The 131,263-nt window shown below is 44.3% G+C and overlaps 1 protein-coding gene across 1 annotated transcript; it reads right to left on the bottom strand.

The window, feature by feature from the left end:
• Positions 1 to 20,993: 20,993 nt before the first annotated feature.
• On the bottom strand, positions 20,994 to 106,247 carry HACD1 (3-hydroxyacyl-CoA dehydratase 1). The gene is made up of 7 exons (XM_069729511.1): positions 106,026 to 106,247; positions 66,430 to 66,547; positions 62,827 to 62,845; positions 51,321 to 51,409; positions 32,075 to 32,196; positions 23,859 to 24,037; positions 20,994 to 21,421 (listed from the first exon to the last, which is right to left on the bottom strand). The coding sequence occupies exons 1-7, from the start codon at positions 106,139 to 106,141 to the stop codon at positions 21,339 to 21,341; spliced, it is 726 nt and encodes a 241-aa protein (XP_069585612.1). The 5' UTR covers positions 106,142 to 106,247; the 3' UTR covers positions 20,994 to 21,338.
• Between the last annotated feature and the right edge of the window lie 25,016 nt (positions 106,248 to 131,263).

Consider the following 131,263-nt stretch of genomic DNA (forward strand, 5'->3'; position numbering starts at 1 on the left):
GATCCTGTTGTGAATTCCGCTCTTGGGCTCCCTCTGGTGGTTGTAAGTAGCATTTTTGTGAGTTCTGCTCTTGGGCTCCCTCCTGTGGTTTTGAGTGGTATGGCTGCTTCTTGGATTTAGCTTCAGCAGCTGTTTTCACTGATCGTCTTTCGGGCTCGGCTATATTAGTCTGGCCTTATCCCTCATTCAATGCCAGTTGTCAATTGTTCCTGCTTGGAGTCATTGCTCTTAGGATTTTCCTGACACTCTGACCAGTTCAGCAAAAGCTAAGTCCTTGCTTTTCCTTTTGCAGTTCACTTGTTGTGGACTTGTTGTTCAGCACTTTCTATGTTTTGTTCATTTGTCCAGCTTATCAGTATGGATCTATTCAGCTAGGCTGGAAGCTCTGGGCAGCAGAGTTTGCCCTCCACACCTTTAGTTAGGTGTGGAGATTTTTGCATTCCTCTGCGGTGGACTTTTTCTAGTTTTTATTACTGACCGCACAGCATTCTGTCCTGTATTATTTCTATGTAGCTAGAAGTGGCCTCCTGTGCTTAATCTTGTTTCATACTACGTATGTCTTTTCCTTCTCCTCTCACAGTCATTACTTGTGGGGGGCTAATCTATCCTTTGGGGATTTTCTCTGAGGCAAGATAGTTTTCCTGCTTCTATCTTTAGGGGTAGTTAGCTCTTAGGCTGTGACGAGATGCCTAGGGAGAGTTAGGAGCATTCCACGGCTACTTCTAGTGTTGTGTCGAGTTTAGGGACTGCGGTCAGTATAGTTACCACCTGCTCAGAGCTAGTCGCATGTCGCTCCTCAATCACCAGACCATAACAGGATCCCAAATTCCTGAACATTTGAGTAGTCTATCAGCAGCATCAAATTATTAACTGTCTCATTGCATTCTGAGCAATAAGTCAACATTGGGGTCGAAAAGTTAAGAATCGAGGAAAGAGCCCCACAAGTCGCATGTCCTGTAACGGAGAAGAAAATGTCTTTGTGTATCTACTGACTATAGTAGAAGGCTGAAACACTGTGGGCCTGAAATGTAGATATAGAGTAGATCTGAAATATTGGGCTATGAAAGATAGGCAGTGTTCTTATAGAGACAGGGTATACTTAAAGGGTTTACCAGGCTTGGAGCTGAAGTCTGCAGCCACTCACTGAACGGCTGCGTACTATCAGAATTTTCCAGTGCCAAAGCCGGGAACTTGTGGGCGCGTCACCACAAGTGTGCAATTTGCTTACATGCGGTTACGTGCTGACTAGACGTGCATGGCCTTGCTTAGTACAAGTGAATTGAGTGAGACTGGACACGTCTAGTTGGAATGTGGCCTGAAGGATGCAAATTGTATACTTGTGGTCACATGGCCGCCAACTCCCGGCGCCGGCATTCACTGACCGCTAATGTTGTGATTGGCAGCAGCAAGTAAACAAAGGATGAAGGGGCTGGAATACATGGTGATGGAAATCGGTAAGTAATGCTTCTTATGACATATTAATAATAGAATCAGTGTCTGACTTGTATATTTTACTCGGCAACGCAGAGAAAACATTCTTTGGAAAGCCCTGACAAGGACTATTGGTCTCAGCTGATAAGTCTGAGTCAAGATCCCACTGACTACTCGCCATCCTAATCCCCGTGGCCAACAGGTCTTACCTCGGGGATGGGGGGGGAAACGGCAGGGTGGTGAGAAGAAAAGCCAGTTTATACTAAAAATCCAATTTTTCAAGTCATTTTGAACATTTTTGTGGCATAAAACTCTATGAAATGTTACAAAAATGGTTGTGCAAAATCTTTGTGACTTTTTTTATATGATCCCCGACAATCTCGGCCAAAGTGGGCAAAACTGGGACACGTAGCAAACGGTGACCGTTATATTTTATCATAATTTGTGTAAAAAAAAAGTGGCTAGAGTAACTTTTATGTTGGAGATGGACGCCATTTGTACGATGCTCGTGTTACTATAGCGCACCTTTTATTAAGAGTGGTGCACTAAAAGGCAGACTTCATGAATCGGGGCCATAGTCCACAGCCGGTATCTTTTCTCTGAAAAACCCAGGGGAAAATCATACATGACAGCAATGGCGCAGCCAGACTCCGACTCATGCTGCTTGCAGTTCATGCATTAGTATGATGGAAAGTTTCCTTTAAATAGCCAAAATACTTTCATGGAAAGATATTAGCCTTTTTTTAAGCATGATATGAGACAGATAGACAGATAAGATAGATAGATAGATAGATAGATAGATAGATAGATAGATAATAGATAGATAGATAGATAATAGATGGATAATAGATAGATAGATAGATAGATAGATAGATAGATAGATAGATAGATAGATAGATAGATAGATAATAGATAGATCTATAGATAGATAGATAGATGATAGATAGATAATAGATAGATAGATAATAGATAGATAGATAGATGATAGATAGATAGATAGATAGATAGATAGATAATAGATAGATAGATAGATAGATAGATAGATAATAGATAGATAGATAATAGATAGATAGATAAATAATAGAAGATAGATAGATAGATAGATAGATAGATAATAGATAGATAATAGATAGATAATAGATAGATAATAGATAGATAATAGATAGATGATAGATAATAGATAGATAGATTTATGTTGCTAATTATTTGGGTTAATAAATATGGCAAAGCTTTGTCGCTGTATCATTATGAGAATGTTATTTTTGGATCAGTCGAGCTGGAAATAGAGCGATGCCATTACTTGTATTATGAAGTGCGGTGTATAAGTAATATGTGGCTTGTAGGACATAATGGTTATTACACCGTCCTGCTGGAAGTGTAACATGTCCCAGGGTCTGGATGAATAGTCTCCAGGAGAGAGGAGGAGAATGTAATATTATTCTGCATTAGCCTGACACTGTACGTTCAATTAGGATGCATTAGGGGATTACATTTTCCCGTCGGCCTGCTCCGATGCCGCAGCATGGATGGATATTTAGTGAGCAGAGACTTTCTAACAATCGGTAATGAGCGCGGGATTTACTTCCTGTTCTTTCTTCTGTAGAGGAGCATTAGTGGCAGATGTCACGGATTTTACATCTAATCGCTATCTCCCAATTTGTCTAACATCCGTGATTCACTGATCTGGCATCTCACTCATTAAATTGTCATTTCTGGCCTTTGGGGGTTGATGATAAAGATTTATTAATATTTTAGGTGGATCCAGGAAGGAGTTAATTGAGATTCTGTGTTTCTAATGAGCTTTTCTCGTTTACAAAACGTGCTGTCAAATACCTTATTAGAGAATTCTGAGGAAATAAAGGGGCGTCCAACAAGCAGAACGGCTACAAAGAGCGTGTCTCACTCTGGAGGACCCAGCATCTGCAGGTGTGAACTGTATGAACTGTGTAATTCCTCCTTTCCCCTGCGGGTGTGCTGTAGGGGATTTGAGTTTCTGCTGAGTTCCATGAAAATTATAGGGGATCACTAGGAGTCAATGACACAACCTGATAAAATCTTATTTTTGGCAAACCGTCCTGCCAACAACCCCTTTAATTGAAACTCTGTGCGCCTACACTGTGTGAGCTTATGTATATACTGTATATATATGTGTAAAATAACATGTTAAAATGATCAAACTCTAACCACTGATGATAAAGGGATTTACTAGAATAGAAATAGCTGATTTCCTAGAAATAGTGCCACTCTTGTGCATTGCCTGTGTCTGGTATTGCAGCTTATACGCATCCAGGTCTTGGCTGTATATACAGATGTAGTAGGTGCTATAGCGGTTTTACAGCCTTTTTATATTGTTGCATTGTGTATTGTTAGTTTATGTATTGTTATATAGTTGACTTATCCTTAGAATAGGTCATTAGTACCACACTGGTGGGGGTCTGATGCCACACTGGTGGGGGTCTGATGCCACACTGGTGGGGGTCTGACGCCACACTGGTGGGGGTCTGATGCCACACTGGTGGGGGTCTGATGCCACACTGGTGGGGGTCTGATGCCACACTGGTGGGGGTCTGATGCCACACTGGTGGGGGTCTGACGCCACACTGGTGGGGGTCTGATGCCACACTGGTGGGGGTCTGATGCCACACTGGTGGGGGTCTGATGCCACACTGGTGGGGGTCTGATGCGACACTGGTGGGGGTCTGGCGCCACACTGGTGGGGGTCTGATGCCACACTGGTGGGGGTCTGATGCCACACTGGTGGGGGTCTGATGCCACACTGGTGGGGGTCTGATGCCACACTGGTGGGGGTCTGGCGCCACACTGGTGGGGGTCTGATGCCACACTGGTGGGGGTCTGATGCCGCACTGGTGGGGTCTGATGCCACACTGGTGGGGGTCTGGCGCCACACTGGTGGGGGTCTGATGCCACACTGGTGGGGGTCTGATGCCACACTGGTGGGGGTCCGACGCCACACTGGTGGGGGGTCTGACGCCCGGCACCGATCAGCTGTTTTCAGCTTTCCCTACAACCGGATTTAGAGTACAGTGATCAGCACAGCGCCATACACTGTGTAATGGCCATTCTTGGGTACTGCAGCTCAGTTCCCATTCACAGGTATGGACTCTTAAATGTTTTGTGCAGTGCACACCAACAAGTCACGTGTTGTTGAGCTGTAATGATTTCATAAGGTGAATTTAGACATTTTATACACTGTGCCTTTTTGTGGCGCTACTGATTGATTTTAACTTGTTAACAACAGATGCATTCCAAAGCAATACATTGAGTTCTATGCAAATTAGTGGGCTGCACCTGACACTTTATAGTTAAAATCAATCAGTAGTGCTACCAAAAGTCGCAATGTAGCCCAGACCTTAAAAGGAATCACTCAGTGGGATCAACCTTTTTAAGCCATCTATATGGGCATGCAGGTCAAAGTTTTTCTTAGTATGCAACTGAGCTGTTAAGATCTATGGGCCGGACATAGATCTCCCCGAGAATCTGCCTCCAGAGCTTATTGTAAATGAAAGGGGCATTACCAGTGTGAGTCATGTACTGACTGACAGTCTGCTTTCCTGATCTACATGACTCACACTGGTAATGCCTCCTTTCATTTACAATAGTCTCTGGAGGCAGATTCTCGGGGAGATCTATGTCCGGCCCATAGATCTGAACAGCTAGGAATGCACAGGAGCAAGAACAAAATAAAAACAACGCAACATTTACACCAGGTAAAAAAATGCTTATGGCACGTAACAGGTCCTTTTTAAGTTAGTTAATGGTTAATGATATACAAAATTACGCTGGTTCGAAAACAATTTTTGGTGCCAAATTATCAATTTTTGTTTAAATAAATTGCCCTGTGATTTGTGGACAGATATTAATATTGACATCAATGGCCAGCTTCAGAAGGTGCCGCTCATTGTAGCTTTCACTTTTTTTTTTGGAGTAGAAACTAGGAATAGAGAGTAAAAGGTAGGTTTTCCCTGCAAAAAAAAAAAAGATAAAAACATATGGATCCTATGAGACAATCATGGTGGATGTAACCGGCTTCAGAACAGAATTATAGGTATAGAGCAGTGTTCCCCAACTCCGATCCTCAAGAGCCACCAACAGGTCATGTTTTGAGGTTTTCCTTAGTATTGCACAGGTCAATGAATGCTTGCCTGTGCAAGTGATGCAATTATCACCTGTGCAATACTAAGGAAATCCTGAAAACATGACCTGTTGGTGGCTCTTGAGGACCGGACTTGGGGAACACTGGAATAGAGCTAGACACTGGGGATCCATAAAAGTATATGGCTGCTTATTACGGCTCCATACCAGCGCGACCATGTGCAGGAGGGCTTAGATCGAAAGCAATCGGTTATGTTTCTTCATAGACCCAGTGCTAGCAATTCCCATTTCAGATTTCAGTGTGAAAGTTTCAAAATTATTGACTCAAAATCAGCCGATATAACAAAGGATGGTGTCTCCAGTTCACATGCCCATGGGAGTGAATGATGTCAAAGTATTAACTCCAGTAGTAAAAAAAATACAAAACTCACTAAATTCTACTTATTATTATAATAATAATTTCAGTAAATAAATAAAATTATGAAATGACTGTTTGAAGTTCTTGAAATTGCACTTTTTTTCTAAGTTTTATGTTAATCTATGTAATAATAATAATAGGTATTTATTCATTTTACTATTACAACTGTTACAATTACTATCTATTATATATTAATATTTTATTTATAAATTAATAATTATTTATTATGATTTTTTCATGTTTTAAATAAATACTACAACTTACAATTACTATTTATTTCATCTTAATATTGAGAATTTAAATTAATATTTATTATTATTATTATTATTATTATTTGTTCAATTTTTGAAATACTACAACTGTTACAAATACTATATATCAATATTCAATAAATTACTATTTATTATTATTTATTCATTTTTTTAAATGACTACTACAACTGTTACAATTACTATTTATTATATATTAATATTTAATATATAAATTAACACTTATTATTTTTATTATTTATTCATTTCTTAAATAAACACTACAACTGTTACAATGACTATTTATTATATATGAATATCTAAGGTATAAATTAGTGTTATTTATTATTTATTCTTTTTTAATCATTACAACCATTACAATTAATATTTATATATTTTTAAATAAGTTTGTATATCATTTTTGATTAAAACATTGATTAAATTTATTTTATTAAATTAACCAGCTTAATAAAAATGAATTTAATCAAGGTGTTAGTCAGAAACTATGTACTAATGTATTTTAAAAATGTAAATCGTAATTGCGACAGTTGTAGTATTAAAAAAAATCAATAATAATAAATAATAAATATTAACCCCTTCATGACCTTGGGATTTTCCGTGATCGTTTTTCGCTCCCCTTCTTCCCAGAGCCATAACTTATTTATTTTTCTGTCAATTTGGCCATGTGAGGGCTTATTTTTTGTGAAACAAGTTGTACTTTTGAACGACATCATTGGTTTTAGCAATGTACTAGAAAATGGGAAAAAAATTCCAAGTGCGGTGAAATTGCAAAAAAGTGCAATCCCACACTTGTTTTTTATTTGGCTTTTTTGCTAGGTTCACTAAATGCTAAAACTGACCTGACATTGTGATCCTCCAGGGCAGTACGAGTTCATAGACACCTAACATGTCTAGGTTATTTTTATCTAAGTGCTGAACAAAAATTTGAAACGTTGCTAAAAAAAAAAAATTGCGCCATTTTCCGATACCCGTAGCGTCTCCATTTTTCATGATCTGGGGTTGGTTGAGGGCTTATTTTTTGCGTGCCGTGCTGGCGTTTTTAATGATACCAATTTGGTGCAGATACGTTCTTTTGATCGCCCGTTATTGCATTTTAATGCAATGTCGCGGCGACCAAAAAAAACGTAATTTTGGCATTTCAAATTTTTTTCTCTCTGCGCCGTTTAGCGATCAGGTTAATCTTTTTTTTATTGATAGATCGGGCGATTCTGAGCGCGACGGTACCAAATATGTGTAGGTTTGATTTTTTTTTTTACTGATTTATTTTGAATGGGGTGAAAGGGGGGTGATTTAAACTTTTATATTTTTTTTATTTTTTTCACTTTTTTTAACTTTTTTTTTTAACTTTTGCCATGCTTCAATAGCCTCCATGGGAGGCTAGAAGCAGGCACAACGCGATCGCCTCTGCTACATTGCAGCGATCATCAGATCGCTGCTATGTAGCTGAATTACAGGTGTGCTGTGAGCGCCGACCACAGGGGGGCGCTCACAGCAGGCCAAGATCAGTAACCATAGAGGTCTCAAGGACCTCTATGGTTACTCTGCAGAAGCATCACTGACCCCCGATCATGTGACGGGGGTCGGCGATGCGCTCATTTCCGGCTGGATGGCTGGAGGCGCTGGTTAAATGCCGCTGTCAGCGTTTGACAGCGGCATTTAACTAGTTAATAGCGGCGGGTGAATCGCGATTTCACCCGCTGCTATTGTGGGCACATGTCAGCTGTTCAAAACAGCTGACATGTCCCGGCTTTGATGCGAGCTCACCGCCGGAGCCCACATCAAAGCAGGGGATCTGACCTCGGACGTACTATCCCGTCTGAGGTCAGAAAGGGGTTTTGTATATAATAAATATTAGTATATAATGCATAGTAATTGTAACATTTGTCATATTTATTTTAAAACAATAATGTATTATATAGATTAATAACAAAACTTTGCACAAAAAAAAGTGCAATTTTTAAATACGGTACCTTCAAATTGTAATTTCAGCATTTAATTTATTTACTGAAATGATCATATTAATAATAAGTAGAATTCAGTGAATTTTGTAGGTTTTTTTTATTATTGGTTTTAATACTTTGAAATCATTCACTCCAGCGGGAATTGGAACTGGAGACACCAACATTTTTTTCACATCTGCTGATTTATAATAATAATAATAATAATAATTTTATTTATATAGCGCCAACATATTCCGCAGCGCTTTACAAATTATAGAGGGGACTTGTACAGACAATAAACATTACAGCATAACAGAAATACAGTTCAAAACAGATACCAGGAGGAATGAGGGCCCTGCTCGCAAGCTTACAAACTATGAGGAAAAGGGGAGACACGAAAGGTGGATGGTAACAATTGCTTTAGTTATTCGGACCAGCTATAGTGTAAGGCTCAGGTGTTCATGTAAAGCTGCATGAACCAGTTACCTGCCTAAGTATGTAGCAGTACAGACACAGAGGGCTAATACTGCATAAAGTGTATGAGAACATGATGCGAGGAACCTTTTTTTTTTTTTTTTTTTTTTATTATAAATAGGCCACACAGGGATCGTTAGGTTAATGCATTGAGGCGGTAGGCCAGTCTGAACAAATGAGTTTTTAGGGCACGCTTAAAACTGTGGGGATTGGGGATTAATCGTATTAACCTAGGTAGTGCATTCCAAAGAATCGGCGCAGCACGTGTAAAGTCTTGGAGACGGGAGTGGGAGGTTCTGATTATTGAGGATGCTAACCTGAGGTCATTAGCGGAGCGGAGGGCACGGGTAGGGTGGTAGACTGATACCAGGGAGGAGATGTAAGGTGGTGCTGAGCCATGGAGTGCTTTGTGGATGAGGGTAGTAGTTTTGTACTGGATTCTGGAGTGGATGGGTAGCCAGTGTAATGACTGGCACAGGGTAGAGGCATCGGTGTAACGGTTGGTGAGGAATATGATCCTGGCTGCAGCATTCAGCACAGATTGGAGCGGGGAGAGTTTTGCAAGAGGGAGACCGATTAGTAGAGAGTTACAATAGTCCAGACGAGAATGAATAAGTGAAACAGTCAGAGTTTTTGCAGAGTCGAAATTAAGAAAAGGGCGAATTCTAGAAATGTTTTTGAGATGCAGGTAAGAAGAGCGAGCCAGTGATCGGATGTAGGGGGTGAATGAAAGGTCAGAATCAAGGATGACCCCAAGGCAGCGTGCATGTTGCTTTGGAGTAATGGTGGAACCGCACACGGAGATGGCAATGTCAGGCAAAGGTAGGTTAGTAGAGGGAGAGAACACGAGGAGTTCAGTTTTTGACAGGTTTAGTTTCAGATAGAGGGAGGACATGATGTTAGAGACAGCGGTAAGACAATCACTGGTGTTTTCTAAAAAGGTCGGTGTGATATCGGGAGCAGAAGTGTATAATTGGGTGTCGTCAGCATAGAGATGGTACTGGAAACCAAATCTACTGATTGTTTGTCCAATAGGGGCAGTATACAACGAGAAGAGTAGGGGGCCTAGGACTGATCCTTGAGGAACCCCAACAGTAAGGGGAAGGTGAGAGGAGGAGGAACCAGCAAAACATACAGTGAAGGATCGGTCAGAGAGATAGGAGGAGAACCAGGAGAGAACGGTGTCCTTGAGGCCGATGGAGCGGAGCATAGTGAGGAGGAGCTGATGATCCACAGTGTCAAATGCTGCAGAGAGATCCAAGAGAATTAGCATGGAGTAGTGACCATTAGATTTAGCTGTTAGTAGGTCATTAGAGACTTTAATGAGGGCAGTTTCAGTAGAGTGTAAAGAGCGGAAGCCAGATTGAAGAGGGTCGAGAAGAGAGTTATCTGAGAGATAGCGGGTAAGACGGGAGTGGACCAGGCGTTCGAGGAGTTTAGAGATGAAGGGAAGATTAGAGACAGGTCTATAATTAGCGGCACAGTTTTGATCGAGGGATGGTTTTTTAAGTAATGGATGTATGATGGCATGCTTAAATGAGGAGGGAAAAATACCGGAAGTGAGGGAAAGGTTGAATATTTTTGTTAGGTGAGAGGTGATAGCCGGGGAAAGGGACTGGAGGAGATGTGACGGAATGGGGTCACTGGTGCAAGTGGTCGGGCGCGAAGATGCAAGGAGCCTGCTTACTTCTTCTTCTGTAACTGCTTCAAAGTCAGAGAGTGAACTAGATGCAGTGGGGGAGGGAGGACAGTGCATGGTATGAAGAGATTGGGAGATGATTTCCTGTCGAATGTGGTCAATTTTTTCTTTGAAGTAATTGGCCAGATCGTCAGCACGGAGATCCGTGGTTGGGGCCTGCTCTCTTGGGTTGAGTAGGGACTGGAACGTGTCAAAGAGACGTTTAGGGTTATTGGACAGGGAGGTGATGAGGGTGTTGAAGTAGGTTTGTTTGGAGAGGTGAAGGGCAGAATTGTATGTCTTTAGCATGAACTTATAATGGATGAAATCTTCGGGTAGATTAGATTTTCTCCACAGACGTTCTGCGCACCTGGAGCACCGCTGCAGGAAACGTGTTTGCAGCGTGTGCCACGGTTGTTGCCGTCTGTGCCGAGTTGTTTTATGTATAGGAGGAGCAGCTTCATCTAGTAGCTTCATGCTACTAGTGGCACAATTTATAGTCAATAATCTTTATTAACCTGGAATAAATTGATTTTTATTAATTAACCATTAATACAATCAATCATATTTCCAGAAATAAGTTGACTACAGAGATATTGAATATAAGAAATGATGTAAAAAATCAATAAAACAGATTTGTCTATTTTTGGTTTTGTTTTGTTTTACACTTTATTTTCTTTTTCCCCATAATGGTGATTTAATATTATATTGTTTTTGTGTTTTTTTTCGACACAAATATATTTGCACTTATGGTTGGCATTGTACTTGGCCTATTCTGCTCCTACAGGTTCGAACAAGAGAAATCTCAGGCTCCAGGTTTACTTCAAAGGGAAGGCAGGTAATTACTGGGGGGATTCATAAGGCTGCCGTCACACGGTCAGTATTTGGTCAGTATTTTACATCAGTATTTGTAGCCAAAACCAGGAGTGGAACAATCAGAGGAAATGTATAATAGAAACATGTCACCACTTCTGCATTTATCACCCACTCCTGGTTTTGGCTACAAATACTGATGTAAAATACTGACCAAATACTGAACGTGTGACGGCAGCCTAAGTCTGCAGTCACACAGAGTGACTGCAGACTTATCGATTTGGACTGGACAATGCCAAAGGATTAATTATTGCACTAGTGGCACAATGAATCATTTAAAATCTATTATATAAACACTAATAAATAATGTTATTACTAAATAAAAAAAAATATTAGCGCCAAAAAAGAAACCATAGCAGAGAGGTAGATGATGCAGCTGCTGTGAGCACCTTGAGCGAGGAGGCCTAGACCAGATTAACTGGTAAGAGAACATGTACAAACATCCCTTGTCCTCCAGTCCTACAAGTAAGGCCAGTCTCACACATCCAGATAATTCCGGTACCGGAAAAATCGGTACCGGAATTATCCGTGTCCGTGTGCCCGTGCGTTTCTGTGGCACATCAGTGTGGTACACGTGTGCCGCCCGTGTGCCCACTGGGTACCACACGCACCGTGCAGGAGACAGCGCTAAAGTTTAGCGCTGTCCCCTGCATCTGGTGCTGAAGCCGCCATTCATATCTTCCCTGCAGCAGCGTTTTCTGTAGAGAAGATATGAATAATCGTGTTTAAAATAAAGATCCATGTCCCCATCCCCCTCCCACCCCCTGTGCGCCCCCCCACTGTTATTAAAATACTCACCTGGCTCCCTCGCTGGCTGGCGCTGCTTCCTGTCCTGGCCGCACCTTCTACTGTATGAGCGGTCACGTGGGGCCGCTCATTTACAGTAATGAATATGCAGCTCCACCCCTATGGGAGGGGAGGCGCACAGGGGGTGGGAGGGGGATGGGGACATGGATCTTTATATTAAACACGATTATTCATATCTTCTCTACAACAAACGCTGCTGCAGAGAAGATATCAATGGCGGCTTCAGCACCAGTGGGGGGGACAGCGCTTACAGTAGCGCTGTCTCCTGCACGGCACATGGACTGCACATGGACAGTGTCCGTGTGCGGTACGTGTTTTACACGGACCCATTGACTTTAATGGGTCCATGTAATCCGTGCGCTCCCACGAACACTGACATGTCTCCGTGTTTGGCACACGGAGACATGGTCCGCAAAAAATCAATGACATCTGCACAGATGCATTGATTTTAATGTGTGTATGTGTGTCAGTGTCTCCGGTACGTGAGGAAACTGTCACCTCACATACCGGAGCCACTGACGTGTGAAACCGGCCTAAGGGTGTGGGGAATTATCCAAAAAATCATAGAAAGGAGACGTAAGCAGCAAGCTATACTGTACTTGGTACTTGTTTATATATGTTTTTAAAATTTTCATATCACTGTTTAAAAAAAACCTAAAAACTTGCAGTTTCTACACTAGCAACTAAGCCCGATATTAGGTCCAATAGTAGAGAAAACACACATCCGCACTGCTCAAAGGTCCAACTCAGTGACCGTATTATAATATCGGTCTAGCACCACAGAAAGTGATACTGGCTGTATGAATCCTTTACACCTGAATCAACGGGGTGCTGCTGCCAGGAAAAATGTGTGCAGAATCCAAATGGCAAAAAAGAAAAAGTAGGCGCGCACTTACCCTGTTGCGGTGAATATCACTTTATTAGGACATATAAACAAACGGATAGCAGGGAGGGATAGGGTCAGCCACGGACAACGATCGTTTCGTGCTCTACGGCACTTCAACGGGTCCTAATGCTGAGTGGAACAGGAAGGAGTTTTATAGACCCATCTGGATCCCAGACTCCTCCCCCTGGACTCCAAACATAAACAGTGTTACATTTAAAACAAAATGGTATTAAAAACAACAATAATAAAATAGCACATGCTGAGAACTACAAATAAACCGAATACAGCTTTTAGAAACCAAGATTGAGACACTTTTATAAGAAAACCGACATGTCGACTTTGTCATTTAAACCAGATGGTCCTGCTGCGTCTGCGCGCAGGATCCATCTGGCTTCTCTGCGCAGCAGGAGGCGGCGCAAATCCCCTCCTCCCTCAGGCAACGAGACCCGCTCCAAACCCGCAAATCTTAGTACTTGGGCATCTCCTGCATGGCAAGTGTGTAGATGGTCTATTAACCTTGGAGCTCCATTCCCTGTTCTAATGGAGTAAAAATGCTCCCTAATCCGAACAAACAGTGGGCGGAAGGTTTTGCCAATATAGAAGCGTCTGCACGGACAAAAAAGAACATAGACGACATGGGTAGTCCTGCAAGAAATAAAGTCCCGTACAGTGTGCTGGATATGACCTACTCTATTTCTATTACCTGTATGATGGTACTTGCAGAAGTTGCAACCCCCGCATGTGAAGTTGCCTTTAGGGATACTATCTGTGAGCCAATTATTTTTGGTAGTGACAAAGCGGTTGCGGACTATGCTGTCTCTAATGTTTGTACTGCGACGGCTAGCAAAGAGAGGTCCCCTATCTATTATTTCTTTGAGTTCAGTATCTTGACGTAAAATACACCAATTTTTACTTATGACGGTTCTGATGTGGTTGTCAAGAAGGCCAAACTTAAAACTGAAGACAAACTTTCATGCCATGCAGGAGATGCCCAAGTACTAAGATTTGCGGGTTTGGAGCGGGTCTCGTTCTCAGCATGTGCTATTATATTATTGTTGTTTTTAATACCATTTTGTTTGTTTTAAATGTAACACTGTTTATGTTTGGAGTCCAGGGGGAGGAGTCTGGGATCCAGATGGGTCTATAAAACTCCTTCCTGTTCCACTCAGCATTAGGACCCGTTGAAGTGCCGTAGAGCACGAAACGATCGTTGTCCGTGGCTGACCCTATCCCTCCCTGCTATCCGTTTGTTTATATGTCCTAATAAAGTGATATTCACCGCAACAGGGTAAGTGCGCGCCTACTTTTTCTTTTTTGCCATTTGGTTTAAGCCCGATATTAGACTCACGCTTCCTATTCTGTATAAGAGACTTTTCAGCAGTCTCATTATCATCACAGACAGGATTGAAATGGAAGTAAACACCCTCTAAATACGTACATAATAAAGGATGAACCAATCACAATAGCTGATGTCACAGCTCACCTCCGCCTCCTCCCTGCATAGTGATCTTAGATTGGATCACGCTTCTATATAGACAACTGGGCCTGATTCAGTTTGTTGCTGCTAATGTCAATGAGCTGTGATGTGTTTGCAATGATAATGAGATTGAGGAAAAGTCTTTTGCATGCCTAATTGCAAAAAAAAAAAAAAAGTTCAATATAATGATATGAAAAAATAAATAAACATATTATAAAAATATTTGTTTTTTTTAAATACATTTAACATAAAAACCTAATTTAAATATTAGATCATTTTCTGATGACACATTCCCACTTACTAGAACCTTTAGAGTGCCCCTTTTTAATCTTTGCTATGAGTTTCTTTCACGTTTTTGCACACCCCTCATTATTACCATGTGGATTTTTTATCATTGTTCGAGGCTCCAGTATTAATATGTCGATCACATGTCACAGTTACAATCGGTACATTTAACAGAGTTTCATTTTTACAACAAATTTCTGAGCTTCCCCTACTTTTTACAGAGATGGTAAAAGAAGACAATGTGCAGATGACCCCACTGATTCATGTGCCCGGTTGTGTAAGATTTCGGTGGCACCAACATTCTTAATTATTGATGATCCCATTCATCTACTTCTTTGACCTGTGCTCTCCCCAACCTGTTGGTCATCCCTCTGTATCTATGGGCCAGGTGTCTGGCTGAAGTAGGGGAGCAGCACTGGCTGGGGCTGTGGTGATGGTGGGAGCAGGTCATCAGTGAGGGGCACCATGGTATTGAAGCTTTGACACACATGGGTGGAGGATGTGTAGGGTTCCGGTGAAGCTGTGGACCAACGCTCTGGAAAGTCTTGGGACACTGTAGCGATTGTGGAAATGCAGGACCTGAACCTGCGCAGAGGTTATGTAGCAGGGTGGGCAGAAGTGGGCCCCTGGATGTAGACACCAGCTTTTTAGGGTGACGACGTCTTCCCTGGACAGTTGTCATCTTGAAATATTTATAGTGTGATATTAATACCAGAACACATTATATATGAGCAAATTCATACCTACAAATATCTGATTTGGTAAAATCTGTAAGCTCCGCATGGGCAGGGCCTCTCCTTTTCGTACCAGTAAGTCATTGTTAGTTTTTTCACCGTATTTTGTATATTGCATGTAATCACTTCTCATGTACCGCACCCTGGAATCAATGGGGCACTAAAAATAAATTATAGTAATAAAAAAGGTTTTTTCAGTTTGGGAAAACGACTGTCCCCCCCCGGCAAACTGTCCTTTTCTCACCTTTCCTGAGTGCAACACGTTCAGCCGCTGCTCCCAGGGCCTATTATTGCTTGAAGATCTGATGTCACATCAACAGCGCTGCAGCCAATCAGTGAGCTCAACTTATGCCATCAACTTGGGCACAGCTGCTGAGCTCACTGATCGTCTGCAGCACTGTTCATGAGACGTCGGCGCTGCAAACAATAACAGACACAAGGACCATTGCAACAATTGTAAAAATTGTGGTTACAGAGAATGCGACTGAGAACAGGTCCATGCTGGAAGGCGGCCTGCACATTCAGCTGAAATGTAATGCTGAGCAGAGACCCGTCGGCTCCCTGTGCTACCACACATGTTGCCGGTGAATCAGGGGCCAGTAGCAGATGTCATAATGGCCACCGTGGTCAGCACATGTCAATCACTTCATGAGCTGCCTGTGGCTGGAATGGCGAAGTCACCTGCCAGCCTCTACACCAGCTATGGAAGACAGAGCGGGGGAAGGTAAGGAGAAAAAATCTGTTGGAAAAAAAAGCAGAACGAAGAACGTTATTACTGGAAGGGGTCCAGGATGATGGACATTATTACTGGAAGAGGCTCGGGATGGGGGACATTATATCAGGAAGTGACCCAGGATGGGGGACGTTATTACAGGAAGAGGCTCAGGATGGGGGACATTATATCAGGAAGTGACCCAGGATGGGGGACGTTATTACAGGAAGAGGCTCAGGATGGGGACATTATATCAGGAAGTGACCCAGGATGGGGGACTATTATGATCCGGTGACCTTGGAGCCGCATGGAACTTTCTCTGAGCTGGTGGAACCTGTACTGACCGCAAATCCTGAACTTAACACGGCAACTAGAAGTAGCCGTGGGGTGTGCCTAACAAATCCTAGACACCTCAACACAGCCGAAGGACTAAATACCCCTATAGATGGAAATAGGAAATCTACCTTGCCTCAGAGCAGAACCCCAAAGGATAGGCAGCCCCCCACAAATATTGACTGTGAGTAGTAGAGGAAAAGACACACGCAGGCAGGAAACAGGATTTAGCAAAAGAGGCCACTCTAGCTAAAATAGGAAAGGATAAGACAGAATACTAAGCGGTCAGTATTAAAACCCTTCCAAAAATATCCACAGCAGAAAATACAAAAAAATCCACCATCTAACTAAAGATGTGGAGCGTATATCTGCAACTCCAGAGAATCCAACAAGACTGAGAAAACACTGACACAATCTAAGCTGGACAAGAGAAAACAAATGAATAGCACAGAATTATTAAGCACACAGCATGTGTGCCACAGAAACAAGAACCAGACACTTATCTTTTCTGAATTGGCAGCAAGGCAGGAGGAACCAGACAAAGATCCAAAACCTCCCAGAACTATGGACAACTGGCAAGGACTAATGAATCCTGCACACCTAAATATCCCAGTCAGAACTGCAATCAGCAGATACACCTGGCCAGGACTGCAACTCAGGGACAACTGCATTCCCACCTACAACTACTGGAGGGAACCCAAAAGCATAATTCACAACAGTACCCCCCCCCCCTTGAGGAGGGGTCACCGAATCCTCACCAGGGCCCCCAGGACGATCAGGACGAGCCAGATGAAAGGCACGGACCAAATAAGCAGCATGGACATCAGAGGCAAAAACCCAAGAATTATCCTCCTGGCCATAACCCTTCCATTTGACAAGGTACTGAAGCCTCCGCCTCGAAAAACGAGAATCCAAAATCTTCTCAACCACATACTCCAACTCTCCATCAACCAACACACGGACCGGAGGATCAACAGAGGGAACAACGGGCACCACATATTTCCGCAATAAAGATCTATGGAAGACATTATGGATAGCAAAAGAAGCCAGAAGCGCCAATCGAAAAGACACCGGATTAATAATCTCAGCAATCTTATAAGGACCAATAAACCGAGGCTTAAACTTAGGGGAAGAAACCTTCATAGGAACATGACGGGAAGACAACCAGACCAGATCCCCAACCCGAAGCCGGGAACCAACACACCGACGACGGTTAGCAAAACGTTGAGCCTCCTCCTGAGACAACACCAAATTGTCCACCACATGAGCCCAAATCTGCTGCAACCTGTCAACCACAGAATCCACACCAGGACAGTCAGAAGGCTCAACCTGCCCAGAAGAAAAACGAGGATGAAAACCAAAATTACAAAAGAAAGGCGAAACCAAAGTAGCCGAACTAGCCCGATTATTAAGGGCAAACTCGGCCAATGGCAAGAAGGCCACCCAATCATCCTGATCAGCAGACACAAAGCATCTCAAATAAGTCTCCAAAGTCTGATTAGTTCGCTCGGTCTGGCCATTTGTCTGAGGATGAAATGCAGAAGAAAAAGACAAATCAATGCCCAGCCTAGCACAAAAGGCCCGCCAAAACCTAGAAACAAACTGGGAACCTCTGTCGGACACAATATTCTCCGGAATACTATGCAAACGAACCACATGCTGAAAAAACAACGGAACCAAATCTGAAGAGGAAGGCAATTTAGGCAAAGGCACCAAATGAACCATCTTAGAGAACCGGTCACAAACAACCCAGATAACAGACATCTTCTGGGAAACCGGAAGATCAGAAATAAAATCCATAGAAATATGCGTCCAGGGCCTCTCAGGGACTGGCAATGGCAAAAGCAACCCACTAGCACGGGAACAACAAGGCTTGGCCCGCGCACAAGTCCCACAGGACTGCACAAAAGAACGCACATCACGTGACAAATAAGGCCACCAAAAGGACCTACCAACCAAATCTCTGGTACCAAAAATACCAGGATGACCAGCCAACACGGAACAGTGAACCTCAGAAATCACTCTACTAGTCCATCTGTCAGGAACAAACAGTTTCCCCACTGGACAGCAGTCAGGCCTGTCAGCCTGAAATTCCTGAAGAACCCGTCGTAAATCAGGGGAAATGGCAGAAAGGACCACCCCTTCTTTCAGAATGCCGACCGGTTCAAGGACCTCAGGAGAATCAGGCAAAAAACTCCTAGAGAGTGCATCAGCCTTAATATTCTTAGAACCCGGAAGATACGAAACTACGAAATCAAAACGGGAAAAAAACAAGGACCATCGAGCCTGTCTGGGATTCAGCCGTTTGGCAGACTCGAGGTAAATCAGATTCTTATGATCGGTCAAGACCACAATACGGTGCTTAGCTCCCTCAAGCCAATGTCGCCACTCCTCAAACGCCCACTTCATAGCCAACAACTCCCGATTGCCGACATCATAATCGCGTTCAGCAGGCGAAAACTTATGAGAAAAGAAGGCACACGTTTTCATCAAGGAACCAACAGGATCCCTCTGAGACAAAACGGCCCCTGCCCCAATCTCAGAAGCGTCAATCTCAACCTGAAACGGAAGAGAAATATCCGGTTGGCGCAACACCGGAGCAGAAGTAAATCGGCGTTTAAGCTCCTGAAAGGCAGAGACAGCCGCAGAGGACCAATTCGCCACATCAGCGCCTTTCTTCGTCAAATCGGTCAAGGGTTTAACCACGCTAGAGAAGTTAGCAATGAAACAGGCGATAAAAATTAGCAAAACCCAAAAATTTCTGAAGGCTCTTCACGGATGTGGGTTGAATCCAATCATGAATGGCCTGAACCTTAGCCGGATCCATCTCCATAGATGAGGGAGAAAAAATGAAGCCCAAAAAAGAAACCTTCTGCACCCCAAAGAGACACTTAGACCCCTTCAGAAACAAAGCATTGTCACGAAGGATCTGAAAAACCATCCTGACCTGTTGCACATGAGACTCCCAATCATCAGAAAAAATCAAAATATCGTCCAAATATACAATCAAGAATTTATCAAGATAAGTCCGGAAGATATCATGCATGAAGGACTGAAAAACAGATGGAGCATTAGTGAGCCCGAATGGCATCACAAGATATTCAAAATGACCTTCGGGCGTATTAAACGCAGTTTTCCATTCATCACCCTGCTTAATACGAACAAGATTATATGCCCCCCGAAGGTCAATCTTAGTAAACCAACTAGCCCCCTTAATTCTAGCAAACAAATCAGAAAGCAAAGGTAAAGGGTATTGAAACTTGACCGTGATCTTATTCAAGAGGCGATAATCAATACAGGGTCTCAAGGAGCCATCCTTCTTAGCAACAAAAAAAATCCCGCTCCCAACGGTGAAGAAGATGGCCAAATATGCCCTTTCGCCAAAGACTCCTTAATATAATTCCACATGGCGGTATGTTCAGGCACAGACAGGTTGAAAAGTCGGCCTTTAGGAAACTTACAGCCTGGAATCAAGTCAATAGCACAATCACAGTCCCTGTGCGGTGGAAGGGAACTGGACTTGGGCTCATCGAATACATCCTGAAAATCAGACAAAAACTTAGGAATTTCAGAAGAGAAAGAAGAGGAGATTGACATCAAAGGAACATCATTATGAACCCCCTGACAACCCCAACTAGTCACAGACATGGACTTCCAATCCAACACAGGATTATGTACCTGCAACCACGGAAAACCCAGCATGATAGCATCATGCAAATTATGCAACACCAGAAATCGACAATCTTCCTGATGGGCTGGCGCCATGCGCATGGTTACCTGTGTCCAAAACTGGGGCTTATTTTTAGCCAAAGGTGTAGCATCAATGCCCCTTAAAGAAATAGGGTTCTGCAAAGGCTGCAAGGAAAAACCACAACGCCTGGCAAATTCAAAGTCCATTAAGTTCAAGGCGGCGCCTGAATCCACAAACGCCATGACAGAAAATGATGACAATGAGCAGATCAAGGACACAGATAACAGAAATTTAGGTTGTACAGTACTGATGGTAAATGAACTGGCGATCCTCTTTGTCCGCTTAGGGCAGACAGAAATGACATGAGAAGCATCGCTAGAACACTACAAGGGGCCATACATGCTGTTGGGTGCCCAAGTCCAAATTTCACACCAGGGCCCATCAGACTCTAGTTATGGGGAACAGTGGAGGAAACTCAGTGCTTGACCCAGGGATGGTGAGTAAAGCACAGTTTGTTTTGAAAAATGAACTGCAGCCAGAAAATGGTGGTTTTGTGAAATTGGAAAACTCCCTTAAGTACTGCCTCCAGAACCATCACAAGACAGACCAAAACTATACTGAAAAGCCCACTTTTGCTTGGGATTTACATGAATTTGTCACTTTTATGAACTATGGTTATAGCTAGTACAAAGGTAACAGTGGCACCTGGGCTTTGGGACCAGATGGACCACATTAGTCATGGGGTAAAATAAATGGTACATAAGGGGCCCCGTTACAGATTGTTGCACCTCTGTACGGATATATATGACATGCGGTGAGTGCACAGTAGAACTTACAAGACACAACTGTAGAAAAATCCTGGCTATGGTGAATAAAGGGAGAAATTTCACTTTTTATATTTGCTGAGATGTGGTCAATACAGATATACAGTACAAAAATAAAGATTTGTTTCAAATCTTTGTTGCTTCACTTTTTTTGTGCTTTCTCTCTATAAAAAGGTCACAATGCACCTTGTATACTCGTTGCAGCATGAGTCAGTGTCGGTCTCGATATGAACCAATAAAAAAGAAGAGTACAGGACAGAATGTGAGATCGGAAGACTGGAGTCGCACGAGGTTATCCAGGATCTTAAACCAACAGGCCCTGCGCCGCCTGTTGACTCTGGAAAGCAACGACTGGTTGTGAGAAGAGAGTCCTGTAGATTGTGCTCTTGGGGATCAATCGTCCTTTTCAACAAAGACTTCTCCATGCAGAACTTTTCTTCTTTGACGAAGCATGTGAAAATACAACTGGGGAAACACTGGAATGAAAAATGTAAAAAAAAATTGTCATTTTATTTGTGTCGAAAATTGTGAAAAAAAAAAAAAGTGAAGCTATGCTAACATTGACAATCAGTTTTTATGGAACATCATAGTACATATGAAAAAGGAAGCAACTTTACAAAATGTTTTCACTAGAAATGTCTTGCCTTCTTGTTTGTACAGCTCCTATGCAAACCTATGTGTCTCCATGGTAACAGACTACAAACAAACCCTGTGTAGTTGCATGCTGCAATGATATTTCCTTCCATCTGTTTGCTACTATTTCCAAAAAATATATTCAGCAAGTATATACAATTAAATGGGTTGTCTATGACTTTGATATTGATGGTCTATGCTTACAAAAAGTCATACTGTATATATATTAGATAGTAAGGGGTCCACGACCCAGTACCCATAAAGATCAGGTTATCCCCAATTGGGGCTGAGCTGTCACTACTCCTTGTATAGAGCCGTGGTCTGGCTCCTTATCTTTCATGCTGCCATGGATCTTGATGACATATGATTGATATCAATATCTTAGCCCTGAGCAACTCCATTAAATGAGAGAAGGAAGGTAGAATAGCTGTAGATAAAGATTATATAAGGTTTGTTTATAGTCTGTTACCATGGAGATAAATTGTTTTGCCTTGGCGCTACAGGCCTCACTTATCAAAACTGACTAAAAGAAAACCTGTCATTGTCGCCCATAGCAACCAATCAGTGGTTAGCTTTCATTTTATTAAAAGCTCTGGAAAAATGAAAGCTGCGCTGTGATTCGTTACCATGGACAACAAAGACAGATTTTCTTTCAGGCAGTTTTAAAAATGCAGTTTTTAAGGACGAGTTCAGACAGGCGTATTTCATGGGACCGGCTTGTTGAAAGGTCTCTCGATCCGAATTTACAGCCTCATGGACACGTATGAGGCTGAAAGTTTCGGTCGAAAAAAACGGCGGTCAGTCCAAGCATTGAAGTCCGTATACGGACCATGAAATGTGCCCGTATAAACCTGGACTAATGAAGACTATTGGAAATAGTGAATCATTTTAAAACAATACAAAAAAGGCTGATATAACCTTTAACCCCTTAACCTGCAACATAGATTTTTTTGTCAAAATTTGCTGAGGGCTGTATGGAGCTGGCTCAAACGTGGCAGATGCCAACATGTCACATAGCAAGCGTCAGTCTATAACAGCAGAGACTGGAATTAGCTCTGATCGCTGCTGTTAACTATTTACATGCTGCTGTCAACCACTGACATGAACTGACACTGTCGGGCACATGCTCCCGTGGTCTCCCCGAGATCGTGTCACTGCCATCTCAGTCCCCCGGTGAGGTTGGGAAGATCTGCAATTACACTATATACTGCAGTACCACAATATTCAACTGTATAAGTGATCATTGTGATCACTGGTAACGGGGTCTAAAAAAATAGGTACAAATTGAAAAACAAGTTTTACAAATTAAAAATAAGTTCAAATCACCCTCCTTTTCCCATTCAAAAATAAAGAAATAAAAAATTGAAAAGAAAAATAAACGCATCTCGTATTGTCGTGTCCGATAAAGTCCGAGCTATTAAAGTATAAAGCTATTTAGTCTGTATGTTAAAAACAGGAAAAAAAAACTATTAAAACACCAGAATTGCCATTTTTCGGTCACCGCAATAAAAAAAAAGATAAAAAGCAAAAATAAAGTCCTATGCGTCCCATAGTCGTATCAATAAAAACGCCAGTTCAGCGTGAAAAAAGGAAAATAAAAAAGTTACTGGTCCCTGAAAATGGCGACACAAACAAAACTTTATTTTAAAGGCTCTAATGTTTTTAATCGTGTAAAAAATATAGAAAAAAACATAAGTTTTGGTATCGCTGTAATCGTACTCAGCTGGAGAATCATATTTCCAGGTACATTTTACCGCACAGTGAATGCCGGGAAAAAAAAAGTGGAATTGAGTATTTTTTTCACCATTTAAACCCACTTGGAACTTTTTCCCTGTTTCTTAGCACATTTTATGGTAAAAGTGAATGGTGTCATTCAAAACAACTACAACTCGACCTGCAGAAAACAAGCCTTTATAAAAAAAAGTCACGGCTCTTGGAATAACGGAAGGGGAACAAAAAAACGAAAACGTCAAAATGAAAGCTGGCTGCGTCATGAAGGGGTTAATGTGGCATCTAATAATCCAGGATGTCTGATCATCTGCCTTTCATTTCCGACATAGGACAGTGAGCCAGAGATAATTCCCAGTCCCAGGGACAAGCTGATCTCAGGGGTCCCAGCTGTTTTTTTCCCTCTGCATTTAGCTGGCAGAGCGCAGCGTAAATGAAAATGAAGCATGTCCAAATGGCTGATAACATAAAGCAATAGTTGACTACGCTTAATTTAATTATACTTAAAAATCTCACATTTTTTAAGACAGGTCAGGTTTTGGAGTGACTTACGTGGTACGTAAAAACACATGACGGCGATGAGAAAGTAGTAGTAGTCGAACGACACGTTGTACTTGTTTGGAAGCCGCAGCGAGTACATGGCCGTCTTCCGCACATACGGTAAAGCAGCATAAATTGTTAAGAGTTCACCAGCTACGCCGAGAGGATACAATACAATAAATAAATTATACCTGCGGTGGGAAAATGAAGCAGAGAAGACCATTAGAGCCGACTACATCCCACATAATAGTCATGAGAGCGCGCGCAGGACACATGCAGAGTTATGCACAGGAAGCCATTCTTTTCCATTTCCATTCATACATTGCACTTCAGTCAAAGCCGCTCATTGATTTTGCTTCAGATTCCATTTGTTCCATGGTCTCCTATTATAGTCGTGGTGGGATTGTGACCGAAGAGCGATCACGCATCGTTAGTCTACGATGTACAACACATGTACCAAGATGGCAACATTTCTAGTTTTCCCTTCGCAGCTTCCTAGAGACGTCGGCATCAGAGAAAACCGCTGCAGCTGTCAGTATTTGGGTGGAGAAAAGGGTCCTTAAACACGGTGCCCTCGTCTCCATTTTCTGGCATATTTGTAGAGTCACTTTTCCCAAAAATGTACAATCATAGAATGTTAGAGTTGAAAGGGACCTCCAAGGTCAATGCAGGACTCACTAAACCATCTCAGACAGATGTCTGTCCAGCCTCTGTTTGAAGACTTCCATTGAAGGAGAACTCACCACCTCTCGTGGCAGCCTGTTCCACTCATCGATCGCCCTCACTGTCAAAAATTTTTTTCTAATATCTAATCTGTATCTTCTCCCTTTCAGTTTCATTCCATTCCATCACCCTGAAGCTGATGTTTGGGGTCAACGTCATCACTGGTTCTACCTTTCTCTGCAGGTCAGAAAGGAGTGGGGAATTCGGGTGCTGTGAGCCCCTGAAGACACCAGGGGTTACGGCGGGGATGGTGGACATATAGACAATGGTATGGTAATCGCTCTTGACAAGAGCTGGGGGTGCCGGGCAATAAAAGGGCAAATGCTCCCACTGCAAGGCTGTAGTAACATCATTGTTGGCTCTACTATGTGTCCTTCCTTACACAATCGTTTTAGCTCAAAATAACCCAAGAGCCATGTGTGCCTGTCAAAAGCTATTAAAAGAGTGCTCCGAAATGAATATTGATTTTCATCCTAATTGTCTATTTATTTTCATATACATAATAGTTTTTCTAAAATGGTTTAATTAAAAAGTCTCTACTTTCCCTTCTCTAACTGCTTTATTTTTTTTTCACCTATTTCCGATTTGAAGATTATTTGTTTGAGAATCCCCAGTGCCTGCTAAGATACTCAAACTAGCTGTCATCAGGGGGCAGATGCTGCGGTCACTTCCACAGCCTGTGTTCTCTCCCGGAGATGAAGCATCATCAGTGACATCTGTTTTAGGGTTGGACTAGACACTGCTCTACTGAGAATGCACAGATGGTCAGTTCCTATGGATGCTCAATATACGTTTCCTTCCTACTGTGCAGTATTCCTCTCAATGCACATTGACAGTGCGCTCCCTCGTCGGCTCTAATTAGTGACAAGCCAGTAAGAAAGCGCACTGTCAGTTCACATTGTAAGAAGAGAACGCGATGAGCAGAGATCAGCCTCGCCCTCTTAAGTGACATCACTGAGCATATACTGGAATTGAAAAAGCAGAAATAGGTAAAACATATCAAATAAAGCACTTAGATTAGAGAGTAGTGATGAGCGAACCCATGAATGTTTGGGTCCCGTGGGTTCGGCCAAACAGTTCAAAAAAGTTCGGTTTGGGTACCAGAACAGCACCTGAACCCGAACCCCATTGACTTGAACGAGTAACCGAACCCCATTCAGATGAATGAGGAGCCCTAACAACCATTGTTTGCCATGCGGACATTTGCTTGAGAGCTCGGCAAACACTGCCTCTAATCGGGGATGAGATCATTACTGCCGGTCAGTGTGCTGTGACTCCCATGCTGTCAGATTACAGCGTGAGCTTGCAGCTGTGATAGGAGGCAAAAAGTTTACCTCCCGTGAAAGGTGTCGGCTGATAGGACTACTACTAGGAGAATTCATCAGCCGTCTCCTGCAATATATATACCGTAAATACATTTTAAAAAACCTGGTGTGGTTTCCCCTTTATTTTTGATAACCAGCCAAGCAAAACTGACAGCTACGGGCTGCAGCACTCAGCTGTCAGCTTTATCATGGCTGGTTATCAAGAATAGAGGGGTCTCCATGCCATTTTTACAGGGCTCTTCCCACTTGCCCACAAATATTATCCCCACTTATTACCACCACAGGGCAAGTGAAAAGGGCCAGGCAAAGCGCCAGAATTGGCATGTTTAATATATGCGCCTTTTTTGGGGCAGAGGCATGCTAATATTTTTTAGGCTGGGGGGACACAATATCCCTGGTCCCTTACCAGCCTGAGAATACCAGTCTCCAGCTGTCTGCTTTAGCATGGCTGGTTGTCAAAAACAGGGGGATCCCATGCCTTTTTTAAATTATTTATTTAAAATAATAAGAAGTGTGAGGACTTCTCTATTCTTGATAACCAGCCATGATAAAACTGACAATTGAGGGTTGCAGACCACAGCTATCAGTTTTGCCATGCTGGTTGTAAAAATAGAAGAGACCCCAAGAGATCCCATCAGCCGGCACCTGCCCTCACTGAAATTAGTGACAGCAGGCATAGACTGATGGGAGTAGTTTTCTCTCATCAGCCAACGCCTATGACTGGAGGTAAACTTTTTTAACGCCGGTCACAGCTGCTGGCTCACATTGTGATCTGACAGTGTGGGAGCCACAGTTCTCTGACAGGTGGTAATAATCTTACCTCTGATCAGAGCCACCGATGTTTGTCACGCTGTCATGTACCCAATGTTCGAGGTGGCGAACCCGAACAGTAACATGAACTTCCCAGAGAAGTCCGGATTCGGGGTTCATGCCCGAACAGTAGGTGTTCGATATGGACCCCGAACTTTACTGTTCGGGTTCACCCATCTCTATTAGAGACAGTAGAGTAGTGACTTTTTAATTAAATCATATTAGAAAAATTATTATATTATTAAAATAAATAGAGAGACATTAATGAAGAAAATAAATATGTAGTTTCGGACGACCCTTTTAAAGCTATATGTACCTCTCAGGAGTAGATTATGCTAAGTCTATCAGGAGTTATTTATGCTTATATGTATCTGTAAGGCGTTATTTCTTCTATATGTGTCTATAAGGAGTTACTTCTGCTATATCTTTCTGTCACAAGTTATTTGTTCTATATGTGTCTGTCGGTATTTATTTTGTGTATGTCATTTATTATATACACTACTTGTGTCTAAGGCTACTTTCACACTAGCCTCGGATTCGGCCCGTCGCATTGCGTCGGGCCGAGATTCCGACGCTAGCGTTTGATGCGCCGCACAACGGGTGCAGCGGATGCATTTCTTCGGTGCATCCCCTGCCCCATTGTGAGGTGCGGGGAGGTGGGGGCGGAGTTCCGGCCGCGCATGCGTGGTCGGAAAAAGCGGTCCGTTGGCAGCAAAAAACATTACATTTAACGTTTTTTGCTCCCGGCGGTCCGCCACAACACGGCGCAACCGTCGCATGACGGTTGCGACGTGTGTCAATACGTTGCAATGCGTCGGTAATGTTACTCTATGGGGCAAAAACGCATCCTGCAAACAACTTTGCAGGATGCGTTTTTTCCCCTAAACGACGCATTGCGACGTATTGAAAACAACGCAAGTGTGAAAGTAGCCTAACAAGAGTTATTTATGCTATATGTGCCTCTCCGGATTAGTATTGATGCTATAGTTCCATGTGTTAGAATGTATCCAATTTGTCTAATGACAAATTGGAGTTTCTTGAAGAAATTTGTGAAAAGGTAAAGATATTGGAAAAAAATCAATATTAGAAAATCGCGTTTTAAAGTTTTTAGATCTATTTTACCTCGAAGGGAAAATGTGTTCCGAGTGGACATCCCCTTTAAAGAGAACGCAAGGGAACAAGAGACAAGAATCTGCAGAGCTTTGAGAAAAGTACCTGATGGCAATTTTCACATAAAATCTATAATCTTGTCAGTTCCAATCGTAACAGAACGAAGATGAAAACATTTCACTTTTCCTGCAGAGCCATTATGCGGACATGTCTCCGGCCCCCCGGTGGATTGCGCTTTACCTCACAGTGAATGATAAGACAGATTTAGAATATAGGTCAGCATTTCTCAGCTTGCATTTTGTTATTAGAGGAAGACGGAAATCTCTCTCCTAAATCGGAGGCACTCAGTTATAAAAGGTTCTCTAATTCTTTCCTTAAAGGGGGAATTATCTAGCCATGGTCAATAATTTTAAGCTCTTGGGTCCTAATTTATAACACTTGCCTGTGCCACTACTTTCTATCTTTATGACTCGTAATTACCCCCTGTTATATGCAGTGACTGATAACACACATATCAAAAATGTCAGAAGAGGTGTTGATATAGGATTTTCAGAAGGGCCGGACTGCCCATCTGGAAATTCTTGCAAATATGAGGTGGGCCGGTCCTCTTCAGTATCTACGTCCTCAGGCAGCCACCGGCTCCCTGCTCCGCTAGTCAGGCCGGCAGCTTGACAGAGACATTAGGCAGCACTATGACATCACGCCAGGTGAGTATAATATTTTAGTATTTTTTAACCCCTTTTCTTGGCCTTTTGTTTTTTATGCTTCTGGATCTTTTTGAGGCTTTTGAATCAAATTTTATTTGTGACACATTGAATCTGCTTACCGTTACTGATAAGAGCAAATCTTCCAAAAAAAAGCAAATTTTGGGAGATTTGCTCATTGCTAGAGACTATAGGATTATTTGGTAACTTTGTACTTTGTAAATTTTACATGTATACCATAACCCACAATAGCATGAACATATTTGCCAGGGCTGAATTTCAGTCCCATTCCTGCATTGGTTGCCGTCACACCCGCGATCTGGTGCCTCCTAGGCTACAATTTAAAGAAATCATTAGTATAATTATACAGGGCACCTCTCTCAGATTGTCCAGATGGCTCAAGAAAAAGAGGGTAGATCTTCCAACCTCCTGGAGGAGCTCTGCCAGGAGGGTTCAGGAGCCAGGGAAGACAAAGAGAGCATGGCCATATTTACGTATTGCGAGCGCTTTTACCTCCCATACCTAAAAATTGACAGGTTTTGTCAGAATAATTGCAATGTTGGCGATTATTGGTGATTTTTTCAGCTCATTTGCATGCAGCAATTATCTTTAAATTTGATTAGAATAAATTGGATATTTATTATGATCCCACACCCTTTGCTACTGCAGAAAAATGCTGAGAAGAGGTCCAGAATCCGGCCAAAGCCTCAGACCTTGTGATTATTGATCTGTGTCGTATTGATCTATGAGTCCATTCTATTCTTTATATTTCTACAGTTTTATCATTTTGAATTCTGATCACCAAAGCAGAGGACATTTGATCCCAGTTCAGCTTCTCCATATTCCCGACATAGATGAATGGAGGTTATTGTGCACATGTGCAGCTGAGATTCCCCAGACAAGGCAAGATAAGGGTTGGGGGACTGCTAAAACTGAAAATAGGTGTGGGTCCAAGGGGCATATGTTGTCTAAGGCCGGTTTCACACATCCAAAAAATCCGGTACCGGAAAAAAATCGGTACCGGAATTATCCGTGTCCGTGTGCCCCTACGTTTCTGTGGCACATCAGTGTGCCGCCCGTGTGCCCACTGGGTACCACACGCACCGTGCTGGGTACCACACGTACAAGCATCTGGTGCTGAAGCCGCGATTCATATCTTCCCTGCAGCAGCGTTTGCTGCAGAGAAGATATGAATAATAGTGTTTAAAATAAAGATCTATGTGCCAAACCTGTGCGCCCCCCCGCTGTTCTGAAAATACTCACCCGGCTCCCTCGTTGGCTGTCGCTGCTTCCTGTTCTGGCCCCATCTTCTCCTGTATGCGGTCACGTGGGGAGGTGGAGCCGCATATTCATTACTGTAAATGAGCGGCCCCACGTGACCGCATACAGGAGAAGATGCGGCCAGAACAGGAAGCAGCGCCGGCGAGGGAGCGAGCCAGGTGAATATTTTCAGAACAGCGGGGGGGGGGGATCCTGTGAGCTACATCCTCTTGTAAAGACCTTAAAAATTAGCACTACATTAAAAGGGATGTATCTCTGGAACCATATGGAGGATTAAAAAAAAAAAAAGAAGAAGTAAAGCAGCATATTCAGGGAAGCAGTGAGAAGTAACTAAAAGAAAGAAATGGCCTCTTTTGCCCCGGTGACAATTCCTCTTTAACGCTATTATACATTTTTATTTTCTGTGACGAAGAAATTCCAAAGTTTCCTCTAAACATAATTTTTTTTTCAACAATAGATTTTTACTACACACAATTTTAATCATGCACGGAGACAATTCACTGACGCCATCTGTGTTCTGTCAGGGTGGTTTCACACTTGCGTTTTTGTCTGCAGCGTTTTTTTTCAAAAAAACGCATGCGTTTTTTTTCCTATCTTTAACATTGAAAACGCATGCGTTTTTTTGTGTACGCGTTTGGTCGCGTTTTTTGACGCATGCATTTTTTTACTGCATGCGTTCATTTTCTGAAATGCTACTTGTAGTATTTTTAGAAGCGTTTTTTGGACCAAAAAAAAACGCATGCGTTTTCATGCGTTTTTTTGGGGTCAAAAAATACATTGGAGTCAATGGGGACGCATGCGTTTTTTGGTGCATGCGTTTTTTGCGGTAAAAAACGCATGCGTTTTTTTATTAAAAAACCAGAAAACACACTGATATGCCACCCCCCAGCATAAAGGTGATAAAGGGAACCTAACCCTACCCCTAACCCTACCCCTAACCCTAACCCTACCCCTAACCCTAAGGGATCCTAACCCTAACCCTACCCCTAATCCTACCCCTAACCCTAACCCTAACCCTACCCCTAACCCTAAGGGATCCTAACCCTAATCCCTTTATGGTTAGGGTTAGGGGTAGGGTTAGGGTTAGGGGTAAGGTTAGGGTTAGGATCCCTTAGGGTTAGGGTTAGGGGTAGGGTTAGGGGTAGGGTTAGGGGTAGGTTAGGGTTAGGGGTAGGGTTAGGGTTAGGATCCCTTAGGGTTAGGGTTAGGGGTAGGGTTAGGGTTAGGGGTAGGGTTAGGGGTAGGGTTAGGGGTAGGGTTAGGGTTAGGATCCCTTAGGGTTAGGGTTAGGGGTAGGGTTAGGGGTAGGGTTAGGGTTAGGGTTAGGATCCCTTAGGGTTAGGGTTAGGGGTAGGGTTAGGGGTAGGATCCCTTTAGGGTTAGGGTTATGATCCCTACCCCTAACCCTACCCCTAACCCTAACCCTAACCCTAACTATTACTGTTTATAGTGGGTTTTTTACTTTATTTTGATGATTGGCAGTTGTCACACATTTTTCTGCATGCGTTTAAAAAACGCAAACGCATGAAAAAACGCATGTAAACGCGGTAAAACGCCGCGTTTTTTTCACCACATGCAAAAACGCATGCGTCAATAAAACGCAGCGTTTACACGCGTTTACATGCGTTTTTTCACCATGCGTTTTTTTGCGTTTTTTACCGCAAAAACGCACCCGAAAAAACGCCAATGTGAAACCAGCCTCAGTGATTTTCAAGAACCCATAAACTTGTATAGGTCATTTTAATATGTCGCTTGGATCAAAAACTGGACATGTCTCACGGTCCGCAAAAAAAAAGGAGAAAACACGGACATATGAACAGCACCATTCTCTATCCAATAAAAACAAGGAGAGAACACACGTGAAAAACAGAAGTCTGAATGATGCCTAAAAATCTTAATTTTTTATCTTCCCATAGGCTTCTCTACAGGAAAAAATAAATAAAAAAATAAAAAAAAATAAAAAAAGGAAATCATGATGTTCTTTACAAGCCAGAAAAGTCTTATACAAAATCTAACAAAAAAAAAAACACACAGAAAAAAAAGCGTTAGAGGGAACACGGCATAATTGATTTATAAATAGAGGGAAGTGCAATCTGGTGCAGTGAAGAATAATGTGACAATATGTCAGTAGATAAACGTGTGATTCCTTCAATCTGTCCCGTTCTCAAAAGATGACATTAAGAGTCTGCGAACAGAACCATCCGAGCCCAAGGCCATCTGTGAGCACACAGAACCAAGCCATGCAGAAAATGTCGGCACCGAGCGCGCTGCCCACCTGGCCCATTTAATGAAGTACGGCAAGTGATGGAGAAGGTTAAACGTGTAGTAGGAATATCGAGTGATCTCGGTCACAGTCCACACCACCAGGAAGAGAAGGACGCTCTCCTCATTCTGGATCTAGAAAAAAAACCATAAAAAATATAAAAGGCATCGACTACACCAGATAGTAAAATATCAGTCATGAACGAAATTGTAAAAATGAAGATAGAATGGCACCAAGTGTTTTCCTCCACAACTATGATGTAACGTGGAGTTCGCCTAAATGAACTTTAAACAGCGCTAGAAAAATAGAGACTCAATTCAGAACCACTGCGGCGCGCAGTAATCAATAGCAGGCGGGTGGTGCTCAACAGAAAAGCAATGAAGATCCAGAGAATAAAGATGAAATGAAGTGGCACTCACCCGATCTTGCTGAATGAAAAGTGTCCTTTATTCAGAGTGCATACTCACAGACATCTAAAGGAGAGGCGGCTTGGTAGAAGGAAAGGTGCGAGGGGAGGCAAGAGGACGACGGCCGTTTCGCGCCTGCGCGCTTCAACGGGTCCAGTTGAACCCGTTGAAGCGCGCAGGCGCGAAACGGCCGTCGTCCTCTTGCCTCCCCTCGCACCTTTCCTTCTACCAAGCCGCCTCTCCTTTAGATGTCTGTGAGTATGCACTCTGAATAAAGGACACTTTTCATTCAGCAAGATCGGGTGAGTGCCACTTCATTTCATCTTTATTCTCTAAAATATCAGTCACATGTAAGTCACAGATACATCACATTAAAGTGCGCACAGTCTAAGATTAAAGTTGACTGAAAGGGTTATCCAGAGGGAAGAAAAATTCAAAAGGGCTCAGATGGGTTGAAAAAAAATAATATAAAAAAATTAAAATGTTAAAAAACGATTTCTGTTGATAGAGTCCATTGGGATTTTTTACGGGAGACCCTGACCCATATTGGCTTACAATCCAATTTCCTGGGGAAAATTATGTCATTATATTCAAAACCCTCAGCTCGTGTTAGAGTCAATGGATCTTTGTCCGATCGTTTTTATATCCAGAACGGTACTAGACAAGGCTGCCCGTTGTCGCCCCTTTTATATGTTTTAGTTATTGAGCATTTGGCTAAGGCTATCCGAGTTAATGACAGTATCTCAGGGATTCAGGTTGGAAACTCTAACCATAAAACGGCCCTATTTGCCGACGACATCCTCCTCTTCGTCTCTAACCCAGTCGTGTCTTTTCCAGTGCTTATGAAGGAGTTCGAATCCTTCGGGGATTTAAGTAACTTCAAGATTAATTACTCCAAAACTGAGGTCCTAAACATTTCTCTATCTTCTTCCGTGGTGGCTTCCTTGAAGCGGACCTTCCCCTTCAGATGGCAACAGGATCAGATTTCATATCTCGGGGTGAACCTCACCTCGGATCCTCTTCAATTATTTTCTTTGAACCATCAGGTCATTTTGAACAGGGTGGAATCCCTTCTGGAGTCTTACGGCCCATTGAGGCTGTCGTGGCTCGGTAGGATTCAGGTGGTTAAGATGGATATCCTGCCGAGATTTCTTTATATCTTTCAGGTGATTCCCATTTGGCCACATAAATCGTTTTTTATTAAAATACAGTCCTTGATTTCCCGTTTTATCTGGAAGGGGAAAACACCGAGAGTGATTTACAAGGTTTTATCTAGGTCACGCCAGTTTGGTGGGGTTGGTCTACCCAACCTCCGAAACTATTGCAGGGCGGCCATATTAGTTCGCCTCTTGGACTGGAAATATAAAATTAAATTTAAAAAATGGGTAGAGTTGGAACAAGAATGGTCCGATTTGCCTCTTCATTATCTTCAGTGGATCCCAAAGCAATATGCTCTTCAACGGGGGAGATTTTCCTTCCTAACCTCAGAGGCTATGAGGGCATGGCACTGCATTGGTGTGAAGGGGTCCGCTCCTGCTGGGGCCAGCCTTCTTACACCTATTTTTTGCAACCCGGCATTTCCTCCGGGCATTCACAGGAAAGCCTTCATGGGATGGAAATACGAGGATGACATACGGGTTGGTGATATCTTTCAGCGTGGCGAGATTCCCACCTTCTGTTCCCTCCAAACCCAATCTCCCTCCACTAAACTTCTATTGTGGGAGTACTTGCAGGTCCGGTCCTTCCTGGCCTCTTTGAATTTGCCAAGGGGTTCGAACTGTAGACTCTCTCCCTTGGAACTGTTGTTTGCCGGTGGTGACGCCCCGAGCAGGGGAATCTCTTCCCTCTACTCAATTTTTTCAACACCTGACTCTGACGCAAGGCTCTATTTCCAGTCTGCTTGGGAGAAGGATTTAGGGAGAATTCTGTCGGATGAGGAATGGGAGCGTTGCTTCCTGATGAACCATAAACTCCCAAGTTCCAGTGAGGCCTCGGAGAAGGGGTATAAACTGCAAAATAGGTGGTACCTCACTCCTGACAGGTTACACAAATTTTCTCCCACAATTTCAAACTGCTGTTGGAGGTGTGGAAATGGCATTGGCATTGGCTCCCTTTTGCATATCTGGTGGGGCTGCCCCTTGATTAGAACATTCTGGGACCAAGTGTTCAGAAATTATGGTTTGATCACAGGCAAGCACATCACCGGTACTCCGGAGATGGCATTGCTCTCCATGATTCCCGGTTCGGTGAGATCCCAAAAAAAGGACATCCTCAAATTTTGTCTAGCGGCTGCTAGAACGGTGATCCCCCGCCGATGGCGAGACCCGGTCCCCCCCGATATTGTGGAGTGGTTTTCAGAATGTGAAACCATCTTTAGGATGGAGGAAATTGATGCAGACCTTTCACAGACAAGGGTCTCCTTTTTAGGTATCTGGACTGAATGGATTCTATTTAAAGATTCTGCTCGTTTCCCTGACCTGTTTACCTGAATACACCTGTCTATTCTACAGTCGATTACTATGCTACTCTTCCTTTCTTTTTGTGTTCTCATTTTATATTTCTTTTCTTGAGCCCCACTTACTCGGGCTCCCACCTCTATTTCCTCTTCTTTCAATCTCCCCCCTGGGTGAGCTGTTCACCTTCCACCAGCTCGGTGTGATAGGTCTATACCATGATTTATCAGTTACTTTTATAATGATACTATTTGCGTGCATGTCTCGCTCTAGGGGACATGGGCGAACTGATTTTAGGTATGCTTTATTTTATTCACGGTAAGGAAAGTCCTCGCCTGTTGCGGGGGGAAAGGAGTTATTGCTTATATGTTAAAGATACCGTAGTCATTCTAGAGGGTTTACTCCCTCTAAATTTTTTTTTTTTTTATTCTTTCTCTCTTTTATGTAAGATTTATGCAAGGTTTGTGAACGAGTGTTTTTTGTGTTACTCTTCTCGAATTGTATATTATAAGAAAAAGTACTTTGATCATTGACGTAGTTTTCAACTACTGTTTTTCTTGTAAAATTCTCTTCTCTTTAATAAAAATATATTTAACCACAAAAAACGATTTCTGGAAAATCGGTCCGATCCTAACCTGTTCTACACCTTTTACAAGATTCTTTTCAGTGTACTTTTTTCCTATGGAGCTTTGCCAATAAGACTGCATACATACAGTAACTTTTCTTCTTAGTACAGCTGATACTTCCCAAAAAATACTTAAAAAAAAAAAGGTTAAAAAATGAGTCTTTAAAACAAAACTTTTTATAACATTTTATACTTTTTATTGCATTTTTGAAGTTTTATAAAAAAAAAAGAAAAAGTTTATGGTAAAATATGAAATGAAATGTTATTATTAAAAAATAAGTAAAAAAACACGCAAACACTAAAAATGCAACCAAAATACACTATTGCCACTCTTTCCATCACTGCCACAACCGCTGCATATTATTTCACCCACTGAACTTGCACTGCTTCACTATTATCACCATTTAATAATCATAACATGCAAAAATATGAGATATCTAGATAGATAGATATGGGCAGGGTCAGACTGGCCCAGCGGATACCGGTGCATTCACTGACGGGCCTTGGTTCCCTGTCGGCCCCTGAGCAGGAAGTAGAGGGGGCCCACTGGTTTCAATTGAATGTGCACCTGAGGACACACATTCAATTGACATGTATTGCCCCGCCACAACAGAGGCCGGCGGCTGCTTGAGTGCGCTCTTCTGTGGATGTGGATGCTGGGGCCAGTCCAAGAGATATGGGGACCAGCCATGCCAAGGGACATAATGAGGGGGGCAGCCAGGCCAAAGGACATGATGGGGGGCTAGCCAGGCCAAGGGACATAATGGGGGGCAGCAAGGCCAAGGGACATGATGCGGTTCCAGCCAGGCCAAGGGACATAATGGGGGGCTAGTCAGGCCAAGGGACATGATGGGGGGCCAGCCAGGCCAAGGGACATGATGGGGGTCCAGCCAGGCCAAGGGACATAATGGGAGGCCAGCCTGGCTAAGAGACATAAGGGGGGCAGCCAGGCCAAGGCACATAAGCGCCCGAGATTGGGCACATTATTAAATAAAGGCCAGGATGAGGTGATTTAATAACTGTATGGGGGCCAGAATGTGGAACATACCTTATTAGTTTATGGTGGAAAGTAGGGGACATAATTACTGTAAGGGGCAATTATTGGACATTATTACTGCTGCAACATAATTTGCATTTTAGGAGACTGTTTTCAATGGGGGGGAAAGTGGGGTCCTGTTACTGTGCAGGGCAGAACTATGTCGCTTTTTTTCTTCATCTTGCATAGTGTAGAAGTCGGGGAAAAAAGTGGGGAATGTGCTCTACAAGAGATCAGCTATAAATGACTTATTCTCTGCAGAGACAAGTCCTGGCAGGAAGAAGTGATAGCGTACGGTGCCAGATAAAGAAGAAAAGCAAAAATGAAGGACTTCACCTTTAGACATCACTTGTGAGTCACTATAGCACACGTGCACGCACACTTTACACTATATACAGAGCTGCTGTGATCACTGCATTACCTGTACACTATATACGGAGCTCCTGTGTATAATACCAATGATGATCACTATATTGCCTGTACATTATTTGTTATATATAGAACCCCTCTGTATAATGTCACTGGTGATCACTGTATTACCTGTACAATATACATTATATACAACGCTCTTGTGTATAATGTCATTGGTGATCACTGTGTTACCTGTATACTGACACTATATACAGAGCTCCTGTGTATAATGTCACTGGTGATCACTGTATTACCTGTACACTGACACTATATACGGAGCTCCTGTGTATAATGTCACTGGTGATCACTGTATTACCTGTACACTGACACTATATACAGAGCTCCTGTATATAATGTCACTGGTAATCACTGTATTATCTTTACACTAACACTATATACAGAGCTCCTGTGTATAATGTCACTGGTGATCACTGTATTACCTGTACACTGACACTGTATCCAGAGCTCCTGTGTATAATATCACCAATGATCACTGTATTATCTGTGCACTGTACACTATATACAGAGCTCCTGTGTATAATGTCACTGGTGATCACCGTATTACCTGTACACTGACACTGTATACAGAGCTCCTGTGTATAATGTCACCAGTGATCACTGTATTACCTGTACACTGTACACTATATACAGAGCTCTTGTGTATAATGTCACTAGTGAGTCACTGTATTACCTGTACACTGACACTATATAGCAAGCTCCTGTGTAAAATGTCACTAGTGAGTCACTGTATTACCTGTACACTGACACTATACTCTATACTATTGTATATGCAGTGTTGTGAATTCTGTGGCAGAGCTCCCTCCTGTGGTCACAAGTGGTACTTCGGCTGATTCTCTCTGTGAGCTTCCGTTGGTGGAGGAAAGTGGTACTGCGGCTTCTGAGTTTCCTTCCTCAGGTGATGTGGTGAAGTCGTTAGGTGCTGCTCTATTTAACTTCACCTAGTGCTTTGATCCTGGCCTCCAGTCAATGTTCTAGTATTGGACCTGTTTCCTCCTGGATCGTTCCTGTGGCCTGCTGCTCTGCGTAGCTAAGTTCCACTTTGCTATTTTGTTTGCTGTTTTTTTCTGTCCAGCTTGTCTATTTGTTTTTACTTGCTTGCTGGAAGCTCTGGGACGCAGAGGGTGTACCTCCGTGCCGTTAGTTCGGTACGGAGGGTCTTTTTGCCCCCTTTGCGTGGTTTTTGTAGGGTTTTGTGTTGACCGCAAAGTTACCTTTCCTATCCTCGCTCTGTTCAGAAAGTTGGGCCTCACTTTGCTAAATCTATTTCATCTCTACGTTTGTCTTTTCATCTTAATTCACAGTCATTATATGTGGGGGCTGCCTTTTCCTTTGGGGTATTTCTCTGAGGCAAGGTAGGCTTATTTTCTATCTTCAGGCTAGCTAGTTTCTCAGGCCGTGCCGAGTTGCATAGGGAGCGTTAGGCGCAATCCACGGCTGACTTTAGTGTGGTTGGAGAGGATTAGGGATTGCGGTCAACAGAGTTCCCACGTCTCAGAGCTCGTTCTTGTTTTTTGGGTTATTGCCAGGTCACTGTATGTGCGCTGACCTCTATGTCCATTGTGGTACTGAATTACCTTTCATAACAGTACTGGAGGCCTAAAGTACTAATGATTCTCAATAGAGGGAAAAAAGAAGTTCTGAGACCATTTTTTTTTCTCTGCACTGTGTTTTGCCTTTTTTTTCCCCCTAGACATTTGGGTAGTCCAGGACACAGGTGTGGACATGGATATTCAGGGTCTGTGCTCTTCATTGGATAATCTCGTTATAAATGTACAAAAGATTCAAGATTTGGTGGTTCAGAAGCCTATGTTAGAACCAAGAATTCCTATTCCTGATTTGTTTTATGGTGATAGAGCCAAGTTTGTGAATTTCAAAAATAATTGCAAACTGTTTCTGGCCTTGAAACCTCGCTCCTCTGGTGATCCAGTTCAACAAGTGAGAATTGTTATTTCTTTTTTGCGTGGCGATCCTCAGGACTGGGCATTTTCCCTTGCGCCAGGAGATCCTGCATTAAGTAATATTGATGCGTTTTTCCTGGCGCTCGGATTGCTGTACGATGAGCCTAATTCAGTGGATCAGGCAGAGAAGAATTTGCTGGCTCTGTGTCAGGGTCAGGATGAGATAGAGGTATATTGTCAGAAATTTAGAAAGTGGTCTGTACTCACTCAGTGGAATGAAGGTGCGCTCGCGGCTATTTTCAGAAGAGGTCTCTCTGAAGCCCTTAAGGATGTCATGGTGGGATTTCCTATGCCTGCTGGTCTGAATGAGTCTATGTCTTTGGCCATTCAGATCGGTCGACGCTTGCGCGAGCGTAACTCTGTGCACCATTTGGCGGTATTACCTGAGCTTAAACCTGAGCCTATGCAGTGCGATAGGACTTTGACCAGAGTTGAACGGCAAGAACACAGACGTCTGAATGGTCTGTGTTTCTACTGTGGTGATTCCACTCATGCTATCTCTGATTGTCCTAAGCGCACTAAGCGGTTCGCTAGGTCTGCCACCATTGGTACGGTACAGTCAAAATTTCTTCTGTCCGTTACCTTGATCTGCTCTTTGTCATCGTATTCTGTCATGGCATTTGTGGACTCAGGCGCTGCTCTGAATTTGATGGACTTGGAGTATGCTAGGCGTTGTGGGTTTTTCTTGGAGCCCTTGCAGTGTCCTATTCCATTGAGAGGAATTGATGCTACGCCTTTGGCCAAGAATAAGCCTCAGTACTGGACCCAGCTGACTATGTGCATGGCTCCTGCACATCAGGAGGTTATTCGCTTTCTGGTGTTGCATAATCTGCATGATGTGGTCGTGTTGGGGTTGCCATGGCTACAAGTCCATAATCCAGTATTAGATTGGAAATCCATGTCTGTGTCCAGCTGGGGTTGTCAGGGGGTACATGGTGATGTCCCATTTCTGACTATTTCGTCATCCACCCCTTCTGAGGTTCCTGAGTTTTTGTCTGATTACCGGGATTTATTTGATGAGCCCAAGTCCGATACCCTACCTCCGCATAGGGATTGTGATTGTGCTATCGATTTGATTCCTGGTAAATTTCCAAAAGGTCGACTGTTTAATTTATCTGTGCCTGAGCACGCCGCTATGCGGAGTTATGTGAAGGAGTCTTTGGAGAAGGGGCATATTCGCCCGTCATCGTCGCCATTAGGAGCAGGGTTCTTTTTTGTAGCCAAGAAGGATGGTTCACTGAGACCTTGTATAGATTACCGCCTTCTAAATAAGATCACGGTTAAATTTCAGTACCCCTTGCCATTGTTATCTGATTTGTTTGCTCGGATTAAGGGGGCTAGTTGGTTCACCAAGATAGATCTTCGTGGTGCGTATAATCTTGTGCGTATTAAGCGAGGCGATGAGTGGAAAACTGCATTTAATATGCCCGAGGGCCATTTTGAGTATCTAGTAATGCCATTCGGACTTGCCAATGCTCCATCAGTGTTTCAGTCCTTTATGCATGACATCTTCCGAGAATACCTGGATAAATTCTTGATTGTGTACTTAGATGACATTTTGATCTTCTCGGATGATTGGGAGTCTCATGTGAAGCAGGTCAGAACGGTGTTTCAGGTCCTGCGTGCTAATTCTTTGTTTGTGAAGGGATCAAAGTGTCTCTTTGGTGTTCAGAAGGTTTCATTTTTGGGGTTCATCTTTTCCCCTTCTACTATCGAGATGGACCCTGTTAAGGTCCAAGCCATCTATAATTGGACTCAGCCGACATCTCTGAAAAGTCTGCAAAAGTTCCTGGGCTTTGCTAATTTTTATCGTCGCTTCATCTGCAATTTTTCTAGTATTGCTAAACCATTGACCGATTTGACCAAGAAGGGTGCTGATGTGGTCAATTGGTCTTCTGCTGCTGTGGAAGCTTTTCAAGAGTTGAAGCGTCATTTTTCTTCTGCCCCTGTGTTGTGTCAACCAGATGTTTCGCTTCCGTTCCAGGTCGAGGTTGATGCTTTTGAGATTGGAGCAGGGGCTGTTTTGTCGCAGAGAAGTTCTGATTGCTCGGTGATGAAACCATGCGCCTTCTTTTCCAGGAAGTTTTCGCCTGCTGAGCGAAATTATGATGTGGGCAATCGAGAGTTGCTGGCCATGAAGTGGGCATTCGAGGAGTGGCGTCATTGGCTTGAAGGAGCTAAGCATCGCGTGGTGGTCTTGACTGATCATAAGAACTTGACTTATCTCGAGTATGCCAAGCGGTTGAATCCTAGACAAGCTCGTTGGTCATTGTTTTTTGCCCGTTTTGACTTTGTGATTTCATACCTTCCGGGCTCTAAAAATGTGAAGGCGGATGCTCTGTCTAGGAGTTTTGTGCCCGACTCTCCGGGTGTATCTGAGTCGGCGGGTATCCTCAAAGAGGGAGTAATTGTGTCTGCCATCTCCCCTGATTTGCGGCGGGTGCTGCAAAAATTTCAGGCTAATAAACCTGATCGTTGCCCAGCGGAGAAACTGTTTGTCCCTGATAGGTGGACGAATAAAGTTATCTCTGAGGTTCATTGTTCGGTGTTGGCTGGTCATCCTGGAATCTTTGGTACCAGAGAGTTAGTGGCTAGATCCTTTTGGTGGCCATCTCTGTCGCGGGATGTGCGTACTTTTGTGCAGTCCTGTGGGATTTGTGCTCGGGCTAAGCCCTGCTGTTCTCGTGCTAGTGGGTTGCTTTGCCCTTGCCGGTCCCGAAGAGGCCTTGGACACATATCTCTATGGATTTTATTTCAGATCTTCCCGTCTCTCAAAAGATGTCAGTCATTTGGGTGGTCTGTGATCGCTTCTCTAAGATGGTCCATTTGGTACCCTTGTCTAAATTGCCTTCCTCCTCTGATTTGGTGCCATTGTTTTTCCAGCATGTGGTTCGTTTACATGGCATTCCAGAGAATATCGTTTCTGACAGAGGTTCCCAGTTCGTTTCGAGGTTTTGGCGAGCCTTTTGTGGTAGGATGGGCATTGACTTGTCTTTTTCCTCGGCTTTCCATCCTCAGACTAATGGCCAGACCGAACGAACCAATCAGACCTTGGAAACATATCTGAGATGCTTTGTTTCTGCTGATCAGGATGACTGGGTGTCCTTTTTGCCTTTGGCTGAGTTCGCCCTTAATAATCGGGCCAGCTCGGCTACCTTGGTTTCACCGTTTTTCTGCAACTCTGGGTTCCATCCTCGTTTCTCTTCAGGGCAGGTTGAGTCTTCGGACTGTCCTGGTGTGGATACTGTGGTGGACAGGTTGCAGCAGATTTGGACTCATGTAGTGGACAATTTGACCTTGTCCCAGGAGAAGGCTCAATGTTTCGCTAATCGCAGACGCTGTGTGGGTCCCCGACTTCGGGTTGGGGACTTGGTTTGGTTATCTTCTCGTCATATTCCTATGAAGGTTTCCTCTCCTAAGTTTTAACCTCATTTTATTGGTCCGTATAGGATTTCTGAAGTTCTTAATCCTGTGTCTTTTCGTCTGACCCTTCCAGATTCTTTTTCCATACATAACGTATTCCATAGGTCATTGTTGCGGAGATACGTGGCACCTATGGTTCCATCTGTTGATCCTCCTGCCCCGGTTTTGGTGGAGGGGGAGTTGGAGTATATTGTGGAGAAGATTTTGGATTCTCGTGTTTCAAGACGGAAACTCCAGTATCTGGTTAAGTGGAAGGGTTATGCTCAGGAAGATAATTCCTGGGTCTTTGCCTCTGATGTCCATGCTCCCGATCTTGTTCGTGCCTTTCATATGGCTCATCCTGGTCGTCCTGGGAGCTTTGGTGAGGGTTCGGTGACCCCTCCTCAAGGGGGGGGTACTGTTGTGAATTCTGTGGCAGAGCTCCCTCCTGTGGTCACAAGTGGTACTTCGGCTGATTCTCTCTGTGAGCTTCTGTTGGTGGAGGAAAGTGGTACTGCGGCTTCTGAGTTTCCTTCCTCAGGTGATGTGGTGAAGTCGTTAGGTGCTGCTCTATTTAACTCCACCTAGTGCTTTGATCCTGGCCTCCAGCCAATGTTCTAGTATTGGACCTGTTTCCTCCTGGATCGTTCCTGTGGCCTGCTGCTCTGCATAGCTAAGTTCCACTTTGCTATTTTGTTTGCTGTTTTTTTCTGTCCAGCTTGTCTATTTGTTTTTACTTGCTTGCTGGAAGCTCTGGGACGCAGAGGGTGTACCTCCGTGCCGTTAGTTCGGTACGGAGGGTCTTTTTGCCCCCTTTGCGTGGTTTTTGTAGGGTTTTGTGTTGACCGCAAAGTTACCTTTCCTATCCTCGCTCTGTTCAGAAAGTTGGGCCTCACTTTGCTAAATCTATTTCATCTCTACGTTTGTCTTTTCATCTTAACTCACAGTCATTATATGTGGGGGCTGCCTTTTCCTTTGGGGTATTTCTCTGAGGCAAGGTAGGCTTATTTTCTATCTTCAGGCTAGCTAGTTTCTCAGGCCGTGCCGAGTTGCATAGGGAGCGTTAGGCGCAATCCACGGCTGCCTTTAGTGTGGTTGGAGAGGATTAGGGATTGCGGTCAACAGAGTTCCCACGTCTCAGAGCTCGTTCTTGTTTTTTGGGTTATTGCCAGGTCACTGTATGTGCGCTGACCTCTATGTCCATTGTGGTACTGAATTACCTTTCATAACAATGCAGATCTCATGTGTATAATGTCACTGGTAGTAATAACAGTGTTGTTAGTATTGTGGTTTTTATTCATGATCATTATTGTAATATTTGGTCACTATGTGGTGGTAATATGTGATCTGGTCATGGTGTGGTGGTATTTCTCCCTTGTATATAGTATTATTCGGTCACTATGTGGTGGTAATACGTAGTATGGTCACAGTGTAGCAGTATTTCTCCCCTGCATATGGTATTATTCGGTCACTATATGGTAGTAATATGTGGTCTGGTCATGGTGTTTCTGTATTTCTCCCTTGTAAGAAGTTTTATTCAGTTACTATGTGGTCTGGTTATTGTATTGGAGTATTTCTCCTTGTATGTGGCATTATTGTAACTTGGGGCTGCCTGTCTTTTACAGTTGATGCTCCACTATAACAGGGATAACGCCTTGCAGATATTTGCATATAACTGTAGGGTGGGCCTCTAGAGTCAATTCCCCCTGTGGGCCTTAGCCACCCCAGTCTGACCCTGAATAGATCGATTGATTGATTGATTGATTGATTGATAGATAGATAGTGGATAGATAGATAATAGATAGATAATATAGATAGATAGATAGATAGATGATAGATAGATACGATAGATAGATAGATAGATAGATAGATAGATAGATAGATAGATAGATAGATAGATAGATAGATAGATAGATAGTGGATAGATTTGGCAGAGCTTAGACCTGATCCAAAGCCTAATCTGGCATCTGGCATTTGTGTGACAGTGCTGCCATCTAATGGTACAATAAGATATTAATATTGTAGCATCGCATGCTGTTTGAGGACAGGTTTTTTTTGGCTATTTTGCCATGCAAAAAAATAAACACACTGTTGTCACCTCCAGTGCTGTTCCAGCAATGTTGACGCCAGGTCACCAATGACCTTGCCTTGTGAGCCCAGCAGCCAATCAGCAGCTGCTATCCGGCATCTGGAGGAAATGAGAAAGAAGCTCTGACTTCTTCAGGATGTCAGTTTCATCCAAAGGAAATGGGGCGGCCCGTTATCAGCAGCTTATTGGCATAATAACGGAACGGTGCAACATCAGAGGTGAATGTAGATGGTTTTTATTTTACATGGGGGAATACAGTATTTGAAAAGCAGACAGAGCCTTTAAGTAGACATTGTTGCTGGGTTTCCCTCCTCATTAGACCGTTCACTGCCTAATTTAAAATGAGTGCTTCCTCCAATTGCCGGCACTCCACTGGTTCTGGAACAGTTTTTTCGTTTCTTCTGTGCCCCTCCGTTCCAAAGCTATCACCTGGCCCATTCCTGGTGATAACGGTGGAACATTTTCTTTTCCAGTTTTTTATGGAACTGGTCTTTAAATTTGGGGCCATTTTTAATTTTTTTTCATTGCCGATTTCCAGTTGCTATGACTGTTTTTATTTTAATTTTTCCATAAGTGGTATGTTGTTATTTACGAAATAAGTTGTAGTTTTTATCGGCATTACTGTAAAGTACATTTAACCTATCCATTAACGTTAAATATTTTTTTTAGGCAGTGGTTGTAGAACTCGGCAATGTCACCAATTTGTTTCCTTTTTTAATGCCCTCCGCTGTGACATATAAAAAACATGTATAATAACAAGTCCCAATTCAGTAGGAGGGGCGTTTTGTGCACCAGCCTTAATAAGGGACGTGAAGGAATAAGATGCGCCCGCCACTTAATGAATTTACTAATCTTATCTGTGGCGTTTGCCTTGCAAGAAATTTTACTCCAGAAAGAGGCTGTACCATATATTTTTTTATTTTACTATTTTTATTTAAATGAAATAAAATATTAATAATTGTTGGGATTGCGTCTTTTCTTCTTTTTCTTTAAACTTTATTAATTTTTATTTCCCCCCCCCAATATGTTACTAGAAGCTGGAAAATAATGCCTTATAGGTGTGATGACGGGGACGAGTAGTATTAGGCTAAATCAGGGAGCCCCATCTGTCTGTCAAACTGTTTAGATGCTAAAGTTACTATTCGCATCTGCATCTAATGGGTTAAATGTATAATATTATTTATTCATTTAGCAACATTGATTCCATGGTGCTGTTCCTGAGAAGGGGTTACATCAAAATACAAACATCACTTATAGTAGACAAACTAACAATGACAGACTGATGCAGAGGGAAGAGGACCCTGCCCTGGCTCCGGTGGTGTTGAGTTGGCCGCCTGGTTATTGCAGGTTGTAAACTTTCCTGAAGAGATGGGTTTACAGGTTTCGTCTGAAGGATCTGAATGTAGTTGATAGTCGGACGTGTTGGGGCAAAGAATTCCAGAGGATAGGGGATATTCGGGAGAAGTCTTGGAGGCGATTGGATGAGGAGCGGATAAGTGTGGAGGAGAGAAGGAGGTCTTGGGAGGACCGGAGATTACGTGAGGGAAGATTTTGGGAGATTAGTTTGGAGATGCACGGAGGAGAAAGGTTATGGATGGCTTTGTAGGTCAGTGTTAGTAGTTTGAACTGGATACGCTGAGGGAATGGGAGCCAGTGAAGAGATTTGCAGAGGGGGGAAGCGGAGGAGTACAGAGGAGAGAGGTGAATTATTCGGGCAGCAAAGTTAAGGATGGACTGGAGAGGTGTGAGAGTGTTAGAAGGTAGGCCACAGAGGAGGATGTTGCAGTAGTCAAAGCGGGAGATGATGAGGGCATGCACAAGCATTTTGGGAACGTGAGGGTTGAGGAAAGGATGGATGCGGGAAATATTTTTGAGCTGGAGGAGACAGGAGGCGGCGATAGCTTGGATGCAGTTTGAAGAACAGGTCAGAGTCAATGGTTTCTCCGAGGCAGTGGATTTCCAGTACAGGGAAAAGTCTGATGTCATTTATTGACATAGATAGATCAGATAAGGAAGATATGTAAGATGGAGGAAAGATAATGAGTTCAGATTTGTCCACATTGAGCTTGAGGAAGCGAGAGGAGGAGGATATGGCTGATAGACATTCCGGGAGAGGTGATGTCTGGGCCAGAGAGGTAGATCTGAGTGCCATCAGCGTACAGATTGTACTGTTGAGAGTCCTCAGTGGTTGATACCTTTTAATGCCTAACTGAAAAGATGGTAACAAATTGCAAGCTTTCGAGACTACACAGGTCTGTCCATCAGGCATAGACTAAAACAAATTCTGGAGAATCACATATTTATGCACAAGACATCACAGAAAAAAAACCTGAAAAAATCATGGATAAGACAGGTGACATGAAGCCGAATTACCATGAGTGATAAACAGTTATGGCCATAAATGTTGGACCAGTTATATTGGACCAGTTCTTAGATAAGGAATGTTTTATTGTCCTCTGATTGGGGTCTGGTTCTGTTATGATGACCCCATATGGTCTTAGGGGCAAACTCCTTCGTTCCTTAGTTGATGCAAAAAGACATAAATCCATGCAACACATTCATTCCTGCACTAAGACTGTCAAAGGTCATCATCAGTTTATATTCTCATAATCTTTCTGTCTCTTTGCGATTTGAAGTTACCTTTTAATACAAGTAATTTCATGTCCATAATGGTATGATCCGGGAGACAAAAATGTATTGCCACAGGTAGGTTCATTCTTTTTTCTCTTATTGTGTGGCGATGAGAGTTCATTCTTAATCTCATAATCTCCGTTTCTGCCCTGTCTCCCCTACATACAGACCCCCAGTTGGATATTTAGTACAAATGATTAGGTACACCACATTAAAAGGTATCAACTACTGAGGACTCTCAATTCTAAATATTTTTCTATCCACTGGCTAACACGGTACCAAGATATATATCTTTCTTGTATCAGATTGTACTGGAAACCATAACCATATGCATCCAGCGTCTGCTGCTGATGGCACAGGCTCCCCACTTGTAACACATATGTACGTCACAAATATAATGTGCGTTTTCTGAAGTGGGCTCAGGAGCTCAAGATGGGTGCAGCAATCAGAGCTAATTTTTGTTGCTGTTGTTTAACACCCCAAATTATGCTGTCAATCTTTCTGACAATAGCACTTAAGGCACGTGATCCTGTCAGAGCATCTATTCGAGCTCCCACTGGCCCCTGTGATTTTTGTTGCTGTATATAACCTCAATCCTATAATATTGCAGTGCATAGTACAAGCAATTAAACAATTCCAGACTTAAGTCCCCTATGGGGACTAATATAAAAAGTGTACAGTAAAAAAAAAAAAACACCATAAAAATTTAAGAAATTATTATTATTATTTCTTAACTAAACATGTGCGCTAATTCTTCATCTGCAAAAGTCCGATGATACTATAAAATGATATATTTATTTATAATAAACTACATAAAGCAAAAATATACAAATTTGCAATCTCTGACCTGAAGAATTACATTGTCAGGTTATTTGTATCGCAAAATGAATGGCGTAAAAACTAATGCCCCCCCAAAAAAAATTTCACTGCTTATTTTTTTTTTTTTTTACATCATACGGTAAAATGAATGGCATCATTCAGAACTACAACTTGTCCTGCAAAAAAAAAAAAAAACAAGCCCATATTTGGTGATGTGGACAGAAAAATAAAAACAAGTTATGGCTCTTATGGAACAGAAAAATGAAAAATTGCCTTCTCATGAAGAGAAAAAGTCAATAGATAATATTTTACATGCATTTATATAATTTAAAAGTAGGTTAGTCCGAGACGCCTGGAAGCGAGCCCAGGAGCTTCATCTCCAGCAGCCTCGTCGGCACATATCTACATTCCCTCAGGAGAAGCTCTAAGAACCACGAGCTTCTAAAAAAAAAAAAGAAAAAGTAACCTGAGCCCAATGCCAGCCTCCGGTGCCAACGCAACCCAAGGATCGATTATGGACGTGTTCATTTAGAAACCATGAATCAGACAAGGCAACATTGAAACATTTCATGTTCAGGCCAAAGAGCTGAAAATTACAGATCAGAAATTGGAGCACATTGTATCTTCGATTTATGTCAATGTAAGGATAAATGAACCCCTTCATAGCCTGACAATTATTTTTCTCATTTTTTCACTTCCGTTTTTTTTTTACTTTCTATTCTTTCAAGAGCCATAACTATTTTTTTTTTAATTTTTACATAGCCGGGGGATTTATGAGGGCTTTTTTTTTTCTTTTTAATGAGTAGAAGTTTCGAATAAAACCATTTATTGTACAATATAATGTTCTTTATAAAAAAAAAAAAGGGAAACAGATTAAAGTAAGGTGAAGTGGTGAAAAAAAAAAGAAAGAAAAAAACACAGATTAAGAGTAGTGATGAGCGAATATACTCGCTACTCACGCTCGGGGGTCCTCCGAGTATTTTTAGTGCTCGGAGATTTAGTTTTTCTTGCCGCAGCTGAATGATTTACATCTGTTAGCCAGCATAACTACATGTGGGGGTTGCCTGGTTGCTAGGGAATCCCCACATGTACTTATGCTGGCTAACAGATGTAAATCATTCAGCTGCGGCGATGAAAACTAAAACTCCGAGCACTAAAAAATACTCGGAGGACACCCGAGCGTGCTCGAGAAATCTCGAGCAACGGGTATATTCGCTCATCACTAATGAAGAGGTTGCAAAAAAACATGAAGGGAATGGGAGGGTTTGGTTTTACAGTGTGGTAAAAATAATGACTTGGCGATATGCATGTAAGATGCAGTACGGTTACATCGATACATAACTATCTTATATTTTAATGTTTACAGAATCTGTAAAAAAAAAAAATTTTTGTTTGGATCACCATCAGTACTTGTAAGAAATGGCATATCCCCCTCCAATTGCTGCTGCTCCACTGATTCTAGAACAGTTTTTCTTTTCCTTCTGTGCCCCTCCATTCCAAAGTTATGAGTAATAAGGGTAAGTTCACACAGGGCGTTTTTGCAGCTTTTTTTTTCTGCAGCAAAACCTGATCATCTTGGCAGGAAAGAAACTGCGTCAAAAACGCAGGTTTTGGTGCGATTTTGTTGCGTATTTGGTGCGTTTTTTTTTCTCTTTGTCCAGACTAATGTCCTTGGATTTTCAGCAGCAAAAACGCAGCAATCAATGATACCGGCGTTTTTGCTGCGTTTTTTTCAACACCCATTCAAGTCAATGGGTGAAAAAACGCAGCAAAAATGCTGAAAGAAGTGACATGCCCTATGTCCAAAAAAACGCAGCAAAGCACAAAATACTGATCAAACAAAAAACCAATGAGTGTGCATGAGATTTCTGAAATCTCATAGGCTTTGCTGGTACTGTAAAAAGCAGCTGAAAATTAGCATAAAAATACGCAGCAAAAACGCCTCCAGTGTGAACTTACCCTAAAGATGTCAATTTTCAAATATTCTCTTCCACTAACTGGGCGTGTAACATGGAACTTCTCTGTGGGCGTTTGCTTTTTCTCCCCTGACACTGGCCAATCAAAATAAGGCAACACCCACAGGGTACACGCCCAGTTAATTTGACGGAAAATTTGCACCATTATTACCTGCAGGGGTACCTTTGGAATGAAGGCGCACAGAAGAAAAAGAAAGACTGTTCCAGAATCAGTGGAACAGCATATATTAGAGGAGGTAGTCTGTTTGAATTTTTTTTTTTAAGTGAAAACTTCCCTTTAAGTCTTTCCTTGATCCACAAAAAAAGCCCCTCTGGGTTAGTTACATGGGAAAATTATGTGAAAAACTTGACGAGTCGCGATATATGCATATGAATACTAAGATACATTTACTAATTCCGATCCTGTCTGCTATGTAGACAATGTAGTTTTAGACTAGACAGCCTGAACAGACGCCAAATATATCACTGCGGCTTGTGCTGGATGTTACATTTGGACACTTTTTTCTAATTTTATACCAGAGGTGTCAAACTGCATTCCTCGAGGGCTGCAAACAGGTCATGTTTTCAGGATTTCCTTGTACTGCACAGGTGATAATTTAATCACCTACACAAATAATGAGTTGGTGATTAAATTATCACCTGTGCAGTACAAGGAAATCCTGAAAACATGACTTGTTTGCAGCCCTCGAGGAATGCAGTTTGACACCCCTGTTTTATACCATATCTTGGTTGGTTTATATATGGACCTATTTTGGGGGGGGGTCAGGAGAGCCGCCGGCCAGTCCGTGAAGTGCAATGCGACCGTTGGTCATGTTACCCGTCCGTCTGACTGCCTTCTTAAAGTGACCCTGCCACATTAATTTATAAGTCGATGTAGCCTTACGTAATGGTACATATGTGTTGAAAAACTTTTTTTAATTGTTTTTTAGAGGAATTTAAAAAAAAAAATTCTGCAACTTTTTTCTTTTTCTTTTTCCATTGTGCAAGATAAGCGATGTGGTTACTTTATTCTACGGATCAGTACGAGTCAAGTAATATCAAATTTATATAGTTTTTTTTAACATTACCAACTTTTGTCCAAAAAAAATAGTTTTCAGAAAAAAACAAAAACAATAAACACTAAAAACAAGAAAATAAAAATATTTCTCCATATTCTGAAATCCACAATAATCTCTTTTATTTTTCTATCGACGGAGCTGTATGAGGGCTTGTTTTTAGAGGGATGAGTGTAAAATAATAAATAAATTTGGCAGACGCTACATGCACCACAATTCAAAAATGATTTTTTTTTTTGCTGCATTTTTTCAAAATTGTGTAAAAAAAAAAAAAAAAAGAAAAATGCTACAGGTTTATATTGAAAAAAAAAAAAAAAAAGATGCAAGGTGACAGCAATGTGTGAACGCAGCCTAAGTATGAGATTTCACACCCACCTGTTTAATGCTGTTGGTAATTAACCAGACCATGAAGATTCTGGAACTGACTTGGACCCCAGTTACTAGCACCGAAGTACGCACTATTCCTTTAAAAAAAAAAAAAAAAGGACAAAAGGTATGAAATCGTGTTAAAGAAATATTCTAGGGTAGTTCCATAATAGGAAAACTCCCCCATTCATAGATAGAAAATGTCACAGAGGCTCACGTAGTATAACCACTAGCCTAAATCTCTCCATTAAAGGGCTATTCATAGATATTGTCCCACACGTCTTTTAAATAGAAGCAATTTTGCAATTTACTGCTTGTTAAAAATTTTCTCCTTTCGTAAGATACTAACACTTTTCTTTTGTTTACAGCTCATTGCCGTGGAGACCGACCACCGCCGCTAGATAGCGGAACTTGTGCAGTGCTTACAAGATCTTTTCTAATGGAATTGTAATTACTGTTATGAAGCTTTTGGGGATCACTGAAGTGTGTTGTTACCTCCTAGACCTGGCTAGCTTCAGTAAACTGCTTACAACCTAGACAGCAGTGGTGGTCGGTTTCCTAGGCAACGAGCTGTAAACAGATGGAAAAAAAAGAGTTGATATCTTAATATGCAATATATTGCAAAATTACAAGTACTGTCCAATAATATCCATCTATAAATATGGGAAAATCCCTTTAATAATTTTAAGGGTTTGTCCACCCTTATGTTATTAATGACGTAGGCTCAAAATAGGCCATCAATATCAGGTGTCGGACCCCATCGATCAGCTGTTATGAGCTGTGACGGGGTCCGAATGTAAACACTGAATGGAGGAGCTGAACAGCACAGCTCCATACAATGTGTAGTGACTGCTGCAGTTACAAGAGACTAAGGGCTCATTTCCACTTGCGAGTAAAACGGACGAGTGCAATCCGATAAAAAATCGGATTGCACTCGGACCAATGTTATTCAATAGGTGTCTTTTCATTTGCGATTTTTTTCTCAGCCGAAATCGGACTGAGAAAAAAATCGCAGCATGCTGCGATTTGCTGCGAGTCTCAGATGAGACTCGCCAATGCAAGTCAATGGGTGCGATAAAAAAAACGCATGGCAAACGGAACATCCGTATTCCATCCGTTTTTTACGGAAACCTTACCATTCTGTGTCATAGAACACTGTAAATAGTCCTGTAAATGACTGTATAAAAATAGTTGCAGAGAAAAAAAACGGATTGCATACGGATGTAAAACGGATGGTGCGATTACAAAATTGCATTGAACTCGCATCACAAACGCATGACAAACGCATACTTTTCATCCCTTTTTTCGGTCCAGATTACGGACCGATTTGTCTATCACAAGTGGAAATGAGCCCTAAGCGCTCATCTCCAGCACAGGCAGTAGCGGCTGCACATTAGAGTTGTGTTGTTCCGCTCAAATCCCTGTTTACATCCGTCCGCCAACGGATCTGATGACAGCTGATTGGTGGGAATAACAGGTGTCAGACCCCACTAATATTGACTTATGACTAGACGACGCCTTCAAAAATTCATGCACCTAGAAATAATACTCAAAACCAAATAGGTAGGAATCAAAAACTATAGTGTGCGTACATATAATCCCTTAAAACTTTACCTTTATTAATATAAGATATAAAACCCAAAACCCAATAAAAGGAGAATGATATCAAAGTATGTCACAAAAAAAACACTCTATCCTATCTCTGGTCCTAGATACACCTACTGCTCATGCCTGCCTTGCTGTGGAGGTTGGCACCCTAAGGAACGATTTTTTGGCGCCCCCACTCAACGCCGGCTCTCCCTCTCTCCCCTGCAATGTCCCTCTCCATGCAGGTGGGAAAACAATATAGAAAAAAGAGCAGTGGTGAAAAAATAGACAGCTAAAATAATGGAAAAGCCATCATAAGGACCTATATAGGTACCTCCAGATAATTACACAAACTATACAGCACAACGCACTAATTGCACAGATATCCCCTATAGTATCCAAAAATATTGCACTTCAACCTGTGAAGAGCAGAACAAAAATGATTACCTCAATGAACAAAAATAAAAAAAAAGAATTTGTGATAAATATTGACCTGTCCATTCAAGGACATTTTAGCTATAGTATGAAATCCTGTTTTTCTTGTCTGTGGAATTGCCTTTGTACTGTTTGTTGTGAAACTGCCGCCCACGAAACTGTTTTCTTTTCTTTTCTTTCTTTCCTGTTTTGTCTCTTTGTTTAAACATGCAAAACTTGTATAACCACTAAACCTACTGAAACAACTATATAAAGAAGGGGTAGCACCTTGAAGGCAGGCGTGCTTCAGAGACTTCCCAGTGATACACTATACAAGACGTGTCTTGTGTATTATTTCTGGTGATTCTCCACTTCCAAAGGCTGCTCCGACTGAGTGTGATCCCGACATTTCCTGGCGCCTGAACAGGGACCCGAGGTCTGTGTATTCCTTCAAGAACACCGGCAGAATACGAACGAAAAGAGAATCTGGGATAATGGACGGCAGATGAACAAAAACCTGGCCAGGTAAGAGACACTGTTAGATCTCTTATATCTGCCCTGCACTGTCCGTAAGATTTTCTGTGTCGTGTTCTTTAGCGGGTAGTTCTAGTAGAGGAGGATACCTATAGCTCGGGTTCTTGAACTATTTAGGAATTGATCACCTCACGGAGTACGGCATTGAATGAGAGTGAATGTGAATAGAAGGTGTGTGGAAGTTGGGAATAGCCCTATAAGCCGCCCAGGGGGTTGAAACAGAAGAAGTGACTGTCCCACTGGGCAACGTGGTTGCGTCCTTTCGGGGAGACCTCCGCGCCTATGTTCAATCTCTGATCCTGTCTTTGACAAAAACCTGGTGACGGATAAGTGTATGATAGTATGAGCCCAGGACAGATAAATTAGCCTGGGACAAGAATACGTTGTATGTGATAGTATAAGCCCAGGACAGATAAATTAGCCTGGGACAAGATACGTTGTATGTTCTTTTTCTTTTTCTGTCTGGTTGCATTTGTGTTGTTTGCTATAGGTGTAGGAATCAGGATTTTCTTACATCAACACAGTTTAAACATCCTAGCTCCTTAGGAAGAAGGTAACGAGGTATTCTCATACCCAAACGCCACCTAGGGCAAGAAAAAGACATCCTAGCTCCTTAGGAAGAAGGTAACGAGGTATTCTCATACCCAAACGCCACCTAGGGCAAGAAAGCTCAGGATAAGAAAATGGGGAATAACCAAACAAAGTCGGAACCAGAAGAATTAGATATCTATACTATCATAAAGGAGAGAAGTGGTGAAGATGCCACTAAGGGGCTGAAAAAGATTTTTAGTAAGTTTGGAGTTACTAGGGCAGAAGCTTTTAGTAGAAAACTATGGGAAGGAATTCAGGAAAGGAAAAAAGGCATAATCAGAGACAAGAAATGGATAGATCAGATCCAAGCATTGATTGATGTCTCTAGGGTAGCAGAAAATGAGGGATGGACATATAATCAACAGAGTAAAAAGTGGTGTATTAGACCCACAGGCTGTGGAGAAAAACAAAATGTGGAATCTAAAAATACCCCACCCCCATACCTTAACCCACATGCCCCATCTTTTCTCCAAACACCACCTCAAAGTTTAGCCGGACCAGGAGGATGGGTATGTCCGCACTGTGGACAACAAAATCCAGACTGGAGAAATGATTGCCTAGCCTGTGGTACACCTAGACATGGCGCTGTACTTGCCCCTGTTAGGGTAGTACCAAGACCCTTTAGGGAACCTGGTGCTGACGGAGTAATGGGAACTAGATATCACCAAACTCGACAATATTTCCCTTGGTCCCCCGCTGAAGGCATGTCTCTCTTGCACAACGCACCAGATCCCACCCAGTGTCCAGTTAGATTTGCACAATATATACAGCAAATTATGCAGACTCACGCTGGAGTTTGGGCAGATGGAGAAGAATTATGTAGAATGAAAATGACTCCTGGACTCTTCCAGGAGCTATTAGCGAATCTACAGGTACATAGGCCCCAAGCAGGAGATGGTGCCTTACAAACGATAGAATCAGGTACACAATTTGTAGATCACTTAATGGTTTTCATGAGGGAGAGACAGAGGCAGAGAGGAACAACGGGAGTGGTGGCTCAGAAATCTGGACAATCAGTAGACGAATATTATCTAAGTGTAGAAAATAATTTCAGAGATGAAGGCATGGATCTAACCGCTCCAGGAATGATGAGGTTAGTTACAAAAACCTTTATAGATGGATTGTCTCCAAAAGTGAAGGAAAAGCTTAAGGCCACAACCCCTGATTGGAGAACCTTGGAAGACCCACACCTGGCTAGACAGAAAGCTGTAGGGATAGAAATGGACTTAAGAGAAAATTCTAAGCCAGTAAGAATTGCACAGGCTAATACTGGCTCTGCTAATCAAAAGTTTACTTGTCATTACTGTAAGAAGCCAGGACATTTCCAAAGGGAATGTAGGAAGAGAAAAGCAGATATAGATTCAGGAACCTTTGTACCCAAAAATAGGATAAATAACCCAGTGCCTGATCAAACAGACAGCTCAGAATGACTGAAAGTTATGCAGGTCTCTCTTCCTTCTAGAAGACCAATAATACAAGTTGAAGTTGAGGGTAAAAATGTACCTTTTCTGATAGATACGGGAGCAACATCCTCCATTTTAAATCAGGACTTTTTACCATATCCTGACAATATATCCTCAAAGGTTACATATGCAGAAAGGTATGATGGTAAAATTCAGGCGTTGCCCTTTACAAAACCTTTAAATGTGAGCTTTGGCCCTAAAACTTTTGTATCCAAATTTGTATTTGCTAAAGGTGCACCTACCTGCTTGTTGGGTACTGATGTCTTAAGTAAAATGCATGCAAACATCCATTTTAGAGAAGATGGCACAGTTATGCTGACCATCCCTGAAGATGCAGAAACTCTGGAACCATATGTTAGAATACAGGCAATGGAGGATTTTCCCGAAATTTACACTCAACAAGCAAAAATTGACTTGTCTCGGGTTCCTGACAGCCTATGGGCAAAAGGAGACACTGATGTAGGATTTTTATCAGTAGCTCCTATACTGTTAGAAACTGCCCCGGGAACCATATTACCTCAGCTTAGGCAATACCCCATCAGCGCCCAGCAAGAACAGGCGATTTCTCAACAAATTCAGGATTATGTGTTACAAGGTGTTTTGGTAGAAATCAGGTCACCCGCCAATACACCCTTATATCCTGTTAAAAAGAAAGTGTCCTCCAAAGAAACTATGGTGAAATATCGCATGGTGCACGACTTACGGGAAATCAATAAGGTTTTGGCACCGGTCACCCCTGTGGTACCGAATCCTCATACCTTACTGCCTCAAATTCCCAGCACTGCTGCATATTTTACGGTAATTGACTTATCAAACGCATTTTTTTCTGTGCCACTACATAAGAACTGTTGGCATTTGTTTGCCTTTACATTCAAGGGTAAATAATTAGCATGGACAAGATTGCCACAAGGTATGGTACACTCACCAACTTTGTACTCTGAAGCAATGCAGACCGTGCTAAAAAATTTCATCCCAGAACCAGGAGTAGTCATTCTACAGTATGTAGATGACTTACTTATTTGTTGCCCTGATGAGCAGACGGCAGTTACCTCAACTGTTAATTTCTTAATTTTCCTAGCGCAAGAAGGCTGTAAATAGACAGAAACTCCAGGCTTGTCAACAAACAGTCGTGTTTTTAGGTCACTGCATATCACAGGGCATCAGACACCTCACACCTCAACGTACGGAAGCCATACGTAACATGCTTGAACCCAGGAATCACAAACAGCTGCGTGCTTTCCTAGGTATTGTTTCACACTGTAGACAGTGGATCATACATGCAAGTCAACTCATGCAGCCTTTATATGACTGTATTGCCAACACACCATATTCACTCAGTGAAGAGGCTAAACAGTCATTTTCCTCTTTGAAAACAGCACTGGTATCAGCTCCGGCTTTGGGACTCCCAGACTACACTAAACCTTTTCAATTGATGGCAGCTGAGATATCCTCACATGCTACAGGGGTGCTCACACAAAAACATGGAAACAAACAGAGACCTGTGGCATACATATCAGCTCATCTGGACCCTGTAGCTAGAGCCGCACCTTCTTGTGTAAGAGTAGTAGCCGCAATTTCACTGTTATTAGATAAAGCTTCTGAGATTGTTCTTGATCACCCACTTCTAGTTCAGACCACTCATGATGTACATGGCATTCTTAACCAGGTCCAACCTAAACATATTCCAATGGCCAGACACCTCCGTCTCCAATGTTCCCTACTACTGCCGCCCAACATTTCCTTTGCCAGGATTCAGACTCTTAATCTCGCGTCTTTGCTCCCTTTAGAGTCTGAGGGGGGTACCATACCTGAGGAAACTGCACTCTCCAACTCCTTTGACCCATCAAAGTCAATGCATGATTGTGTACAATTAATGGAGCAAGAGACTCAGGGCTTATGTAATGTACGTGACAAGCCACTCTGTAATGCTACATTTGAACTTTTCATAGATGGCAGTAGATATGCAGATATGAATGGACAATTTCATACAGGTTATGCGGTAGTAACTCAGCATGAAGTGCTGAAAGCAGAACCTCTCCCTGCTAATCAGTCTGCACAAGAAGCAGAACTTACGGCATTAGTTGAAGCTCTAAAAATAGCCAAAGATCAGACAGCAAACATATACACTGATTCTAGATATGCACATGGCATTATTTTCGATTTTGGCGTAATATGGAGAGCCAGAGGTTATATGACTGCTTCAGGCCAACCTGTTAAACATGCCTCCCTCATTAGACAGATTCTGGAGGCAGCACAAGAAACTAAAGAAATAGCGGTGATAAAGGTAGCTGCACATGTGAGACTCGACACCGAGGAAGCCAGGGGTAACGATAAAGCCGATAAGGCAGCAAAACAGGCAGCACGTAAACCCTTACATCATGCCCACACACTAGATAGCTCTGAAGATGATGAGGAAAGATTGAAGGAAGCTCAGAAACAGGTAGACGACGAAGAACGAGGGCAGTGGCAGAAAAAAGGGGCAGAAGATCAGCAAGGATTATGGAAAAAAGGAACTTTGTTGTGTTTACCCAGAGCCTGGTACCCCGCAGTGGCAAGTGACCTCCACCTACCCACGCATGTGTCGGCAAATGGTATGACGCTCAAGGTAAAAGAAAGGTGGTTGGCTCCAGGCTTTGGTAATTTTGCTCGGAACATGTGTGCTGCATGCGCTATATGCCTGGCACACAATCCAGGTCAGGCCATTAAAACCCCAACCAAGCATCATGTAAGACCACTGTATCCCTTTCAAAGACTCCAGATCGACTACATCCAACTTCCTAGGTACAATGGATACGAATATGTGCTTGTGTGTGTGGACATGTTCTCAGGGTGGCCAGAGGCTTATCCAGTTCGTAAAGCCTCAGCAAAAACTACTGCCATTAAAATAGCACATGAACTGATACCCCGTTACGGCATGCCTGAGGTGATCGAGTCAGATAGAGGTGCCCATTTTACTGGGGAAATATTCCAGAATGTTATGAAAATGTTGGGAGTAGAAAACCAGTTTCACACTCCATATCATCCACAGAGTTCAGGTAAAGTGGAAAGATTAAATGGGACAATAAAATTAAAAATCCAGAAGGCCATGGCAGAAACAGGAAAGCCTTGGACCAAGTGTCTACCACTTGCCCTGTATTCCATCCGAAACACCCCAAGGGGGAAGGCTAAGCTGTCACCACATGAGATTCTTTTTGGTAGAGCAGCAAATTTGGGTTGTTATTTTCCACAACAACTGATGTTGAATACTGAGACTTTAACTGCTTATGTACAAGAATTACAAAAACGTTTAACTAAAGTGCATTCACAAGTTTTTGCTTCCCTTCCAGATCCAGAAAATCTCGAAGGAGGCCACAAGTTGGAACCTGGTGATCAAGTCTACGTGAAAAGACACACCAGAAAGACTCTGGAACCGAGATTTGACGGACCTTTCCAAGTCCTGTTAACAACTCCAACAGCAGTCAAGCTTGAAGGAAAGGCATCATGGATACATGCAAGCCATTGCAAAAAAGCAGTATAAGACTCATGATATTGATGTTAATAATGTTAACCTCAACGGAGGCATGGGAAAGACTGAATTCTCTAGCCCCTTTGAACAATAGATTCGTACAACATCATAGAAAATTAGTGCATGACTTGTTAAATAATACGCAACCCCTGGCAGATTGTTGGATCTGTACCCATTCACCAGTATCAGCCACAAGTATACCTTTTCTAGCAGTTCCCGTGTCAGCTGAAGAAATATTCGCTTGGCCTAATTGTTCAGACAACCTGGCCAACAACCAACCTGGCAATACTAGACTATGGAATACTACAATCGCCATACCAATTGTGGGATGGGTAGAATTTCCTTGGTGGCAGGGCAATCTTACAGGAAAAATAGACAACTTACAATATTTAGCATTCAAGGGAGGAAAATGGGTACCTAGGAATAAGACTGGATTAACTGATTTAGGACAGGTCCCCACTGAAAATCTACAGCTCAGTTTCAGTACAACCACCCCTTCCTCTGATGCTTTCAAACCTACAGTATTGGAAAGATACATACATAATAGAAAATGGGAACATTCTGAGTTGTTCCCCCAAGGTGATGCAAACAGTTGTACAAGTAAGCCGGGGAACCTGGTTTGTAATGAATCCAATGAGTATGTCAACGGAATGCATGTATGTGGGAATCCCGCAGCCGGGTACTGTAGCCCCTTGGGACAAAAACCCTCTTGGTGTATGCTTCAGAATGTATCTAGTTTTGTGGATTTGGCTCACAGATTGGTATTGCAGCACTCAGCTTTGTGGGATCTGCCTGAGGGTACATTTTGGATATGCGGAGAAGGAGCATATAAATGGCTTCCCGTAGGTATAAAGGGTACTTGTACATTAGGACGCCTAACCCCGGCTACTTTCATAATTTCAAATAAACAAGTGAATATGCAAGCCGTGCCCAAGCACACACTGTATAAAAGAGCTGCAGATAACTCACCACGTCCCACGGGGAGGCCGCATATAGTACAAATGGGAATTCCCAACAAAATTGCTAGTACCATTTTTATTTATCCTATGTTAACACAAATGTGGGATAAATTAGTTAGAGCCACGGATTATCTAGATGATCAGATTTGGGATATATTGGACATATTAAATACTAGTATAGCTGTACAGAATCAGCTTATAATAGTCACTAACCAACATACCCTGGTATTGGATTACCTAACTGCCTCACAAGGGGGTATGTGTCAAATCATCGGACCCACCTGCTGTCATTATATAGACCCGAATAGTACTATGAGTATGAGATTTAAATTAAAAGACGTACAACGACTCAGGGATCAGTATGACAAAGACAATGACCAGAATAAGGATAGCTGGTGGTCAGATACCTTTTCTTTTCTTAACCCGGCCAATTGGTTCAGAGGGATCGGTGGGTGGGTTACCGGGATTATGCAAAGCCTAATACATACAGTTATGGTTATTGTAATTATATATGTATTATTCAAGGTTGTACTCAAGGGTATCTCGGTATGCACAAATAAATTTTGTGTAATGGATGCGAGAATATAAAGTTTTTTTTTTTGTAATATCACAAAAAGAATGACTAAAATGATCGACAAGGTTTTGAATGGAATATGTCAAAGGGGGGATTGTGAAGAGCAGAACAAAAATGATTACCTCAATGAACAAAAATAAAAAAAAAGAATTTGTGATAAATATTGACCTGTCCATTCAAGGACATTTTAGCTATAGTATGAAATCCTGTTTTTCTTGTCTGTGGAATTGCCTTTGTACTGTTTGTTGTGAAACTGCCGCCCACGAAACTGTTTTCTTTTCTTTTCTTTCTTTCCTGTTTTGTCTCTTTGTTTAAACATGCAAAACTTGTATAACCACTAAACCTACTGAAACAACTATATAAAGAAGGGGTAGCACCTTGAAGGCAGGCGTGCTTCAGAGACTTCCCAGTGATACACTATACAAGACGTGTCTTGTGTATTATTTCTGGTGATTCTCCACTTCCAAAGGCTGCTCCGACTGAGTGTGATCCCGACAAACCGTAGTTGTAATGGTCCTATATCCACCAATAATTACACCAAACACCACACAGTAGCAATAGAAAACCCCCTTTAAGGCCTTACAATCATCTAGCATCCGGCATCATGGATATCGCTTCCTCCTGAGGAACCGTGCAAACGGGGAAACGCGTCGGGAAGACACCGGCACACGCTAAGTTACCCTAACTATTTATCAAGAAAGGGGGTTTTCTATTGCTACTGTGTGGTGTTTGGTGTAATTATTGGTGGATATAGGACCATTACAACTACGGTTGAAGTGCAATATTTTTGGATACTATAGGGGATATCTGTGCAATTAGTGCGTTGTGCTGTATAGTTTGTATAATTATCTGGAGGTACCTATATAGGTCCTTATGATGGCTTTTCCATTAATTTAGCTGTCTATTTTTTCACCACTGCTCTTTTTTCTATATTGTTTTCCCACCTGCATGGAGAGGGACATTGCAGGGGAGAGAGGGAGAGCCGGCGTTGAGTGGGGGCGCTAAAAAATCGTTCCTTAGGGTGCCAACCTCCACAGCAAGGCAGGCATGAGCAGTAGGTGTATCTAGGACCAGAGATAGGATAGAGTGTTTTTTTGTGACATACTTTGATATCATTCTCCTTTTATTGGGTTTTGGGTTTTATATCTTATATTAATAAAGGTAAAGTTTTAAGGGATTATATGTACGCACCTAAAAATAATCAGCTGGGGTATATGGTGTTCACAAGTGATCACTGCCATCTTCCAATGGCGGATTTTCGGTAAAACAATGATTGGGCATGTTGGATTTCAGTATGCTCTATCCTTTTGTTCTGTCTCTACCAGACATTTCGGCTCCTGCCTCTCTTCACCTTGAAATGCACATGCATGTCATCCCCACCCATATAATGAGATAAGAGTGGGTTGAACAAAGGTTCTGCTGACATCTATCGTAAGTCACGTGCAGACAACCATATTTTCGATCCGAGTGCGATTCGACAACACATCGGATCAATATTATTCTATGGGGCCGTGCACATGTCTGATTTTTTTTCCTCGGACAGTCTGTCCGACGATAAAATCTCAGCATGTCCGAGTTGGATCTGATATTCGGATCGCACTTGGTCATGCAAGTCAACGAGTCCGTGGGATAAATCAGACTGCACTCTGCGCACTTAAACAATGGAGAAGATGGAGACTTTTTTTCTCCATCTTCTCCTCATCCGATAGAAGTCTATCACGCGCTGATTAATCTGAGAGTTTGATCAGAGTGTAGAGTGCGATTGGCATAATCGGACCCATTTTCTTGGGTGAGAGAAAATACAGACGTGTGATCCCGGTCTAATGTGTCGGAATCTCCTAAGTCTATTTTTTGGAACACGTTCCTTATTAGAAAAGAGTATACTCACCAAGTGCGCAGTGAACCAACTGAAATAGAGAATAATGAAATAAATCAAATCCGATAATAGTCATCATTTAATAAAAATACTCATACATCAATACACTCTGGCCCTGAACAGTAAGCGGGAGTAAGATGTGCCCAATGTGGTGCCATACACCAAGTCAAGAAACAGATTCCAGTCAGGGATTGGACGGTCACTTTAGTAGTGTAAATTGTGATGAATTTGCCGGCTGCGTTCACCCATGCACCTTTCCACTATTTCCATTCTAATTCATCCCAAAAGTGTTGGATAAGGTTGAGGTCCGGTCTGCACGACTGGTCATGTTCTTCCCCACGGAACTCCCTCAACCATGACTTTATGGACTTTGTGGTCATGGGGAACAGCAAAGGGCTTTCCCCAAACTGTTCTCACAAAGTTGGAAGCTACAGTTGTCTAAAATGTCTTGTTTGATGAAGCATTAAGACTTCTCTTCTCTGGAACAAAGGGGCCGAGGTCAACCCTAGAAAAACAATCCGATAGCATTATCGCTCCTCCACCAAACTGTACAATACAGTCAGGCAGGTAACATTCCCCTGGTATTCGCCAAACACAGACTCGTCCATCAGATTCCTGATAGATACAGTAGATCCGTCACTACACAGGACTCGTTTCGACCACTCCAGAGTCCAATAGTGGCTGTCGTACACCACTCCATCCAGCACTTGGCATTGTGCTTGGTAATATAAGGCTGCAAGCAGCTGCTTGGCCATGAAGCTCCCAGTGGAGCACACCGTCAGCAAGGAATTGTATGTTATACACCGGGGAGCGATGGGCCGGATGTTAAACACCGATGGTGAGGGATTGAATGTTATACACCAGGGAACAAGGGTCTGTATGTTATACACCGGTGGTGAGGGATTGGATGTTATACACCGGGGAGCGATGGGCCGGATGTTAAACACCAGTGGTGAGGGATTGAATGTTATACACCAGGGAACAAGGGTCTGGATGTTATACACCAGGGAGCGAGGGGTCAGATGTTATACACCGGCGGTAAGGCATTGGATGTTATACATTGGGGAGTGAGGGGTCAGATGTTATACACCAGCAGTGAGCGATTTTAATGTTATACACCGGGGGAGTGAGGGGCCGGATGTATACACCGGCTGTGAGCGATTGGATGTTATACATCGGGGAGCGAGGGGCCAGATGTATATACCGAGTAGTGAGGAGTCAAATGTTATACATCGGTGGTGAGGGATTTTAATGCTATACACTGGGGAGCGAGGAGCCGGATGTTATACACCGGCGGTGAGGGATTGGATGTTATACACCGGGGAGTGAGGAGTCGGATGTTATACACTGGCGGTGAGGAATTGGATGTTATACACTGGGGAGTGAGGAGTCGGATGTTATACACCGGGGAGTGAGGAGTCGGATGTTATACACTGGGGAGCGAGGAGCCGGATGTTATACACCGGCGGTGAGGGATTGGATGTTATACACCGGGGAGTGAGGAGTCGGATGTTATACACTGGCGGTGAGGAATTGGATGTTATACACTGGGGAGTGAGGAGTCGGATGTTATACACTGGGGAGCGAGGAGCCGGATGTTATACACCGGCGGTGAGGGATTGGATGTTATACACCGGGGAGTGAGGAGTCGGATGTTATACACTGGCGGTGAGGAATTGGATGTTATACACTGGGGAGTGAGGAGTCGGATGTTATACACCGGGGAGTGAGGAGTCGGATGTTATACACCGGGGAGTGAGGAGTCGGATGTTATACACTGGGGAGCGAGGAGCCGGATGTTATACACCGGCGGTGAGGGATTGGATGTTATACACCGGGGAGTGAGGAGTCGGATGTTATACACTGGCGGTGAGGAATTGGATGTTATACACTGGGGAGTGAGGAGTCGGATGTTATACACCGGGGAGTGAGGAGTCGGATGTTATACACCGGCGGTGAGGGATTGAATGTTATACACCGGGGAGTGAGGAGTCGGATGTTATACACTGGCGGTGAGGAATTGGATGTTATACACTGGGGAGTGAGGAGTCGGATGTTATACACCGGGGAGTGAGGAGTCGGATGTTATACACCGGCGGTGAGGGATTGAATGTTATACACCGGGGAGTGAGGAGTCGGATGTTATACACTGGCGGTGAGGAATTGGATGTTATACACCGGGGAGTGAGGGGCTGGATGTATACACTGGGGAGTGAGGAGTCGGATGTTATACACTGGCGGTGAGGAATTATTATTATTTACTAAGATGTGGGGGCACCACAGAATATCCAGCAAGGGATCCAACCCAGACCTGAGAATATGAATATACAAAGAAAAAAAGAGAAAGCACAGGCCATACAAAATGGGGATCACCTGAACAACAATGATAAATACAAAAACACTGCTGTGTTTTTGTATTTATCATTGTTGTTCAGGTGATCCCCATTTTGTATGGCCTGTGCTTTCTCTTTTTTTCTTTGAATTATTATTATTATTATTATTTATTATTATAGCGCCATTTTTTCCATGGCACTAGGAATTGGATGTTATACACCGGGGAGTGAGGGGCTGGATGTATACACTGGGGAGCGAAGGGCCGGATGTTATACACCGGCAGTGAGGGATTTTAATGGTATACACTGGGGAGTGAGGGGTTGGATGTTACACACCGGGGGTGAGGTGCTGAGTGTTATACACATGGGGGGCGAGAGGGCAGATGTTTAGGCACCGGGGAGTGAGGGGCCGGATGTATACACTGGGGAGCAATGGTGACATGGTGACGGATGTTATACACTGGATGCAATGGGACTGAATGAGAAGCCTGAATTTAATGATTAAGCAGTGAGGCCAGATACTTTTTTCCATACATTGAATGCGGACACAAAATCTGATTATTAAGTTCAGGTGTCAGAGACAGACAATGGATGCAGTTGCATAACATCAAGCACAGGTCCACGCAATCTCCATAGATAAACCCTGGTAGTCCCACGTGTCATACTGAAGTGCTCACTGCCTGACTTTAAAAAGGTAATGTCATAGGATCTCACGAGTCAGTTGATGACGTTTCCAGTCTGCCCCTATCACTTAAGGTGCACAATGTCCAGTGCTCGCAGCCCACCACTGAACAATAGATCAGCGGAAATTCGTTCTCTGAAGTGATGAACAACGTTTCCCTATCTGGCCGTTTGATGAATGAATCTGCGTGTGATGAACCCCTGGGAAATGCGTAGTACGTGGTTTCCAGGGTTTGGCCCCTTATTTGTAGTGAATGGTAATAATAACACTACATCATAAAATGACCTTTCACACAACCATATGCTTCCAGGCCCGTAAAGGCACGGTTGTGAGGATTTGATGAGGAAAAATCAAGTGACTACACAAAATCCCGATCACATACCCATCCAATACTTATGGTATAAAATAGTACACCGATTGTGAATGGGCCGGAATTCCCACAAATACCTTGAATATCTTGTAGAAAGCCTTGACGGAAGAGTGGAGGTGCTGTTATCCCCTGTGGATTTTACCTTTACAAATTTGAAAGCAAAATCCGCAGCAATTCTACCCCGTGTGGACATCTACATTCAACACATCAAGCAAAAGCAAGCAATTTACCTCAAGTAAAGCAAATGTCTGGAAAAATTTAAGTGTCTTCTGAATAGTCTTGTACAGCCCCTTGTGTGTTCCTTTTTCAATGTAGAAGCGACACATAGCGATGGCAAGGACCAGCCACCTGCAAACATTCAAGTTTCACAAAATTACATTTTTGAAATATTCATAATTCCGTCTTCATGTGGTGTTACATAATTCTAAAAAACGGCATTGTATCAAGTTGTAGAGGAACACCATGGTCAAAACTGATCCTGTGTTCGGCCAAGTGCCGAGACTGCGGGAAGGAGCAATGATGCAAGGATCCTCTCTCCGCATCCTCTGCACTAAGTACGACAGTTTATGACTTCACCCACAATTTTCCTATGAAATTCTATTTATTCAGAGCCTTAATGTCTCTTTTGGTCACCTGGAGTCAAGGTACCGTAATGCACCAGATAAGTGACATTTTGGCTATAGTCATTACCGTTCTTCTGACATATTCCACTCGAAAGACACGCTGTACTTTACAATACAAGTCAATGAAAGAGCTCAAAATATGCCTGGACGTTCTCTAGAGCGTTTTATTCAATATTCAATGGAGTGAAAAAAAAAACGGAAAACAAAACCATCCAAAAAATGTCCTAAGAAAAACTCCAGAGTTTTCTAAAGTTTTGGGCCTTGCAAGCTTCGGACACACTGATGTGGCTCTCTTCACTTAACTTTTCAGAAACAGTAAAAGCTCAGTATGAGCGCACTTCTTTTCATACGGTCCAATAAATCAATGGTAACTAATAAATATAGTACAGTCTCTGATTTTAAAGTTGTCCACTACTTTGTAACAGATTGTTAATGGGCCCTTGATGGTGCAAGAAAATAATCAGTACTCACCTCCAACCTGTTACTGCTCCTCTGTACTCCGCACTGTGTCCTCTATGGGCTTCATCTTCCTGGAGGGGTTATCAGGTGATCACAAGAGCATTGTTTTTTTTTTTTTTTCACCACCTTGAGCCCATTAATAATGTGTTATAAAATAGTGGACTACTTATTTAAATAGTTACAACTTCTTAGACTGAAAGTGTTCACTCATTGGTGACAATCTGGGAAAATAGGCTTCCTATTAATACTGTTTTTGGTACACCGGGTGCCCATTCAGAGTCAGAATGTCCCTTTGTAATTGCTTATCTTTGTGGTCTGAGCTATTCTTTATTGATATTTTTTATTTAATGACCTTTGGCTTGATCACGAGCCATGGCGACTTAAGGGATGAACGCTCTGTAAGAAGATCGATCTTGTGTAAGCCTAGATGGATTCACTGGGGTATTCTCCACCGTTATCTTGAATGTATCAAGCCATCGGGTTGCAGGTCTTCCTCTTTTTTCTTCTATTCTTCCGACCATGATGTCCTCCTCCAGTGATTGCACTCTTCGCATGATGTGTCCAAAGTAAGGAAGTCGTAGATTGGTGATCCTTGCTTCGAGTGACGTCAGGCTTGAATTGTTCTAAAATTGATTAGTTTGTCCTTTTTGCCATCCATGGTATTGATAACATCCTTCTCCAGCACAATTTTTAGAAGGCGTTGAATCTTCTCCTGACTTATTTCTTTATCGTCCAGGTTTCAAATCCATATGTTACTACAGAAAAGACCAAACTATGTACGATCCGTGTATTCATAGCCAGTGAAATGTTCCATGATTTGAAGATATTGTCCTGTTACTTCATTGTTGATTTGCCCATAGATATTCCCCTATTGTCTTTCGGTGTCATCACTGCATCTTGAGTGATCATTAATCTAAGTAGGTTGAAGTCCTTTCTGACTTCCAGTTTGTCGCCATCCATCTCAAATGTGTCCCGGACCAGTTCTACCTGGCAGTAGTAAATTTCTTTGAGTCTATCTTCTTTGTATTGTATTGTACTACAGTGTGACTCCTTCACAGGAGTCACATTACTGCGCAGAAGAAAGGCTGAACAGAACAGTCTACTTCCATGTCATGACAGGAAAACTTGATGGAGAGTATGGCTTTTCTCACATACTCTAATATCAGTTGTACTCACTTCTTCCAATAATTCATGGTATGTAAGGATCACGGTCTGATCAGTGACATTGACCATAGTCAATAGCACTTGTCTGGCTGCAGGGCACATAGGGCTTGATTCCTTCATTGCTGCCCCTTTTAATTCCTGGCTAGTACCAATTGGTAAAGGATATTAATGATAACAGTTTTGGCAACAGCTTCTGAATTTGGCACTGCTTCAGTGTCTTCTGCAAGGCCATCCATGTTTATTGCTGGAGACTCATACCGAGTATTTTGGTCTAACCCACTGGTCATCTACTGTAGTCCTGATCATCACAAGAACATTGGAGTAGATTACCCTCTCCACCACCATCACTCGCACCTTATGTAGGTCTTGACCCTAAATTGAAATTTCCAGTGATAGGCATTGGTAGGCTGTTCGCAGTAGTAGAGTGTACCCCAAAATGTGCTGCCATCACACAGCACAGATGAGAATTGTGCTGTAAACACAAGCGGTGACCAAACCGCTGCATGACCAGCTCTACCCTCGCCTACTGTATTCTCACCCATCCCTTGTAGATTGTGAGCCCTCGCGGGCAGGGTCCTCTCTCCTCCTGTACCAGTTATGACTTGTATTGTTTAAGATTATTGTACCTGTTTTTATTACGTCTACCCCTCCTCACATGTAAAGCGCCATGGAATAAATGGCGCTATAACAATAAATAATAATAATAAACACTGTTAGCGACAGTTGTGATTTGGGACCCAGTGTGTTCCAAAGAGAATTACTGAACTCAAATAAACTTGGCCATAACTATAGGAAATTCCTCAGCTAAGTATTTTGTGTCTAGCAGAGAGCATGGGTCAAAAGTTTCTCCAGCAGTCTCCAGATTATGCCTTATTGGTCAGCAGTCGTGTCACAGAGGGGCTGATTGTTATGGCCTCCTTCACTTAACTGATGGCAAATTTGCATCTGCCCAGGCCCGGTTTCTGGAGCAGTACTTTGTCTTATTGCAGAGCTTAGGTTTTTTTTTATCACTTCTTTCAAGGATTCCATTTGTATGTATTTTTTATGATACCACTTCTACCCATTGAGTTGCAACGACTGTCCTCAATATTTTTCTTTAATTTCTACTTCCTTTATCAGCTGGTGTACCATGAGACCAGATTCCTATTCCAACTTTTCTTGCAGTGCTTCAGCAGAGGCTGACTGCTCAGGCTTAGGATAAACTTTCTTGTAGGTACGACACCAACGTCCCGGAAAGCCCTGGTCAACTGCTCTTCTTTACATTTTAGTGTCATGATTAACTCTTGGAGACCAGTAACGAATTGGGGCAGCATCTCACTTTTTTTTTTTTGGTGATGGACAAAGAACTGCTTTCCAAGCATTTCTACAAAAAAGGTATTATCTAAGACATGGGAAAAGTTCTTGAATGTCTTCTTGTACCTTTCTGGAAGGAACAACACTGTCCTTACTGCTTCTCTTTTTAGCATGTTTAGGGCTAGTTTTGTCTTCAAATCTCATTAAACCTGAGTGGTTGAGAAAGTCTCCTACCGGTACAATGAGTTGAACTGCAGGAAGATGCAGCTCCTTCAGTCATCATGCTGATATCCTATTCTGCCTCGTTGTGCCAAGTTGTAATGTGAGGACTGATGCTATGCAAGCTGAGGTTAACTCTTTCTTCTCATTCACTTCCAAGACGCTATACAAATGACAAGTTCACTGAGTAGTAACTAATAAACATGAAGTACAGTTTTCGAGCTTAAATGGTGGACAGTCCTTAGGCTGCCACTATTTTTGTCTATGATCTAGGGCAATATACTAGAACAGAACCGTGGCCAATCTTACTATTGCCCTTGGATCATATATGTTACTTGGTGCATGGGTTTACAGTGAGGTTCCCCAGACTGATGCACTTTTAGAAAGAGTATGTTCCCGGCCCTCAAACTGAAATGCAATCCGTTATTTTAACGGGAACACGTCAAAACATAGTTAAAATTCACGGGATCTCTTACACGTTTCAAACAAATTTATTGTCTCAGTCATAGCATGGATATTAAAGTAATATCGTAACGTAACACTTGATATTAATGTAATGATGTGTCCCTGTTAAAATAGAAGATAAAAGATTGGATTTTAATGTGAGTTCTGGGAATATATTCTCTATGAAAGAGACTTTACTATTAGTCATGTTGTCGGTACACTAGGTGCCCTTTCAATGGTGCAATGTGTCTCTGCAGTTGCCTAGCTTGGCTGGCTTAGATGTTCTTCTCTGATTTTATTTGACCCTTACTCCTGGAGGAAAACACAGGAATCTGGCCATTTTGAAGATACTTAACTAGATCTCTTATTACGGGTATCTTCCAAAATACTAAATGTACACTGACCATCAAAAGGGTAACAATGTTTTGAACTTTTGACTTTCAGGCTCCATCTCTCACCATCCAATACAGCTTCGAACTTTAGACTACCATCATTTTATAGACAATCAACTATCTAGCATATGACTAGTTATGAAGATTCTTGTCATGTCACTGCATGCTAGTGAACGTAGGCTCACGTTCGAAGATGTAGTGGGTGGCAGTGGTGGACATACCCTTGGTGCAACTTCTGCAGCCGCACAGGAACCCAAGATGTAAGAGGGACCATTTCTGCCTCCAAAACATGTGAAATTGTACATTATGATGAGCTATTGGACGGCAAAGGGTGCATATACTGTTTTTGCACAGGGTCGCTTATCTGTCTGTGTCCACCAGTGGTAGATGGTGAGCTATGGAGCCTGAAAGTCAAATGTTCAAAACATTGTTACCCTTTTGCTTGTCAGTGTAGACTAGGAGACCATCTCTACTCTCACTGGCCTTGTTATATTTTTGTCACTTCTCCTTTCTTTTGGGAAGCACTAATTTTTCTTTCTGCTTCACCTAGCCCTGCACAAACTGCACATCCGAGGAGAATGCCAACTGCTCTCCTGTTAATTCTTCTAGTCCTTCCTCAAGAAAAAGCTCTCTTACTCCGGTGTTCCCTTCGATAGGTTATCCCTTCTTGTCCATTTGTGGGCAGATTGTGAATTGTCTTGTGTATAGACTGCTGGATTTACCCCAACAATTTACGGTATATTAGTTACTTTTCATGATAGTTTGTAACTCATAGACAAGAAAGCACAACAAATGCTAAACATTCCAATAATCCAATAATTCTGAAGCTTCCTCAGAAGCTGAATTTGGCGCTAGTAATTTGAGAAAAAATATGAAATGTGTGTTGGAGTGACAATTAATGTTAATGCAACTTTTTTCGATTTGCCCTGCAGGAAAACAAGAGGTTCACACATGGCTACTTGTGAACCTCACCTTGTGAAGTTGCCTCACTGAGGCCCAGGTTTGTTTGGGCACAAGGATCCACTAAATGTTGGTGCAGCTGGCAGGATGGCACATGGGTAGTGAGGATGTGGTACCCTTGGGAATTTTGGGATCAGCAGGATGGATGAAGTGGAAGTCAGCAGGGAATGAAGCAAGTTAAAGCACGAAAAGTGGTGCACAACAAACTAAAGTCTTGAATCTCAATCCTAAGACACAGATTTTTTGTCCTAATGGGCTTTAAGTAGGATCATGAGGATGACGTCATTGAGCCACTTTGGGCAATCTACAAGAGTCGACATGGAGCACAACAGAGGGCAGCGACGCAAGGTGAAGAAAGCAGAGCCCGGGATACCTGTGCCAGGTGTGTAACACTACTTATTTGGGGCAACTTTAGGTTACATTAAGTTTACACATCGGAATACTAAACTTTTAGGAGCAATCTTTTTTTTTAAATGTCCAAAACTTGATCACCCCTTACTACACAATGTCTACTTGAATAGTGAGCTAGAAGGGATAAAGCCATAGGGTCATTGGACACAAACTCGAAGTTGACCATCTACAAAGTGTTGGATAGTAAACACATTACAGAAGTTTTTACAAGATTTTCACAAGTTGAGCTAAAAATTTCAGATAGGATAAATGTCAAATTCCAAAGGTCTGATGCGTTTTAAGTAATCTACTATATAATTGTCTAAGGGTCACTTCCGTCTTTCTGTCTGTCTGTCTTTCTGTCTGTCAGTCTGTCTGTTTGTCATGGAAATCCAAGTCGCTGATTGGTCGTGGCAAAACACCCACGACCATTGCCACGACCAATAAGCGACAGCCATAGTCTGGCAGCGAAATGGCCGCTGCTTTACTGCCCTGCAGTCAGCGCTGAGCGCTCACACAGGGTTAATGCCAGTGTTAACGGACCACGTTGTAACGCACTCCGTTAACATAGCTATTAACCCTGTGTGACCAACTTTTTACTATTGATGCTGCGTATGCAGCATCAATAGTAAACAGATCTAATGTTACAAATAATAATAATAAAAAAAAAAGGTTATTCTCACCCTCCGACGTCGCGCGCTATCCTCGGCAGTGCAAGCGGCAGGTTCCGGGGCCAAGGATGCTCATGTGACCGCGATGTCATCACAGGTCCTGCGCTCATACCAACCCTGAACCCGGAAGTTGCCGCGTGCACTGCACACAGGCGCCAGGACTTCAAGGGGCCTTCGGAGGGTGAGCGTATGTTTATTTTTTATTTTAAGTCTTTTTTAACCACGCATATAGTGCCCACATTGCTATATACTACGTGGGCTGTGTTACATACTGCGTGGGCTCTGTTATATACTACATCTCTGCTATATACTATGTAGCTGGGCAATATACAACGTGACTGTGCAATATACTACGTGCTCTATGTTATATACTACGTAGCTGTGCAATATACTATGTGGCTGTGTCAGTTCTCTTATATACTACGTCGACTGTGCAATATACTACGTGGCTCTGTTATATACTACGTGGCTGTGCAATATACTACGTGCCTCTACAATATACTACTAGGCTATGTTATATACTACGTGGCTCTGCTATATACTACGTCGCTGACCAATATACTGCATAGCTGTGCAATACACTATGTGACTGTGTTATATACTACGTGGCTGTGCAATATACTACGTGCCTGTGCAATATACTACGTGCCTGTGCAATATACTACGTGGCTCTACAATATGCTACGTGGCTATGTTATATACTACATGGCTGTGTTAAGCTCTGCTATATACTACGTACGCTGTGTTACATACTACGCAGCTCTGTTTTATACTACGTAGCTATGTTAGATACTGCGTCGTTGTGTTATATACTACGTCACTGTGCAATATAGTACGTAGCCTGTGCTATATACTACCTATATATTCTACGTTAGAATCGGGCCACCACCTAGTTATGTCATAAGTGCCTTTCATGGAGAAAGGGTGTCATATTTTGACTTTGATGGCACTTTGCTAGGACATCATCCTTTCCAGGCTGTATCATATAAAGCTTGAATAAGGTGTGTTGACAACAAACCAAAAAAATGTAAGTTGATGAGGGACAGAGGGTCCGGGCTGCAGTCCAAGATGCTGGTCACAGTGTTCTTCAGGATATGAAGGCATGGATGTAATGTTTGTCTTGAGCTTTCACTGAGATTGTATGACGTTATGCAGAAGTTACTTGGAGCACGGTAAACTACGCTGCCATGCAATGACTGGTTTCAGGTTTCAGTTTCAGATGTATAGGAACACAGGTATATGTAGGTCATATGGCCGGCAGAACAATTTAAATAGTCCTGCAAAATATACTGTAAATATGAGGTGTGAACCTATCCAAATCTGTGTCTTCTTTGCTAATGGGAATCTGTCAGCAGGTTTTTAACATGTAATCTGAAAACAGTATGATGTAGGGACTGAGACCCTGATTCCAGTGATGTGTCACTTACCAGGCTGTGTGTTACGTTTTCAATATAATCAGTGTTTTATCAGAAGGAGATTATCACTAGGGCGTTAAACTAGAAGAAGAGGGGACGGGAAGAAAAACATTAGACTCGAACAAAGACGACCCAGGAAAACATACTCAGAAGGGAGGTAAGAACATTTCTAAAACAATCCACAGTGAGGAGATTGGAACAAAACAAAATCCTCTAAACTGCATGCTCGCAAACGCCAGAAGCCTGACAAACAAGATGGAAGAACTAGAAGCAGAAATATCTACAGGTAACTTTGACATAGTGGGAATAACCGAGACATGGTTAGATGAAAGCTATGACTGGGCAGTTAACTTACAGGGTTACAGTCTGTTTAGAAAGGATCGTAAAAATCGGAGAGGAGGAGGGGTTTGTCTCTATGTAAAGTCTTGTCTAAAGTCCACTTTAAGGGAGGATATTAGCGAAGGGAATGAGGATGTCGAGTCCATATGGGTTGAAATTCATGGAGGGAAAAATGGTAACAAAATTCTCATTTGGGTCTGTTACAAACCCCCAAATATAACAGAAACCATGGAAAGTCTACTTCTAAAGCAGATAGATGAAGCTGCAACCCATAATGAGGTCCTGGTTATGGGGGACTTTAACTACCCGGATATTAACTGGGAAACAGAAACCTGTGAAACCCATAAAGGCAACAGGTTTCTGCTAATAACCAAGAAAAATTATCTTTCACAATTGGTGCAGAATCCAACCAGAGGAGCAGCACTTTTAGACCTAATACTATCTAATAGACCTGATAGAATAACAAATCTGCAGGTGGTCGGGCATTTAGGAAATAGCGACCACAATATTGTGCAGTTTCACCTGTCTTTCACTAGGGGGACTTGTCAGGGAGTCACAAAAACATTGAACTTTAGGAAGGCAAAGTTTGAACAGCTTAGAGATGCCCTTAATCTGGTAGACTGGGACAATATCCTCAGAAATGAGAATACAGATAATAAATGGGAAATGTTTAAGAACATCCTAAATAGGCAGTGTAAGCGGTTTATACCTTGTGGGAATAAAAGGACTAGAAATAGGAAAAACCCAATGTGGCTAAACAAAGAAGTAAGGCAGGCAATTAACAGTAAAAAGAAAGCATTTGCACTACTAAAGCAGGATGGCACCATTGAAGCTCTAAAAAACTATAGGGAGAAAAATACTTTATCTAAAAAACTAATTAAAGCTGCCAAAAAGGAAACAGAGAAGCACATTGCTAAGGAGAGTAAAACTAATCCCAAACTGTTCTTCAACTATATCAATAGTAAAAGAATAAAAACTGAAAATGTAGGCCCCTTAAAAAATAGTGAGGAAAGAATGGTTGTAGATGACGAGGAAAAAGCTAACATATTAAACACCTTCTTCTCCACGGTATTCACGGTGGAAAATGAAATGCTAGGTGAAATCCTAAGAAACAATGAAAACCCTATATTAAGGGTCACCAATCTAACCCAAGAAGAGGTGCGAAACCGGCTAAATAAGATTAAAATAGATAAATCTCCGGGTCCGGATGGCATACACCCACGAGTACTAAGAGAACTAAGTAATGTAATAGATAAACCATTATTTCTTATTTTTAGGGACTCTATAGCGACAGGGTCTGTTCCGCAGGACTGGCGCATAGCAAATGTGGTGCCAATATTCAAAAAGGGCTCTAAAAGTGAACCTGGAAATTATAGGCCAGTAAGTCTAACCTCTATTGTTGGTAAAATATTTGAAGGGTTTCTGAGGGATGTTATTCTGGATTATCTCAATGAGAATAACTGTTTAACTCCATATCAGCATGGGTTTATGAGAAATCGCTCCTGTCAAACCAATCTAATCAGTTTTTATGAAGAGGTAAGCTATAGGCTGGACCACGGTGAGTCATTGGACGTGGTATATCTCGATTTTTCCAAAGCGTTTGATACCGTGCCGCACAAGAGGTTGGTACACAAAATGAGAATGCTTGGTCTGGGGGAAAATGTGTGTAAATGGGTTAGTAACTGGCTTAGTGATAGAAAGCAGAGGGTGGTTATAAATGGTATAGTCTCTAACTGGGTCGCTGTGACCAGTGGGGTACCGCAGGGGTCAGTATTGGGACCTGTTCTCTTCAACATATTCATTAATGATCTGGTAGAAGGTTTACACAGTAAAATATCGATATTTGCAGATGATACAAAACTATGTAAAGCAGTTAATACAAGAGAAGATAGTATTCTGCTACAGATGGATCTGGATAAGTTGGAAACTTGGGCTGAAAGGTGGCAGATGAGGTTTAACAATGATAAATGTAAGGTTATACACATGGGAAGAGGGAATCAATATCACCATTACACACTGAACGGGAAACCACTGGGTAAATCTGACAGGGAGAAGGACTTGGGGATCCTAGTTAATGATAAACTTACCTGGAGCAGCCAGTGCCAGGCAGCAGCTGCCAAGGCAAACAGGATCATGGGGTGCATTAAAAGAGGTCTGGATACACATGATGAGAGCATTATACTGCCTCTGTACAAATCCCTAGTTAGACCGCACATGGAGTACTGTGTCCAGTTTTGGGCACCGGTGCTCAGGAAGGATATAATGGAACTAGAGAGAGTACAAAGGAGGGCAACAAAATTAATAAAGGGGATGGGAGAACTACAATACCCAGATAGATTAGCGAAATTAGGATTATTTAGTCTAGAAAAAAGACAACTGAGGGGCGATCTAATAACCATGTATAAGTATATAAGGGGACAATACAAATATCTCGCTGAGGATCTGTTTATACCAAGGAAGGTGACGGGCACAAGGGGGCATTCTTTGCGTCTGGAGGAGAGAAGGTTTTTCCACCAACATAGAAGAGGATTCTTTACTGTTAGGGCAGTGAGAATCTGGAATTGCTTGCCTGAGGAGGTGGTGATGGCGAACTCAGTCGAGGGGTTCAAGAGAGGCCTGGATGTCTTCCTGGAGCAGAACAATATTGTATCATACAATTATTAGGTTCTGTAGAAGGACGTAGATCTGGGGATTTATTATGATGGAATATAGGCTGAACTGGATGGACAAATGTCTTTTTTCGGCCTTACTAACTATGTTACTATGTTACTATGTTACTACAGGAAAAGGTGTCCTGAGTCTTATAGTCTACTATTATGTGTAATCCCGCCCCCATCACTAATTAGCAGCTTGCTGCCTATGCGTAGTGTACACAGAAAGCAGCCAATCAGTGGTGTGGGCAGGGATAAACAGTGCTCAGCATACCGGACTCTGCAAGATCAGCAGCAGAGAAAACTGTGATTGTATCAAAATGATAGTAAGCAGCCTAGTAAGTGACGTCTCACTGGAATCAGTGTTTCATATTCTACAATATGCTGCTGTCAGTTTACATAGCAGAAACCTGCTGACAGATTCCCTTTAACTGATGATTAGAATTTTTTTCTGCTGGCTTAACAAAATAAAATCAATTATCTGTTTTGTGGATAAAGGTAAAGTCCTTTTATATGGACAGAGAAAGTTCTGGTAATGAGCCACTTGTTAGGGTATGTTCACATGTTCCTGATTTCCCTCCTTTTTTTCAGGACTAAAAACCGCAGCTCTTGGCAGAAAACGCAGGTCCTTTTTTTGGTGCTTTTTTGGTGCTTTTTTTATGCATTTTTTGATGCGTTTTTTTATGCAGTTTTCTATGCAGTCTGTGTGTTTTCTAGGAAGTTTTTTAGGGTTAAAATGGCTGAAAATACCCTAACCCTACCCCTAACCCTAACCCTACCCCTACCCCTAACCCTACCCCTAACCCTACCCCTAACCCTATTCTAACCTTAGTGGAAAAAAAAATTCTTAATTTTTTTATTGTCCCTACCTATGGGGGTGACAAAGGGGGGGGGGGGTCATTTACTATTTTTTTATTTTGATCACTGAGATAGGTTATATCTCAATGATCAAAATGCACTTTGGAACGAATCTGCCGGCCGGCAGATTCGGCGGGCGCACTGCGCATGCGCCCGCCATTTTGCAAGATGGCGGCGCCCAGGGAGAAGACGGCCGGACGGACACCGGGAGGCCGGGTAAGTATAAGGGGGGAGATTAGGGCACGGGGGGGGGCGTCGGAGCACGGGGGGTGGCATCGGAGCATGGGGGGGTGGGATTGGGGCACGGGGGGCAGCCACACTGCAGCGGTTCTGCACCACAAACCGCAGTAAAACCCGCAGATATATTTTTCATCTGCGGGTTTTACTGCGGGTTTGACCTCACAATGGAGGTCTATGGGTGCAGAACCGCTGCAGTTCCGCAAAAAGAAGTGACATGGTACTTCTTTTTTACCGCGGCAATTCAGTGCGGCTTTTTTCGCGATTTTCCGCAATGTGGGCACAGCAGTTCCTGTTTTCCATAGGGTACATTGTAATGTACCCTGCATGGAAAACAGCTGCGGACCCGCAGCGGGAAAATCGCGGCGATTCCGCATGAAAAAAAGGATGGTGTGAACATGGCCTTAACCCCTTCCCGACCTGTGACACAGCGTATGCGTCATGAAAGTCGGTGCCAATCCGACCTGTGACGCATATGCTGTGTCACAGAAAGATCGCGTCCCTGCAGGCCGGGTGAAAGGGTTACCTCCCATTTCACCCGATCTGCAGGGACAGGGGGAGTGGTAGTTTAGCCCAGGGGGGGTGGCTTCACCCCCCCGTGGCTACGATCGCTCTGATTGGCTGTTGAAAGTGAAACTGCCAATCAGAGCGATTTGTAATATTTCACCTAAAAAAATGGTGAAATATTACAATCCAGCCATGGCCGATGCTGCAATATCATCGGCCATGGCTGGAAACACTTATGTGCCCCCACCCCACCCCACCGATCGCCCCCCCAGCCCCCCGATCTGTGGTCCGCTCCCCTCCGTCCTGTACTCCGCTCCCCCGTCCTCCTGTCCGCTCCCCCCGTGCTCCAATCACACCCCCCGTGCTCCAATCAAACCCCCCCGCACTCCGATCATCCCCCCACACAGCGATCCCCCCCGTGCTCCGATCCCCCCCCGTGCTCCGATCCACTCCCCTGCACAGCGATCCCCCACCCCGTGCTCCAATCCACCCCCCCGTGTTACGATCCACCCCCCCATGCTCTGATCCACCCCCCGTGCTCCGACGCCCCCCCGTGCCCTGATCTCCCCCCCCCCCCCTTATACTTACCTCCCGGGATCCGTCCGTCTTCTTTCCTGGGCGCCGCCATCTTCCAAAATGGCGGGCGCATGTGCAGTGCGCCCGCCTAATCTGCCGGCCGGCAGATTCGTTCCAAAGTGAGTTTTGATCACTGAGATATAACCTATCTCAGTGATCAAAATAAAAAAAAATAGTAAATGACCCCCCCCCCCCCCTTTGTCACCCCCATAGGTAGGGACAATAAAAAAATAAAGAATTTTTTTTTTTTTTTACACTAAGGTTAGAATAGGGTTAGGGTTAGGGCTAGGGGTAGTGGTAGGGGTAGGGTTAGGGGTAGGGTTAGGGGTAGGGGTAGGGTTAGGGCTAGGGTTAGGGTTTCGGTATGTGCACACGTATTCTGTTCCTCTGCGGATTTTTCCACTGCGGATTTGATAAATCCGCAGTGCTAAACCGCTGTGGATTTATCGCGGATTTACCGCGGTTTTTCTGCGCATTTCACTGCGGTTTTACAACTGCGATTTTCTATTGGAGCAGTTGTAACTAGGGTTGAGCGAAACGGGTCGAACATTTTCAAAAGTCGCCGACTTTTGGCGAAGTCGAGTTTCATGAAACCCGATCCGACCCCTGTGCGTGGTCGGCCATGCGGTACGCGACTTTCGCGCCAAAGTCGCGTTTCAATGACGCGAAAAGCGCCATTTCTCAGCCAATGAAGGTAAACGCAGAGTGTGGGCAGCGTGATGACATAGGTCCTGGTCCCCACCATCTTAGAGAAGGGCATTGCAGTGATTGGCTTGCTGTCTGCGGCGTCACAGGGGCTATAAAGGGGAGTTCCCGCCGACCGCCATGTTACTGCTGCTGATCTGAGCTTAGGGAGAGGTTGCTGCCGCTTCGTCAGAAGCAGGGATAGCGTTAGGCAGGGTCCATTAACCACAAAACCGCTTGTGCTGTAGCGATTTCCACTGCCCAACACCACCTTCGGTGTGCAGGGACAGTGGAAGCTCCTTTTTTTTTTTTTTTCCTCAGCGCTGTAGCTCATTGGGCTGCCCTAGAAGGCTCCCTGATAGCTGCATTGCTGTGTGTACGCCGCTGTGCAAACCAACTGCTTTTTTCAAAGCACAAATCCTCTTGTTCCTTCCTTTCTGCACAGCTATCTTGTTTGTTTGTCCACACTTTTTATTTAATTTGTGCATCAGTCCACTCCTTATTGCTGCCTGGTGGGAGATTAAGGGTACCGTCACACAGTGAAATTTTGATCGCTACGACGGCACGATTCGTGACGTTCGAGCGATATATCCGTGACGTTCGAGCGATATCGCAATGTCTGACACGCTCCTGCGATCAGGGACCCCGCTGAGAATCGTACGTCGTAGCAGATCGTTTGAAACTTTCTTTCGTCGTCTAGTGTCCCGCTGTGGCGGCATGATCGCATGGTGTAACATATATCGTATACGATGTGCGCATAGTAACCAACGGCTTCTACATCGCACATACGTCATGAAATTATCGCTCCAGCGTCGTACATTGCAAAGTGTGACAGCAGTCTACGACGCTGGAGCGATATTGTTACAACGCTGGAGCGTCACGGATCGTACCGTTGTAGCGATCAAAATTTCACTGTGTGACGGTACCCTAAGATTGACATTTCTGCTAGAGTGCCATCTCTGTCTGTGTCATCTCTCACTCAGTGGGCCATAGAAAGCCTATTTATTTTTTTGCTTGATTTGGGTTCCAAAATCTACCAGAAAAAATCACAACATCAATCAGTGGGAGAAAAATATTGGCCTCAGGGCTTGTGTGCCACTCCTTACTCCTGTGTGTGCCATCTCTCACTCAGTGGGCCATAGAAAGCCTATTAATTTTTTTGCTTGATTTGGGTTCTAAATTCTACCTGAAAAAATCAATAAATCAATCAGTGGGAGATTAATATTGGCCTTTGGGCTTGTGTGCCAGTCCTAAGCGTGCCATCTCTCTCTCTCTCAGATAGTGGGCCATAGAAAGCCTATTTTTTTATTATTTTATTGGGTTTATAAATTTTCCCTGGAAAAAAAAAAAAGTGGGAGATTAATATTGGCCTCTGGGCTTGTGTGCCAGTCCTGAGCGTGCCATCTCTCTCACAAATAGTGGGCCATAGAAAGCCTATTTATTTTTTTGGTTGATTTGGGTTCATAATTCTACCTTAAAAAATCAATCAATCAATCAGTGGGAGATTAGTATTGGCCTTTGGGCTTGTGTGCCAGTCCTAAGCGTGCCATCTCTCTCTCTCAGATAGTGGGCCATAGAAAGCCTATTTATTATTATTTTTTTTATTGGGTTTATAAATTTTCCCTGGAAAAAAAAAAAGTGGGAGATTAATATTGGCCTCTGGGCTTGTGTGCCAGTCCTGAGCGTGCCATCTCTCTCACAAATAGTGGGCCATAGAAAGCCTATTTATTTTTTTGGTTGATTTGGGTTCATAATTCTACCTTAAAAAATCAATCAATCAATCAGTGGGAGAAAAATATTGGCCTCAGGGCTTGTGTGCCACTCCTTACTCCTGTGTGTGCCATCTCTTACTCAGTGGGCCATAGAAAGCCTATTAATTTTTTTGCTTGATTTGGGTTCTAAATTCTACCTGAAAAAATCATTAAATCAATCAGTGGGAGATTAATATTGGGCTTTGGGCTTGTGTGCCAGTCCTAAGCGTGCCATCTCTCTCTCTCAGATAGTGGGCCATAGAAAGCCTATTTATTATTATTTTTTTTATTGGGTTTATAAATTTTCCCTGGAAAAAAAAAAATGGGAGATTAATATTGGCCTCTGGGCTTGTGTGCCACTCCTGACTCCTGTGTGCGTCATCTGTCACTCAGTGGGCCCTAGAAAGCCTATTTTTTGTTTTATTTGTTTTCTAAATTCTCCCTGAAACAATCATTTTATTTTCTTTGGTTTCTAAATTATTCCTGAAAAAAATCATTTTTTTTGTATTTTTTTTTCTCTCAAGTCTCCCTGAAAAAAAAAAAAAAAAATCTGTGGGAGATTCATATTGCCCCTTCTGCTTGTGTGCCAGTCTTGACTCCTGGGTGTGCCATCTCTCTCTCCCCAATTGTGGGCCATAGAAAGCCTATTAATTTTTTTGCTTGATTTGGGTTCCAAAATCTACCTGAAAAAAATCACTAAATCAATCAGTGGGAGATTAATATTGGCCTCTGGGCTTGTGTGCCACTCCTGACTCCTGTGTGCGTCATCTGTCACTCAGTGGGCCCTAGAAAGCCTATTTTTTGTTTTATTTGTTTTCTAAATTCTCCCTGAAACAATCATTTTATTTTCTTTGGTTTCTAAATTATTCCTGAAAAAAATCATTTTTTTGGAATTTTTTTTTCTCTCAAGTCTCCCTGAAAAAAAAAAAAAAAATCTGTGGGAGATTCATATTGCCCCTTCTGCTTGTGTGCCAGTCTTGACTCCTGGGTGTGCCATCTCTCTCTCTCTCCCCAATTGTGGGCCATAGAAAGCCTATTATTTTTTTTAGCTTGATTTGGGTTCCAAAATCTACCTGAAAAAATCACTACATCAATCAGTGGGAGATAAATATTGGCCTCTGGGCTTGTGTGCCACTCCTGACTCCTGTGTGCGTCCTCTCTCACTCAGTGGGCCCTACAAAGCCTTTTTTTTTTTTTTTTTCCTAAATTCTCCCTGAAACAATCATTTCATTTTATTTGTTTTATAAATTCTTCTGTAAAAAATAATTTTTTTTTTATTTTTTTTTTTTCTGAAGTCTCCCTTTTAAAAAAAACAAACACAAATCAGTGGGAGATAAATATTTACATTTGCGCTTCAGTGACAGTCCTGCGTGTGTGCCATCTCATTTGTTGCCAACAACAACAGAGTGTGTAACATTGTGGCTGATTTTCGTTGTGGTCTCACCCACCTGTAAAGGGGTAGCTAAATCATACTGAAGTTATAGCTCACCGTGTAAGTTGTGTGACAGCAACAAATACCGTTCGTTTGTTAACGTTTTTAAAACAATGAGGAAGTCTGGTGGAAGAGGTCGTGGCCGGGGGCGTTCATTGTCAGCTGGTAATGAGGGTAGTGGTAGTGGTGGAGCATCAGGTGGTCGTGGGAAAAAAAATATTGCACCTAAGTCTGGAGCTGTGGAGCCAGGTTCGTCGTCTGGCTACACAAGGCCTTTTCTGGGTGTAGGAAAACCGCTTTTAAAGCCGGAGCAGCAAGAGCAAGTTTTGGCTTATCTTGCTGACTCAGCCTCTAGCTCTTTTGCCTCCTCTCGTGAAACTGGTAAATGTCAAAGCAGCGCGTCGTTAGTGGATGTTCACGGTCAGGGACAAGTCGCTTCCTTGTCCTCTTCAGCAAAAACAACAACAGAGAAGAATGCAGCAGGCGACACAACGGGTTACTCCATGGAGCTCTTTACACATACTGTCCCTGGCTTAGAAAGTGAAGCAGTTAACAGTCCATGCCCATTACAAGTTGAATCTGACATGGAGTGCACTGATGCACAGCCACAGCCAGACTACTATCCTGGTCCTTTGACTCAGACCACAACATTGCCATCGCAGGGTGCTGATCAAGAATCAGACCCTGATGAGACTATGTTGCCCCATCACGAACGCTATACCACCGACCGCCACGGTGACACAGACGAAGTTGCACACGAGCTACAAGAAGAGGTAATAGATGACCCAGTTCTTGACCCCGATTGGCAGCCATTGGGGGAACAGGGTGCAGGCGGCAGCAGTTCTGAAGCGGAGGAGGAGGGGCCGCAGCAGGCATCAACATCGCAACAGGTTCCATCTGCCGGGCCCGTATCTTGCCCAAAACGCGTGGCAAAGCTAAAACTTGTTGGAGGACAGCGTGGCCATCCGGTTAAAGCTCAGTCTGCAATGCCTGAAAAGGTATCCGATGCTAGAAAGAGTGCAGTCTGGCATTTTTTTAAACAACATTCAATTGATCAGCGCAAAGTCATCTGTCAAAAATGTTCAACTACCTTAAGCAGAGGACAGAATCTGAAAAGTCTCAATACAAGTTGCATGCATAGACATTTAACCACCATGCATTTGCAAGCCTGGACTAACTACCAAACGTCCCTTAAGGTTGTAGCACCCTCGGCCAATGAAGCTAGTCAGCAACGCAACATCCCTTCCGGCAGTGTAGGGCCACCATTTTCCGCACCACCTGCAGTATCTGTGCAGGTTTCTTTGCCAGGCCAAAGCCTTCAGGGTCAGGGAATCACCAGTTTCGTAGTAGGAAACACTGCATCTAGGGCACCGGTGGCAACAATACCATCTCCCACCGTCTCTCAGTCTGCCATGTCCACCGGCACCCCCGCTAGTTCCACGATCTGCAGCTCTCCAGTCCAGCTCACCCTACATGAGACTATGGTTAGAAAAAGGAAGTACTTAGCCTCGCATCCGCGTACACAGGGTTTGAACGCACACATAGCTAGACTAATCTCGTTAGAGATGATGCCCTACCGGTTAGTTGAAAGCGAAGCTTTCAAAGCCCTGATGGACTACGCTGTACCACGCTACGAGCTACCCAGTCGACACTTTTTTTCCAGAAAAGCCATCCCAGCCCTCCACCAGCATGTTAAAGAGCGCATCATCCATGCACTCCGGCAATCTGTGAGCACAAAGGTGCACCTGACAACAGATGCATGGACCAGTAGGCATGGCCAGGGACGTTACGTGTCCATCACGGCACACTGGTTAAATGTGGTGGATGCAGGGTCCACAGGGGACAGCAAGTTTGGGACAGTTCTGCCTAGCCCACGGTCTAGGAAACAATTGGCTGTAGCCGTTCGCACCCCCTCCTCCTCCTCTTCGTCCTCCTGCAGAAGCGAGAGCTCGTCCACAGACCGCAGTCGCACAACCACTCCATCCGCAGCTGCCACTGTTGCACACCAGGTCTCCCATTATGGGGCAGCTACTGGCAAACGTCAGCAGGCTGTATTGGCTATGAAGTGTTTGGGCGACAACAGACACACCGCGGAAGTTCTGTCCGAGTTCTTGCAGAAAGAAACGCAGTCGTGGCTGGGCACTGTAGATCTTGAGGCAGGCAAGGTAGTGAGTGATAACGGAAGGAATTTCATGGCTGCCATCTCCCTTTCCCAACTGAAACACATTCCTTGCCTGGCTCACACCTTAAACCTGGTGGTGCAGTGCTTCCTGAAAAGTTATCCGGGGTTATCCAACCTGCTCCTCAAAGTGCGTGGACTTTGCTCACATATCCGCCGTTCGCCCGTACACTCCAGCGTTCTTTGAACCTTCCCCAGCATCGCCTAATCATAGACGTTGCAACAAGGTGGAACTCAACACTGCACATGCTTCAGAGACTGTGTGAACAGAGGCGGGCTGTTATGTTTTTGTGGGAGGATACACATACACGGGCAGGCAGTAGGATGGCAGACATGGAGTTGTCAGGTGTGCAGTGGTCGAAGATTCAAGACATGTGTCAAGTCCTTCAGTGTTTTGAGGAATGCACACGGCTGGTTAGTGCAGACAACGCCATAATAAGCATGAGCATCCCCCTAATGCGTCTGCTGATGCAAAGTTTGACGCACATAAAGGATCAGGCGTCTGCAGCTGAGGAAGAGGAAAGCCTTGATGACAGTCAGCCATTGTCTGGCCAGGGCAGTGTACAGGACGAGGTAGCGGGCGAAGAGGAGGACGAGGAGGATGATGGGGATGATTATATTTTTAATGAGGAAGCTTTTCCGGGGCCACTGGAAATTGGTGGCGCGGCAAGGCCGGGTTCTGGTTTTTTGAGGGACACAAGTAACGTGGATTTGCCTGAAACTGCCCCTCAACCAAGCACAACCGCAGATTTGAGAACTGGAACTTTGGCCCACATGGCGGATTATGCCTTACGTATCCTCAAAAGGGACACACGCATAACTAAAATGATGAATGATGACGATTACTGGTTGGCCTGCCTCCTTGATCCTCGCTATAAAGGCAAATTGCAAAATATAATGCCACATGAGAACTTGGAACTAATATTAGCAACCAAACAATCAACTCTTGTTGAACGTTTGCTTCTGGCATTCCCTGCACACAGCGCCCGTGATCGTTCTCACACGAGCTGCAGGGGCCAGCAGACCAGAGGAGTTAGAGGGGCAGAAATCAGAAGTGGCGTTGGCCAGAGGGGTTTTCTGACCAGGTTGTGGAGTGATTTTGCTATGACCGCAGACAGGACAGGTACTGCAGCATCAATTCAAAGTGACAGGAGACAACATTTGTCCAGTATGGTTACAAACTATTTTTCATCCCTTATCGATGTTCTCCCTCAACCGTCATTCCCATTTGATTACTGGGCATCAAAATTAGACACCTGGCCAGAATTGGCAGAATATGCATTGCAGGAGCTTGCTTGCCCGGCAGCTAGTGTCCTATCAGAAAGAGTATTCAGTGCTGCAGGTTCAATACTAACAGAAAAAAGGACTCGTCTGGCTACCCAAAATGTAGATGATCTAACCTTCATTAAAATGAACCACAACTGGATTTCGAAATCTTTTGCCCCACCTTGCCCGGCTGACACCTAGCTTTCCTATGAAAAGGTCTTGCCTGTGGACTATTCTGAATGCCTTTTCCAATCTCGTAATTTTCAGCACCTGATTGTCCAGCATACGACATGTTTACACCTCACTAAATGGCCAAACTCCCCACACGGGGCCGTGGTATCGACACTTGGCGACAGCACCCGTGAGAGTGCAGTTTGTCTGAAGAGGTGGGTGAGCCCGCTTTTGGTCGACGGCACTGCCACTGGGTCCCTCCTAGTACAATAAAGTGTCTCTGGCGGTGGTGGTGCGCACCCAACGTCAGACACACCGTTGTAATATGAGGGGCCCTGGGCCTGTACCGCCGGCCACAAGACAGTTTCCCCCCACCCCAGCTCAAACAGTGCTCTACCACTTGCAAAATTATCTCACAGCTCCACCAATGTTTAGTCTATGCGCTGACATCCTTCAATGCCTGCCACTGACAATACCATTGTATTGACATTTTTGTTATGTTAGGCCTTCGATGCCTGTCTGTGGTCACTCCTTCCACTAGGCCTCCACTGACCACACCACTGCTGCCTGTGTACCCCTGGAACCAATTTAAAATTGCCTACAGCCATGTGTTATTATTTTAGGCCTTCGATGCCTGTCTGCGGTGACTCCTTCCACTAGGCCTCCACTGACCACACCACTGCTGCCCGTGTACCCCTGGAACCAATTTAAAATTGCCTACAGCCATGTGTTATTATTTTAGGCCTTCGATGCCTGTCTGCGGTGACTCCTTCCACTAGGCCTCCACTGACCACCACCACTGCTGCCCGTGTACCCCTGGAACCAATTTAAAATTGCCTACAGCCATGTGTTATTATTTTAGGCCTTCGATGCCTGTCTGCGGTGACTCCTTCCACTAGGCCTCCACTGACCACACCACTGCTGCCCGTGTACCCCTGGAACCAATTTAAAATTGCCTACAGCCATGTGTTATTATTTTAGGCCTTCGATGCCTGTCTGCGGTGACTCCTTCCACTAGGCCTCCACTGACCACACCACTGCTGCCCGTGTACCCCTGGAACCAATTTAAAATTGCCTACAGCCATGTGTTATTATTTTAGGCCTTCGATGCCTGTCTGCGGTGACTCCTTCCACTAGGCCTCCACTGACCACACCACTGCTGCCCGTGTACCCCTGGAACCAATTTAAAATTGCCTACAGCCATGTGTTATTATTTTAGGCCTTCGATGCCTGTCTGCGGTGACTCCTTCCACTAGGCCTCCACTGACCACACCACTGCTGCCCGTGTACCCCTGGAACCAATTTAAAATTGCCTACAGCCATGTGTTATTATTTTAGGCCTTCGATGCCTGTCTGCGGTGACTCCTTCCACTAGGCCTCCACTGACCACACCACTGCTGCCCGTGTACCCCTGGAACCAATTTAAAATTGCCTACAGCCATGTGTTATTATTTTAGGCCTTCGATGCCTGTCTGCAGTGACTCCTTCCACTAGGCCTCCACTGACCACACCACTGCTGCCCGTGTACCCCTGGAACCAATTTAAAATTGCCTACAGCCATGTGTTATTATTTTAGGCCTTCGATGCCTGTCTGCGGTCACTCCTTCCACTAGGCCTCCACTGACCACACCACTGCTGCCCGTGTACCCCTGTAACCAATTTAAAATTGCCTACAGCCAGCCCAATTTTTTTATTTTAGGCCTTTGATGCCTGTCTGCGGTCCATTCTTTCAACTACTACTACACTGACCAGGGCACTGCTGCCCGTGTACCCCTGGAACCAACATCAGAAAATATAAAAATAAGTATTTTGCTTACAAAAAAGAAAATACTGGAGAGATATCAAATGCAGACATTTTAACATTAAAAACAAACACACAACTAAAATCTGGTACAGTACTAAAAATGGCCACCAGCTACAATTACTTTCTCCTACAAGTAGTTAACTGAAAGGTTTTTTCAATTGAAAACACACATATGGCATCCACCGAGTGTTGTCCTGTCGCGTCTTCTTTATATTATTGCCGAGAAGATGCAAAACAATGAAAATAATAAAATCATTAATTACCAAAATAATAGAGAAAGTCAACACCACATTGCAAAAAAACATTCATTCCAAATAAAGAAGCAGGGCGCGTCCGAGGGTGAGTATATACCTAATAAGAATATAATCACCCTCGGACGCGCAATGCTTATTTCCAACAGCCTTCCTTCCTAAGAATCAGCCCTTCCGTGGTGTAGAGAGACGTTGTGTTACACTCCAAGGTGTTCCCCAGGTTGCCTTTCCTGAGCTTCGATCTTCCGGCTCTCGTTTAGTAGTTCTTGGAAACTACGCTGCATTAGGCCTTCAAATTGGGTATGGGGTGTAGAGAGAGGGTGTGTTACACTCCAAGGTGTTCCCCAGGTTGCCTTTCCTGAGCTTCGATCTTCCGGCTCTCGTTTAGTAGTTCTTGGAAACTACACTGCATTAGGCCTACAAATTGGGTATGGGGTGGAGAGAGATGGTGTGTTACACTCCAAGGTGTTCCCCAGGTTTCCTTGCCATTGCTTCGGTCTTCCGACTCTCGTTTAGTAGTTGTAGAAAAGTACACTGCATTAGGCCTACAAAATGGGTATGGGGTGGAGAGAGATGGTGTGTTACACTCCAAGGTGTTCCCCAGGTTGCCTTTCCTGAGCTTCGATCTTCCGGCTCTCGTTTAGTAGTTGTTGGAAACTACGCTGCATTAGGCCTTCAAATTGGGTATGGGGTGTAGAGAGATGGTGTGTTCCACTCCAAGGTGTTCCCCAGGTTGCCTTTCCTGAGCTTCGATCTTCCGGCTCTCGTTTAGTAGTTCTTGGAAACTACACTGCATTAGGCCTTCAAATTGGGTATGGGGTGTAGAGAGAGGGTGTGTTACACTCCAAGGTGTTCCCCAGGTTGCCTTTCCTGAGCTTCGATCTTCCGGCTCTCGTTTAGTAGTTCTTGGAAACTACACTGCATTAGGCCTTCAAATTGGGTATGGGGTGTAGAGAGAGGGTGTGTTACACTCCAAGGTGTTCCCCAGGTTGCCTTTCCTGAGCTTCGATATTCCGGCTCTCGTTTAGTAGTTGTTGGAAACTACACTGCATTAGGCCTACAAATTTGGTATGGGGGAAACATTGGCGCATCTGCGGTCCCTCCTTCCTCTAGGCCTCCACTGACCTGTCTACTGCTGCCCGTGTTCCCCTGGAACCAATTTTAAATTGCCTACAGGCAGCCCAATTTATTATGTTAGGGCTTCGAAGCCTGTCTGCGGTCCCTCCTTCCACTAGGCCTCCACTGACCTGTCTACTGCTACCCATGTACCCCTTGAACCAACATCATAAAATAAAAAAAAAAAGTATTTTGCTTATAAAAAAGAAAATACTGGTGAGATATCAAATGCAGACATTTTAACATTAAAAACAAACACACAACTAAAATCTGGTACAGTACTAAAAATGGCCACCAGCTACAATTACTTTCTCCTGCAAGTAGTTAACTGAAAGTTTTTTTCAATTGAAAACACACATATGGCATCCACCGAGTGTTGTCCTGTCGCGTCTTCTTTATATTATTGCCGAGAAGATGCAAAACAATGAAAATAATAAAATCATTAATTACCAAAATAATAGAGAAAGTCAACACCACATTGCAAATAAACATTCATTCCAAATAAAGAAGCAGGGCGCATCCGAGGGTGAGTATATACCTAATAAGAATATAATCACCCTCGGACGCGCAATGCTTATTTCCAACAGCCTTCCTTCCTAAGAATCAGCCCTTCCGTGGTGTAGAGAGACGTTGTGTTACACTCCAAGGTGTTCCCCAGGTTGCCTTTCCTGAGCTTCGATCTTCCGGCTCTCGTTTAGTAGTTGTTGGAAACTACGCTGCATTAGGCCTTCAAATTGGGTATGGGGTGTAGAGAGATGGTGTGTTCCACTCCAAGGTGTTCCCCAGGTTGCCTTTCCTGAGCTTCGATCTTCCGGCTCTCGTTTAGTAGTTCTTGGAAACTACACTGCATTAGGCCTTCAAATTGGGTATGGAGTGTAGAGAGAGGGTGTGTTACACTCCAAGGTGTTCTCCAGGTTGCCTTTCCTGAGCTTCGATCTTCATGCTCTCGTTTAGTAGTTGTCGGAAACTACGCTGCATTAGGCCTACAAATTGGGTATGGGGTGTAGAGAGAGGGTTTGTTACACTCCAAGGTGTTCCCCAGGTTGCCTTTCCTGAGCTTCGATCTTCCGGCTCTCGTTTAGTAGTTGTTGGAAACTACACTGCATTAGGCCTACAAATTGGGTATGGGGTGTAGAGAGATGGTGTGTTACACTCCAAGGTGTTCCCCAGGTTGCCTTTCCTGAGCTTCGATCTTCATGCTCTCGTTTAGTAGTTGTCGGAAACTACGCTGCATTAGGCCTACAAATTGGGTATGGGGTGTAGAGAGAGGGTTTGTTACACTCCAAGGTGTTCCCCAGGTTGCCTTTCCTGAGCTTCGATCTTCCGGCTCTCGTTTAGTAGTTGTTGGAAACTACGCTGCATTAGGCCTTCAAATTGGGTATGGGGTGTAGCGAGAGGGTGTGTTACACTCCAAGGTGTTCCCCAGGTTGCCTTTCCTGAGCTTCGATCTTCCGGCTCTCGTTTAGTAGTTCTTGGAAACTACACTGCATTAGGCCTTCAAATTGGGTATGGGGTGTAGAGAGAGGGTGTGTTACACTCCAAGGTGTTCCCCAGGTTGCCTTTCCTGAGCTTCGATCTTCCGGCTCTCGTTTAGTAGTTGTCGGAAACTACGCTGCATTAGGCCTACAAATTGGGTATGGGGTGTAGAGAGAGGGTTTGTTACACTCCAAGGTGTTCCCCAGGTTGCCTTTCCTGAGCTTCGATCTTCCGGCTCTCGTTTAGTAGTTGTTGGAAACTACGCTGCATTAGGCCTTCAAATTGGGTATGGGGTGTAGCGAGAGGGTGTGTTACACTCCAAGGTGTTCCCCAGGTTGCCTTTCCTGAGCTTCGATCTTCCGGCTCTCGTTTAGTAGTTCTTGGAAACTACACTGCATTAGGCCTTCAAATTGGGTATGGGGTGTAGAGAGAGGGTGTGTTACACTCCAAGGTGTTCCCCAGGTTGCCTTTCCTGAGCTTCGATCTTCCGGCTCTCGTTTAGTAGTTGTCGGAAACTACGCTGCATTAGGCCTACAAATTGGGTATGGGGTGTAGAGAGAGGGTTTGTTACACTCCAAGGTGTTCCCCAGGTTGCCTTTCCTGAGCTTCGATCTTCCGGCTCTCGTTTAGTAGTTGTTGGAAACTACGCTGCATTAGGCCTTCAAATTGGGTATGGGGTGTAGCGAGAGGGTGTGTTACACTCCAAGGTGTTCCCCAGGTTGCCTTTCCTGAGCTTCGATCTTCCGGCTCTCGTTTAGTAGTTCTTGGAAACTACACTGCATTAGGCCTTCAAATTGGGTATGGGGTGTAGAGAGAGGGTGTGTTACACTCCAAGGTGTTCCCCAGGTTGCCTTTCCTGAGCTTCGATCTTCCGGCTCTCGTTTAGTAGTTCTTGGAAACTACACTGCATTAGGCCTACAAATTGGGTATGGGGTGGAGAGAGATGGTGTGTTACACTCCAAGGTGTTCCCCAGGTTTCCTTGCCATTGCTTCGGTCTTCCGACTCTCGTTTAGTAGTTGTAGAAAAGTACACTGCATTAGGCCTACAAAATGGGTATGGGGTGGAGAGAGATGGTGTGTTACACTCCAAGGTATTCCCCAGGTTGCCTTTCCTGAGCTTCTATCTTCAGGCTCTCATTAAATTGTGGTTAAATGGAACAACTGCATTTGGCGTACTAGTTGGTTTGGGGCCTGCTATCGGTGTCTGCCACTCCTTGCTGTTCTCCTGGTTTCCTGTCCTGAAATTCCATTTTCAGGCTCTCGTTAAGTAGTTGTTAATGTTAGACTGCATTTGGCCTACTAGTTGGGTTGGGGCCTACTATCGGTGTCTGCCACTCCTTGCTGTTCTCCTCCACTGAACAAAGCTGTGCCGCCTGTTTACTACGGTTGCCAATTTTGAACTGCATTTCGACTACTTACTGATTTGGCCCTACTCTCTGTGTCAGCCTCTCATTCCAGTTGTCCTCCACTGCAATGCCCCCTGGTTATTCCTGTGTTACCAATTTTGAACTGCATTTAGCCCACTTTATTCTTTGGGCCTATATCTGTGTTTCCACTTCATCGTGCCCATTGCCCAGCCAGTGATAGATGAGTCTGCTGGTACATTGACCCATAACGCAACATTCCCCGTGCATGCTACACAACAACATTGTGACCCTGCTGAAAGTCAGGTTGCTCTTCCCGCATACCATACCACCTTACACGGGGACAAAGAGGAAGGTGCAGATGAAAGTGCAGGTTCCTTCATCAGGTGGGGGGAGGAATACTAGTTGGCGACGTCACTGGCACAGGGCCTCTCATAGTACGCAAAAGTGTTGCTGCCGGTGGGAGGCGCCCCCGCCGTGCAAACACACCGCTGTACTTTGAGGGGCCCTGTGCCAGTGCCAATGCCAACAAGTGGGCCCCCCCTGCTTGCTCAGGATCACAGCACTTGCAAAGTTGAAATACTTACCTCTCCCTGCTCCACTGCCGTGACGTGGTCCAGATTTCCTGGGCCCACTAATTACTTGAACCAGCCCTACCCCACACAACTTTAGCCAAATGACCCCCAATTTCAAATGCCTTCCAATTATTATAAGGTAAATTACGCTTGACAAGCTTCATTAAGAAGAATGGATGGTTTTTACATTAAAATGGGCACTCTAGGTGTTTTCCTGGCCCCCACTCACTGCCGACTATGCTGCCCCATTGACTTGCATTGGGTTTCGTGTTTCGGTCGATCCCGAGTTTACGTCATAATCGGCTGATTTCACTCGACCCGACTTTTCAGATAGTCGGGTTTCGCGAAACCCGGCTCGACTCTAAAAAGGTCAAGGTCGCTCAACTCTAGTTGTAACACCGCTGCGGAATCCGCAGAAAGTGACATGCTGTGGAATGTAAACCGCTGCATTTCCGTGCAGTTTTTCCGCAGCATGTGTACAGCGATTTTTGTTTCCCATATGTTTACATTGAACTGTAAACTCATGGGAAACTGCTGCGGATCCGCAGCGTTTTCCGCAGCGTGTGCACATACCTTTAGAATTAGGCTATGTGCACACAGTGCGGATTGGCCGCTGCGGATTCGCAGCAGTGTTCCATCAGGTTTGCAGTTCCATGTAAACATATGGAAAACCAAATCCGCTGTGCCCATGGTGCGGAAAATACCACGCGGAAATGCTGCGTTGTATTTTCCGCAGCATGTCAATTCTTTGTGCGGATTTCGCAGCGTTTTACACCTGTTCCTCAATAGGAATCCACAGGTGAAATCCGCTCAAAAAACACTTGAAATCCACGGTAAATCCGCAGGTAAAACGCAGTGCCCTTTACCCGCGGATTTTTCAAAAATGATGCTGAAAAATCTCACACGAATCCGCAACGTGGGCACATAGCCTTAGGGTTAGGGTTGGAATTATGGTTGTGGTTAGGGGTGTGTTGGGGTTATGGGTGTGATTAGGGTTATGGTTACAGTTGGGATTAGGGTTAGGGGTGTGGGGGGGTTAGTGTTGGAGGTAGAATTGAGGGGTTTCCACTGTTTAGGCACATCAGGGGTCTCCAAACGCAACATGGCGCCACCATTGATTCCAGCCAATCTTGTATTCATAAAGTCAAATGGTGCTCCCTCACTTCCGAGCCCCGACGTGCACCCAAACAGTGGTTTACCCCCACATATGGGGTACCAGCATACTCAGGACAAACTGCGCAACAATTACTGGGGTCCAATTTCTCCTGTTACCCTTGTGAAAATAAAAAAATGCTTGCTAAAACATCATTTTTGAGGAAAGAAAAATTATTTTTTATTTTCACGGCTCTGCGTTGTAAACGTCGGTGAAACACTTGGGAGTTCAAAGTGCTCACCACATATCTAGATAAGTTCCTTGCGGGGTCTAGTTTCTAAAATGGGGTCACTTGTGGGGGGTTTCTACTGTTTAGGCACACCAGGGGCTCTGCAAACGCAACGTGACGTCCGCAGACCATTCCATCAAAGTCTGCATTTCAAAAGTCACTACTTCCCTTCTGAGCCCCGACGTGTGCCCAAACAGTGGTTTACCCCCACACATGGGGTATCAGCGTACTCAGGAGAAACTGGACAACAACTTTTGTGGTCCAATTTCTCCTGTAACCCTTGTGAAAATAAAAAATTCTGGGCTAAATAATTATTTTTGAGGAAAGAAAACGTATTTATTATTTTCACGGCTCTGTGTTATAAACTTCTGTAAAGCACTTGGTGGTTGAAAGTGCTCACCACATATCTAGATAAGTTCCTTTGGGGGTCTAGTTTCCAAAATGGGGTCACTTGTGGGGGAGCTCCAATGTTTAGGCACACAGGGTCTCTCCAAATGCGACTTGGTGTCCGCTAACGATGGAGATAATTTTTCATTCAAAAAGTCAAATGGCGCTCCTTCCCTTCCGAGCCTTACCATGTGCCCAAACAGTGGTTTACCTCCACATGTGAGGTATCAATGTACTCAGGAGAAATTGCCCAACAAATTTTAGGATCCATTTTATCCTGTTGTCCATGTGAAAATGAAAAAATTGAGGCTAAAAGAATTTTTTTGTGAAAAAAAAGTACTTTTTCATTTTTACGGATCAATTTGTGAAGCACCTGGGGGTTTAAAGGGCTCACTATGCATGTAGATAAGTTCCTTGGGGCGTCTAGTTTCCAAAATGGGGTCACTTGTGGGGGAGCGCCAATTTTTAGGCACACGGGGGCTCTCCAAACGTGACATGGTGTCCGCTAAAGAGTGCAGCCAATTTTTCATTCAAAAAGTCAAATGGCGCTCCTTCCCTTCCAAGCCCTGCCGTGCGCCCAAACAGTGGTTTACCCCCACATATGAGTTATCAGCGTACTCAGGACAAATTGGACAACAACGTTCGTGGTTCAGTTTCACCTTTTACCATTGGGAAAATAAAAAAATTGTTGCTGAAAAATCATTTTTGTGACTAAAAAGTTAAATGTTCATTTTTTCCTTCCATGTTGCTTCTGCTGCTGTGAAGCACCTGAAGGGTTAATAAACTTCTTGAATGTGGTTTTGAGTACCTTGAGGGGTGCAGTTTTTAGAATGGTGTCACTTTTGGGTATTTTCAGCCATATAGACCCCTCAAACTGACTTCAAATGTGAGGTGGTCCCTAAAAAAATGGTTTTGTAAATTTCGTTGTAAAAATGAGAAATCGCTGGTCAAATTTTAACCCTTATAACTTCCTAGCAAAAAAAAATTTTGTTTCCAAAATTGTGCTGATGTAAAGTAGACGTGTGGGAAATGTTATTTATTAACTATTTTGTGTCACATAACTCTCTGGTTTAACAGAATAAAAATTCAAAATGTGAAAATTGCGAAATTTTCAAAATTTTCGCCAAATTTCCGTTTTTATCACAAATAAACACAGAATTTATTGACCTAAATTTACCACTAACATGAAGCCCAATATGTCACGAAAAAACAATCTCAGAACCGCTAGGATCCATTGAAGCGTTCCTGAGTTATTACCTCATAAAGGGACACTGGTCAGAATTGCAAAAAACGGCAAGGTCTTTAAGGTCAAAATAGGCTGGGTCATGAAGGGGTTAAAGTAGACTTGTCACTTCCCATAAATATGTCACTTTTTTTTACTTTGCCTAATCGCTGCTGTTCTCCTGAATTTGGTTTTGTTGTTTGTTTTTTTTTCCTTTACAGTGACTCTTTGTTCCTGAGATATGAACTCCACATTGTCCTGTATATAAATCTAGCCTTTTTAAAGGTATTTTCCAGTTCTGGATAACCTCTGTGCAATGGCTGCAGTTTGTTTAAAAACAAACAAACCGTGCGTTATTCACCTTCCCCAGGTCCAGTATTGAGTCTCCTGTGCTGCTCCCAGTTGGGAGAGCTTGGCAGCTTCACCCAAGTTCTCTGATCTCACTTATTCACTGGAGTGCAGTGGACCTGATATCAGCAATGCAGACCATAACAAACAGCGGGAGAAGTGGCAGAGACTCAGCACTGGATGGTTTAGTGACTCCTGCATTGAGCAGGGGGTTGAACTCGATGACCTTTGAGGTCCCTTCCAACTCTAACATCCTTCGATTCTATGATCTCCAACAGATGTCTGTCCAGCCTCTGTTGGAAGACTTCCATTGAAGGAGACCTCACCAGCATCTCGTGGCAGCCTGTTCCACTCATTGATCACTCTCAGTGTTGAAAAGTTTTTTCTAATATCTAATCTGTCTCTTCTTCCTTTCAGTTTCATTCCGTTGCTTCTCGTGTTTCCACGTGCAAATGAGAATTAGGATGATCCCTCTACACTGTGACATCCCTTCAGATATTTGTAGACAGCTGTTAAGTCTCCTCTTAGTCTACTTTTTTGCAAGCTAAACATTCCCAGATCCTTTGTCCGTTCCTCGTAGGACATACTTTGCAGTCCGTTCACCATCCTGGTCGCTCTTCTCTGACCTTGCTCCAGTTTTTCAATGTCTTTTATAAAATGTGGTGCCCAGAACTGGACACAGTATTCCAGATGAGGCCTGACCGGGGAGGAGTAGAAGGGGATAATTACTTCACGTGATTTAGACTCTATGCTTCTCTTACTACATCCTAGAACTGCGTTTGCCTTTTTTTCCTGCTGCATCACACTGTTGACTCATGTGCAGTCTGTGATCTATTAGTATGCCCAAGTCTTTTTCACACGTGCTGTTGCTTAGTTCTATTCCTCCCATTCTGTAGATGTAATTTTCGTTTTTCTTGCCAAAATGTAGAATCTTGCATTTCTCCTTGTTAAATACCATTCTATTAGTCGCTGCCCATTGTTTAAGTTTCTCTAAATCCTTCTGAGTATTTTCTGTCTTCTCTAGTGTTAGCTATCCCTCCTAGCTTTGCATCGTCTGCAAATCTGAATAGTTTACCTTCAGTTCCCTTATCTAGATCATTTATAAAAATGTTGAACAACACTGGAGCCAGGACAGAGGCTTGTGGTACCCAACTTAAAACACTCTTCCAATTGGATGTGTAACCATTTATTACCACTCTGAGTACGATCACTGAGCCAGTTATGAATCCACCTAACTGTAGCCTTGTCAATCCCATACTGGGTCATTTTTTTCCAAAAGGATAGGAAAGGATATAATTCCGACCCAATACATTGAGTGCGGTATTCAGTAGTACTAAATGTCATGCCAACCTTAGAGCATAGTAGAGACGCTGTGCAAAGTAAACAGCCAAGATGGACTAGCCAAGGGTTTATTTTGAGTTTGAGGTCCTTGAAGGTGAAGTTGAGGCATTCGAGGCTGAGGCAGGAATTTCTCTTGCAAGATGATGGAGTCATGTAATCATGCAAGTATCAGTCAAATCTGTGGATCAACGGCCAAAAGGAGATCAGCTCCTCGAAAAAAAATACAAAAATTTCATCTACCGTAAGTGGTGCAGCAATTAGATATTTTTATCCCGAGCCACATGTTAATTGCTGCTTGCTCCATTCTAGCGCACAGATGTCATAATTCTCGTAGAGTTGATGTATATAAATGTAATAGACTTGCACAACTATTATTACCAAGGATGGATGAGGCTATCATTGGCCAACGAACATTGATAAGAGCACTCATTCTCAATTATCAGGCCACGGATACATGCCAGCCATCACCTGAAGAAGAACCAAACGATCGTTAATCAGATCATTTATGCCGGCAGTAAAAATCATTTTCAACAGCACATTGTCCAGGAGATGTGCTGCCAGCAACATGATGCGGTATGAGGACAGAATGATCATTGTCTTCTCATCATTATTCATTGGTCTGTGTTAGCAAAATGTTGGACTCTGCTCATATGAGGTTCATGAACTCCATTTACCAAACGTATCCAGGGAACATGATACACTCAGACAGGGTCGGCATCAGTACCCGGCGTACCCGGGCAAGTGCCGGGGCCCTGGCGAGACAGGGAGGCCCATTCAGGGCCGGCATTAGGGGCAGGCATCTGCCAGTGCCTAGGGCCCCCGCTCCCCCAGGGGCCCTCAGCTAGCGGCATATCACGCAGCTGCTATGGGGCCCCTGTGAGGCAGGGGGGGGCCCGCCGGTCGCAAGCGCCAACTCCCCCACCGCCGCTTTGAACTGTACCAGCGTCTGCCGGTAAAGTTCAAAGCAAATGATGGAGGAGGTGTCACCTGACGCTTCCCTCTCCCATCATTCCCCACTCTGCCTCTGACACTGCCGCTGCGGGTGCGCGATGATGTCATTGCGCACTCCCTGTGTATCAGGCAGTGCAGCGGCAGCCACCGAGACCGGAGCAGGGAGGGAGCAGCGCAGCGCGGGAACGTTGAGAGGCGAGGAGTGGTTTTTTTGTAACTATAACAGTGAGTACTGGACTATGGGGCCATTTTTAGGGGGAGGGGGGCTGTGCTGTATACTACATGTCTGTGCTATATACTACATGGCTGTTCTATACTAGATGGCTGTTCTATACACTACATGGCTGTGCTACATACTACGTGGGCCGTGTTATATACTACGTGGCCTGTTATATGCTACGTGGGCTTTGCTATATACTACATGGCTGTTCTATATACTACGTGGGCTGTGTTATATAATATGTGGCTGTGCTATATACTATATGGGCTGTTATATGCTATGTGGGCTGTGCTATATACTACGTGGCTGTGTTATATGATATGTGGGCTGTTATATACTACATGGCTGTGTTTGTGTTATATGCGATCAATCATGAATCGTGGCATGTGTTAAAGGGGGGGCCCACTGAGACTCTTTCGCCCGAGGCCCTCAAAACCCTGGAGCCGGCCCTGCACTCAGAAAATACCAAAAGAGCGTTGTTTTAGTTTACATGGAGGCAATATGCTTATTTTATAAAGTTTCTCCTAGTAATACTTATTAACAAGGTCTACAAGAGTGAAATAAGGGGAACATGGGTGACGATGTGGAGATGTTTCCTTGAATAGCTGTCCTCTTGAAGGACAAGTTGCGAACAATAAGCTTTTCATAGACCTGCGTACACAAAACATTTACCACTGCAGGTGCCCACTCTAATGGTTTTGGAATTTTTAATCGACCACTAGGAATTCCAGCAGTCCTAACACGTTTATTTTTTCCCAACTAGTTAGAAATCTTATACATTGTTTTTTGGAATAATTTCTAAATAATTGGGTAACATGTTAATATGTACATACTATTGCACAGAAGAAATAAAAAAGTGTTGAAAATACTAATTCAAGGTATTATTAGGAGTTCTCTGATACCAGTGGCAATTCCGTGGGCTGGGCTGAGTTTCCTTGGGCTCACCAGATGAAATTTTCCTGAGTGTCTACCATCCATCTATGCAGAACATGTGCACATAAATGTATTGTAAACCTTGTTGTTGTGCACACAAGAAGCATCAAGAAGATCTAAGAGATCATTTCTATATCATCCTCGAAAGTCAACTGTATACCCTCAATGGCTGTTAGTTGAAAGCTCATTTGGCGGATGGCGCTCTTTCTGTCTTGCTTGGCTTCACATAACTGGCTCCAAAGACAACTCCAAATATTGTCCTATACTGACCTTTGGGGAATAACTATTGCATCTGGTAGGAAAATCCAACTCTTGATTCCCTTTTGGTTATATTCCCAATATCCCTTGTAAATCAGTGATTATCATAAGAAACGTGTATCTTGGTCTACAAATGTGAAGGATGGCCACTTCTGAAATTACGCAGATGCCCTCAGATGGGTAAGTGCTCTTCAATCACTTGCCACTTCTAAAAGAACCTGATGGGCTAATCTCTTATAGCTTGCGCCAGTAAATAACCACAATTTTACGGGACTGGAACTCAGCCTCTCACTATTCGCTGGTCACTGGCTCTCTGTGGAAGGAAATCCCTTAAAGGTACCTTCACACTGACCAACTTCACAATGATATCGCTAGTGATCCGTGACGTTGCAGCGTCCTGGATAGCGATATCGTTGTGCTTGACACGCAGCAGCGATCAGGATCCTGCTGTGACATCGTTGGTCGGAGCAGAAAGTCCAGAACTTTATTTCATCGCTGGACTCCCGCAGACATCGCTGAATCGACGTGTGTGACGCCGATTCAGCGATGTTTTCACTGGTAACCAGGGTAAACATCGGGTTACTAAGTACAGGGCCGCGCTTAGTAACCCGATGTTTACCCTGGTTACCAGTGTAAATGTAAAAAAAAAAAACACTTCATACTTACATTCCGGTGTCTGTCGCGTCCCCCGGCGTTCTGCTTCCCTGCACTGTCAGCGCCGGCCAGCGTAAAGCAGATTACAGTGGTGACGTCACCGCTGTGCTTTACGGCCGGCCGGCGCTCACAGTCAGTGCAGGAAAGAACAGCGACGGGGGACAAACACCGGAAGGTAAGTATGTAGCGTTTGGTTTTTTTTACATTAGCACTGGTAACCAGGGTAAACATCGGGTTACTAAGCGCGGCCCTGCGCTTAGTAACCCGATGTTTACCCTGGTTACCAGGGGACTTCGCATAGTTGGTCGCTGGAGAGCTGTCTGTGTGACAGCCCTCCAGCGACCACACAGCGACGCTGCAGCGATCGGTATCGTTGTCTAGATCGCTGCAGCGTCGCTAAATGTGACGGTACCTTAAGTCTGCAAGTCACTTTCTCCCAATTAGCGACTCCAATTCCATACTTCACTTCGACATTGCTATGAGGTACCACTCTGGCACTCTAGGTTCTCAACTCAACCTCATTAATCCACCATGCAATCTTCCATTTAGGCACACCATGACTTGCTCCAGCTATCAGGCAGCCATTGATGGACAGGCTCAGGCCTTCTGCCCTCAACAACAGGTTCTTCCAGCACCTCATGTGGTTTTACCACACACTCTACATAGGAAGAGCATGACCAGAGAAAAATACTTGCCAAGATATCGCAAACCTAAAGTCCTCTCCACCCCAACTATATAATTCACAAATCTTTCTTGCATATTGCAGCTTGTCCTCCTTGAAGAGGCTGGTTTGGCCTGCTACAATCATTTAACCACTATCATGCCTCTCTATAGCTCTCATAGCTTCTCGTCTTAGACTCCTCTGAGTTTCCTCATTTGTCCGACTCCACGTCTCAGATTTAGGGGTCTTTTTCCCTGAGTTATAGAGGGACCACAGCCACACACGGGCTCACTCCCTGCTGCCAGCTCCCTTTTATCATCTCCTCCAGGTCCTTTCCTGTATAGCAGTGCCATCTTGTAGTGATATATACCATGACTGCATACAATAATAAGGTAAAACATATATCAACATCAATTTGAGTTAGTAATTACAATTCCTGAATGAACAATATATCAGAAGAAATTATGGGTAGCATGGAGAAGTTAACACAATAGTCTGAAGCCAGTTGCATCCCACCTTATAAATAGGTCCTTCACTTTCAGGGCTCATGTATACACCATTACCTCTTGCCCCTATCTGGTAGTACCTAAAACCTTTTGGGGTCTTCCTCGAGAAACCAAAATTTCCCCTTTAAGCTAAACATCTAAAAGATGATACTTCCTTCCTTGTGATATAGATCCTGAAAATGACCATGTGAATGAGGTCTTCAGATGTCAACCCCTTCTTAAAGGCTCTGTTAAGGCATATGGATGTAACTCAAGGGTGTCTCTTGATTAAGACCCCATTCTGCCATTCAAAGTAGAGAGTCACTTCCTTCCAAAGTTGCTGCCGCAAAGGAAATGCCCCATGTGATAAAAGCTGATTGCAAGGTCAACTTCATTAAAAAATGAAATGTTATATCAGGTTCCTGTATCTCAAATAAGGGTTGATATTGATGAAACTGCAATGTCCGTGAGCATTCAAGGAAATTTGGAATAAATCTTAATCAGGTTGAAGGGGTAAAGCTTTCCTTACGGCTCCTAGATCTCTATGAATGACTCAATAACACCAATTAATGGCGCAGGTACTCACAAATGCCTTCTACTAAACAAAACATAAGTCAATTCTTGAAGTTGTTTCCTTTAAATCAAAGGGTCAAAATTCTAAAATCAACTTAAAACCATAAATGACTGTCAAATTTAAAAAAATGTTACCAAAAAGTAGAAAACTGCCCGCCAGTGATCACTAAGAATAGGGAGTCTCCATTAATCCCAGATTTTTGGCATTAAGTTGCTCCTTTCAAACTCCTACAACCATTGGGGTCCTCCTCACCCCCTCATGACTGTGGTGAGGAGAACCCCCATTTTAGTGACTGGTTGGGGGTCTAGTATGGACTCTCCAGTGGTGATGATAAGTACGCTTTGTGGGAAAACTTTAAACCTTTGCTCATACTTCACACAAAACAACCAAGATTTAGGTCTACGAGACCTAAATCAGAAGACCATGGCCACACGGGTCCATAATAGCCACCAATCGCACGCATCACCTTCCATGAGAATACAGGGCACGATATTAAAAATAAAAACCACTATATCCTAACACTGGATAACAGAGAATAGCACCAGATAATATAGGACACAAATTCCTGGTTAAAACCAGTATTGGACTGAGGTTCTTCTGCCCCACCAGACAAAATGATTTTTAAGGTCTACCCTCCAAAGACTGAACATGTGCACACCACTTTTAGTTGAATCATTGCATACATAGGACATATCGTCCAGAGTCAAGGAAAATAAAATGTACTTTTTTTTTCCTAGTGTTCACAGAAAAAAAAAGTACGGTATGTATCCTTGTTTTTTTGGGGGGTGGGGGGAGCTGAGAAATTGATGCCGATGATTACAATTATGATAGATGCATAGTAGGCGCAGTTGATATGTTCATATACGTATCTGAGCTGTAAACATATATTACTCTTTTTCTTTGTGACTTATTATCGTTTTTAATTTATTTTTTTAATTATGATTTCTTTGGGGGATATTTTATTAAGTAAAAAATCATATGGTCAACCCTATAATCAGTTATGGTCTAATAGATTATGTGTAACTCATCACATAATGCTGGATTCACAAATCCGTGTTTCTCGACTTGAGCACAACTTTGATGCACAAACTGGTCATGGGTCTCTGGACCCGAACTCAATAGTCTCAAACGGACTGGTGCTGAAATTCAGTCCTGGCATTTGAAATCACACAGGCCCATGTTGTCCCCGTCCCCAAGCACCGGATGGGATATATTACTATTATTACCCTGGATGGAGGAAAGGAAGATTTACTACAAGACCAATATTTCCAACGATACTAGTGACCTGCTGGGGTAAGTGATGGAGTCAGCGACTTTGTGCTTCGTCAAAACTCTTTGCATGGGTGTCTTGAGAACACCGATTCTGTTAACAACAAAGCAGACAAGGCAGCCCATGACCAGACAGGCCCTTCTGACATTTGCCAGAATTGCAAGTCCGGCCCTGGTCTCAGAGACATAAATGAGATTGACAAGTTGCATCAGCAGACACCCGGCTACTCTGTGCGTCATGGTCTCAGTGCATGAATGCGTGAATCTGGCCTAAAAAAATGGGCCCTAATTTAGGGTTCAGTATCCTGCGGTTCTCCAGCTGTTGTGAAATTAGTTGAAGACTCTCAGGACATGCCGGGGTTTGCAGTTAAGGGTTATCCTGTTTTGGAAAACCTCTGTCCCCCAGCTGCTGAGCTTTACTCACCCTCCCCAGGTCCGACACTGAGAGTCCGCCACTGCTTCTGTTATTGCCTGCAGCGCTGACATCACGTCAACAGCACTGCAGCCAAACAGTGAGCTCAGCTTCTCTAAAGCTTTGTTCCGGCTTTTATAGACTTAGGGTGCAGTCAGACGGATGACGATCGCATCGCAGTGCACGGATTGGATGGCGGCTCTCCTGACCTGAGCATGACAGCTGCATAGAAATACATGGTGTCACGCTCGGGTGAGGAGAACCGCCAGCCAGTCCGATCATTCAATGTGATCATCGTCTGTGTTTTAATGGCCGTCTGACTGCGCCGTTACATTGTGGTCGTTACTTCCGACTTCTGGTAAGTCAGAAGGTGCGGTCACAAGTTTGCATTGACAGACTGAAGTGGCGCTGATAAAAGTGAAGAAGATGATGGTTAAACATAACACGAGGGTGAGGGACCTTTGATTGGTAGCACCACACCAGGCTGGAAAAAAAATCCAAAACGCTAAAGTGGTGCTTTAAACAAACGGCAGCCAGGGAAGAGGGGTGTTTCAAAACAGGAAAACCCCTTAAGTGGCTGAAGTGGCGCAGGTTGCTGACACCTGTCCAAGTGGCACGGCCATGAGTCTGACTAGTCTGTTCCAAGTGGAATTGTTGTCTGCTGAACCTTTGGCAACCATTATGTCTGGACCCATCGGAGGGTCATCTGGTGGGTCAGCCCTAGCCCAGATTTTCTGACGCTAAATTGAAGGAATTACATTCTACATGTTTTAATGCCCATGTGCTTACCATGAAAATGTCGATCAGATTATTCCAATGACTGTACCATAAATAAAATCTACATATGCTATCAACCCTTCCGATAAATGAAAAAGCGATGGACCTCTCGGCAGCGAGCAGAACGTAAAGCCGCCTCTTATTTTAGCATTAATACGCTGTGAACGTACAACTATGTTAAGGGGATACATGCTTCTATTACAGTAAAATGTGCCGAGGGAAGCACTTTCCCCGCCTACTGGCTTCTCGGGCTATACTTAACCTCACAGACCGGCAGTAGGTTGACGCAGCTGCTGTAATGAACCGTATTAGGAAATGCAACTTAGGACGGGCGGCGAACACACTGCTATCCGTTCACCATTGCTTTCTTTTCCTTTGGGTTCTCCCCCCCCCCCAAAAAAAAAAAAAAGAAAAGACTTTGTCAATAAAGCTTTTCAAGTCAAAAAACAAACTTTTTTTCTTTAAGGCATGATTCGATCTAACCCTTAAAAAAATGATTTAATATCCATAAAACACTTAGTAGAATTTCCCTACAAGCCGCAGAGGACGAAGTTATAACAATATAAGAAATTAGAGAATATTATAAATATTTACTAAAAAAAAAAACTTTATAGAACTTGTAAGAAAGTGTCGGCATGATTCTAAGGCAAGAATAGGGGGAGGAATGTAAGGGGCTGGTACGTACCCCGCAGTCATGGCAATGTTGTAAAAGGTGAGCCATACTGTGGCCACAGCTCCAATGGGATTTTTCTTGGAGTTTTCCTTCTCTTCTACGGAGCCATCGTCCTCACTTGATGCCATGGCTTCACAAGCACAGGCTGAGGGTCAGGCTGCAGTGTGAAGCCCGGCTGACAGCTGGGGCTGACAAATCTCACATTCAGTGGCACATGGACCCTCCAATAATAGAGCACAAGGGAGGAGCGATTCAAAAGATTTGTCTTACTGTTCCTAGCAGACAATGAAAACGTGTATCGATCAGCCATAACATTAACCCCTTCACCCCCTCCCCCCAAGCCTGTTTTCACCTTCCCGATCAGGCCAATTTTTTACAATTCTGACCACTGTCACTTTATAAGCTACTAACCCTGAAACGCTTCATCGGATCACGCTGATTCTGAGATTGTTTTTTTTTTTGTGTGACATATTGAACTTAATGATAATGGTAAAATTTGTTTGATATGACTTGCGTTTATTTGTGAAAAAAAACTGAAATTTGCCAAAAAAATTTAGAAAATTTCATTTTTTACGCCCTTAAACCAGAAAGTTATGGCACACAAAATAGCTTATATATAACATTTCCCACAGGTCTACTTTACATCAGCACAATTTTTGAAACACAATTTTTTTAGGAAGTTGACCAGCGATTTCTCATTTTCCTAACAAAATTTACAAAGCCATTTTTTTTAGCGACCGCATCACATTTGAAGTGACGTTGAGGGGCCTATATGACATAAAATACCCAAAATTCTTAAAACTGCACCCCAATGGTGCTCAAAACCACATTCAAGAAGTTTATTAACCCTTCAGGTGCTTCGCAGGAACTGAAGCATTGTGGAAGGATAAAATTAACAATTTAACTTTTTTTCACAGAGATTTTATTTAGACCCAATCTTTTTTTATTTTCACAAGGGTATCTGGGGATAATTGACCATGCAGTTTGTTGTGCAATTTCACCTGACTATTCCGATGCGCCATATGTGGGGGATAACTACTGTTTGAGCGCACAGCAGAGCTTAGAAGGGAAGGAGCACCTGGAAAAATTGGATGAAATTAAGAGCGGACGCCATGTTACGTTTGGAGAGCCCCTGATGTGCCTAAACAGTGAAAACCTCCCCCACAAGGGACCCCATTTTAGAAACTAGCCCCCTCAAGGAACGTATCAAAATGTGTGGGGAGCACTTTGAACCCCCAGATGCTTCACAGGAATTTGTAATACTCATTTTTTCCACAAAATTGTTATTTTAGCCCCCGATTTTTTTATTTTCACAAGTGTAACAGGAGAAAATTGACACCAAAAATTGCTGATGCTGATACCACATACTGTATGTGGGAGAAATCTACTGTTTAAGCTCACGTCAGGGCTCGGGAGGGAAGTGTGACGGGGTGTACGGCAGAGCAAGAAGGGACAACAGGCCGAGGGATGATTCAACAGATTTATTATCAAGAACGCTGGAACAACACATGCAGGTAGATCTACAGAGTCCACAATTAGTCCAATGGAACAGGTTCAGGGGCACCTCCCAATAATCCTTGTGCCAGGTAACAAAGCAATAGTCCACAATTAGTCCAATGGATCCCAAAACAATCCCACGAGCGACGAGATAGGTCCTCAGCTCAAGTCTCGCCCCATTCGCTTCCGCAGTCACAGATGGACATGGGGTCTTGCTTCAGCTAAGAATCCCCACTCCTTCTCCTTCTAGGATCAACTCACATCTGATCTCAAAATAAGAATGGATTGTCTGCGCTCCTGGGATCCGCCCATGAAGGGGTAGGGGTCACACCTTCTATTCAATGGTTGGGTCCACCAGAAGATTCTAGACTGGTGGGCTCCGGGCAGTCTATGTAATATGTACATTTGACTAGCCACCCGCTGTGAGGAAGAATGGCTATTCCTCCACTAGTGATGTTGACAAAGCTTAATTACATTAGAGCTTAGGGTACTGTCACACAGTGCGATTTTCATCGCTACGATGGTACGATCCGTGACGCTCCAGCATCGTAACAATATCGCTCCAGCGTCGTAGACTGCTGTCACACTTTGCAATGTACGACGCTGGAGCGATAATTTCATGACGTATGTGCGATGTAGAAGCCGTTGGTTACTATGCGCACATCGTATACGATATATGTTACACGATGCGATCATGCCGCCACAGCGGGACACTAGACGACGAAAGAAAGTTTCAAACGATCTGCTACGACGTACGATTCTCAGCGGGGTCCCTGATCGCAGGAGCGTGTCAGACACTGCGAGATCGTAACTATATCGCTCGAACGTCACGAATCGTGCCGTCGTAGCGATCAAAATTGCACTGTGTGACGGTACCCTTAGGGCTGCAAGTATTGGGGGAAGGAGACATTGTTACAGGTGAACTCCCAGCCAAGAAAATACATAAATTACAGCTAATAGAAACCAGAGAACAGTTACATACATCAAATGGCATATTATTCAAATACAGGGCAGGGCAAAAGTACAGATCATGACAGGAAGTAGTGACTTTTTGGAAGCAGATTTTGATGGAATTGTCTGCAGGCGTCATGTCACATTTCAAGAGCCCCTGATGTGCCTAAACAGTGAACTCACCACAAGTGACTCTATATTGGAATTGATCTAGTGTTTTCTGGTATGTGAATTTTATAATATAGTGGTATACTTGAGTAGTGCTGAGTGCATCAGGTTGGCATACGTCAGTTCTGTAGAGTGCGTTAAGTTGGCATACGTCAGTTGTGTAGTGTTCGTCAGGTTGTCATACATGAGTTGCAGGCTCGGACTGGCCCTCAGGGTAACAGGGGAATCCTCCGGTGGGCCCCTGTGAAGATCTGGGCCCCCAACCCCACTGTATGGGCAGTAGTTGGTATAATTCACTCTGTACAGAAAAAAGAAGCATCTCATCATTCATTAACCAAACTACCCAGTTTATTATTATATAGAGATATGGTTAAATTTGTAAATGAAGGTAGTATAATATTTGCATGTAGGTGAAAAATGGACCCCCCAAAGTCAATGTTACTGGTGGGTCCTTGTCACCCCAGTCCAGCATTGGTTGTAGTGCTTGCACAAGTGCTGTGACTCATTCTAACGGCATTTTTGCAGATCTTTATGGGGTGTGAAGAGTCCCACTGATCTGATAATACTGGCCTATTGTTAGTAGCAATGATCTAAACCTCAACGCGCCAAGTCAGAAATTACTGCTGGCAGATTACTGCTATTTATTCTGTAAAATTGTGAATGCAGCTGTTGGCTATTAACAGCCTGTAATCGATGATGAGTATAAGATAGAGTAAAGAAATATTAGATCATTTTCACTCCTCCAATATTCTCACAGTGTTCTGTCCATTATAAACAAGTACTCATTATAGTCTATGGGCATGCTCTCATGTCCAGCTTTTTTATAGATAAATTGACGCTCTCCGTGTGGCATCATAGTGCTGTCCACTTTTCACTGTCAAATAGGTAGAAGTTGGAAAATGTTGATCTTTTTCAATCCTTCCAAACATAAACCACACTTATGGTAAAAATGTACACCGTGACTAAAAAAAGGACAAAAATCATTTAAAAATCATTGACCAAAATGTATCCATATAAGGGGATATATATGATTTCTCATTGCAGTTTCCTACATGAACCAGACCCCTAAATAAACTCTAGAAGAAAAGCTATAATATCTGACATCACAATATGTGTCAACTGAAGGAAACTAAATGTTAAAACGCACTCCTCTTAATATATTGCAATCATCATATTATACGGCACTGTGTACTTACAATTGCTCATTGTTCCCTTCTTCCCAGTTAATTATTTTCTTTTCTATTAGGTCTATGACATCACATGAGTAAAAACAGACTAGCTGAATCCTTCTAAGCTCTATGTAGAAACAGAAAGTTTCTATTATCTGCATGAGTCATCATTAGAACTACAATTCTACATCACGTGATATAGAGCTAATGGAAAAGAGAAGAATTAGCTGGGTAGAAAAGGAAAATGAGCAATTGTAAGTACACAGTGCTAGACTGTATAATATGATGATTGCAATATAGTGTATTAAAAGGAAAAAAAAATTCAGTAAAGTTTCATGTATAAATGTGATTCCATGCTGTCAATGTGACACCCGCTAGGGCCGTGGGGTACTCGGAACCAGGTCGGACGGTTCTTAAAGGGTGGTCACAGCAGCGGTGACCCAGTCCGTGGCCCTGGGCAAGCAATAAAAGGGATGAGGGACATGGGAAATAAAGCTTATGGGGAGATTGGGGTATTGTTCGTGACGTCACCTGTGGTCAGGGATAGCCGACGCTGCTTAAAGAGACCGCTGGGGCTGATGGTGATGCAGCTGAGATGGTTCTGCTCTCCATAGGTACAGCTTAGTCCCAGGGCACTTACGATGTGAAAGATGGTGATAATGGATGTAGTGCAGAGTGAATGGAGCAATAAAGGGAGAGTACACAGCAAGATGCAGTCTTCACGTTTTACTCACAGTTCAGATGTTATTCCCCAGTCGGGGTGCTGTGTCCTCCAGGTCAGTGGTCCAGCCAACTCTCCAGTAACTTGGGGCACTTGTCCAGAACCCCCTTAGTATGCCTTTTCCTGTCCGACTCTCTGTGCTGGTTCTCGCCTCTGCAGTCCTGTACTTCACACCCAGTGTCCCAAGCCGGTAGTCGCAGGTCTTGTCGGGTGACGTCCTCATTGTCCCCTGGGCCTTCTGTGTCTACGTTTTCGGTGAAATAGATGTGCATGTGGCCATTGCACTTGCAGTCATAACAGCCTCTGGGTTCCTAGCTGGGACCTGTAGTTCCCCCACTAGATCAGGTGCCGGTTCCCACAACTGCGACCTGGTCCCTCCACCTGGTGATGGTCAGCGTGGATGCGGGTACCATGTGTGTTTGCCACACTTCCCGTGCCCCTAGGACCCCTTCGTTCCTTCTGGGAGCTTCTCTCCTTTCTTTCTTCTGTTCTCTCTCTCCCAGCCTGGGACGGGCTCCTCACAGCTCCAGTCCCCTGCTCCAACTTCTCACTCAGACTGTCAGGAGCTTCAGACCCACATGTCTGCTCTGCTCCACTTCTCCTCACCAACTCACTGACTCCTCCCTCCTGTCTCCCATGAGAACTCCTCACTCTCCACCCACACCTTCTACCTAATCCCTCCCTGGCCTGGGGAGGTCTGGTGTTGGGTGCTAGTGTTAGGGTTCTGAATAGTATTCCCTCCTTACCAGAGAGTTGGGGCACCACACCTCTGGATGAGGTACAGTACCTCTGCGGCGACTGGACCCTCAGGGGCACCACATCAACATAGCATTTTTCGGTGCCATCAGGACACTATGTAGGCCTGTTACTGTTTTAGAAATTACATTTCTTGCATCACTGAAGTAACTCTGGATGGGTACTTTATACACCTGATTTATATGCATGAAGTAATTCAATTCCCCTGTGTTACTCCCTTCCCAATTTGCTGTCCAGGAAGGAGGCGCTGATGCCTTTTGCCCACAACCTGCAGTTGCACAGACACAACAGTCAGCAACCACGTCTAGTCCAGCGTTCAGTTGTCCCTTGTCAGCATATACAGTATATCTGTTCACAAATTGTTAGTTAGATAGGGCATATATATTTGTTAGCACTTTACATTGTCCGGTGCTGGACAAAGACCATTGATGGCTTTTAGAGGCTCCTAAAGGAGACTTGTGTCTCTTTATTAAACTGTTGCTTCCCTTAAATTTTCTACATTTTGGTAAAAAAAATGGTGATGGGGTATTCGCGAGTTTCTGTACATTTTAAGCAGCTCTAAGAGTCTGGGTTATCCACTAGAGGGGGGCATTATAGCACACTGAGATTAGAGATAGGAACTCAGGAACAGGAACAGTTAACTTAGGAGGGGACAACTGTGGGTAAGGCAGTAGGATTTCCTAGTTTTGGGTCAGTCAGGCTAGGGAGCCCAGGAAGGTCAGCTGGGCCAGGGGGCCCCAGCTAAGCAGTGGGCCACGTAACATTAAGTATGAAGCCCGGTCATCGTGGACAGCAGAAGTGAGAGAAGCAGAAACAGCAGAAGTCACCGCAGAACAGAAACGTAAGTCGCTCCAAAATGTGGCAGCTTTCCACTTGGGCAGATGCCCTTATAACTGGGTCAAAACAGACAAGGGAACACCTGAACTTTGCGAAGCTGAACAGGGAGGACGCTGCAGTACCGGTTGAGACGGGACAAACCGGGTACAACCTAAAGGACATAGGGAAGAGCACAGGGAAAGCGAAGGATGTGAACTGTGCAGAACTCTGTGTTGATGCTGTAACTGATGTGGACGTGCTGCGATTGGAAAGAAGCAAAGTCCTACGTTTTAAGTTGGAATTGGACTCTGTCTCTTTATGTGAAGAAGTGTCCCTGCGTCTAAGGGAGGCCTCTGAGAACCAGGCAAGTGAGACATTGGGACTGTATATATGTGATGCGGGTGGTCAGGGCACGCTAAAGCAGACACCTATGTGGGCCATGACTGCGACCCTGGCTGCCGCTCACAATACAGCGCTTATTCATATCCGTGGATTGTCACTTACTGCAGGGTATAACAGCCGTCCGGAGGCAAGACCTACTCTCTGTAACCACACTGACCACGAGGATCACGGACAAACGGCACCCCTACATTCCTTAGTATTCTTCAAGATACCATATCAAAATGTTTTGTTTTGGGGGGTTTTGTGCACTTTTTTCTTCGCTGGACAATCTCATAATTTAGACCACAAATTCTCTCCCATTGGCAGCAGACTTGTCTCTCATCTCCCGTCTCACAATCAGTGAAATTACCCGCTAGGGCTATGTTTCTACGATGAGTATTTGGTGAGATTTTGACGCTGATTTCCTGCAGAATTTCATTCTTCAACTTGCCAGATTAGGTTATTTGTGTTTCTTCTTTGCCTTTTGAGTGTTTTTCTTACATGTTTTTATTGCATTTTTTTCAGTTTCGCTCTTGCTTCTTTTGAATATAATTTTTTTTAATTAAAATGACTTTGTTTTGTAAACTCCGTTTGCTGTGAGCTTTGATAATGCTTTATTGATAATGTTATGTGTGCATGTGGATTGCATCCATTTTTTTGCTGCTGAAATGTAATAAAAACCCATATGAATTTCTTTATATGCGAATATTTGGCATCTCATTAAAGTGTATGGGGAAATCCCACACATAAAACACATATAATTCGCAAGTTTTTAAAAATTCAGCACACCTCAATTTTTGTAGCATTAAAAAAAAGTAAACAAGTCCAAGAACGGTAAAGGATCCAGCTTCCAGAATATAATTTTTTAATTTAATCCATTAAAAAGGTGAAAAAAATATACAAACTTTGCAAAAGGTTGAAGTGAACACTTTCTATAAGAACCAATGTGTTTCAAGCGTTGCAACGTTCTTAGTCCTAGTTCGAAATGCGTCGGTTTTTATGAAGGGTATTCAGAAAGTGAAATCTCTGCTCCCCTGTACTTTTCACACTCTCCCCTGCTCCAGGGCTGAATCTCTGGTGCCACCCATGGTATCTGTTATTGTCTGCAGCGCTGACTTCACATCGACAGCGCTGCAGACAATTAGTGAGCTCAGCAGCTTATGATGTCAACTCAAGCAGAGTCACTGAGCTAAGTTACCGGCTGCAGCACTGTCATTGATGTAATGATGAAGTCAGTAAGGATTTACAGCACTTTTACATGCCGATATTTTGCATCAGTATTTGTTAACAGACTCCAGGAGTGGATCCAAAACACAGAAGAGGTGAAAGTCATTCAGTTATTATTTTTCTCAGTGTTTGCTCCTGTCTGTTTTTTTAGATGTCAAATACTGATGTAAAATACTGGCCAAAATACTCAGTGTGTGAATGAGGCGAGGAAGCTGCTTGTAATCCTGCTGTAATGTCAGGCCTTATTCCAATGATGAGGGCACACTTGCTTGTCTTCTCTGCTCCATGATATTCAGCAGAGTAGGAGCAACAACTGGGGCAAAACTGTGGCCGGCAGATATCCGGTCCTATGACACAGTGACATGTGATGGACCCAGACTCCCAAACAAAATGAAACACACAGATGCACACAAAATAAATACACGAAGCATTGTAATTAGGTGTCAAACGTTCTCAATTTTATTTACATTCACATGACACCAAAAATGGCACAGCCCCCGACTCACAAAGGGTCACCCTCCAGCACTCAGGAGAGGAAAAACCCCCTTTGGTGGAAACCTCTAGGGCAGTGATTTTCAACCTTTTTTGAGCCGCGGCACACTTTTTATACTTAAAAAATCCCGAGGCACACCACCAACCAAAATGGCACAAAATGGTGCGTCCAGGTTTGAGATGAAAGTCTGCAGTCATTCTATGTGACTGCAGGCTTCTGAATTCTCACAGCGCAAGCACTGCACACTTTCAGGATTCTCCCTTGCCGGTGGCCAGAGTGGACGGTCATGACAGCACAAGTATGTGATTTGGATACTTCTGGCCACATTCTAACTAGACGTGTCCGGCCTCAGTCAATTCATTTTCATTGAATGAGGCCACACATGTCTAGTCAGCACGTGACCGCATGTATGTAAATCACCAACATCAGAGAATTATGATAGCAGTGCGCACTGTGAGAATTCAGAAGTCTGCAGTCACATAGTATGACTGCAGACTCATCACAACCTTGGACATCCCCTTTAATGTTCCTAACAAATAAAAATGAGAATTAGTATCACAAAAAAAACACATTTACATCCAGGTACCTGATAGATGACGTTGTTTGTGGAGTCGCCTCTTTCTTTTCATCTTCACCTTGTCCAGATGCCATGATGACTCTTCTCATCCACCGGCAGAGCTCGTTTCTGCAGACTTCCATCTTCTCCTGTCTTCTGCAGCACATCCCGACACAACACCCTTAAAGATAGCAGTGTTATTATAATGCTCCGGAATAACAATATCTGCCCTAGGCTGAGCCCCTGAGTAAATAATTGCCCCTCACTTCATTCCCAGCACATAATATGACCCTCACTGTCCCTCTTATGGTACATGCCATCCACACTACCCTCTCTCTCTTTTCCATACTTCACACTGCCTTCTCATACGGTGTCCCTCATAGAGAGCCCAGTCTCTCTACTGTGCCCCTTCATTACACTCCTCCTACTTGGCATACTGTCTCCTCCTGGCTGTTACCCTCACACTACTCAGTATCTATTATGTGTCCACTCACACTTTCATCCCCCCATACTGTCTGCACACATTTCTAATAGCCTCCTCCTGTACATCCCCCCCGATAACATACCCCTTTGCTCTCCATATTTCCTCCTCACACATTCCCCCCTCACACATTCCCCCGACTCCCCATACTGTCCTCACACATCCCATCACCGTTGCTCCCAGTACTGTCAGCACACATTTTTCCCCTCGCTACTGTGTCCACCCCCATCTCCCCACTCACCCCCACAGAATATATCCACTCCCCTTCCGATAGAATAAATCCATCCCTTTCCACAGAATAAATGCACCCTGCCCCACACATGCTAAATAAATTCCAGCCCCCCCCCCCACGTACACACTGAATAAATCCCCCCCACACACTGAATAAATCCCCCCCACACACTGAATAAATCCCCCCACACACTGAATAAATCCCCCCCACACACTGAATAAATCCCCCCACACACTGAATAAATCCCCCCCCACACTGAATAAATCCCCCCACACACTTAATAAATCCCCCCACACACAGAATAAATCCCCCCCACACACTGAATAAATCCCCCCACACTGAATAAATCCCCCCACACTTAATAAATCCCCCCACACACTTAATAAATCCCCCCACATACTCCCTATAAACCCACCCCACGCTGAATCTTCGGTGTCTTCAGCTCCACAGCACAGGAGCACTTACCACCAAGTGTCTTCTGTCTCCTGCGCGCCGGATAGTGACGTCAGCAGCGTGATCACATGACTTGATCACGCTGCTGGCGTCGCTCTGACCCAGCGGTCAGAGCCTCAATTGTACTCGCAGCTGGTAGATGTCTGCGAGTACAATTGATCTCCGGGAGCCGGCGCGCTGCAGCTTCTCTGTGCCGGCTGTCAGCTTGACAGTCGGCACAGAGAACAGCTGACTCCCGTTCCCCGCGGCACACCCGACCATGTGTTTTGATAAACCGGATGTGGGAGAGATCTGGCTGCGATATCGGTCACCACATTGGTTGTTAGACCCAATTTAGTTGATCTGATTGCCCAGATGGATGAACCATTTCTTCCTTACAGATCCAGGTCCACCTCTCATAAATTTAGACTTTCGGTTACAGGGATTGTTCATAATGGATAACCCCTAATAGGAGAAATATCCCCTCCCCCCTTCTCCCATCCCAATTTATCACCCATTAAACTCATAGGTGCTACCATGAACTCCCAAAGGAGAGCAGCTCTTTGTAGAGGGTAACAGAAGGGGATCCTGTGCTGGGGAGCCCCCTCGATTACTTTCCCATGCCCTTGGGGTGTCTAAAGCAGACAAACCCTTTCCCTGCTAGAACCTCCAAATTTCACCAAGGTCGGCACATTACGTGGGGTGGTCAAGCTCAATGTCCTCAGGCACATCAGTAATGGCGCTGATCGTGGCAGTGCGGCCTTCTATTATGGAATCTTCTTTATCACTCTTGTTTATGACCTCATAACAGTTGTCATGGTTACTGCAGGGGCTATTACTGATGCAGGACCCAAGTATTAACCCTTTTATTGTTGGTAATTCACTTCATTATAGAGGCAAATAACTGCACTTGTTACCAAGCAGGAGCCTATCATTATGGCTTCCCTTAGTCACCATAAGAAATACAGATTAAACCTGCAAGTGTTTCAGGAGGGTTTTGCACTTTTTAAATCCAGAGATTGGATTTATAGCTAACACTTTACAGAGAAAAAAATAAGGGGAAATTACTTGTATAATAATATTAAAGGGAATTACATTTCAAGCATTTTCCTAATATACAGTTCACATAATTACATAGGTTGAAAAAAAGACATAGGACCATCAAGTTCAACCTATCTTCAAAGTGATATATTTTATATTGCTAGATTGTTGTTTTTTTTTTAACCAATAAGCTTTTTATTGAATTATAACATATCTAATAATACATCAAATAACTTCAGAAAAAGGGACGGGAGGGGGAGGGAAGAAAAGAAAATAGGGGAAGCAGAAGGAACAGAGGGAAAAAAAACAAATACATAGTACTCAAGGACCACAGTCTAATCAGTACAAAAAAAATACACAACTACAGTGCCAGATACATCACATATTCAAAAGAAACATGACCTTTAGATAAGAGTAAGAGCAGACTGGGAAATATAGCTCGAGGACACCCAGGGATCCCACCAGGAAAGGACTTTATTCTTTTTCGGCAAACCCTGAGCCATAATAAGCTCATAACAGAAGTGTAGATCAATTTTAGAGATCAGTTCGGCCCTAGATGGGAGATCCGAAGATTTCCAGTATTTTGCGATACCCTGTCTGGCCGCAACTAGGACATTGGAAATTATTGGACGGAGAGGGGAGGGGAGATCAATGAGGGAAATGCCCAGCACAGCAAGTTGTCCATTCAGAACAAAGGGAAGATGCGTTAGATCGGCGATCAAGGCCTCTACCTGGCGCCAAAAAACCTGAACCTGTGGGCACGACCACCAAACATGAGAGGAGGAACCCATGGCGCCACACCCCTTCCAGCAGAGCGGGGAGGAGGACGGGGTGAATTTTGCCAGGCGGGCAGGGGTAAGATACCAATGCAGCTGAATCTTCTTCACCAAGGTTCCAGGTGGCCAAGACACGAGGAGAATTTAGAGGGGTGCACCATAGCAAACTGCCAATCCTCCAGGGAAGCCTCAAAATTCAGTGAGGACTCCCAGGAAGTCATAAAAGGAAACTTATCAAGAATACCATGGGATATAAGGGCTTTGTATATGATAGAGATACCATGGGGCAATATAGTGGATGGTCTAAAGAACCTATGAACTGGGTCCTCTGTCAGAGGCGGGGGCGCACCAAACAGCCGACGTGATTTAAGGAAGCTGCGAATCTGTAGATATTGAAAAAAAATCAATATTAGTAAGGGAGAATCTCCCTGCAAGATCCTCAAACGATAAGAGATCATTCGAGCCAAACATGTCAGCCACCCGGAGCACCCCGCGCCCCCTCCAGGAGGAAAGAGAAATCTGCCCGATAGCATACTCCAAGGCCTGCAAAGAGACATAGTCATACATAAACACTAGGTGAGAAGTGCAAAGCGACGCCCAAAGTTTAGTAGTGGACTTGATAGTACGGAGATAGGGGCCCTCAGGAGAAAAACGAAGTAGCTGAAGCTCTAGGAGCAATTTAAGAGAGTTTTTGGGGGGCGAACTGAGACTCAATAAGAAACCAGGGTAAGCGTGAGTTCCCCTCCCACCAAATTTTAAGGGGTTCCAAAACCGCCGCCCTATAATAAGACTGCACCGCAGGGGCACCCAACCCACCCATAGAGTACGGAAGGGATATAATACGGCGCCTGATCCTATGAGGTTTTTTGTTCCAGATGAACCGATCTAAAAGCGATTGAAAAGCTAAAATAAATTTCGAGGGGATAAAAAGGGGGAGGCACTGGAAAAGGTACATAATTTTAGGGAGGAATAGCATTTTAGCAGTCTGTATACGGGCCATCCACGAGAGTGACGCGCTCGATAACTGATCCATGCCTCTCCTAACCGCCGAGAGAGTTTCCTCACAGTTTGCACGGACGATGTTATCTAACCTAGTTATCTGAATACCTAGGTACGTAAAGCCTAGGGGGGCCCAAATAAACGCATATTGGGATTGGATTTGGATTTGAAGAGGAACCGGCAGAAAAAGGGGAAAAATTGTGTATTTAGTCAAATTAAGTTTATAATACGAGACCGCAGAAAACTCAGTTAAAATTGAGGTGATCGCGTTCAACGAAGCTAAAGGTGAGGTGCATGTCAGGACCACGTCGTCGGTGTAGAGACCAATTTTGTGCTCAGTTCCCCCAACCCTAATTCCTTTTATGTCTGAACATTGCCTAACCATGGCAGCCAAGGGCTCCATGACCAGAGCAAAGATAAGGGGGGAAAGGGGGCAGCCCTGACGAGTACCATTCAAAATAGGGAACGTCCGAGACCCACAACCTGCCGAGCGAACCGACGCACAGGGGTTAGAGTACAAAGCCATGATAGCTTTGGAGATTTGCCCAGTAAGCCCGAACCTCTCCAGCGTAAGCTCGCTATATCCCCAGTGCACCCTGTCAAACGCTTTTTCAGCGTCGAGCGACAGGAATACACTGGGGAGACCCCTGTCTCCACCACATCCAGAAGGTCTATCAGGCGCCTAGTGCCGTCTCTGGTCTGCCGGGAACAAACCCGACTTGATCGGGGTGTATGAGGCTGGGGAGAACCGATAGCAACCTGTTGGCCCAAATTTTTGCATAGATCTTGACGTCACAATTTAGGAGGGCTATAGGACGAAAATTCCCCGGGGAAGTTGGGGGTTTCCCCTGTTTAGGAAGAGTCGCAATCGAAGCCTCCAATCCCTCAGCTCTGATGCTACCTACCGACAACCAGTTATTAAAAAGGCGCAGAAGATAAGGGGAGAGGACAGAGAAAAACTGAGCATACTAAAAAAAAGGAAAACCATCTGGCCCAGGGGAGGAACCCTTGTTGGCGTCCCTGACTATTTGAGATAATTCAGACTCAACAATGGGAGAATTCAGATAGGAAAGCTGCTCCACACTGACCGAGGGAAGATTAGCCCTCTCCAAGAATGCCAAAATTAACTCCCGCGAGGGCTGGGGAACCCCTGGGTCAGATCCAAGATCATAGAGGAATAGTAGGATGCGAACTCCTCAGCAATATGAATAGGATTATAAACCCGGGAACCGTCAGACCTAAGCAGGAATGGAATCTTGGATTGAGCCTCTCTCTTCCTGACGCGTCTAGCCAGAACAGCACCTGCCCGGTCGCCCATTGCATAAAATTTGGCTCTGGTTTTCCTCAGGGCATTCTCAGCAGCAGGTTTCGAACATGTATGCGGGCCTTAGAAAGATCAGCAAAGACCGCAGGGGTAGGAGATAGTTTGTGGGCCGACTCGAGGTGAGTTGATTGATCCATCTTTCCGGATGAGAAGCTTGGTGGGAAACCCCCAGTGGTACAGAATGCCCTTTTCTCTGAGAATAGCAGTATAAGGACCAAAAGCCCTCCGGATGGCCAGAGTACCTGGGGAAAGGTCTGGGAAGACAGAGATGCGAGCAAATCTTTCCGGTAAAGCTGGGTTCTTCCTCAGCGCCTGAAGAAAATCCTCCTTCATTTCATAGAAGTGTATGCGTGCAAGTACATCTCTTGGAACCGAGGGCCCCAGACCAGACGGTTTAGGGATCCGATGCACACGGTCGATTGTGATATCTTTGGGGGCAAACTGCGGGATAGCAGCCGCAATAAAATCCTGCAGAAACAGTTTCAAATCCCCTGCCAAGATAGATTCTTCAAAGCCTCTGAGTTTAACGTTATTCCTCCTGGACCTGTCCTCCAGGTCCAGGGCTTTGGAGTGGGTTTTCGTGGATAGGGTTTGCAGGGTCTCATGTGCGTCCCAGTGTTCGTTATGAGAAGAGACCAGCTCCGCCATCTGGCGTTCCAGGCGGTCAGTGCGGTTACCCAGCTCCACCACCTCCCCCTTCAAATCAGCCAGCATGGTGCGCATATCCTCCTGTATGGAGGTTCTAAGGTCACTAAGAAGACCCTTAAGTAGAGCGGCAGTCACTGGGGCATCTGCAGGATCTGGCGCTGCATCGCCTGAAAGCGAAGCTTGAGCGCCGCGTTGTGAAGAGCGGGAAGCCCTGGGGGAGGACGGCGCCATCTTAGAACTTGGCGGCGGCTGAGGGGAGGCCGCGAAGAAATCAATGATTCTCCTAGAGGGATCGCGGGTGCCGGCTCTAGATTTCCCCATGCACTCACCGCCGCTCCCGGGACCAGCGCCAACTCCGTGAAGGTGAGAGAGGCCGCCATAGACAAAGATATGAGCTGCTTTAAGGTTCCCGGCGACGGAGCTCCTGCTCTGTGCGACCTACTCCAATACCAGATAGACCACGCCCATTGCTAGATTGTTTATAACTCACAATGTCATGTTTTGTTAAAAAAGCATCTAGACTTTTTTTTAAATGCTGTTATAGTATCTGCCATTACTAGCTCTTGTGGTCGGCATTCCAGTCTGATTGCTCTTACTGTAAAGAACCCTTTCCTATTTAGCTGCCATAATCCTCCACGTGTAACAACTGAGTTGTACAAGTCAGAAATTAATTTAGTAATCCATGGATGTGTGGTACAGCTTCAAGCATTCCTTTATACACAGACCAGGTTTGTCGGGGCAGGCGTTGCATTGTCCTTGCGTATCCCCCTTCTGCAACTCACTCATCACCTGTTTTGCGGATTTTCCTTTCTTTGTGGTTTGAGGGACCTCACTGGGGAAATGTTGGCCTGGTACGAAGTTCCGAAAGTACTGAAACCCACTACTTTCTGATATGCAAAGATTACGGCCTTAATTACTAACTCTTGGAACTGAAAGTATGACGTATTGGACTGGCCTGCACATCGTGATTGCACGCAAGCGTTGTAAATTGCCATCTGTATGATGTGCATGGCCAGTTTATTATACCACGCCTTGGCTTTTCTCATGGCACTGTACGGCTGGAGGACTTGATCAGAGAGATCAACTTCCCCCATGTTCTTGTTTTACCCCAGTACACAGTGTGGTTTTTGACCTGTGTAGAGGTACCTTGTACAGCGATGGAGTTGCTGCCATCTCCATGCATAGTGGTCAAGAAAAGGACATCCCTCTTGTCCTTGTCCACCAGCATGTTTTCGCTACATTGGTCTCTGCTCTCACCCTTTCTGAGCAGCTGCCCAATTAGCGTCTTAGGGAGGCCTCTCTGATTTTTGTGTACCATATGTATGCTACAGTAGCTCGCGCTGAAAGGGACTTGGTATAAAATTTATCTAAGTAGAGATGATAAACTTGATCCAGCAGTGGGTGCACCAAAGCCCACACAAGTTTTCCACTCATCTCCAAGGGAACATTTAGTGGGTTCAATCCGGGTGTCTTTCCCTTCAGAACTCCAAACCTTTGGGTGTAACCTGAGGAACTCTCACCCAATTTGTAGAGCTTAGTTCCGTACCTGGCCATCTTACTGAGCAGGTACTGACGGAATTTGAGTCTCCCTTTGAAATGCATTAGGAACTAACCAACGCAGATGTCCCTTTGGGACACGTACACCTCAGCAAACTTGTTGCAGAAGTGATCAATGACTGACCGAACTTTGAAAAGTCTGTCAAAGTTGGGGTCATCTCGATGGTGGACATTGTGCATTTTCACTGTAATGCAAAAATTTGTGAACTGCCTCAAATCGTTTATGGGTCATGGCCACTCGGAACAGTGGAGTGTTATACAAAAAGTGAAAACTCCAATATTGCCGAGGTTCTGGCCTCTTCACTAATCTCATGTGAAGGACCAGGCCCCAAAACGTCATAATTTCTACTGCGTCTACAGGGGTCTAGTTAGAAAATGATGAAGGGCGGTTTTGTGCCAAAAATTGCTGGGTGTACCAATTTGTCCCAGGAGAGGTGGGGGGATATATACATGTCCCAGGAGAGGTGGAGGATATATACATGTCCCAGGAGAGGTGGAGGATATATACATGTCCCAGGAGAGCTGGAGGGATATATACATGTCCCAGGAGAGGTGGAGGATATATACATGTCCCAGGAGAGCTGGAGGGATATATACATGTCCCAGGAGAGGTGGAGGATATATACATGTCCCAGGAGAGGTGGAGAGATATATACATGTCCCAGGAGAGGTGGGGGGATATATACATGTCCCAGGAGAGGTGGAGGATATATACATGTCCCAGGAGAGGTGGAGAGATATATACATGTCCCAGGAGAGGTGGGGGGATATATACATGTCCCAGGAGAGGTGGAGGGATATATACATGTCCCAGGAGAGGTGGAGGATATATACATGTCCCAGGAGAGGTGGAGGGATATATACATGTCCCAGGAGAGCTGGAGGGATATATACATGTCCCAGGAGAGGTGGAGGATATATACATGTCCCAGGAGAGGTGGAGGATATATACATGTCCCAGGAGAGGTGGAGGGATATATACATGTCCCAGGAGAGGTGGAGGATATATACATGTCCCAGGAGAGGTGGAGGGATATATACATGTCCCAGGAGAGCTGGAGGGATATATACATGTCCCAGGAGAGGTGGAGGATATATACATGTCCCAGGAGAGGTGGAGGGATATATACATGTCCCAGGAGAGGTGGGGGGATATATACATGTCCCAGGAGAGGTGGAGGGATATATACACGTCCCAGGAGAGGTGGAGGGATATATACATGTCCCAGGAGAGGTGGAGGATATATACATGTCCCAGGAGAGGTGGGGGGATATATACATGTCCCAGGAGAGGTGGGGGGATATATACATGTCCCAGGAGAGGTGGAGGGATATATACACGTCCCAGGAGAGGTGGAGGGATATATACATGTCCCAGGAGAGGTGGAGGATATATACATGTCCCAGGAGAGGTGGGGGGATATATACATGTCCCAGGAGAGGTGGAGGATATATACATGTCCCAGGAGAGGTGGAGGGATATATACATGTCCCAGGAGAGCTGGAGGGATATATACATGTCCCAGGAGAGGTGGAGGATATATACACGTCCCAGGAGAGGTGGAGGGATATATACACGTCTCAGGAGAGGTGGAGGATATATACATGTCCCAGGAGAGGTGGGGGGATATATACATGTCCCAGGAGAGGTGGAGGATATATACATGTCCCAGGAGAGGTGGAGGATATATACATGTCCCAGGAGAGGTGGAGGGATATATACATGTCCCAGGAGAGGTGGAGGGATATATACATGTCCCAGGAGAGGTGGAGGATATATACATGTCCCAGGAGAGGTGGGGGGATATATACATGTCCCAGGAGAGGTGGGGGGATATATACATGTCCCAGGAGAGGTGGAGGATATATACACGTCCCAGGAGAGGTGGAGGGATATATACACGTCTCAGGAGAGGTGGAGGATATATACATGTCCCAGGAGAGGTGGGGGGATATATACATGTCCCAGGAGAGGTGGAGGATATATACATGTCCCAGGAGAGGTGGAGGATATATACATGTCCCAGGAGAGGTGGAGGGATATATACATGTCCCAGGAGAGGTGGAGGATATATACATGTCCCAGGAGAGGTGGAGGATATATACATGTCCCAGGAGAGGTGGGGGGATATATACATGTCCCAGGAGAGGTGGGGGGATATATACACGTCCCAGGAGAGGCGGAGGGATATATACATGTCCCAGGAGAGGTGGGGGGATATATACATGTCCCAGGAGAGGTGGAGGATATATACATGTCCCAGGAGAGGTGGAGGGATATATACAGGTCCTAGGAGAGGTGGGGGGATATATACATGTCCCAGGAGAGGTGGAGGGATATATACATGTCCCAGGAGAGATGGAGGGATATATACATGTCCCAGGAGAGGTGGAGGATATATACATGTCCCAGGAGAGGTGGGGGGATATATACATGTCCCAGGAGAGGTGGGGGGATATATACATGTCCCAGGAGAGATGGAGGGATATATACATGTCCCAGGAGAGGTGGAGGATATATACATGTCCCAGGAGAGGTGGGGGGATATATACATGTCCCAGGAGAGGTGGGGGGATATATACATGTCCCAGGAGAGGTGGGGGGATATATACACGTCCCAGGAGAGGTGGAGGGATATATACACGTCTCAGGAGAGGTGGAGGGATATATACACGTCCCAGGAGAGGTGGAGGGATATATACATGTCCCAGGAGAGGGGGATATATACATGTCCCAGGAGAGGGGGAGGGATATATACATGTCCCAGGAGAGGTGGGGGGATATATACATGTCCCAGGAGAGGTGGAGGATATATACATGTCCCAGGAGAGGTGGAGGGATATATACATGTCCCAGGAGAGGTGGAGGATATATACATGTCCCAGGAGAGGTGGAGGATATATACAGGTCCCAGGAGAGGGGGAGGGATATATACAGGTCCCAGGAGAGGTGGAGGGATATATACAGGTACCAGGAGAGGTGGAGGATATATACATGTCCCAGGAGAGGTGGAGGGATATATACATGTCCCAGGAGAGGTGGAGGGATATATACACGTCCCAGGAGAGGAGGAGGAGATATATACATGTCCCAGGAGAGGCGGAGGGATATATACATGTCCCAGGAGAGGTGGAGGATATATACAGGTCCCAGGAGAGGGGGAGGGATATATACATGTCCCAGGAGAGGGGGAGGGATATATACAGGTCCCAGGAGAGGGGGAGGGATATATACCGTATTTTTCGGACTACAAGACGCACTTTTTCCCCCCAAAAAAGGGGGGAAAATGGGGGGTGCGTCTAATAGTCGAAATGCAGGCCTTACCGTGGTGGCAGAGGTGCGGCGGCAGAGGAGGCGTAGTAAGTGGGGTCCCTTTCTCCGGTAAGGTGATGGTGCAGCAGCCCGGTAAGCAGGAGAGCCGGGTGAATCCTGCCGTTAGCGGTGGTGGCGGCCATTTTCCTGAGGCCGCGCGTGCGCAGATGGAGCGCTCTGCTTCCCGGGGCTTCAGGAAAATGGCCGCCGCGATCTCCATCTGCGCACGCGCGGCCTCCCGCGGCCATTTTCCTGAAGCCCGGGAAGCAGAGCGCTCCATCTGCGCACGCGCTGCCTCAGGAAAATGGCCGCCACCACCGCTAACAACAGGATTCACCCGGCTCTCCTGCTTACCGGGCTGCTGCACCATCACCTTACCGGAGAAAGGGACCCCACTTACTGCGCCTCCTCTGCCGCTGCACCTCTGCCACCGGAAGCCTGCACGGTAAGCCTGGGACCCCTCTCACGCCATACCTCTCACTGCACCTCCTGATCCCAGCACCTCCTGATCCCAGCACCTCCTGATCCCAGCACCTCCTGATCCCAGCACCTTCTCATCCCAACACCTCCTGATCCCAGCACCTCCTGATCCCAGCACCTTCTCATCCCAGCACCTTCTCATCCTAGCACCTTCTCATCCCAGCACCTTCTCATCCCAACACCTCCTGATCCCAGCACCTCCTGATCCTAGCACCTTCTCATCCCAGCACCTCCTGATCCCAGCATCACCCCACCTCTGCCGACACCTTGCCTCCTGTGACCCTGCTCTGCCGCCACCAGCCCTCAGGTAAGATACTGTAAATTCGGACAATAAGACGGACTCCCATCTTATAAAAAATCTTTTTTTCTGCAATTTTCAACCCAAATTTGGGGTGCGTCTTATGGTCCGGTGCGTCTTATAGTCCGAAAAATACGGTACATGTCCCAGGAGAGGTGGAGGGGGATATATACATGTCCCAGGAGAGGTGGAGGGATATATACAGGTCCCAGGAGAGGTGGAGGATATATACATGTCCCAGGAGAGGTGGAGGGATATATACATGTCCCAGGAGAGGAGGAGGAGATATATACATGTCCCAGGAGAGGAGGAGATATATACATGTCCCAGGAGAGGTGGAGGAGATATATACATGTCCCAGGAGAGGTGGAGGGGATATATACATGTCCCAGGAGAGGTGGAGGGGATATATACATGTCCCAGGAGAGGTGGAGGGGATATATACATGTCCCAGGAGAGGTGGAGGGATATATACATGTCCCAGGAGAGGTGGAGGATATATACATGTCCCAGGAGAGGTGGAGGGATATATACAGGTCCCAGGAGAGGAGGAGGAGATATATACATGTCCCAGGAGAGGTGGAGGGATATATACATGTCCCAGGAGAGGTGGGGGGATATATACAGGTCCCAGGAGAGGAGGAGGAGATATATACATGTCCCAGGAGAGGTGGAGGATATATACATGTCCCAGGAGAGGTGGGGGGATATATACATGTCCCAGGAGAGGTGGAGGATATATACATGTCCCAGGAGAGGTGGAGGGATATATACATGTCCCAGGAGAGGTGGAGGGATATATACATGTCCCAGGAGAGGTGGAGGATATATACATGTCCCAGGAGAGGTGGAGGGATATATACACGTCCCAGGAGAGGAGGAGGAGATATATACATGTCCCAGGAGAGGTGGAGGGGATATATACATGTCCCAGGAGAGGTGGAGGATATATACATGTCCCAGGAGAGGTGGAGGATATATACATGTCCCAGGAGAGGTGGAGGGATATATACAGGTCCCAGGAGAGGTGGAGGATATATATACATGTCCCAGGAGAGGTGGAGGGATATATACATGTCCCAGGAGAGGAGGAGGAGATATATACATGTCCCAGGAGAGGTGGGGGGATATATTATTATTATTATTATTTATTATTATAGCGCCATTTATTCCATGGCGCTTTACATGTGAGGAGGGGTATACATAATAAAACAAGTACAATAATCTTGAAAAATACAAGTCACAACTGGTACAGGAGGAGAGAGGACCCTGCCCGCGAGGGCTCACAATCTACAAGGGATGGGTGAGGATACAGTAGGTGAGGGTAGAGCTGGCCGTGCAGCGGTTTGGTCAATCGGTGGTTACTGCAGGTTGTAGGCTTGTCGGAAGAGGTGGGTCTTCAGGTTCTTTTTGAAGGTTTCGATGGTAGGCGAGAGTCTGATATGTTGTGGTAGAGCATTCCAGAGTAGGGGAAATGCACGAGAGAAATCTTGTATGCGATTGTGGGAAGAGGAGATAAGAGGGGAGTAGAGAAGGAGATCTTGTGAGGATCGGAGGTTGCGTGCAGGAAAGTATCGGGAGACGAGGTCACAGATGTATGGAGGAGACAGGTTGTGGATGGCTTTATATGTCATGGTTAGGCTTTTGTACTGGAGTCTCTGGGTGATGGGGATATATACATGTCCCAGGAGAGGAGGAGGAGATATATACATGTCCCAGGAGAGGTGGGGGGATATATACATGTCCCAGGAGAGGAGGAGGAGATATATACATGTCCCAGGAGAGGTGGGGGGATATATACATGTCCCAGGAGAGGGGGAGGGATATATACAGGTCCCAGGAGAGGTGGAGGGATATATACAGGTACCAGGAGAGGTGGAGGATATATACATGTCCCAGGAGAGGTGGAGGATATATACAGGTCCCAGGAGAGGGGGAGGGATATATACATGTCCCAGGAGAGGGGGAGGGATATATACAGGTACCAGGAGAGGTGGAGGATATATACATGTCCCAGGAGAGGTGGAGGGATATATACATGTCCCAGGAGAGGTGGAGGGATATATACATGTCCCAGGAGAGGTGGAGGGATATATACATGTCCCAGGAGAGGTGGAGGGATATATACACGTCCCAGGAGAGGAGGAGGAGATATATACATGTCCCAGGAGAGGCGGAGGGATATATACATGTCCCAGGAGAGGTGGAGGATATATACAGGTCCCAGGAGAGGGGGAGGGATATATACATGTCCCAGGAGAGGGGGAGGGATATATACAGGTCCCAGGAGAGGGGGAGGGATATATACCGTATTTTTCGGACTACAAGACGCACTTTTTCCCCCCAAAAAAGGGGGGAAAATGGGGGGTGCGTCTAATAGTCGAAATGCAGGCCTTACCGTGGTGGCAGAGGTGCGGCGGCAGAGGAGGCGTAGTAAGTGGGGTCCCTTTCTCCGGTAAGGTGATGGTACAGCAGCCCGGTAAGCAGGAGAGCCGGGTGAATCCTGCCGTTAGCGGTGGTGGCGGCCATTTTCCTGAGGCCGCGCGTGCGCAGATGGAGCGCTCTGCTTCCCGGGGCTTCAGGAAAATGGCCGCCGCGATCTCCATCTGCGCACGCGCGGCCTCCCGCGGCCATTTTCCTGAAGCCCGGGAAGCAGAGCGCTCCATCTGCGCACGCGCGGCCTCAGGAAAATGGCCGCCACCACCGCTAACAACAGGATTCACCCGGCTCTCCTGCTTACCGGGCTGCTGCACCATCACCTTACCGGAGAAAGGGACCCCACTTACTGCGCCTCCTCTGCCGCTGCACCTCTGCCACCGGAAGCCTGCACGGTAAGCCTGGGACCCCTCTCACGCCATACCTCTCACTGCACCTCCTGATCCCAGCACCTCCTGATCCCAGCACCTCCTGATCCCAGCACCTTCTCATCCCAGCACCTCCTGATCCCAGCACCTTCTCATCCCAACACCTCCTGATCCCAGCACCTCCTGATCCCAGCACCTTCTCATCCCAGCACCTTCTCATCCTAGCACCTTCTCATCCCAGCACCTCCTGATCCCAGCATCACCCCACCTCTGCCGACACCTTGCCTCCTGTGACCCTGCTCTGCCGCCACCAGCCCTCAGGTAAGATACTGTAAATTCGGACAATAAGACGGACCCCCATCTTATAAAAAATCTTTTTTTCTGCAATTTTCAACCCAAATTTGGGGTGCGTCTTATGGTCCGGTGCGTCTTATAGTCCGAAAAATACGGTACATGTCCCAGGAGAGGTGGAGGGATATATACAGGTCCCAGGAGAGGTGGAGGATATATACATGTCCCAGGAGAGGTGGAGGGATATTTACATGTCCCAGGAGAGGAGGAGGAGATATATACATGTCCCAGGAGAGGTGGAGGGGATATATACATGTCCCAGGAGAGGTGGAGGGGATATATACATGTCCCAGGAGAGGTGGAGGGGATATATACATGTCCCAGGAGAGGTGGAGGGGATATATACATGTCCCAGGAGAGGTGGAGGGATATATACATGTCCCAGGAGAGGTGGAGGGGATATATACATGTCCCAGGAGAGGTGGAGGGATATATACATGTCCCAGGAGAGGTGGAGGGGATATATACATGTCCCAGGAGAGGTGGAGGGGATATATACATGTCCCAGGAGAGGTGGAGGGGATATATACATGTCCCAGGAGAGCTGGAGGGATATATACATGTCCCAGGAGAGGTGGAGGATATATACATGTCCCAGGAGAGGGGGAGGGATATATACACGTCCCAGGAGAGGTGGAGGGGATATATACATGTCCCAGGAGAGGCGGAGGGATATATACATGTCCCAGGAGAGGTGGAGGGATATATATACATGTCCCAGGAGAGGTGGAGGGGATATATACATGTCCCAGGAGAGGTGGAGGGATATATATACATGTCCCAGGAGAGGCGGAGGGATATATACATGTCCCAGGAGAGATGGAGGGATATATACATGTCCCAGGAGAGGTGGAGGGATATATACATGTCCCAGGAGAGGTGGAGGGATATATACATGTCCCAGGAGAGGTGGAGGGATATATACATGTCCCAGGAGAGGTGGGGGGATATATACATGTCCCAGGAGAGGTGGAGGGATATATACATGTCCCAGGAGAGGTGGAGGGATATATACATGTCCCAGGAGAGGTGGAGGGATATATATACATGTCCCAGGAGAGGCGGAGGGATATATACATGTCCCAGGAGAGGTGGAGGGATATAGATTCAAGATTCAAAGAAGCTTTATTGGCAGGACCAAATACACATCAGTTTTGCCAAAGCAAGTGTATAGAGGCAATAGGGATAGGAACTGAGGGGATGTTGGGTAGGAGCTGTGGGGGGAGGTGGATGGGGCAGATCCAGGGTGGGGGCTATAGTCCATGGCATAGGGGAGATGGATGGGGCAGATCCAGGGTGGGGGCTATAGTCCATGGCATAGGGGAGGTGGATGGGGCAGATCCAGGGTGGGGGCTATAGTCCATGGCACAGGGGAGGTGGATGGGGCAGATCCATTGTGGGGGCTATAGTCCATGGCATCATAGTTCTCTATATATATATATATATATATACAGGTCCCAGGAGAGGTGGGGGGATATATACACGTCCCAGGAGAGGTGGAGGGATATATACATGTCCCAGGAGAGGTGGGGGGATATATACATGTCCCAGGAGAGGTGGAGGGATATATACATGTCCCAGGAGAGGTGGAGGATATATACATGTCCCAGGAGAGGTGGAGGATATATACATGTCCCAGGAGAGGTGGAGGGATATATACATGTCCCAGGAGAGGTGGGGGGATATATACACGTCCCAGGAGAGGTGGAGGGATATATACATGTCCCAGGAGAGGTGGGGGGATATATACATGTCCCAGGAGAGGTGGAGGGATATATA

Source organism: Ranitomeya imitator, chromosome 6 (assembly GCF_032444005.1).
Source record: "Ranitomeya imitator isolate aRanImi1 chromosome 6, aRanImi1.pri, whole genome shotgun sequence".
NCBI lineage: Eukaryota > Metazoa > Chordata > Amphibia > Anura > Dendrobatidae > Ranitomeya > Ranitomeya imitator.

Excerpts from the sequence above, each read along its gene's own strand:
- HACD1 (XM_069729511.1), bottom strand. The coding sequence starts at position 106,141 with ATGGCATCAAGTGAGGACGATGGCTCCGTAGAAGAGAAGGAAAACTCC. Across the intron at positions 66,548-106,025 it reads AACATTGCCATGACTGCGGG|GTGGCTGGTCCTTGCCATCG; the intron begins GTACGTACCAGC and ends GAATGTTTGCAG. Across the intron at positions 32,197-51,320 it reads TTACCAACAGCATTAAACAG|ATCCAGAATGAGGAGAGCGT; the intron begins GTGGGTGTGAAA and ends TTTTTTTTCTAG.